A 121896-nucleotide genomic window follows, 5' to 3' on the forward strand; every position below is an offset into this window, starting at 1 on the left:
ATAAAGAGCAAATTTTCATTACGTCGAAAGTAGCAAAGGTAAACAAAGTCGAGCTATCAGTGTCAATCGATGTTTCTGCTATTACACTATATACTGTCCGAATATAAGATGACATCCCATTTTTAAATTTATTTACCAGTCAAATTGCTTTTTGGCGTAATCACCTTCCGATCAAAATATGTTTCGGTGTTACTTAAGTCACCCGATTTCTATGGAGATGCTGTTTGTCTTAAGTAACAGCGCATAGAAACCCGTGAAAAGAGTACGTTCGTCGTTTCGCTTTCTCATTATTAAGATGAATAAATCGAACTGTTTGTTGCTAAGATGATTTCGGTGGTCCTAAAAAAATGCGCGTAAGGAAACGTGATTGATAATTACCCAAATAATCTGGTAAATACACTTTGACTTAAGTAACATTAGGGGGCCACCAAACGACGATAATAACTTTTGACTCAAAAACCTGCATTTTTAGCATGAAAGCTAGCGATCTGCTTTGTATGGTTAAAACCCTGCTTAATATGTTAAACATTGCTATCACTATGAGATTATATGTGTGTAATTGGAAATAGGAATAACTTTTCGGTCATCAAAACAAAACTTTATTTTTCTCCGATCGGTGCGAATGTTACTTTCGACATAATGAAAATTTGCTCTTCATATGTACGGTGAAGTGTACCATACACTCAAAAAATTCAACACGTCATCATCATGTGTCTCACACTTAATTTTCACACATCCATTTCATAAGTGAATCTTATGCTATGAATCATGCCTGAACACTATGGATTTGAATTGTTACACACTTGGATTCCCCAAGCAACCTAAAGTTCGGATTTTACTTGAGAAACGAACTCAAAAGTTCACATCTGGTTCAAATTTAGTTCCGTGGAACTTTCTTGCTGATTAACAAGACACTACACGTACAAACAGAACTTAATGCTCTTTAAAGTACCGCCAATATTTATTTGTACCTTAAAAGTTCAACAAAAGTTTCTTGTTCCCGTTCATTTGAACTGTGAAGTTCACAAAAAGTGAATAAAGAACTTGTTTCGAACCTCTAACACAAAAATCAATCTTAGTTCTAACCGTACTTTTTAGCAGCGCGAAAGTTCATGTTGAACTTCTTTCAGACTTTAAAGTACGCGTAATGTTCTATATAAGTTCGAAGGAAGTTCGACCTTGACTTGAACTTGTAAGCAACTTTAGAAATCTCAATTTCTAGCAGCTTTTTTCATCACGGATCAATTTATATTGTTCTGTGACACTGTTTGCGTTTGGCCAGAACAAAATGTGTCGACTTTTTGATTTCCGCAGCCATTGATCTGGAACGACCGAAAGCTCCATACAGCCTGGAGCGTTCAATGTTTCTACTACGGTGAATGGTATTTTTGTAAGTAAAAAATATATTTTATTATAATAAATTTCATTGAGGTTTGGGTTGCACTACCATACCTTGATGATTTTCTGAATAAAACAAGTTTCAAAACAGGTAAATTTACTACAATTAAGTAAAATTGTTTCGTAATTTTCGAGGTTACTGAAAACTTCAGCGGAAAACAAAACAAGCTGTCAAATGTCAAACGGTGCAAGTTCACGAGAAGTTCCGTATGTACTTTTTAGCAACTTTCAAGTTCAGATAAGGTTCTACATGAACTTATCAAAGTCTCTGAAGTGCAAAAATAGTTCTTACGGAACTTGAAAGTAGATTTGGCTACTCTGAAAACCATTTTTATGAATGAAATCAACATATCGAGTAAAATCATATGATATTCCACTTCGTTCACATAGAGCAGTGGTATGTATCTCGGTTTCAAAGAGTAGGACTCGAGTTAGTTAGACTTGCGGTAAGTAATTTAAAAACATGTAATTTAAATTAAATATTTGACCATATTTCAAACATTTATCTTCCGACGACACAGTAGCTCATAATAAATTAGAAGAGAACGTGGTAAGCAGCAAAATAATAGATATATTTGTTTTCTATTTTGGATTGTTGTTTGTTTCGAGTTTTCTTTTTGGGCTGAATAGCATTCCTTCCAACGGTTATACGAACTTTTTATGAACTTTCAAGTTCTTTTTAAAAGTGAAGCTGCATTCTGTTAGAAGCTTAAACATCGAATGTGAAATTGGAAGTTCGGTTAATTACTTAAAAAGTAAGCTGAATAGAATTCTCTTCATAAACCTTCGAATAGCTGATTAAGCCAAAACAGGGCTTTTATCCGAACTTTTGGTTGCTTGGGTCTACGTGCCTCATTTGGTGATATCAATAGCTTTGCTCATCATAGATCAATATTCTACAATATTCTACTTTATCGACTTTGACTTTACCGACTCTAAAAATTAATCGACAAATATATAAACACAATTTGTCACAAGTCTTGTTTTCGATGTTTACCTTTCTGAGCAAGCAATTCATATCGCGTTGAAATGCAAAACACTTTAAATCCATCTGTTTTGAACAGTAGTGTGATTCAATGTGCAATACACTTGAATAGATAGTGAAAGATTTTCAACATATCAATGTTTGAAACGCTATATAGGGTGAGTGTAGGGTGTGTTGCTTCATTTTGAATTAATAGGCCCAAAATATGAATGAAAAAATGGTAAATACTGATGAAGGTTTAGAAGTCGCGCTAATGATTTGAAATGTGTATGGCAATTACTATGAATGCATTTTAAATTTCACTTATATCGCTCTAACTTTGGTTTTACACGGTGAATGTGAACGACTCAAATTTGAGTTTAGTTCACTCATAATCGCCAAAAGTGCAGGAACTCAGCGATGAGTTAATTTGCCTCATGTTTTCCCAGGTTTTTCCAGGATTTTCCTGGGAAAAATTCCCGAATTTGAGATAAGCAAAGATTGGATTCACTCAGTCTATTGGTACTACTCCGAGACTGAATAAAATTTTCGTCAATTTCCTCAAATTTTACTCATCGCTGAGTTCCTGCACTTTTGGCGATTATGAGTGAACTAAACTCAAATTTGAGTCGTTCTCATTCGCCGTGTAGATGTTCAAATGCTGAAAAAACAAATTTCGTTGCTATGAGTATGACAATGACCAATAAACATATTGTTTGACATCAAGAAAGATAGGAATGTAAAAATGACGAAATAGGGTAAATTGATAGTTGTATAAGTATCAGACAACACCATCAATTTCATCACAACAACAACAGGCATGTTGGTCATTGTCATGAAACCACCATTTTTTTCGAGTCTGCTTAAAAAAAACTTTTACCGGAAAAGGTAAAAATTTCAGCTTTCCGCCTAAACAATAAATCCTCGTAACTTTTATTCACTAGCTAAAGTAGGTATTCCATTTGGGTGACACCTGGTTCGACACAAATAGTAAAGACATAAGCAAGGTTAAATATTGAAATTTTATTTATGACTTCTCCAGATTTAACTCGAATTGTCCTGTTAGGGCATTTAACAAGATGTAATACTTGAATTTCCTTAATAATAATATTCCGATAACATTATTGACAAATACACGTTGATAGATGTCACTGAACTATTGATTACCGATTTAAACTTAATAATAACACATACATTAACCGTAATGTACTTATAGCGTAGTTCTCAACGCGGAATACAGGAAACAAATAATCCATGCGGAAAACCACAATCCAGTCTGCTTGCTGCAAGAATTATGAGCATCTTCTGGTGTTGTCGTTGTTGTTGTTGTCGATGATGTTGTTGATGATGTTGTAGACTGTTCAGCCTTCTCATCCGCACTTTTATCGAGTCCTTCCTGGTCGTCCGTAAAAGCCTGCGCTTGCAATTCCTGTAAGTCGTGCAGAATCTCTTCAAACACGCCTGCTCTTCTCCGGGCACGATTTACATCTCCGCCTACTTCTGGCTTGTCATCATCGTCATCCAGGGTGAGATCTCTTCCGTCTCCGATCTGAAGGTTCCGCACTGACGATCTTGGTGTGCCGCCTCCTCCTCCTCCTTCTCCCCCTCCCCCTCCCCCTCCCCCTCCCCCTCCTCCCAGTGCTCCTCCTAGTCCACCTCCTAGTCCCCCCAGTCCTCCCAGTATTCTTCCCAGTCCGTCTCCCAGTCCTCCTGATCCTCCTGCGCCTCGTGCTCCTCCGCCACCTCCGATGAGCGGAGTCAGCATTCTGGTCAGCGACAAAATTCCATTCTCCACAGTTTTCCTGGCCAGTTCTCGCCAGCGCGCTTCAGCTGTGAGCTGTTCCATTGATAGCTGGCTTTCACGATTTGGAACAATCAATGCTAACACTGAATTCGCGACGCCAGCGATCAGAAGCAAAGCTGCAATTTTCCTCAACTCCATGATGTACTGCGAACGATCCTATTGCTATGAACTTCTAATCGATACTGACAATATTCTGAAAACTATTTTGAACGTAAACAATCAACGAGGGATTAAGCTGAAACTTGAAACCGGAAAACGGCTGAGCAGATAGTACGAGTGATGCTATTACTGTTTTGCCCTCCAGCGATCAATATCGGATATCGACACTGGAACTTGCGAAGACAAGTGCATGGAGCACGCAGAAATTGGCAATGCGGATGATGAGCTCTCTTAAGATTATGGTTCCATTGAGACGGCTGGAAATTTCCGAAAAAAAAGATGATTTATCTCGAAACAGGTTGAGCACCTCCAAACGGTGGAGTACAATGTTCGTATCTAACACTGAAGAATCTTGTCATCCAGTTTAAGATAACATATAAATGCAGGAAGTTGATCTAAATTTGATAAAACCACGCAGCGAGCGGCTGTCTGCTGCTTGTACAAACATCCATTTATCTTTTAGCGTTTTTTGGTCAAATTTGTCTTAAAGAAAATTTTAATTTTAACATAAAAAAAACAATTGAATGTGATATTAAATTCATTTTAAAAGATAAGCGTAGCCAGAGGGGGTTGGGTTGGGGAGGGTGAGTGCCTTCCATTAACTAAGCAAAACATATTTATAAGTTCATGATTCTTGACAAATGTTCAAATTTTCATACTTTCATAATTATATATATTTTTTTTATTCATGGTCTCTAAATCTTGAAATTTGCTTGACTTGCAGAAATATGATATTTTTCTAAGGTCATTAGATCGAACGATAGGTAATTACTCCCAAATATTGGTTAGTACAGAGTGATATAAGATATTTTTAGAATCCTGGAATTTAAAAAAAATTAAACAAAAAGCATTTCGAAACCACGTACATAAAAAAAAAAACAAATTAATATAGCAAACAAAATCGACAAGATTCTGGGTCATATTAATAATATTTTTCTTTTATTAAAATAAAAATATCTCTGGCTGTAATAAAGCTTTATCAATTATTATAACGCCAAATGATCAGAAAATCGATCAACTGAACACAATTTTTCAGTGATATTAGTAGTAAAAAGTCTACCGTTTAAAATCCGTACACACTCAAATTGCTCAAACTTTTGATACGTGGGGTAAAATTAATTGAAATTTTGCGTAGACATAGTCTAATGTGTATTGTTTACACTCAGTGAGTTGATTTCATCAGGTGCGCAAAAGTTGTGAGTTGATTTCATCAGTGCGTGCGCGAAAAAGTTTTGCACGAGTACTTTGAGAATAAGGATCTGTCGCATCGTGCCATCGGAAAAAAAGTTGGGAATTGCGAATTCCACGGTCAGGTCAACGAGAACGATCACAAACGCGTGGTTGGGGTCTTTAAAGGGAAACCGAACGCCTCCGTTCGAGATGTGGCTAAAAAGTTGCATGTGAGCAAGATTTCGTGCAGAATACCAAAGCTCGAGCTGGACTACGTACGTTCAAGGTTCAGAAGTCCTCAAACCGTGACGAGAAACAGAATACGGTCGCAAAAAGCCGTGCCCGGAAGTTGTACGACCAGAAGTTAACGAAACCAAACTGCTGCGTAATGCATGCGGACTTCAACCAGATTCCAGGAAACCTGTATTTGATTGCCAAGGATAAGTGTAAGAACCTCCGGACACAGATGATGTCGAAGTTCGCCAAGAAGTTCTTAATTTGGCAAGCGATTTGTACTTGCGGAAAGCGGAGTACACCTTTCGTTACCGAAAGCACCATGAATGGACAGGTATATTTGGAAGGGTGTCTCCAAAAGCGGCTTCCCCCTCTCCTGAAGGCTCACGACGGTCCGACGATCTTCTGGCCGGATTTGGCATCATGGCACTACACGAAGAATGTGTTAGAGTAGTATAAGGCGAAAGATTTAGGCGATTTCGTGCCGAAAGATCTGAACCCCCCAAACACTCCGGAACTGAGTCCAATAGAAAAATACTGGGCCATTATGAAGTAGCACCTTCTAAAACGACCTAAAGTGGTGAATAATGTAAAAGAAATGAAAAAGGATGCAAAAAAACTGTCGATTCTGAGGTCGTCCAGATGGCTGGGGTTAGGGCCAAGGTTCGCGTATTCGAATATTAAGGCGAAATAAATTAATGAATGATGCCAAAACTATCTTTAATTGCTTTTTACTCCCTGAAAATTTGGTGATAATCGCGAGAGGGGTGACACATCTAAATCTCAAGTTTAGATGCTCAACAAATCTCACACTAGCGAATCAATCTTCAAACAATCTTCTTTAATTTGTTGCATCTACTTGCATCGCTCATCAAGTTTTTGCAGGAAATCTTCAGAATCGTCATCAATCTTCTTTCTATCTACTCAGCATGCACGCAGGTAGCTACAGCAAAACACAATCTTTTTTGCATCGTAGATAGAGTCGTCACCCTCGGATAATCGGATAAAAACTCGAATCTTGAGAATGAATTTTGTGAGTGCAGAATTTAAACGGTACACCCTTTACAGGTATACCTCGATAGTACGTACAACCATAGAGGTAACTCTAAGACTAGTAGGTCCCGAAGAAACGAGCTATACTTTTTGGCTCAGCTCTGGTACTATCTTCGGTCCCAAGCTAATCGATTCACCCCTCGAAACATAGGAAATTCCACTAACCCCTCATTGTATCTGTCAAACTTTCATGGCGAATCAAAACAAACATTGTGTAGTACTAGAATTTTGACTAGAATGGGGTACGCCATAGAAGTACTTGGGACCAATAGGCTACTCAAGCAGTGAATCAATTTAAAATCGTTAGTTTCGTATTGATTGTTGGTACAACCATAGAGGTAACTCTAAGACCACTGGGTCCCGAAGAAAATCATTATTATTTTTGGCTCACTCAGTACCAGAACAACGGTCCCAAGTAGTCCCAAGCTATTTCACTCACCCCTGCATGTTCTGCATGAATCCACACACCCCTGATGTTATCTGTCAAACTTTCATAGCGAATCAAAACAAACATAGTGTAGTAATAGAATTTCAACTAGAATGGGGTACGCCATAGAAGTACTTGGGACCAATAGGCTACTCAAGCAGTGAATCAATTTAAAATCGTTAGTTTCGTATTGATTGTTGGTACAACCAGGGGGTGGAAACTAACGATTTTAAATTGATTCACTGCTTGAGTAGCCTATATAGTATTTTCAAAATGTTATTTATTTTATCCTTAACAGTGAGTGAATCTTCAAAAAATATATATTGCTTGCTGCAGCTAGAATCTCGACGCAAGAATCAGCTGTATTGACATAAGAAAATTTTGAAGTCTCGCGCAACACGAGAAAAGAGCCTATCATTGTTGACCGATTCCCTTCATCGATTTTTTCTTTCGCGAATAACCCGACTGCAAATGAATTTTCCATTGAGTGTATTGTTTCAGGCGAAATTCGTTTATGTAGCCGTAGTAAACCAAAGATAAAGTAGATTAATACAATCGATCAACGATAATAGGCCCTTTTCAAATGTTACGCGAGCAGTATCCAAAATGAAGATATTTCTTGGCAGTCTCGTATTACAGTGTTTTAATATTGTAATCCGGGTTGCTTCCACTCACTTGCTATACATTTTTTTTCGGAATTATTAAATCATTAGATGATATAATCACAGACAAACAGACATAAAACTCATAAGTTGTTCATCGAACAAGCATTTAACGGTCTATTTAAAAGTATCGTAGTTGGTAGTACAACCACCTGTGGCGCGCATAGTCATTTCCCTTGCGTTTGACGTTTACACACTACCGCCAGCTGTTCAGTGTACTACCCACCACAGTGTATTCAACAGATGGCGGTAATGTTTAACCGACGATGTTTTACAGTGAGAAATATTCAATGTGTTATGTCTGTTTGTCTGAGGGGTTGTTCATAAACTACGTACACAAATTTTTATAGATTTTAGATCCATCCCCCCACACCCCGTAGACATTTGTCAAACCTCCCTCCAAAAGAGTCTACGTAGTCTATGAAAAGTCCCTAACAAGAAGAGGGTGTAAAGTATATGTTTGCCTTACCCTCAAAAAATTTATCACATATCTAATGGATGAAAACCATGCACTGATAAAATTTCAAATATTGTTTTTATGTGTCCCACACATGAATTTTTGCAATGTGATCAACAAATGATATCTATGTGTCGGACTCATACTTAATATGTGTATACATAAAAGCCATGTGTAACAACACATATTATTCATTTGACTCATAAATTTCATGTGTGCTTCTGGGTGGATTCTGTTTATGTGTGGTCACATGAAAATCATGTGGAATTTTACATGGAAATTCGTCAATAAAAATGTGTGCAATTCTATTAGTGTGTGAATTTCACATAGCTCAAAATCTCACCACAAAATCACATGAATATTATGAGGCATGAAAAATCATACAAAATTAACGAGATCGCATAAATGTTATGTGAAATTCAGATGAATTCCATTAATTTTGTTTATGGATGAAAATCATTTGCGATTCCAATGAAAGCTGCATGAAAACTATTATTTAAAACCCGTCAATTTTGCTTTCATAGCGTCACAATCAGCGATCTTATAATTCGTGAGCGTTCACTCAGCTCACGAATCGTAAATTCGTTGATTGTGGCGCACTGAAAACAATATTTAAACTTTTTAATCTGTATCTGGCTGACAAAAATCTGTAAAAAAAAACGGTGTAATGGCAATAAGCCCCAAAATTTAGTGTTGCCAAAATCGAACGGTTTTATTTTTAAATTTAATTTATGATTTCGATGATTATGGGCCACCGTGAGTCAACTGTATTACATAGACGTTAATAATAATTATTCTTGTATAAAAAATTGTAATAACATGGAACAAAAGTACATCATTTTCATTATCCGTTCGATTTTGGTATGGTGCTAAAGTCGAAATCCGTGCCAAAAACGAACGGTTTTGTGGTTTTGTTGCCAAATTCGAACGGGCATTGTAATTTATTTATTATGGTTTCAGTGTGGATTTACCTAAATCTTCCTTGAGTTCATTCATAGTTCAGAAGGAGTTTGTTCAATGTTTAGAAGCTTGAAAAATGACTAATGTTTGCTTTCTAAAGAATTTGCCTTTTTTTAAATGAAGAAATGCTGAAATCTGGATTTTTTAAGTGATTTGTAGCTTTTTTGTAGTTCCAGTAGTAGTGAGAGACAAATCTACTTCCAACGGAAATTGAAATTTTCCTGGGTTTAGTGAAATGATTTGTTTACCGATGTACCATCACCATGTGACATATGAAACAGACAAACAGACATAACACTCGCAAGTTGTTCATCGAACAAGCATTTAACGGTCAATTCAAAAGTATCGTAGTTGGTAGTATCGCCACCTGTGGCGCGCATAGTCAATTCCCTTGCGTTTGACGTTTACACACTACCGCCATCTGTTCAGCGTACTACCCACCACAGTGTACTCAACAGATGACGGTAATGTTTTAGCGACAATGTTTTACATTGAGAAATATTCAATGTGTTATGTCTGTTTGTCTGTGGGGAAACTATCTCTTCCAACAAGAAAACAGAACATCTGAACATCAGAAGTCCATTCAAAAGATTCCCAGCTCATTCGAAGATAATACAATTATATTTTATTTAGTGAAAATAAAAAACGCTTTGGGTTTGATGCTCATAGATTGAATTCAAGCTCAAAGTAAGAAACGATTATTTATCAGAATTAATTATTATAAAAAAATAATACGAAATATAGGTATTTTCTTTATTTAAAAAATCTGTATATTTTTCAAAAATCTGTAATCTGTATATACAGATATCTGTATCAAAATATTGCAAAAAAATCTGTATGGCTACAGATAAATCTGCACACTTAGAAATAACTAATTTTACACGAGACGTAATCTATGTTGGACGTAAATCATGGAACGTAAACAAACATTCCATGTAAAATTGAGTTTTCTCAAACCGAAACATAGGCAAGTTGACGAAGAGAACGTTTTATTGAATTGATTTCCTCGTTTCTTTCAACTGATTCTCATGTCAAAAGGGCCGCTTACATGTGTCGGTCTCATGACACCGAAATTTACATGACATTTTCGTAGTGTGTGTATATGCGGCATCACTGGCCAGAGTAAGAACAACTCCGAGAGTCGGACAATATTATATGTCTTTCCCAGTGTTGGAAAAGTTCGCGATATTTACGAAGTTCTCCAAGGGAAAAGTTCGCGAGTCATAGTGATTTTTTGCGAACATTTCCATCACTGGCTTTCCTTTATTTAACGTCGGTCTCTGTTCCGCAATCTAGTGCCAATCACCGACGGACATCGATTGCCATCCATTGACGGCAATCGAATGTGCAAGGAAGGCAGCTTCCACACCTGCGTAGGATATCGCACCCATTCAACACACATGACCAGAGATTTTTATGCCTCAGAAAAATCCCACCGACCTCGGCTGGGATTGAACCCAGACACATCGGGGTGTTAGAAAGCAGTCACGCTTACCACTACACCACCGGCGCCGGCCAATATTATGTGTATAACGAGAGAGAATGAGAGAAAAATGAGTAAGAGAGTTTCTGGATTATCAAAGCCTGGTCTTGATCGGCAGCCGGCAGCTCGTTGGACTGGTGCTATATGCGAGAGCGTGTTAGTGAAAATCAGAGGAAAATACATAACAAATCGTTGTCAAACTCATGTTGGCAGATCTAATTTCATACATTTTGAGGTGGCTATCAAATACGAACAATCGTCGCCTACCCAACGTTGCCAGATTGTTTTAAAGCGTATCGGTATCAAAGGTTTTAAAAAATCGGTATACATCGGTATTTACTATTCTAATTAATTTTATATTTTTGCCGTTTTTGAAAGCGAAAATTTTAACTTTTTGACTATGATTGGATTTTTTCGGAAGAATTTTTTTTAAATTAGCATCTGAAGGAAGCTGCAAAAAATAAAGAAAAAGAAGAAAAAACACTACTTGACGAAGTTTGAGGAAAGTTCTTAGATAAGTCAAGTCGGAAAACATCTGGGGAACTTCCAAGACAAAAAATGAGGCGAAAATTAAAAGAACCTATCGGAAAAAAACAATGGTTTGTCACATCCAAAGGAAGCCACCCAAGGTTCGGAAATCGGAAGTATATTCCTGAGGTAGCCATTTACAGGGGAAGCCAGAAGAAGCTAGGAAAACCCTTTCAATACGAGTCGAAAAAACCTATTGTTTATGGATACACTTCCAGAAGAAGACGAAAGAAACTTCCTGGAGACGCTGGCAAAAACTTCCTAAGGTAGATTGGAAGAAACTTCTGGAGAAAGTCGGAAGCCAGAGCGGTTACGGAACCGTCGAAAGAAACAAGGACACAATTCCGGAAGAAAGAGAATTCTTTTTTTTTAGCTAGTTCGCTTATTTGAAAGGCTCAATCGCGTTAGCTTTACGGAGGCGATAGTTCATTGTTCTTTGTTTGTAACAAAATTCACTTAATTCTATGTCTAGTAGGAGTTGAGCCGAATACTCGCGGCTTACTCGAGGTTAGAGAGGTACGCTGTCGAAGGATAGGAGGGGGAGCTTGGGGGTAAGGTTTCGTTGTCTCATCAGAGCGTTGTCGCCGGTAGTGTGGTTCTAGTTTCGTCTGGAGTTCGACCGGCTATGGTGACCAGTGGACGACGATGAGACTCATCGATACGGGGGACAATACAAACAAAAACTATTAAAGAGAGACAAAAGACAAAGGAATTATATTCTTATACTAAACATTTGAAGAAACACATAAACCGACTGCATATAGCAGATATCGCGAGTTCCCAACACGTCTCTGATAGGAACATAGGTTTGTGTTCCTTGGGCCTCAAGGGTATTCAAAGTCGCTCTCTGGCGGCGTCATTATCCGTACATTGCCAAACTGCGTGATCGATGTCATCGTAACCATTTCCACACCGAAAGATGTTGCTGTCAGCGAGGTTTATTCTATTGAGATGAGCATCTAGCGAGTAGAGGTTGGACATAAGTCTGCTCATCACGCGAATGAAGTCACGACCACGCTCTCGAAGAAACATTAGGAATAATTGAATGTAACCACCGTCCAAGATTTCCATTGTCTCAATCGGTTTGCCAACTCGAAAGGGTACTCTGACGCACTAAATGGTAAAATTCATCGTGTGAAATTCGCCTGTCATAAAATTCACCTTCCTGCGCGCCCACCTTTGCGAGAGAGTCCGCCTTCTCATTGCCTGGGATTGAGCAATGTGAGGGGACCCATACAAAGGTAATCATATATGATCTTTGAACCAGTACACTCATCTGCTCCCTTACCTTTGAAAGGAAATAAGATGAGTGCCTACTTGGTTTCATCGACCGAATAGCCTCAAGCGAACTGAGACTTTCCGAGAAGACGAAGTAATGGTCTGTGGGCATGTTGGAAATCATCCCCAATGCGAAGTTGATTGCTGCCAGCTCAGCAACAACAACGGAACAAGGTACCTGGAGTTTGTGGAAGGCGCTAGAGTTTTCATTGAAGACACCGAAGCCAGTGGATCCACTGAGACGAGACCCGCCTGTAAAATTATTATTATTTAGCTTTATTTAGGAGGCTTTCAGCCTTAGGCTGGTTCGCCTCCACCACCTGTAAAATATCTGTTCACGCAATTGACGTGTTGGTACTTTTCAGTAAAAATACGCGGGATAATAATAGGTCGAAGTTGATCGGGAATCCCATGAGTTGCTTGTTTCATGGTCAGATAAAAAAGAATTCTGGGGGATGTTCTAATTATCCAACAAACTTTCCTGAAGTTTTTGGAATATTCCTTAAATGCACTCAGGAATATTACCTAATTCCACGGCATTCTAAAAAATTCTTGTAATTTTCCTGAAGTAGATGGGGCTGTTTTGAAGTTCTCTAATCATCCAAGTACTCCAAGTACTCGGAACTTCCAGGATTATAATGAGGCTACCAGAATATCTCTAATCATCTTTGAATGTCTCTGGACTTTCTTGAAGTTTTCGAAATTTCTTAAGTGCTCTCACAATGTTTTTGGATTTATTGTAACATTAGCATTTAACTTCTATAATCTTCTCGATTTATTTTTAAATTTTAACTGCCAATAAAAGGCATGGAACTTCCTATAAAATGTTCTAGTGTTCATGTAACTTTCCTTACGTTTCCATAATTTGCATGAGCCCCTCGGAACATTGCTGAAGTTTTCGGAAATTGCCTGAGTTTCTCGGAACTCCTTTCTTATTTCAGCAATTTCCGAGGCAATTTCCTTGAAATTAATTGATCGATTGATTCTCGAGTCATGGGTAGCCAAAAACAGTGAGGAAATGGAAACATTATTGGAAAGAGTATTAAGCATAAGACATTTTTAAAGATGATTTTTCTTTAGAATTCTGAAGGCTCAAAACATTTGAGATATTCAAAAAGATACAAGTCTTTCACAATAATTTTCTCCTAAATTCGAGCGCGGGCAGGTCATAATAATTTTGATTATTTTAAAAATCGGTATAAATCGGTATAAAATTTCAAAAATCGGTATTCTGAGGAACCTTATCTGTATATCGGTATCTAGTTCGGAAATCGGTATAAATACCGAAAAATCGGTATATCTGGCAACGTTGCGCCTACCTCGCATAACTGGTTCCAAACATAAAAAAGCTATAAGAAACCTACAGGGTTTGTTTACGTTTGGAACCAATTTCATACAAGAATGATCAGTAGGCTGATTTGACAGCACGTCCCATCCCAGATTTTTTTAGGTTAGCCAGAGGAAAATAATAATCAACTTTACACGGCGATGCACCCGCTAGTGTGCGTGCGTTAAACGTCACTAATCTCTATACGATTTCTGGAGCAACAGCTATTTCGCGGTAATGTAGGCCTAAATACCCCTAATTTGGGCCCATACTTAAATTCAGCAATCGAATAAATTTTCAATAGTGAACAAAATATCCATTAGTACCATCCCACAGCAGTGGTTCCAAGGGTATCAAAACACGCGCTTTTTTATTTACGCTGAAATGGTTGATTAAAGGTACTAGGTGTCTTCTGAGAAGTTTCTCGGGTTACAACACTCCTTCTTATGGTAAAAGAAAATTAAAGATTAATCCACCTAAAAGTGAGATGCAAAATTTATTTTTTCAATATAATAAGATACAAAATAATTGTGTTCGACAAAGCTGTAGGGAACATTACTGTGAACAACTTTGCTCAAGACTGTAACTTTCTAGCTCTTATAATTGCTGAGATATATCCCAGGGTAATGGGGATGAAAAAATTAAATCGAAGGCTCCTACTGCTCCACTTCCTGGCTGCAGTAAGGATTTTCCGCCATTACCCAACAAAGATAAGAAAAACAAAAAAGCTGCTCCTCAAACTTCTCAAAAGAAATCCAAGTCCGAAAGAAGTTTGCTAGCTTTTTCGGACATTGTGGAATTCATATTAAATATGTTCAACATACAAGACCCTCTTAGAAGCTTAGTTTCTGCCTTTCTTCCAACACTAGAATCATATCTTAAGCAATTGACTGTTTCATGGCTCCTCCTTGCATCTTTCGATGAATAATTCGTCGAACGAGGTTGAAGATATGATCACTGTGCTGCAGTGGAACTGCCGTAGTCTAGTGCCTAAACTAGACTCGTTCAAATTTTTACTTCACAATTCTGATTGTGATATATTTGCTCTCTGTAAAACATGACTTTCTTCCGATAAAGAACTCTTCCACGATTTTAACATTATACGCCTGGATAGAAACGATTGCTATGGAGGAGTACTTTTAGGGATCAAAAAGTGCTACCCTTTCTACAAAATTTCCCATCCTGCTCTATCAGGCGTCGAAATCCTCGCTTGCCAAATAAATGTGAAGAACAAAAACCTTTGCATAGCTTCAGTTTATGTTCCACCAAGAACCTCCATTAGCCGTAGTCAACTCTGGAATCTTGTTTCGATTCTTCCATCTCCAGTATTAATTCTGGGTGATATGAACTCCCATGGTACTGGGTGGTGCGATCTATATGACGACAATAGAGCGGCTATTTTTTACGATTTATGCGACGATTTCAACTTGACTATTGTAAACACTGGTGAAGCGACACGTATAGCAAAACCTCCGGCTCGAGAAAGCCGACTCGACCTATCTTTGCGTTCAAGATCGCTACCATTGGATTGTCTGTGGAAGGTTATCAATGATCCCCATGGTAGTGATCATTTGCCAATCATCATTTCAATTAAGTGTGCCCCTCACTCTGTAGAACCATCTTGAGTTCCATTTGATCTTACAAGGAACATCGACTGGCAGAAATATGCAACGACGGTGACAATCGGTATCGAATCAATAGATACGCTCCCACCATTGGAAGAATATCGATTCCTCACCGATTTGATATACAAAAGCTCACTGGAAGCACAAAAAAGAAAAGTTCCAAGTGCGCCCTACAAAAGGAGACCAGCCACACCTGGATGGGACGAAGAATACACAAAATTGTATGTGGAAAAATCTGATGCTTTCAAAGCTTTTCGTAGACAAAAAACTTCCACATATTTTGAGGACTATTCAAAGCTTGAGACAAAGCTGAAACAATTAGTCAAAGAAAAAAAAAGCGGTTATTGGCGCAATTTCATCGAGGGACTCTCACGAGAAACCTCAATGAACACCTTGTGGAGGGTGGCTCGCAACATGCGTAACCGCTTATCTTCCAATGAGAGTGAAGAATACTCCAACCGATGGATATTCGATTTCGCTAAAAAGGTCTGTCCGGACTCAGCTCCAGCAAAATACATTCTTCGAGAAGCGTCTCCGAGCGGCAGCTCTCTGGATAGACCATTCACAATGCTGGAATTCTCTATGGCTCTTCTTTCATCGAACAACTCCTCACCGGGAAGCGATATGATTAAATTCAATCTTCTGAAAAATCTCCCAGATATCGCTAAAAGACGCTTGCTAGACTTATTCAATTCCTTACTAGAAAACAACATTATACCATCTGAATGAAGACAGGTCAAAGTAATAGCCATTCGAAAACCTGGCAAACCAGCGTCTGACCATAACTCATACCGTCCGATTGCGATGCTTCCGTGCATTAGGAAATTGTTGGAGAAAATGATCCTTCGGAGACTCGATCAGTGGGTCGAATCAAATAACTTGCTATCAAATACACAGTTTGGGTTCCGCAAGAGCAAAGGAACAAACGATTGTCTAGCGCTGCTTTCCACAGATATTCAACTGGCCTTTGCGCACAAGGAGCAATTGGCTTCAGTATTCTTGGACATTAGGGAGCTTTTGATTCAGTTTCCATTGAAATTATGTCAGACAATCTGCACAGATGTGGACTTTCTGGAATTTTAAATAATTTCTTTTACAATTTGTTGTCAGAAAAGCAAATGAACTTTTCTCTTGGACAACTGACAACTTCCAGAATTAGTTACATGGGCCTGCCCCAAGGCTCATGTCTCAGCCCTCTTCTTTATTACTTTTATGTAAAAGATATCGACAACTGTTTGGCAGAACAATGCACGCTAAGACAACTTGCAGATGACGGTGTGGTTTCCGTAAGAGGTCCACATGCCGTGGACTTGCAAGGACCATTGCAAAATTCCTTAGATAACTTGTCTTCTTGGGCTATGAATCTAGGGATCGAATTCTCGCCGCATAAAACTGAACTGGTAGTGTTTACTCGAAAGCGGTACCCAGCCCAAATGCAGCTTAATCTTTTGGGCAGAAACATTACTCAATCAATGTCTTTCAAGTACTTTGGGGTCTGGTTTGATTCAAAGTGCACTTGGAATACCCATATTACGTATTTGAAGCAAAAATGTCAGCAGAGGATCAACTTTCTCCGTTCAATTTGCGGCACATGGTGGGGTGCTCATCCGGGAGACCTCATAACGCTTTATAAAACAACTATTCTCTCTGTTCTAGAGTACGGCTCTTTCTGCTTTCTCTAGGCAAGAAAATGTCACCTAATAAAATTGGAACGAATTCAATATCGTTGTCTGCGTATTGCTCTCGGCTGTATGCACTCAACGCATAACATGAGTCTCGAGGTTCTGGCAGGAGTAAAACCCCTCCAGAACCGTTTCTGGGAGCTCTCTCTCAGAATACTAATTAAATGCGGAGTGACGAACACACTTATAATTGAAAATTTTGAAGAAATTCTTGGGCTGAACACACAATCTTGATTTATGAGAATCTACCACCACTACATATCGTCGTATATGTGTCTTCCTTGTTATACTCCAGACCGTGCTTACTTCACCAATCGCAGTTCCTCAATTGAATATGATCTGTACATGAAACAAGTGATTCATGGGATTCCAGATCAACTTCGAACTATTATTATCCCGCGTGTTTCTACTGAAAAGTACCAACACGTCAATTGCATGAAAAGATATTTTACAGACATGTCACGTCTCAATGGATCCACTGGCTTCGGTGTCTTCAATGAAAACTCTAGCGCCTTCCGCAAACTTCAGGAACCTTGTTCCGTTTTTGTTGCTGAGCTGGCAGCAATCAACTTCGCATTGGGGATGATTTCCAACATTCCCGCGTGATGAGTAGACTTATGTCCAACCACTACTCGCTAGATGCTCATCTCAATAGAATAAACCTCGTAAACAGCAACATCTGTCGGTGTGGAAACGGTTACGATGACATCGATCACGCAGTTTGGCAATATACGGATAATGACGAAGCCAGAGAGCGACTTTTGAATACCCTCGAGGCCCAAGGAAGACAACCCTATATCCCTTTCAGAGACGTGTTGGGTACCCGCGATCTCTGCTATATGCAGTCGATTTATGTGTTTCTTCAAATGTCTAGTATAAGAATTTAATTCCTTTGTCTTTTGTCTCTCTTTAATAGTCGATGAGTCTCATCCTCGCCCACTGGTCACCATAGCCGGTTGAACTCCAGACGAATCTAGAACCACACTACCATTCATACTGGCGACATCGCTCTGATGAGACAACGAAACCCTACCCCAAGCTCCTCCCCTTTTCCTATCCTTCGACAATGTAGCCCTCTAACCTCGAGTAAGCCGCGAGTATTCGGCCCAACTCCTACTAGACATATAATTAAGTGAATTTTGTTACAAACAAAGAACAATGAATTATCGGCTCCGTAAAGCTAACGCGATTGAGCCTTACAAGTAGACGAACTAGATAAAAACAAAAAAGTTAAGTAGCAGTTTTGGCTTTTTATTTTTGAAGAAAATAAAAACGGTAAATCAATATTAGTGATCTATCTGCTGGGAAACATTTTCCTGCCTGATGGTGGTGATAGTTGGGGGCGGGATAAGAGTTTCGACAAATGGACGTTTGAATCTTTGTGTACAAACGCAGATATGTCTTTTTTCAATTCTATCTTGGGATCATATTTGGTGTACGTACCTACAGGAAAACAAACGACGTTTTTGAGATGAGTCTTCTGGGTTTTTTTTTCGTGTGAAATGCGCAATAGCCTCAAGAGATATTTGCTGCTCCGCCAGCTATGAAGTCATCGTTCTACAGACAAGAAGACCCCCATTTCAACCAACATTCAAAAACTATATATTTTTTTTTTTTTTTCCATTTTGTATTTTCTTCGCAAACAATAGTCTTACATAGACACTAAAAAAATAGATACAATACAATACTTGTTTATTTTTATTTTGTTTTGTTCTGATTTAAACCCGAATTGCCTCTGCGCACGCACGACCAACCCACGTGTGAAACATTTGCTAATGTGTTTTAGTACTTTTTGCGGGTCTTTTTTGGTCCAAGCCAGACGTTTTCAAATATAACATCCTTCGACAATATCAACCTTATTATGCATTTTGTTTTGTTTTGTTTTGTTTTGTTGCATATGCGCAGGCTACTTATTATTAGCCAGTGTTCCACTAGAAAATAAAGCCATCGATAAATGCCACCACGTTTCAATCTTTGATATCCAGCGATAAATTAGTTTATTTTTTTTAGATTAAATTTTGTTTTCATTTTTTTTTGTAAAAAACTTGCTGTGTATACCGTAAATATCGACATTATTACATAATTCTTTCGTTTTATTTTGTAAAAAGCTATTCTTGCACTTGTACACACAAAATATTTGTTGTTCTTCTTGTTGCTGAGTTATCCGATTAATATCTGTGAATCTGATTGTGTGTGTACTATGTTATCAAAAGTTTGTCATTCAAGGCACTAAAATTCAATGTGTGGTATTCGACTTTTACGCACTTTGTTTGCTCGTATATTTGTGTACTTCAAGCTTTTGGTATGTGGATGGTTGATTTGTAATATGAAGCTTCCCAAACACGTCTAGTACTCTGCTAAATGTATCAAACAAACAGTAGTTGTGATTACACTAATCGGTGAGTTAAAACTAATTCTGGTGGTTTAAAAAAGGTGAACAAACAAACAATGTAACGAATAAAAACTTACACTCTACGGGTTTGAAACGGGGAATGTACTGATAAACTTGGTTTGTGATTGGTCGAACTAATACTAAGTAGATTATCTTAGGTTTATTCACTAAGAAATAAAAACACCACAACAGCGGAGAAATAAATATTCGTCCAGTTCTTTTCTTCTTCTCTTAATGGTAAAGTGAATTCTTCTATTGACTAGATGGAAAGTAATGCCCTGTGGTCTGCCCAACGAAACAATCAGAATTCTATGGACAGAATGTACATTTTTGTTGTGAAATCTTGCTGCAGAAAACTTTAACTCCTTGCTCCTTCAAAACATTCAACTGTATTTTTTTTTCAATAATTACCTATTTTTTAAATATTGATTTATTTATTTGACAATGATTTATGAAATCACGATAAAACGTAACAAAGTAACACTCTTTTTGTGAATACGAGGCCGCTGAAATCAACTTAGAAACTTAAAAATCAAACAATATGAATTTTATTCTCTCATAAATTATCTTTTTTTTCCAAGAATGGTTGAAATTCTTTCAGTATTGAGTTGTTTCCAACGACCGTAGGTGGGATGATTCGATGAAAACGCATAACGCCCGTTGGTTGTTGTCTCGGAAAAATAACGTTTATTCGGCTATCGGTGGTAACGCAAGTTAACGATGTGTGATGCGTGTGGTTGCTGTTCATGCTGCTCGAATAGGTTTCGCGAATCGCAGACGCGTGCTTGCGGTCGTTGAGATGGTGATTATCGCTCTCTCGTTCACACAACACGTGCTCGCGAGCGAGTGACCAAGAAGAGCTTTTATTGCATTGGAAAGGAGGCCAACAGCATGGTGTGAGTGGTAAAATGTGTGTGTTGTGTTTGTTGAACGGTCGTTTAGCTTCTTTCATTGATGGAATTTCCGTCTAAGGGGATTTTCACCTCCTACATACATACTTTCCACATCCACAAGACCAATGAGATCAACCCAAATTTAAGTTCTGTTTACTCATAAATCGCAAAAAGTGCAGGAACTCAACTTTTTCATATCCGGGATTTTTTTCCTGGAAAAACATGAGACAAATTTTCTCATCGCTGAGCTCCTGCACTCTTTGCGATTTATGAGTAAACTTAACTTAAGTTTGGGTTGATCTCATTGGCCGTGTTCGTGAAATTAAAATTCATCACATCAGTGCATCTTGACATTTTGGAACCGCTCAATTTTTAAAGATATCCTCTAACTGACACTTGTTTCCGTTAGCAGACTTTCAGTTCAAAGGCATGAAGTATAGGTTAAAGGTCTTTTAATTAGCGAACGTTGAGCGAATTCCTCTAACACTTAGGTTCAGTTAGTTTGAGCTCTCATATTGAATTTTGTTTCTGGTACGACTAGTACGAAGCCGTGTAGAAGCTCCCGTGAAATGATGATCGTCGATCGTCGATTTAGAGAAAAATTCATTAGTCGAAGCAACTGCAGCTTCTCGTAGAGGAAGATTGCTATATCTACTTACTACAATATGAGTGTGTTGTGATGCATGAGGAATCGACGTTTAGCTCAGTTTTGTCGTCAGCAAGACCATCACCCTAAGCGCTCAAATTTGGCCCATCGATGCTCTAAAACAAGATGCATGTAATGGTATTGCCGAAGCCGTCAGCTACCCTACATGGGCCCTTTTCTCATGTTTGTCTCCAATGAGTAGTGCAATTGACAATTCTAGCATGCTAAGTATTTCCATCGTATTTTAAAGATACAGGTCGGCCCTTGTTGAAATTATGCCAAGACGCTTGCAAGCCATCATTGAAGCTAAAGGTGGCCATTAGACTGATGCAAAATTTGACTTTTTCGCTCCACAGTGCTTAAATGGTTTCAAATCGGGTCCTGATTAGCCTCCCAAAGTTACAACTCATTTGGTTAGAAACAGACATCGCACAAGCCATTTGAAGTTTATATGTAAATTACTATAGGAAATCTCAACTTTTTGTTCATTGCCTTCTAGTATTTTTCCATATTGAGCTGCGAAACAGTTCGGTAGCCATTCTTATAGAAAATTTTCCCAGCTACAACTTTGCTCAAGATACATAGAAATAGTAAAACGAGACAGGAAAAAGTTATTAATTATGCAAGAGATTGGTAAACTTATGACAGGATCAAGCAGCTGCTCTTTAGGCAACACTGTATTTTGCAGAGTGACATAGTAGCCATGATTTTTGTGTCCTATTCAACGCCCCAGAAACACCAATGTTGCCTTCTGAGCAGTTGATTGAGCATGATCATAAGACATCAGCGCATTGAACCAATGATAACTTTTGATCCTTGCATTTAATCAAAAAGTGGTCTTTAGCAAAGTTGTAGCTGGAAAAATTTCCTACAAGTAAAGCTCAAAACTTTTGAAGCAGATCGATAAAATGAATTATTAGATGGACATGAACAAAAATCTTGGTTTTACCATAGTAATTCCCATACAAACTTCAAATGGTTTGTGCCATCTCAGTTTCTCACCAAATGGGTTCAAATTTTGAGAGGTTAGTCAGGATCCGATTTGGAATCGTTTAAGTATTGTGGAGAGAAAATTTCAAATTTTGCATCACTCTAGTGGCCATACTAAGTATTCGTTTTAAGAATAAGCATTGAAAATGCTGAATTTATTGTACTTTACTTTGTTCAAGAAAAGGACAGTTTTCCAATAAATGTTGCTATCAAATAGTTGGCCAATCTCATGGCCTGGAACAAAGTAAATTTATAATGCTAATTTCGATCGAACACGTCAAAAAGCTGTCTATAATAAATATTAAGAAAATCAAGAAAACTCGCCATTATCAGAGGTGCGTACTTTATTTTAACCAGTATTGTATACTGAGGCGCACTTGAAAATAATAATAACTTTTTGTCTAGCAGTCGAATCGATTTACGGTTTTCGACAAAGTTGTTCCGCTTAGTATATTGAATATACAGTGTATCTCAAAATTGAGCGTACAGATGTCCTTAAATTTTAGAAAAACAGCTTTAAAAGCACAATTTAAAGAGATACGTTTCTGAATTTCTGGCTGCTGAATCATCATTATTTTATCAGTTATTGGTACAGTGTTGGACTTATTTTGTTGCGTTTATTAAAAGTAAGAGCTATTTGAGAAAAACGCCTTTTCCTTGAAAAACCTTAATATCTTGAAATATAATGAACTAAGCTCTTTGAAATTTTGCTCATATTTAGTCATAATAAAGATCATTCATATTCCATTAATTTTACTAAAGTTCGTGCACTAGGTAAAAAGTTGAAAATCGTGCCTTTTACTAAAATAAACCTAACTTAATACAGATTATTCCAATAAAGTCCAAAGTCCTGTTCCACTAGGGTGTACGCTCAATTTTCCGATACACTTATATCCGAGGTTTAGTAAAAATTGAGCTATTTTTTGAATCTTTGATAGTTAGGGGAAATATAGGTAATGTCGGCTTACATGTCCCTAATTTGGGCCCATACATAAATTCAGCAATCGACTAAATTTTCAACGCGACCAAAAATATCCATTTACGCGTTCATCTAGATAAAATTGATAAAAAGCAGACTTTTAGCGATGGGCCCAAATTAGGGACATGTAGGCCTACATTACCTACATTTCCCCTATATGAACAGTATTGCTCTATTACCGATACATTTCCCATTCTAACTTTATAGGTCTCCTGTAAATCCAAATTTGATAAAATTTTGCTCATCGGCAGAGAGCAGGGGGTTGTTAAGTTAATCCAACTAGCGCTCATGGACCCATTTAACAAATGGCTTCAAAGGCCGCTGAAATGTCAGACTCAACCACGAGTATAAGCGGTTAAGTCGTCTCTGTTTTCAACGCTATCAAAGAAGGATTCAACGGCGGCTAAAATCACACCCGAAATCCTTCTGGAACTTCGTAAATGAGCAACGCAGGGTAGTCGGTTTACCCTCCTTCATGATTTTGAATGGTGAAACTGCTGACAATCAACAAGACATTTGCAACCTGTTCTCAGCCAAATTTGCTAGTGTGTTTGAAGACGAGCAACTTTCCGCTAATCTCATTACTTTCGCGGCCAGTAATGTTCCTTCGGTTAACCAAACGCTCAGCACTACAGATACGATTTCTAGAGTAGCATCTAAACTTAAGACTTCAACTAAGGCTGGACCCGATGGTGTTCCGTCGATTATTCTTGAAAAGAACATCACTTGTCTTTTAGATTTTTCACTGCGCCGCATATTCCAGCTCTCTCTTTCCAGCGGCATCTTTCAGTCTTGCTGGAAGACTTCGGATATGTTTCCTGTTCATAAAAAGGGAAGCAAACGTGACGTAAACAACTACCGGGGAATCACGTCGCTGAGTGCTGTATCAAAACTTTTTGAATTGGTTGTCATAGAGTCCCTAAATGCGCATTGCAAGCAATATATAGATCAACACGGATTCATAACTGGGCGTTCCACAACTACGAACCTGCTGTGCCCAACGTCTTACATAACGCGCATTGCAAGCAATATATAGATCAACACGGATTCATAACTGGGCGTTCCACAACTACGAACCTGCTGTGCCTAACGTCTTACATAACAGACAGTTTGATTGCTCGGACCCAAACGGACGTTATCTACACTAAGCTTGATAGGCTAGGGATCGGTAGAAATCTTTTGAGATGGTTTCGTTCATACCTCACGGAGCGCCAACTGACAGTAACTTTGGGTACTTGTCGCTTAGCAAGCTTCTGCGCAAAGTCCGGTATACCTCAGGGTAGCCAGGGTGACCATGTTATCACAGGGCCACGATTATCGTGTGCAGACGATCTGAAAGTTTTTCTGCGCATCCGCTCACTCGCCGACTGCCGTTCTCTTCAAAATCAGATTGACATCTTTGCTGACTGGTGCAGTCTAAATCGACTGGTGGTCAACCCAGCTAAGTGTACAGTCATTACTTTCTCACGCAAGAAACAACCGATTATTTTCAACTACAAACTACTAGGCACGACTATTGAACGGGTGCATTGCGTCAAAGACTCAGGCGTTTTTCTAGACTCAAAGCTGACATACTCACACCATATATCGTATGTCGTCGATAAAGCGTCCAGAACTCTTGGCTTTGTCTTCAAGATTACTAAGAACTTCACAGACATTTACTGCTTGAAATCGCTCTATTGCTCTCTCGTACGATCTACGTTGGAATACTGCCCAAGTAACATTGCAGGTTTTATCGCGGTTTTGTAGCATTCTACAAGCCTAAATCATGGTCTACAGAACCCCCATAAACCAAAATTGTTACTTGGGTGCTCTGCAGTCTGGAGCCCGAACAACAATAATGGGGCCGAGCGAATTGAATCTGTGCAACGACGTTTTCTTCGCTTCGCGCTCCGTAAGCTGCCTTGGAGATACCCATTTCCTCTTCCAAGCTACGAGAGTCCCTACCAATTGATCAATGTCGAGCCCTTACGTATCCGAAGAGATGTTTTCAGAGCCTTAACCGTCGCCGATACTCTGCAAGGAAGAATCAACTGCGAAGCAATTCTGAAACATGTGAACATTAATGTTCAACCTCGGTCACTACGCAACAGTCTTATGCTGAGACTTCCACTCCTTCGAACTAATCCTAGCTTAGGGAGCGCTATTTATGGCTTGCAGCGAGTGTTCAACCGAGTAGCGTCGATGTTCGATTTTCTAGTCTGTTGATGCAAACATAACAAATAAACAAATAAACAAAGCATCAGATGAGCGCAGAGAGTGTTCATAGATCCACTCATAATTGCGGGTGGTTTCAGCCATTGTTGAAGAAAGTGAGATGAAAATTGATCAAAAATCAGAACGAAAGTTGTTTGCCAGTTATTTCAGGAACAAGAAATAAAATAAATTTAAACCGTTGGGCACATGAACCCAGTGCAGTTAATTTTAATTTATCTACAGCAACGAAATAAAAAAAAGTTCGATTATCCGGAGTGACATTTTTTTCAAGCCTCAGAATAATTGAGTCCGACCTTTACCATAAACACTGAAGTCTTTAAGCATCATTGCTTCAATCATCATTATTTAAAAACGCAGCAGGCTCAGCTCGAGAGTGAATAATGTTTATTGACGCTGTCACGTGCACGTGTTTGTTCCGTATTAAATTTTCCTGCATGCACTTTGACTGCAATTGCACTGGTGAATATTTGTCAATCACTAAATTTTCCAATAATTTCGCATGTGTAGGAAGCTCCTGTGTTGGACGAAGAAAGGGTTTGTTTTCATTACCGCGAGTGAATAAACTAGTGACATTCCTGAGACACAGCTAAAAATCCACTACAAATGTATGCGCGCTTGATTTGGAAACAGCATGTTGTGAAATCTAGAAGTGAGTTTGTAGTGACATAATCTATCTGATAACGGTATTGTTTACATGGGGCGTTAGTTTACAAACATGCTGAAATGGTTTGCTGGATCCGAAATAGAGCTATCACCTTCTATCGGCCAAATTAAAGCTGCTTACAATTACCATTATATCAATTAAGGCATTTGCTGGCAAATTTCTTCCAGAATCTATAAATGCTTGATCGAATCAACAACCTCACCATGCCCGAGGCTTACCACCTTCATCATCATCATCATCATAAACATCATATTGACAATGTCGAGGCTTACCTACTGCCGGCTGTGATCTGCAAACTATCGAGAAGTCACATAGCAAGCTACCATGTAGCATGCGGTTTATACAGCGACACGGTCATTCAATTGCACACACACACACACACATCAGTACACGGTCAACCAGAAAAGTGAACCATTTTTCGCACCACCCATCTCACGCTATTTTTCCAGAGCATTTCGACATCGCGTATGTACATCTAGGAACCAACCGACAACCTAGTAGAGCGAAAGAAAACAACATCACAACCACAACAACAATGATATGACAAGAGCAACAACAATTTGCTCCGTACAACGATGCGCAAATCAAAAACAAATGGCCTTTGATAAGCCGCACACGCTGGCCGGACACGCAACGGGCGGCCTAATATAAGTGGGATTAAGGTTTCGCTGCCATCATGCTCGGTGGTGATCACGCTGCGGACCTACGAGAAGGTCGATTTCCGCCGTTGCCGTTGTTTCGCAAATTGCTGCTGCTGCCGTTGCTGTTGTTGCTGCTGTTGTTGTTTGCGATAGTTTTCCGCTAGTTTCTCGACGTAATCGATACGTTCTAGCCGGACGAAGGGAACACGTCGGTCAAAGCCGGACGGAAGGGCATGCGATAGCGTGGCGGTAGCAGTTCCGTTAGTGGTTGTGCTCGTTGCCTTGCTCGAAGGTGAAGGTTTATTTGGGTAATTTACCCGAATGAGCCCGCTGCTTCGTTGAGAGCAGTTGGCAAGCTTACTTCTAGCGTCGTTACTACTGCTGCCGCTACTACCACTGCTGTTTCGTCTACTGATCCGTCGGTGGCTCGGCCTTGACGATCCGTTGTCAGTGGACACAGGTATGGCAAGTGCTTGGTTGAATATTTTGTACGACGGAATGAATAGCTTCCTTGGTGCTTCACGGTTGTTGTTTACGTTGACAACAACGTTTGGACCACAGTTTGCGGCAGTCAAACAACGTGTCCTGACGGCAGCGGGTGACGAGGAATTTGAGGTGTTTGGGCTTCCCGTTGATGGCGTTGGGCTATTGGTCTTTTTGTACATCTGTTCTATGCTGAGCAAACTCTCCGCGAAGCTAAGTTTCTTTTTCTTCACCAGAGGCGAAATATTAGTGGATCGTCGGACAAATCCTCGTGACCTGCTGTCCGAGCTGTTACTGCTGTTGTCCTCTTCTTTGGCAAACTGCTGAGATTCTACCTTGGCCGGTTTGGTTAATGTACTTAAGTCTAGTTGATTGTTATTAGTTTCGATTATGCGATCACCAACAGAAGAGCTACTGGACTGATTGGACGATTCCTCCGAAAGGCTTCCACTGGATCGTTGTACGATCTCAGCCTCCGTCACTGCTTCCTCGCTTTCTGAACTGTTTCCACTGGCTGAACCAGATGAACTGCTTCCACTGCTACTGTCACTACTGCTTGAACTGCTCGCACTCGACGCAGAGCTACTGTTGCTGTCACTGTCTACGTCGCTGACAGCACTTCGGCGCATAGTTGCGATCTTGCGCCTTAAGCAGTTTAGCTTTCTGCTGAAAAACCTTCGCTTCGATTGCATTCCTCGATCCTTTATTCGGATGAACCGTAAATAATAGACGTACTTTCGCAACAACTTTAACCTGCAGGTCAAAGATCTACCCTTAGGTATCATATACTTTTCTCTCAGGTCCCTTATCAAACTTTCCCTGCGATGAGCTTCTTTGTTGATAGGAACTACCTCCTCATATTGTATGCATTCATCTTCGCCAACGAACGAGTAGAATTCATTGTCAAGCACCTGTTCGTCTAGCGTTTGACCGGGTCGTCTAGCTGCTTCATCCTCTTCGTCCGAGCTGGTAGTCATCATCCTTTCGATTTCACGTTCAACTTTCCTGTAGATTTCGTTTTCGCTATCGGACAATGAATGATTGCTCTCTAGTACATACCGAACATTTCCACTGCAGTCAGCTCCACCGAGAAATATCTCATGTTCATCACTCACTTCTTCCGGCGCCACGACGACATCGCCTTCCATGTCTTCGCTTTCTCTCAACAAATCCTCGATCGATCCATGGTCTTCTTCAACTATGAACACTCTGCCCGAATCTTCCTTCTCCTGCTCGACCAATTCCTCTTCGTTGATGATGCACAAATCGTTCACATCGATAATGATGTTCGTTTCGTTCACCACTTTCTGGCAAAGCTCCTGCAGCCGAGGCGGCTCACTTCGAACTTCCTCAATTATGAACAACTGGCGGTTGTTGCAGATAAACTGCTCGCACAGTTTCTGCAGTGGTTGAGGCTGTGGAAGCAAGTCGTTTGCCAGTAAGTACTCGTAGCAGATTGTTCGCAGCGGTGGAACTCGTTGGTAATCGTATAGCACACGGTAGCATTCAAAGGCTGCGTTTGTCAATTCTTGTAGTGATAAAGGATTGAAACAAGGCGGCGATTCATCCTGCTCCATTGACTCGCACGACTCAGTTTTTTCAATAAAGGGCACCCACTGCCCCTCAAGTGTTGACGAAGGAGTATCAACTACAATTTCTTTAGATGTATCGTTCACTTCTACTACAGTCTCCTCTACAGGCTTCGGTTCAACCTGTTTTGAATCGCCAACGATTACGGACACTCTTTCACATTCTGCAGTGGAAACCTGCTCCACAGGAGCCGGTTCAAATACGTCATCACCCTCGTCGGCGTCATCGCTGTCTTCTACTTCTATCACAGAGACGTTACCAGCTTCTTGTTTGGAATCATCCACGAATGCAGATTGCTCTTTTGGTTCAAAAACGGTTTCGGCCACAACAGGGACAGTTTCGCTTGCTTGTTTTGGTTGGTCCAGATTCTCTTCTTCAATGTCTGATACCTGCTCCTCTAAATACGTATCATTGCTATTGCCCACAGAAGCCTTTTCCTCAATGACGGATTCATCATTTATTTCATTCGCAATGTTTTTGCTAATAACCTCGTTTTCGGCTTCTTGTTCATTTTCCTCTACCACATCGATAATGCTTTTGCTTGGTAATACCTGCTCTTTGGGCGATTCTTCTTCTACATCCTCAATTGTATTCTCAGTAATTGGACCTTGGACTTCGCATTGTTCAACACGTACCTCTTCCTGAACTTGCTGTTTTTCAGTTGATTGCGCTTCGTCTTCCTGTTCCTCGCTAGTGACTTCCGCGCTTTGAGCTTTACTGTTAATCGACGCAAGCTCCTCTAAGTACTCCTCTTTATGCACGGAGGCTTCCTCAATTGTATTCTCAGTAATTGGACCTTCGACTTCGGGTTGTTCAACACGTACCTCTTCCTGAACTTGCTGTTTTTCAACTGATTGCGCTTCGTCTTCTTGTTCCTCGCTACTGACTTCCGCGTTTTGAGCTTTACTGTTGATCGTCACAGCCTCCTCTAAGTACTCATCTTTCTGCACGGAGGCTTCCTCAATTGTATTCTCAGTAATTGGACCTTCGACTTCGCATTGTTCAACACGTACCCCTTCCGGAACTTGCTGTTTTTCAGCTGATTGCGCTTCGTCTTCCTGTTGCTCGCTAGTGACTTTCGCGTTTTGAGCTTTACTGTTAATGGACGCAAGCTCCTCTAAGTACTCCTCTTTCTGCACGGAGGCTTCCTCAGTTGTGTTCTCAGTAATTGGACCTTGGACTTCGGGTTGTTTAACACGTACCTCTTCCTGAACTTGCTGTTTTGCAGCTGATTGCGCTTCGTCTTTCTGTTGCTCGCTAGTGACTTCCGCGTTTTGAGCTTTAATGTTGATCGATGCAAGCTCCTCTAAGTGCTCATCTTTCTGCACGGAGGCTTCCTCAATTGTATTCTCAGTAATTGAACCTTCGACTTCGGGTTGTTCAACACGTACCTCTTCCTGAACTTGCTGTTTTTCAGCTGAGTGCGCTTCGTCGCCCTGTTCCTCGCTACTGACTTCCGCTTTTTGCACGGAAGCTTCCTGCTCAGTTTTGGCATTTTCAGCTGCTTTTCTTTCCGCCAATTCCTTCCTTCTTGCTAGGTCCTCTTTCGCGTAGCGTCTGTACTCCCGCGAGTTCAGTGTCGCTACGCAAACACTGAACAACGTCTTGGGATTGAACTTGGGCTGAACCTTCGCTTTCGGTGCCCTCGTATTGCAGTGGAAGTCTTCGATATTCGATTGCCGCGCCCTCTTGGGAAAACGTGGATAATCGCAGTTATCAAAGTGGCGTTTCCGGAACTTTGGAATGTATTCTGGAATTTTGAAGCTATCTTCGACTTTTTGCTTCGATTCTATCTCCTTCACTGTGTTTATCTGTTCATCTTGTTTCGCCTTTTCCTCCAGCTGAACTACCATCGGATCATTTTCTTTTACCTTAGGTCCCTCTTCAGTCACCTTATCTTGCAAATCCTCCATCGGTTTTGCCGGTTGTTCATCATCATCATCATCATCATCCAAAACGATCGTCGGCATTGACTGTTCGTTCTTCTTCTCTTCTTCCTTCTTTCGCTCTTCGTAGACTACTTCCGATTCCAACTCAGTTTGATAGTACTTATCTCTGTTGGATTCGATCTCCTCCAAGAATTTTAATGAATCGGCACTATCGTGGATCGATACTACGTTCTTCGGCAGTTCGTTGATCACGCTAAGGTGTTTGTACTTGTTCAACTCCGAGTGTGGTACATCGTACGTCTCCAAGATGTACAACTTTTCGCCTACTTCGGTGGTTTCCTGACCAACCTTCGGTGGTTCTTCTTTGGTTTTTTCTAGATCGATCAAAATATCCGGCAGATTTCCCGTGCCGTTCTGAATGTTAGCAACGATCACTCCACTGTGCAGAGGCGGTAGTTCTTCTTCTAGCGCCTGTTGTAGGTACTTGCAGGATTCAAAGTTCTGATGAGCTGGTTGATTGTTGTTGGATTCCTTTCTGTCAACTCCGGTGGCACTGTTGGCGGTGTCCTCCTCTTCGGTTTCGTTCCAACTGCTTAGGTAATCGCGGAGGTTTTTGTCCTTCAGGTTCTCATCCATGGTGAAGCTGCGAGCTCCCATGACGAATTCATCCATAGTGGAGTAACCGTAGTTGGTTAGATTTGCCGGGTGGTTGGCGTGAGCACCATTCGGAACATACCCGTCGGAGGATGCAGATGCTGAGGATGAGGTTTTGGAATGTAGGTAACGATTCATGAGGTACTTTTGCTGACAGTCGTAGCTCAGGGCGTGGTTTGTGTCGTAGGTGGTTGTATCTCGGCTGCCCTTGAGGATTTTGACACTGTTGATCTGCTCCTCCAGATCGATCAAGGGATGGTTCATGTCGATGATGGGATTTGGGGTGTCGTAGTAGCAGCTATTGGCGGATTTTTGCGAGGGTTGCGAAGTTGGGATCGCGTGGGAAGTGGGTTTCGGTGGGTTCATAGGTGGCACGATCGTTTGGGATGTGTATTTGATACCGTAGTGGGGGGTGTGATGAACGGTTGACGTTGGGGGATTGGACAGTGGGTTGGGATAGTGGTGAGCAGGGTTTGTGGGGACATTTGGACTGTAGAAATCGTTGATTGATTTGCTGAACGATAGTTTCTGGTTGGGAGGATAGCTAAGGTTTGTAGCGTGACCGGGGTAGTTTCCGTAGGCCTGTTGACCATGGTGGCCGTCGTTGAAGTGATGCGAAAGGGTGTGATGTCGAGATCTGTGATGATAGGGATCATCATAGGTAGGATTGTGATTTATGGTGTAGTTTTGATGATGGTAACTTGACAGAGCGGGGTTTTGATGATGATGATGATATGCAGACCGGTTCGGTAGGTAGTGGTTGGCCTGGTGGGCATTCAATGGTGGAGCTTGTTTAATGTAGCTGCTGTTGAAGTAGTCCACGTTGGGGTTTAAAACACTTTTACTGCTCGGTTGAGCCGTTGTGTAGTAACCTGCCGCTGGTGGCATGTAGCCACTAGTGAAGTTATTAGGATATCGAGATCGTTCGTTGTACATGAGATCATGGTGACTTTGTGAATGGCTAGCAGAATGAACCTGATGGCTGCGTCCGTAGCGATTGACTTCGTCTATCACCGGATACTTGTTGCGTACGATATGTGGGTAAGGTTCGTATCCATGGTGACCATTCGGTTGCTGGATTGCAGTTGCCTGCGCCCCTTCTGGATGGTACAATCCGTAGTTATGTTGGTAGTGCGCAGTAGGCGATGGTTGTTGACTGGATTGAGCAAAGTCCTGCTGGTATCGATAGCTGCTCCGACTCGAATGATATTTGTTAGGATTTTTAGCCTCAAAATTAGTGATTACACTGCTGTCGTGAGCAAATTCACCGATCCCGCTATGGGAGGAACCATTACCCGCCCAACCATGGGTAGTCCCAAACTTAGTGTTTAGGTCATTCAATGCACCCACTCCGGAGATCTTTGCCTGATAGGAATACGGATAGGGTGGTGCCATAATATTATGATTGTTATTGCTAATGTTAATAATCGTTGGATTGGTATCACCGTCTTTGTTGAACGAGATCTGTGCGTTACCACCGGTGGTCGAAAATTGGGTATTTCCGAGCAGGTCCGTTTCCGGGCCACCCGTGATGGCGGCCTGTGTCGGGTTTAACCCTTGGACGCCGTTCGTGCCCAAACTCCCACCGCTAATATTATTCACAATGTTCGTGTTAATGTTATTGATATTGTACGTTATACTATCGCCTGTATTGGTTTCAAACTTCCGCGAAGTGAATTCAATACTCTTACTATTGTTAACGTTATTACCGTTGCTGACGTTGCTATAGTTACTACCGCTATTGTTTGCACAGAGGGCGCTGGTCGCATCGAATAGTCCGGCAGTGTCATGGTACAGACCACTACCTATGGGATTTGACTCGACATGCTGTCCCTGCACCTGCTGCTGCTGCTGTTGCTGTTGCTGTTGCTGTTGCTGTTGTTGTGAACCGTAGCCTATTGTTGGCTGTTGTTGATGCTGATGCTGCTGCTGTTGGGGTAAAAATAACTGAGGATTACCACCTTGCCCTGTGCTGGCTTGCGGCGGCGGTGGCTGGGGAGGGATCTGCGGCAGGTGATGATACTTCACATTGGTATTTGGCAGAACTCCATTCCCGGGGAAACTGTTAGATATGTCCGTAAACAGCCCATGATGTTCCATTGCGGTGAATGTAGCGATTTCCGAGTGCTCCCTATGGTGGTGTGTCAGATCATTGATTGAAGTTGTTCTGGAACGGGAATGAAAGAGAAAAAAAGATAGGATAAGGTCAGTTCCGGTGCAGCACAAAAGCGAAAGTCGAACGATTGCGGTGGCCTAATCCTGTCTGACGACGACGACGACGCCGCGCTGCCGACAATAATAACGCCCTGGCGGGGAAAAGCGACAGCAGCCGCAGCAGTTGGCCGTGGTGTAATTATTCAAAATATATGTCAAATCAATTATGATGAATTATTTAAGGTGGATTACTATCTATGATGGAAGGTCGGTAGAACATGTGTGTGCCGTGTTTTCGTTCAGTTTCGTTCGCACAGCTCAACATGGTACACGTCCGAACGAAGGTGAGGTACATGCATGAGGATGATGATGACATGGACAATATCGCGTGAGGATTTCCGGTTGGGACACTACCGACGGGTGCAATATAATGGAATGTCCAGAGGAATATAAATGGAAAAGCGAGCGAGTGACCGAGCTACGACGCGTGCCGAGGGTAGGAGGAAAATTGTGCCATTAAGGACTTCGGGGAAATGGCTATTGCTATCGCGGCTGGGGATTTCAATATTGATTAGCCGTTCGCTTTCGTTCTGGTGTGCTGTCCGTTGTTCGGCAATTGCGTTCCGACGATAGTTGCGGGTGTCAAATGTGAATCAATTTAACTACGGCAAGTGTTGGTGTAGTTTGGAAGTTGGAATTTATTGAAATTGAAAGTGAGGCTCATGACAAATTTATCGGCAGACAATTGGTGATGATATTGGGAATCTAAGCACATTGTGGAGCACAGTCCATTTAGGTCCGATTTATTTACTTGAACTTTAATCTTAAATTAGGTTTACACATATGTTGGGACCTATGTTCTCTCGTTTTTCTGAGGTCGCTTGACGATGTAAAATTTCTATTCATATTTATACCCTTCGAAGTGTTGAAACACCCTCCAAAGGCTCGCCCCTTTGTCGGTCAAAATTGGATTCCTTAGCAACAAAATTAAGGTATGACACCGATAATGCCCATGCATCAGAACCCTAGTCTTAACCATTTCAAACTAGGGAACAACGAATAGAAGATTTTTTCCTTGTTTCAAGATCATCCTCGTTAGACAAAGCCGAGTCTTGTCACTATCAACAAGGCATAAAAAGTAACAAGGACTAAGATGTGTTCTTTGGATTACTGAAAAATCCTGTTCCCCTAGTTTGAAGTAGTCAGGACTAGGAATCGGTGGTAGATCTTACATCCCGTAACGTACCACGAAAAGGTGATCTACCCACGTTACGGGGTAATACAGACGTTTAACAGAATATAATTGTTGCCACATGTTATAACATGTGTACTAGTATACTTTTGCATTTAGATGTTTGAATCGTAGATAATGGATGGTATGATATTTTATAAAATCTAACAAACACGCATTTGTTTAAATAATCTGTTCAATTGTGTTTTCAACAATATTGGCTCTTTACTGTAGCTCCATAGTTTTCATACATATGACGCTAAAATTGTGTCTATTTTGAATCATTTGTTGTTCTTCCGTTAGATTCAAATGTCATAAAGCAAATTATTAAATTTGCAAAATTTGAAAGTTTTGCTGAACAGCGCTCAAATGGCTTCAAATTGGGTCCTGACATGTCTCTTAAAATTTGAACTAATTTGGCAACAAACTCATTTGGCCAAAACGATTTTAAGTTTATATTTGTTTATTTGTATATTGAAAGATAGATCCGAGCAGGCTCTGCCCGCGAACGGTCGGTTTAGTTTTCGCTGGCGCTGATTTCATCTGTTTTCCGCATATTTTTTAATTGTACCAAATCAAAAAATATTACTTTTCACGTATGGACAAGTGTAAATTAAGATCTATCACGTTTTAAGAAGTTTGTTTAGTGATATTGGTGAAAAATCTGGGACAAGAATTTGTTTCGAGTAGCTGTGTTGCTGTTTTATCGCGTTGGTCGGTTTTTCTTTTCGATTGCTTTTTGGTGCTTTGCCTCCCTCCCAAGAAGAGTTTTACCGGGTTTTTTTCTTTTCTGGTGCTGGCGTTCTGCCTTCCGGAGGATGCACGCAAATGAGGTGTCAGGCAAATGAAAAACTTCGCGTGTGATTCAAAATGTCGTGTTCGATTGTAAAAACAACGCGGATGATTTTTTCGATTACCGCGAGTGAACAAACCGGTGCTTTTTCGGAGGCAGAATTTGGTGAGATCCTTCTGATTTATAATCAATCATAAATGCATATTTCTATATATTACTAAATACGAGCCAGATTTCAAAACATCACATTTCGAAATCTGGAAGTGTGTTTGCAGTACCGTTATTCATATGATAACGGTAGTGTTTACATGCGGGGCTTATTGTATGTGAAAGTAACCTCGGAATGGACGTGAATTACCAGGCATTCTGAAATGGGTTGCTGGATCTGCAGTAAAGCTATCGCTTTCTAACTCCCGGACTAAACTTGCTTTAAATTATTATATCAAGGATTGTTGTAAGCAAATTTCTTGCATAATACCACTGCTGGCCAGTGGGGGTTAGATTGAACACACACACACACACACACACACACACACACACACACACTCACACACACACACACACACACACACACACACATACCACACACACACACACACACACACACACACACACACACACACACACACACACACACACACACACACACACACACACACACACACACACACACACACACACACACACACACACACACACACACACACAAACACACACACACACACACACACACACACAAACACACACACACACATACATACATACACACACACACACACACACAAACACACACACACACACACACACAGACACAGACACACACAGACACACACATACACAGACACACACAGACACACACACACACACACACACACACACACACACACACACACACACACACACACACACACACACTCACACACACACACTCACACACACACACACGCACACACACACACACACCGAGAGATTTTTGATAATTTTGTAGGTCTGTTTGCACATTAATCCGGACACATTCAAATCACTGTTACTTTTGAAATATTGCACGTAGGAGTGAAAAATTTCGCTGAGCTGTAACTGGGAGTCATTTATGAAAAAGACTTTGTCTGATGCTTAGTGTTCAACCCTAGCAGCACACTTGTCACTGAAAAGCCGGTGTAACTTGATTGCAACTTATTCCAGTCACAATAAAATTGCAGCAACCTATTTTGATGGAAGTGTGTTGCTTGGGAAGATGGCGACGAATGAAAAACATGTTCTACTTTTCTTTTATTTAACGTCGGTCTCTGTTCCGCAATCTAGTGCCAATCACCGACGGACATCGATTGCCATCCATTGACGGCAATCGAATGTGCAGGAAGGCGAAGGCAGCTTCCACACCTGCGTAGGATATCGCACCCATTCAAACACACATGGGCCGGGACCAACGGGTTTACTTTCCTTCCGAAGGAAAACGTGACCAGAGATTTTTATGCCTCAGAAAAATCCCACCGACCTCGGCTGGGATTGAACCCAGACCTATTGGGGTGAGAAAGCAGTCACGCTTACCACTACACCACCGGCGCCGGCAAATGAAAAACATGTGCGAGAGCGGATTTTGTACGGACGTAATGCAAATCCTGACTTGTCAATACGGGAACTTGCAAAAACATTGGATTTTTCCAAATCCACTATTGACGGTTTGCTCAATTTTGGAACGTTTGACGGTCGAGAGGAAACCGAGAAGTCAAGACCAACAATTGAAATGGCCTTAACTCCATTTTGTAAACAAACCTTGTAAGGCCATTTTCTCGCGAACCGAACTCCGCAAAGGCAAACTAACATAATCGACAGGTAGGGGAAATTCTCCTCTACCCGATTGTGGTTTAGGTTTGCGAATGAAGGTTTCGGTTCGCGAGAAAAAGGGTCTTACAAGGTTTGTTTACAAAATGGAGTTAAGGCTATTTCAATTGCTGGTTTTGAAGTGATTAAAACATTGGACAAACTGATCCTGTCATGGACCGAAAGGTGCAGAGGATATTGAAGGATTACCCGAATCTCTCTGTTCGAACAGTGGCTCGTAAAATAGGAACACACTTAATCTAGCTCAGTAAAATTTCCAACAGCCGATTACTTCGGCATTTACTTTTGCTGATATCTCTACAAAATATCTGTTTGTTTGCTGATATCTCAGCAAAATGTTATTTGTTAGCTGAGTCTCGGCAATTGTTTCACTGAATCTCAGCAAAATAAATTTCAGAATTACTCGACTATTGGAATCTCGGTGAAAATTTTTAAGTGTGAATGTCACCTGATTTTGTCCAAAAATCAAAACAGCGTTTGGGGCTGAAGTCGTATAAAGCAGTTCCAAATCGCAACGGCAATCAGTATTTGACAGCAAAATCACGGGTTCGACGTTACTTGGACTTTAATCTTATTTTATTCGGCGAGAAATCGGTGATTGAAGTGTTTGTTTACAAAAGCAATTACGCCCAAATCTCAAATCTCTCCGGAAGTTTTCAATCGTGAAATTTGAAAACAAATATTTTTTCTTGATGATAACATTAAAAATTACTTGCAATTCACACTCAATGAAACTCAATATGCCGTAAGTCGATAGTCCCTTGAATATCAAGTAAGGGAGAGTTGACTGTATCCTGATGTTTTTCGGAGTTAGAGGATTTGAAAATTTCGATGTTTGATCCTATTTAGAATCTTTAAATCTTAATTCTATATCTAGGGTATCGATCAATTTTTAGCCAAAAGTAAAATTAAATAGTTTTTACTTAATTGGTGATCTTTATACTGGATCAAGCAATAAGATATGATTAACAAGTTTGGTTTTCCTATACAAACTTTATATGGTTTGTGCCAAATCATTTTTCAACCACACGAATACAAAATTTGTACCAGTCTATTATTGCTAATGTTATTTGCTCATGAATCTGTGTAACTTCAGCCTTCACATTCTGTTTGTATAAACCTACTGTAAGACCGTTGTAACAATTAATAGCAATGTTTTCATCGCAGAACAAACCCGCAACATCTCCGCATACACCTGTGTGTTCTGGTTTGTAATGTAACAGCTGTTTTGCGTGCCTCGTGCCATTCCAGTCAGCCATTTCATTCCATTAGCGATTGAGCGATTAGATGCCACGAAGCAACCCTTTCAATTTCATTGATGGATCTGGATTCGAACCGAACGAACGTGGACGTTTTTTTGCCCTCCAATTTCCCATTGACCTGGACGATAATTGAAAGCGACACTGCATGCCATGTTGGAGTCAGTTTGTCACTCTCTGAGCCAGTGGTCCCAATAAAGGCTAGAGCACTTTCGCTGAAAAATTAATTACCTTCGCGCAATGCCATCTTCTCACTCCAGCAGTGAGTTGAATAATGGGTAGGTACCAGGCGCTACTAGTGCGCGTCAAATTCCTCCGCTGGCCACACGAAGCCCAAATGAGAGTAATTCCATTTCGATCGACATCCATTGTCCAAGTGGCATGCATTACGGAAATTAAAGAGTGGAAATCGAATTTCAGAGTCCCGAAGCTGTTAGTTGTCTACGGAATTCTGTGAAACATATATCACAGTTAGAATGCCCCACAGTGGACGACATTTAGATTCCATGCTAATAGGAAAGTCACGCAGAAAACTGTATCATATCCAATAACAACAACGTACCGTTTCTGACCTCCTTTGACCGACAACATTGGGCGCACCGTTACTGCCGTATTGATCTCTAGTTTACTTAGCAACTCAGTGATAATTAATCGATCGCAGTAGCCCACTTCTCGACGAACGATGCTTAACTCATAATTTAAACAAACCGTAAATCGTTCACCCACCGACCGACCACCGAGTCGTTCTCATTCTGCAGTACTGCACCTAATTTCCATTAACTGCAACCAGGGATTGGCTATTGGTTGGAACTGGCCCGACACAGCACGACAAGCAAGCAAATGAAGAAGCTCCGGCAATTTATCAAAATCTGTCCACCTTCCGTATAAACCGACCGGTCGGTGGCTTATCAGGTCCTAAGGTCGAGTTCATTTGCTACAATTTCATAATCAAACTAATCAACTCACTCGCTGAACGATACGCGCTTCTTGATAGTGAGCGATGAGCGTTCACATCATCTTGTGTGGAATGGGACAAGTAGGCCATGGATGAATGGATGGATGAGAATAGAATTCAACCCAACTTCTAACTTGATTAGATGGGGCAACGGGTTCGGTTTGGATATCGCATCATCATTAGGTTAATGCGTTCGCTTGAGCAATCAACTGAACCCATTAAAACCGAGAACTGTTGTCATTATTGTTGTATTTGTTATTTTTCTGCTGCTGGAACATGACTCCAGCGAGGCAAATGCGTCACGTTGTCCTTGCTTGCGGCGTGTACATATGTTACGTTGTTGTCAGTTGTCAGATTGCACTAAGCAACGCAACGTGTGGTGCGATACGGTTGCTACGACCGGTGAGAGGGTAAGGGCTTTTCTCGGAATTTCAAAATGCAACAATAAAGCATTTTGGGACCTGTTTTAGGCAAGTTTGTATTTAGATTTTTTTCATTGTCTTATTTGAGTTAGAGACATAACGATATTTCTTCGAATGGCATACTTATGTCTCTAAACAGAATGTTTTATTATTTTTTCTATCGCTTATAATGATGTTGTTACATTTTGACTAAGGTTTCATTAGGTTGTGTCTGCCTTGAATGACAAAACGTCGATTAAGTCTCAAGGGGAAAAACGTCGAATGATTAGAAGGAACATCAGTGATCCACTCTTTACTGTGAGTGCGCAGATTTCCCAGGTTGTTATCACTTGCCTTCATTCTTGAGGGCCCTTCCGGCACAATTTTTCGACGACTGGTGTCTTCACCCGAGACACGCTACTCCACTCGCCCCTGGATCTGCGCAATGCGTTGAATTAGAAGCACAACTTTTAGTAGTTTAATTCAAACAATCAAACCATAAATCTTTATGATAATATTTTGATTAATTATAAACGTTGTACAGTAAGCTGTGACATTTTTCAACAATGTTCTTAAATTTTTGCTCCCCATCAATAATTCGCTTTCTACATGCCTCTGTAGTAATCTGTACAGAAAATCAGCTCATTTGCCCATTTGCTGTCTTGGGACTTTTGTGAAAAAAATGCATTTTGTCTAATTTTTCACTTTGATCGCTCATAATTCACCTAATGCACTATATAACTACCTCAAACATATTTTTCATAGAGTCTCTAAGGTCTATAGAATAACTTCTTTGAAGTGGCGCCAAAACCATACAAAACAATTTTATACGACAAACCTGCACTGAGACAATGAAATACAACTTTTGTCAGAACAAACTATGGCTGCACAAATTGTAGTTTTGACGATATTTTAGCGTTTAACAATTCACTTGCTGCGAAATTGTTCGGAGATCAGGCTTGCAAACAAGTTGCATCACTAATCATAGTGCACATGACGAAATTTAGCTTAGTCAACTTGTAGCGATCCTTAACTTTGTCCACAGCACAATAAATCGCCACCATCATTTGTATATTTGATATTAAACATTAACCTCGGAAACTATTTGCATATCAAGCGAAAACGTAGTCCTGTATTGTCGCGAAGCGTTATGGTTCTAAGATGCTCGATGACCCTGGAGGGATCGTTTTTGCTTACTTAGCAGAAAATCATGGGTTTAATCCCAAGCTCTCCGTCATGACTCTTAAAATTCATGATCACTAAACAAAATTAATATGTTCTTTCGATAGCCGGCTATCGAGAGCTTAAATAAACAACAAATAAACAATACATAATTTTGGTTGCATCGCCAACTTGAGGTGAATCCTAACCGAATACCCTACCCAACCCTCCAACTCCGTAGCACTTATGAGGGTGTCGCTAAGTCGGTGGCCTCTCGTTAAGTAAGTACTACATCAACATTTCCTTTCCTATCCCTAGTTATGGTAAAGATGGGCGTGGCCGGGAATAGCGACAGTCATGCTTCTGTTACTCTTGTTTAGATTGGAACCAATGTTTACTCCTCAGCATTATTCCTAAAAGTAGTCTAACTGAGAATTTCAGAAGAGACGTGAGTGTCGCTAGTATCCAATCTATGAAGTATATCGTAGAATTCCAAATTTTCCCGGTTCACTGGCCACCCATTTGACCTAATGAACCCTATAGTACAATCGTATTCGGTTTTATATTCAATTTGACATCTCAAATTTAAAGCTTTCAAAAAACATACAAGAATAAGTTTAAAAAATTGACTATCTTGAAAACAAACCACAAGGAATTTTCCTGGTGTTTGTGCAGCATGAATTTTCTTACTTCAAGTTCCATCAGTCAAGGTTGCAAATACTCATTTCAGCTAAAACAGTGTTTTTTTTTAAATTATGAAATAATTAGATGCTATGATCATATTTTGAATTGGTAAGATACAAGATGAGGTTGCAAAGAATGTGTTTGACATATTAAACCTGTTTATTTCACTTCATGAGAGTCACAATCAACGATTTTTCACACACTCACTCACTCACTCACTCACTCACTCACTCACTCACTCACTCACTCAGCGATCAGCAAATCGCTGATTGTGACTCATAGAAAGCAAAATTTACAGGTTTTATGTTTCAAACGCACCAATACCATCTTTTGGTTTTATTATTCCGAAAAACATTATTTTAGCTGAAATGAGTATTTGCAACCTTGCCATCAGTCTCTACTTTGACATTTGTGGCAAATTTTGAAAAAAAAAAATCACCAGTATAATAAACAAAATACTGTAAAAAGTTTCTGGCTCTGACTACTGGAGGTTGTACACTGAAACCTCCGTTTACGAAGTCTTTTTTTACGCAGTATTCAATTTACGTCCCTCTTTTTACGAAGTAAATCCCAAATAACGAGGTTTTTTTAACGAAGTAAATCCCAAATAACGAGTTTTCTTTTTACGAAGTAAATTCCAAATAACGAGTTTTTTTTTGTGATTTTGAGAAACTGGGATATACTGTGAAATACCTCACAATATGGGTATTTTTGAAATCGGAGTGACGCTTAGGGGCCGAAAATCGATGTCTGACGCCATTTTGAAATCCAAGATGGCGGCTTCCGGTAACAGAAAAGCTTGGAAATTCTGTCATACACCCCACAATATGGGTATTTTTGGAAATGGAGTGACGTCTGGGAACCGGAAATCAATGTCTGAAGTCATTTCGAAATCCAAGATGGCGGCTTCCGGTTACATAAAAACATGGAAATTCTGCCAAATACCCCACAATATGGGTATTTTTGAAATCGGAGTGACGTTTAGGGACCGGAAATCGATGTCTGACGCCATTTTGAAATCCAAGATGGCGGCTTCCGGTAACAGAAAAGCTTGGAAATTCTGTCATACACCCCACAATATGGGTATTTTTGGAAATGGAGTGACGTCTAAGAACCGGAAATCGATGTCTGAAGTCATTTCGAAATCCAAGATGCCGGCTTCCGGTCACAGAAAAATTGGCAAATACCACCACCTCACCCCGATTCTTAAATACCCATATTGTAGGTTATTTAATATTACTTTTATGTTCTTATGTTACGGGAAGTCGCGATATTGAATTTCAAAATGGCGTCAGACATTGGTTTTCAGTCCTAATATGTCACTCCGATTCCAAACAACCCATATTGTTGAGTATTTGACAGTATTTCCCAGAGTTTCTGTAACCGGATGTCACCATCTTGGATTTCGAAATGGCGCCAGACATGGATTCTCGGTCATAGGTCACCCCGATTCCAAATATATCCATATTGTTGTGTATTTAACGGTATTTTTCTGTTTTCCTGTAACCGGAAGCCACCATGTTGGATTTCAAAATGGCGTCAGACATCGATTTCTGATCCCTACACGTCACCCCGATTCCAAAAATACCCATATTGTGGGGTATTTGACAGAATTTGGAAGTTTTTCTGTTACCGGAAGCCACCATCTTGGATATAAAAATGGTGCCACACATCGATTTCCGGTCCTTACACGTCACTCCGATTCCAAAAATACGCATATTGTGGGGTATTTGACAGAATTTCCATGTTTTCCTGTAACCGGAAGCCGCCATCTTGGATTTTAAAATGGCGTCAGACATCGATTTCCGGTCCCTACACGTCACTCCGATTCCAAAAAGACCCATATTGTGAGGTATTTGACAATATTTTCAAAAACTTCTTTTTACGAAGTAAATCCCAAATAACGAGGTTTTTTTTTTACGCACTAATTCGATTTACGAACCCCCGTTTTGGTTCGTAAATGGAGGTTCCAGTGTACACTGATGTCTAAAATTTACTTTTAACCAGACCTTAGGCCACGGCGTCTGGACCTGTGCTATGCTCGTGGAGGACATTTGTTATTTTTTTTCGAATGAAATGTGTTGCGTATCATCTTCCCCACCGAAAAAATTGTGCGACTTCGTTGGGCTGAGTACGTCTTCCGAATGTCGGCTGACATTCCGGTGTAAATGGTTCTCGAAAATGACCCGACTGGAACAAAACAAAGAGGCGCGCAGCGATCAGAAAGCGTTGCTGGCGCCATGCAGGCATGAGTTGAGAGACGACTTCTCTGTACGTCAAAATACAGTTGAGTGCTAAAGGACATTGTCCCCCTGACGATAATTTGTAAAGTCATCATTTACCCTACAGATTTTATTCTTGTGAGTTATGAAATCTTACTACTGTACTATTCGTCAATAACTGCATTACTGTTATTCAGGTTATTCAGGATATTCAGGTTATTCAAGTTATTCAGGTTTTTCAGGCTATTCAGATCAATGCTATTTTTTCAACAACATTTCCCCTGCTAATCTAAATTCAATAATACCGTAATGCACCGAAATCCGGACACTTAGTCCATATACCAGACACTTTTAAAGTTGATTATCGATGCCTATTATGCTCAAAATAGCACGTAGGTTTTTACATGATCATATGTCACCGATGGGATGATGCTCCCACATGTTTATCATAATGCAAAGAAGACACATTAATTTATTAAGAATGAATTGTCTGCTTTAACAGGTCTGGTATTCGGAGCATTACGGTAGGCACCACATCGTACTTTCACTCCTTCAGTTTCCTTTTCAACCGCGGCCTGCTACCTGGTGCACGCATTCTGGAAAAGAACGACGGAAAAGCGATTTCACAATGCAAATTGACTTCCGTTCTACAAGCGATCGAATACCTTCTTCTCCCGCCTACTGTATGTAAGGCCATCAAATTGATTGCTCCGCTGCGATGCTTCCTTTCCCTACGCCTGCTGTAATTACTCGCATTGCTCCATACTAACAACGTGTCTATTTTTTATTCACCGAAGGCAAAATGCGTCAATCCCTATTGCCCCACATCAGCCCAGGTCAACGTTATGATGGGAAAGCCATCATATGGCACCCCGGTCGACACTAAGATTCCAACTTTTTTTTTGCTTTTACAAAAAATAGAGACACGTCACGCTGCTCAACAACATTTCTGGTTTTTCCCACGACATTTCCAATCGGTCGAGGCATGTCAATGCAGGGTCAAAACACTAGATCTGGCCATCCTTCGTGACATGGTGAAAATTATTGCAATAGCTCATCAATGATTCATAAAGTAAATGGCACCTATGCGAGTCAAATAGATACCTCAACCGGTATCACGAACCGGCGACAATAAGGAGACACGTGGTTCCTACTGATGCACTTCCCAGTGTGAAGAAGCTCAAAAACCGTTCGTTCGGCGTTCTTATGAATTGTAGATTTCGAAAATGAATGTGTAAATAAATAGCGTTTGCCCGACGCGGGTGTTGTTCACTTTCTGTAGCGTTTATGTACATATTGCGGTTGAGTTTCCCGTATGATAATGGCCGTGACAAAAGGGCATCAAACGGCCAACAACGTAACAAGGTGACACACACGGTGGAGAGGACGGGTGCGCAAAATAGAATCGAGTTATCGCATTGTGGAGGGCACCCGTTTCGATGAGTGTGGGGAATTGAAGTTTTTGAATGTACGGCTCTGGTTGAAGTAAGAAGCGATGCATCTCACATTACCAACAGTACGGTGGCATTTGGAACGAATGCGATAAACCATTATACAATGGAGGGTAGCTTGAGCTTTAGAAGTGAATTGATTGTATGCATCTCGCTGCAAGGGTTGCTAAATTAATCAACAACATAAACACAATGTGGCTATGTTGATCATGGAAGTGATCAAATATTACATAAGGCATATTGTATTAATTGTCAATTATACAAAATCGAACGAGTTAAACATAACATTTCTGGGAAGTTATGCCTTGATGGTTTCTGGCAACACTGCCAATGAAAAAAATATTGACATTGCTTGATTGGGTTGAATACTTCGATCTTTTGTTTGGCTTAATCGGTATAGTTCCTTGTTTAGACTAGAGCATTATAACATGTTATAGTAATGATCGAAATGGAAAAAGGTTATCAAGATGACCTTATAACGTATGTTATAATTGCTCAGTCTGGTCAGTATTTAAGCTATAATATCGTCAATATCCTCGTCAATTCTTAGTATAGTCCACATTGCAGACGTTATCGCAGGCGTTATCGACGGTTATCGTTTAACAGCCAGAACGAGATATTTTTCATCTTCTTCGCATTTCAAGCTTTTTGCTTATAGCATATTAGCTTATTGCGTGCTCTCAACTTAGTGTTCTTTAAGCACTTCCACAGTTTTAATTGAGAGCTTTCAATGCCTGTACCATTTTTTGCATTAGTATAATATTGTGTGGCAAGTATAATCTTACTTTATGACCAGAGAAGTCAAGAAATTTTCCAACCCGACCGGACCGGGAATTGAATCCAGCCACCTTCAGCATGGTCTTGCTATGTAGTTGCGCCCTTACCGATGGAGCTAAGGGAGGCCCGAAAAAGAGAGATGGATTAATAATTTCCATTCAATTCTACTTGCCCTTGAGAGTCTACAATTAGTCAAGACACTCATGTAGTCTGCACAAGAGATGAAATATTCATATCATACGAGAATTATATACATATATGGGAATTATAATCCTACTCTCTTTCTTTAAACCCTCAAATAGTGGTGTCAGAAATCGAAGATGCTCCATTAAATATTAATAATAAGCATAAGGGGCTGTTCATTAACTACTTAGACAGTTTTTTGGGTTTTTTACCTCCCCCTCCCAATGCGTAGACAATTGTCCATACATTTTTTTTAAATTTGTATGGACCGTGGATAATTACCAACCCACTTGTCTACGTATTTTACCTAAGACGAATTATTTGACAGACACTATCTAGTTAATTTGTATAAACAAATGTCGTAATTGTGTTGAGAGGCTATGAAGTTCATATCTGTCTCTGAATTTGATCATTTGATTTCAACCGATAAAATCGGCTGATTCTTCAAACAACGGATCGGCATAAGCTCTTTGTATTGTTTTCGTTAAAAAAGTGCAGTGAATATAAAGAAAAGCTGCTTACAACAATGTCACCATCGGTGTGTGAAAAGCGTTCACAAAAAATGTTATCTATTGAAACGATCTGCAGTCTCTTAAGAGCAGTTCTTGGCAAAATAGAGACCAAAAATGAATTTTTAATTCTACCTTCTCTGATTTGTATTATGGAGATCATGGTAGGCCGGGTTGCAAAGTTGACGTGTTTTGATTTTTGCAGCTGCATTTTTTTCGAGTTAATTTTTATCAATTTATAAACTTTTAAAACGCGTTTGATGATGTCAATGGTGTTTTTAGCATTTGTGGTAAAGGTAAACAGCTTTAAATATGTATCCTAGTCAAGGGAAGCCAATTCCAAAAAATGAAGCTTTAAAGTGCCCGGTTGAGTTTGTTTAGGAGAATACGTCATTTGCCGATTTCTCGCGTATTAAAGCTTAATCTAAAAAAAAAAACTAACAGCACACACAGGCAGACGAATGGTTCCTGTATCATTTGGTATAGTTTGTTCACAAGATTGACCCTTAATTCGCGAGAAATCGGCGATTGACACACAGCAAAAAAATAATTTTGATATCACATCAAAGTGGATGCACTACAATCATGTCGAAAATTTCATGTAATTTTTATGACCACATAAATAAACAAATGCAGTAAAAGCAGCGTAATGTCAGTTCATGCATTGTATTAATGATAATTTTGTCCTTTTTAGCAAGCTATATTACACCATATTTTCGACATGATTGTAGTGCATCCACTTTGACGTGATATCAAAATTATTTTTTTGCTGTGCATGTTTGTTTACAAAAGAAATTACGCCCAAATCTCAAAGTTCTCCGGAATTGTTACACGGATGTCAGAAGGGTCTAATCGAAGACTACAAATCAAGAAGACTGGCAACTCTGCCAAAAATCAGCAGACAGTAACGGCAACGCCGCTTCTGAGCAAAAGTGGAACCTGTGTATGATGGTATGTGTTAATTCACGAGTGCATTCACACATATAGGTAGACATAAATAGCTATCAATTAATGGTTTTGTTATGATTGTCGTAAAAAGTGAAACGTTTCTTTCTTAGCTTTATGCTGACAACGAGTAAAATTCCAGCTAAAATTGAACAGATGCGTAAATTAATTTGTTTTGAAAATTAAAACTATGGCAATGGTGCTATTCACAATGATGGTGGGACCTTCCTCGATCATTAATTTGCTATCTCAGCCTTCAGTGATGCATTTATGGGCATTCGTAAAATACATGCACGTTCCGCACGGCTTTGGAACTTGGCCACAGGAAGGGGGGTTAAGTTGTGACGCTCGGCAACTTGGCACAGTACTTGCTGACTTGCTGGAAGGAGTCGGTCGATTCCAAAAATTGTTAAAGCATACAGAGGATCACTATCCGGTGGTTTCATGTTCTGACAACATATTAAATGGAAATATATTCTTTAACAATACGTTTGGGATTGTAGTCCTTCAACCTTTCATTTTTATTGTCTCCAAAATTATATCCTGCTACGCCTTCCGAATGATCGTGATGTAGGTACCGGATCTTTCTTCTTTTAGAATCCTTGAATATTTAGCAGCTTCCGAATGACGGTAGTTCACTCAATGGTGGTGGAAGCTGCCAATTCCTTATAATTGATTGCTTCCAACAGGCAAAATAAACAACATTTCGGTTCCTCGTTCACAAGTTAAAGTTACTTTCACTAGGTATCGATCCGAGTTTCAATCCTCTACTTGATCCACCATGACAAGTTTTTCGGTTTGGATTTGGAAAACCACCGGCTTGCTGGGATTAGGATGCAAATTGCCGTGAAATTTTGTAGAGCAAAACAAAAACAACAACGAGTACCGGCGCTGTTATCAGTGACGTTTGATATTTGTATGGGAGAAGAGAACAGTTCCTAGACAACCAGAAGTCGTATAACAATGTACAGACACTATCGTAAATTGCTACAGTTTAAGTTAAAATCGCATATAAGAATGGCATACCTCGCATTATGTTTAAGTTAAATCGTATAGAATGCAAACTTCCGACCTATATGCGATGACTCATTTTTCCGTCGTACTGTTTCACAAATTAAATCGGATTACATCGTAAGACTTTTAAAAATGAATTTGTTATTTCAGATTAAATCGTATTTGATGTTAAATCAACTCGTTTAAAATTAAATTAAAATATGCACGTATATGGCCTCCACTTTTATACGTATAAGCCATTTATTTGCATTCTATACGAATTGTTTGTTTGTATATATGTTTGTATATCATGAAAACTAGAGTCGGTGTATAATGAGTCACGCCAAGAGTGAAGCCAAGTCTACCTATTGAACTGTCAAACCGGCTACCTATCGTGCAAAGAAAACAAACATTACGATGCTATGAAAGGTCCACGAAAGGTAATGCAATAAAATATAAAATATAATTGGAAAAATTATCATAATCACGCACTGAGCATTAAATTGTAATGGGATACGTTTGGCAATGATCAGTAATGAGAATTTCTACTATTTTTTGGTAAGATAATTTGATAAAATTACTGATATAAGGATTTACTACAGCCGCTATTTTTTTTTTCTCGCTAGAAGTCATTTGAAGTTGATGTAAAAGTCCTCTGTTGCCAAGTGAAAAGAAAGGGAATCTTTCGAAAACCGTGATGCGAGTTCAACTGTTTTTCTCTTGGCGTGACTCATTATACACCGACTCTAATGAAAACAACTTTGAATATACGTGCATTCTGGTTGTCTGGGTTGCCAGTCTTCTTGATTTGTAGTCTTCGGTCTAACTCGAAACGTAAACAATGACTTGGATCGTCGGTTTCTTACGAATGACAACACACCCACTCAAACTAACTAAATAATCTGACAGAACAATGCTTGTTTTATGAGCTGGTGTAGTCAGATTCAGTGTGTGGTCATTCAAGAGAAATCGACGTTCAAAGTCATTGTTTACGTTTCGAGTTATACCCTTCTGACAAGTTCCCCCTGAACACTTCACTAGTGAAAACGAGCCACCTCCCCTCACACGCCGAATAGAGCTAAGAGGGAATATTTCCCAAAATCCAGAACTTAGTAGAAGATATTCTGAATTTGACAGATGTATTCATTACTCAAAAGTGAGTACCTATGAGTTTTATCACTTTAGAGTAGTTCCACTTTTAACGAAAGTGAGTAGCTTTATACTCATTTTTGAGTAAAATTGAACGAGTGTGTACGATATTGCTATAAGTCATACGATAAATACTAGGGAAAATCCAATTTTTTTAAGAATACAACGTAAATTGAAGGCTTTCGAGCTTCAGAAGAGAAAACTTTTCCTAAAATGAAATTTCCCTACTGTTATGACTTCAGTATTTGCAACCTCTGTTTGAAGACGGTGTCAATTACCTTTTCTAAATTAACGAGATTCAAAAGGATGGTGGCCGCATTACGTTTGCTAAACTTATTTATAAAACTTCGGTAAAGTACATGGAACTGCGGAGAAATCACGGGACTTGGAAGGACTTCATGAAACTTGAAAGTTTGTAAAAGTTCACAGAACTTGGGATAAGGTTACGGAACTTGGAAGAAGTTCGGAAAAGTTCACAGAAATTGGGAGAAGCTTATATAAATTGTAAGAAGTTACCAAAACTTGGTAAGTTCATGGATCTTGAAAGTTCGGAAAAGTTCACAGAAATTGGGAGGAGTTAACAACAACACTTGGGATAAGGCTACGGAACTTGGGAGAAGTTCGGAAAAGTTCACAGAAATTGCGAGAAGCTGAAATAAATTAGATGAAGTTACAATAGCTTGGTAGAAGTTTGGGTAACCTAGAAGAATTTGGGAGAAGTTCACAGAATTGAGATTAAGTTCATGAAACATAAAAAATGTTCACGAAGCGAAGTTCTTGAAATTTAAGGTCACGGATATTGGGAAAAGTTCACGGAAATTTCCAGAAATTCACGGAACTTCTTTACCTTGAAATTTTACCAAAAGTTTCCTTGGTACTTCCGAAATAATGGAATTTGAGAGAATTTACGAGAGCTGGAAGAAATTCATGAAACTTAGGAAAAGTTCATGGAACGTAAAAGAAGTTCACGGAATTGCAATAAAGTTCATGCACCATGGAAAAATACGCTTGAAGTTCATTGAACTTCCCAAAAGTTTACTTAGAACTTCCAACAAATTAATTAACAATCCTGCTAAGAACTTCTCACAAGTTGTCTTGGATATTGCCACAAGCTCGTTTGGAACATCTTACAAGTGCCGTTGGTATTTCTGACAAGTTACCTAGGAACTGTCCAAAAGTTTCATTGGAACCTCTCACGTGTTACTTGTAACTTCTCACAAGTTTTTCATACTAACAAAACGTAAACTGACTGAGTGGCTCACACTCGAGCTCACACTCAAGCAAAATAGCAATCCGGCACAGAGTGTTAGCGGGCTATCAATTTTGAAAACTAATAAGCTGGTACATGGGGCTCGGAAATAGGGAAAGAGATCCATTTAGAGTCTCCCATGGCAGTGCTCTTACCAAACTAAAAAAAAAAGTGTAACGACTCTTTTGGATTTTCTTTTCAAAAAGTAGACGATCAAGACCCTAGGAATTCTAGTGTTATCACAAATTAAATTCATCAAGAAATGAGTTAGTTATGTCATTGTGAACTTGCCGTTACACGTTTTTTGGATGCACCGTGTTCGGTGTGTTAAAGAAAATGTACGCTCACAGATCATGGTTTCACGAATTGATAATGGGAAAGCTATGAAAAACCACGTGTTTCCATTTTAGCCCATGGCACACTGGGGGCACAATGGTTCTTTTGTTGGGAAAAAATCGAACAGGATTGTATTCTTCAGCAAATTTTATACGTCTTCGAAAAAGTTGTAACAAACAAGCGCTACGATTTTTGACCAACAAAGTACCCTGGAAAATTGCGTATTTCGAGCTATTTCCAATTACCGTCAGGATTAGGGTGACCGTATTTTCATAGATCCTGTATCAGCAACGCAATACAGAGTGCATCTGAATTTTTCCACCTGCTATTCCCACTTTGCTACCTTCAAATATCGATCAATCTATTGACCGGACTTCTCTATTCCCTGATTCTTACCCCGTTTAGGACTCGCCGCGCTAGTAATTTGATTCGAATGTTCCCGTCGTCGTTATTGTTGCTGCTGTTGCTGGTCCCACTGCCGCTTCCGGCTTCGCAGGTCGCATGATGTTGTGTTGGTTGATTGAACTTTTGCGGTCGTCTTCCAAACGATTTATGGCTGTTGGCGGTGCCCTTCCTGGAAAGGATAGAAAGCATAGAGCAGGGTACCGGATATTAGTGAATTGTTCGAACTTTTCATGGGATGGCGGTGGAGGGATACTTCTATTAATTTTCATTAAGTTTAATTTACTATAACGGCTGTGTGCTTCGAGGCTCACACTCGAAAGGTAACTCTTGAACAGGAGTAAAGACGATGAGCTAGTTCCTAGGAAAGGAAAGAAACATGAAAATAAAACAGAATGTTGAAAGTTGAACAGGCTATGTAGTCGCAGGAGGCGGCGGGATGGCGTGGAATGGAATTAGGGCGCATCGCGTGGCTTCCACAGAGGAGAGTGTGACAAGGGAAATGGAACGGGACGAAGGATTGTCTGTTGTTCCATAAATATCAAATTACAAATTTTGTACCAGGGTGGATCGCGTGCTCGCGGGGATTGAATTCGGTATCATTGGGATTGGGGAGGAACGGTGGGCATGGAAGGAAATGCTCAACTTTGAAATATGTGGTGCAGGCGAATGACACTGTGTGATGGAATTTCGGGGGAGAAGTGTGGGGCAAGCTCGATTTAATGAATACATTTTGATGAGTTAAAAGTGTTACAAAAAGTAACTTGATTGTGACGTGAAGAGCACTACCGAATCCATTCATAAAAAAGCCTAGATCAACAATTTGCTTAAACGCTTAACCTACCCATCAAAGCGTAAACAAAGTCAAAACCACATAAAAACGCCCCACTTGCCTTGTTCATATATGTATTTAGTAGTCACGTGCATCGGTTGTTCTCGCGACAGACGCTAACCAAGTCGTCACGACAGCTTTTTACCACACAACATCATCACAGCCTACTGAATGCATGTATGTATGTACGTCGTACGTAAAAGTACTCACACCCAACGTCTAAGGCGCGCTTAATTACAGTCCCCACCGTCGACCGCGAATAGTTGTCGTTCAGTCGGTAGTCATCAATTAGTGAAACGCACTGATTAAGGGAGTGCTGTCTAATTGATAGAACCGCTTGCTCTCCAAGCGGCAGTTCCTACAAGATACAGTTATGAACGACAACCGTGCAACCGTTTTGCATCTTGATTCTTTGATCGTGTTATTAACAGTATCGCGCTAACTTTGACTTGTCACATTTCAAATGCTCGTTCTGTTAACTGTACTGCGCTGGTGGTGAAAAGCACTTATAAAAATAACTTATCATGCCGAGACTGTTCATTATATTAAGCCAATGTCGAGGATGTGTTTGCCAACAAACAATAACCACTGTGTCATTCTCGGTTGATGTCGTTGCCGGGCGAGGCGTATGTGATTAATATCCGGCGTTATCTGAGCTCGATACTGGAGATGAAAGTACCTATTATTTTCGTTGTATGAGAATCTGATTTGCACGGTGGCCTTTTCGGGGGCTTATTTGGGAGTCAAAGTGATTAGTCAAAAGTATTGAACCTCGCCTGCTACAGTCGAATCATTTCCTGAGCAGCTAATAAATTTTGATAAGCTTTTATCGGGCGGTGCGCGATGCCTACTTGGACCACTCGAGCAAGCGTTCAGAACAAGTGTGCATATATTTACAGCGGTAGACGTTCATATGGATGCACTTTGATTTCCTTGAAACTCAGTCTACATTTTAATTTCAAAATTTCCTAAAACTACCCTCCCCATGGCTAGTTTTTGCACTTTGTTGTTGCTTGGTGGGCTCAATTTCATGCTTTATAGTGGAGTGTTGGAGACGGTAGGTTTATGGCTGGCGTTGTTGGCTCATGTTGCGATAGAATGGCGCCACGGGCAGGCGATGGGGATTACTAAGCTTCCCCTCTCTGATGAGAAAACCAAAGATCTAGTCTAGCAGTGATAGTATCACACTTGTTACTCCTTTATTGAGAGCCGCGTTGTAGTAAGCTTACGTATAGGCACTACCGTTGGGTGCGATACTTGCGGGATTTTCCGCAAATCACGCTTATTTTATTTATGTTTACTCAGATAGATTTATTTGGGTTTGCAAGGGAATTATACTATTGAAATATTTCTGAAAGTGCCCAACAGTGCTCCTTCTATTTGCGTCAAAAGCTTTCATTGTTGTTTTCATTGAAGTATTACTCAGGGAACAATGTTAAACGCCATTTTTGTACATGATATTGTAACTAACCTTATATATGCTTCATTTTGATTTGGGATAAGTGTTTGAACTATGGCTCGGGATTTTCACTGTGGCGTGCTTCTATTGTGACACACCCATACATATTTTTGTGGTGCGACATAGTGGAAACGTGTGAGCATAGTTGGAGCATATACCCTGTATAATTAAAAAAAATCAGCTAGGAAATTAACTTCAAAGTGAAGCATTTTAGTCACTTGAAGGTGTCACCTGGGTCGAACTAAGATATAATAAATATAGGTCAAAGTCAAAAGTACTTGAAAACCGTTTAATTTTAGATTACAAGCACAAGTGTAAGTACTTAAAAAAGCATGGGTTATGATTGATTAGGTGAATTAGAGATTTCAATTATGTATTAAATTAGACTAATGAGATATCATAACCATCAAATGAACTTAAATAAAAAAAACTTCTTCTTCTTCTTCTTCTTCGCATTTCAAGCTTATTGCATATCGCATATTAGTGCTCTCAACTTAGTGTTCTAGATACACTTCCACAGTTATTAATTGAGAGCTTTCGATGCCTGTACCATTTTTGCATTGGTATGATTGTGTGGCAAGTCCAATCATACTTCTATGCCCAGGGAAGTCGAGAAATTTTCCAACCCGAAAAATTCTTAGACCGGACCGGGAATTGAACCCAGCCACCTCCAGCATGGTCTTGCTTTGTAGCTGCGCCTTTACCGACTGAGCTAAGGGAGGTCCCATAAAAAACTTCAGAAAGTCTAATAAATTAAGTAGATTAACAAAAGAATTAGGATGCTTACGCTTAGGGAGGCAACAAACCTTTAAAGTTGTAGAATAAATCTTCCTATTTAGTATATAAGAAAACACAAGCAGATCAATAGCATTAAGCAGATTAACAAGGAGATGAATAGTTTAGGAAATAAGTAAAATTAGAGGTATGTGGCAATTAATAACTTTTAATCTGCTGTAGGTACTTTTTTCCCATGAGTTTATTGTACTCGATTACTATATTATTCTCTAAATACGCGAAATCTCTGATATATGCGGTTAAAGCATTAGAGTTAATCTATGAACTAAACCCTACGTGACTTATGTAGGATTTGATGCATATTTAACTTTTCGCGGCTGTCGGAATCAACGCGCCCATGTCTACGGAGCTTACTCAGAAGTGATTCGCAATTCGGTAGATGCTTGCCAAAAGTTTTTTTTAGCTTATGTAGCTTAAAATTTGTTCGGTACGCTCGCGAAATTTTGAAATGATTGATACGTGTGGTAAAATAACTAAATTGAAACAAAGCTCAATAGTTAAAAAAGTAGAATATCTAGGGAGGAAACCAAATCAATAATCAACTTGCCAACATAGGCTATCACATTTACTTTAGTGGCACTCTTTAAGTGATAACTAGTTATTTTTTTCTCTACGGTTGTCTCGCGTGGCGTTCGCAGTTTGCGCGATTTTCGTATCTTCCGTAATTTAGATGTTTAGCTCTAAACGGTTTTACTGACTCGAGGTCTTTCGTTAAGCGGTTTTGGTGCATGTTAAACCTTTGGCGGCTGTCGTATTCAACGCGCCTACATCTACGGAGCTTACGCAGAAGTGATACGCAATTCGGTAGAGCTTGTCAAACGCTTTTGAGCTTATGTAGTATAGAATTTGTTCGGTACGGTTGCGAAATCTTGAAATGATTGATACGTCTGTTAAATTAACTAATTTGATACAAAGCTCAGTAGTAAATAAGTAGAATATAGGCTATCACATTTATTTTGGTGGCACTCTTTAAATGCTTTTTTTCTTCCATAACTATCTTGAAACAATACACACGGAATCCAGTGTTCAAGCTGTCAACATAGGCTAGTCCTTCTGCTGAATTGTTAATGATAGAAACAAAATTTATTGAGAAGGGTCAAGTCTTGAAAACTAAGCTGTCACGCAGCTCCAGCTTGATGCAAAAAAAACCAAACCCAAAACTACACTCAATATAATCTTCACGTTAATGCTACGTGAAAACTTACATAGATTTTTTCCATCCCCCGTTTCACGTAAGCCTTATGTCATTCTCATATGGATGCACTCATTTGAAGCTCACTGTATTACTCTATTATCACGTAGAAGTTACGTGATTCTTCTTATATTTTTTTGCAGGATGATCGAAGTATGCTTTGGCCGCGAATGAACGTGTTTATTTTCACTGTCAATTTTTTCGCTCGTTTCGTCTAAATTTTGAAAATGTTGCAGTGTAGTGTTGAACAACTTAACTTGAACAATGTGAAAATATGAAAGGATAGCTACCGAGTGCCGCGGAACTCCTTATCATGACCGAATCGTGCGCTGCGCCCATGTGTTATGCATATGCAACGGTTTATCACGGAGTTTAATGTGTGCCGAAGCCCGAACCGAAGCCTTTATATTCTTGGACCGTAGGATTTGTAATGATAGATACTTTACCTGTTAGCCAGTCTGCAGCCAACCGAAAATCAACTGAACTAGGAATTTCACGGACTGTAATATGAAGATTTCAAGTTTTCTGGTGTCAAATTCAAAATGGTCGGTGAATCACGAAATGATATGCAAATCGTAGAGAAAAACAAAACTACGAAACTCATGGATTGGAGGAACAAAAATACTTGCCAGGATTCGAACATTTTGAAGCTGGAAGTGTGAGTGTATTTAATACTAATATTCAATTGATAAAGGTAATACATACATGTGGGGCTTACTGTAAGTGAAAGTAACCCCGGAATGGGTGTGACCCTACAGACATTCTGAAATGGGTTTCTGGATCTGCAATAGAGCTCTCACCTTCTAACCCAGGCAGGTGGATTCAAAAGATCATAATAAGACTCAATGGAAAATATGGGACCCAACAAAAGTATCTAAGTTCAGCGCAGAACAACAAAAATATAAAACTGTAACCGTGAAAAGAAAAAGAAAAATAAAAGGAATCTCGACCTGATTTGAAGTCCACACATGGTGTTCTATGTTGTCTTACTAAAAAAGGAACATACTCAAATGTAAAAATTTAATTCATTATAATTTTTGTTTTTAGCTAACAAACAAAAATAATCTTCAAAAGCGAGTAAAATTTTTCTGGAAAAGCCCAGATAATTCAACTCACTTTTGAGTAAATCCAGTTTTGACGTCGGTATCATAAAAGTATTTTCCACAAGGGCTAGGTCACTCCGCACACCAATCTTGGGTCATATTTTTTTGTCAGTGTGCCGCAGGTGTGCCGATTGTGCTGGTCATAGAGCAAGCTGCGATTGTTTGTAAAGTACCCATACTGGCAACCCGGTATTTCTGACACCTTGAATGTTTTGGTTTGAAATCTCAAGGATAAATCGGATTGAGGATGACGCGGGAAGTGGCGGGTGTGCAAAATGTTGGTGTTTTGTGATCCATAGGGTAATAAAAGTCCTGTATTTTAGTGTTTTATAATGCTCTCAAAGGCAGATTAGAAATCTAGACTTTCAGCCGGACAGAGTTGGAACCGGTGGGGAGCATTGTTGGAGACCGATTATAGAGGGTGATGAATAGACTTCTTTAGTTTGTTTTGTGTGAGTTGCAGCATTATTTGCATTATGGGTACTAATTTGATCTGATTAACTATCTCTTTCTCGTGAGCCCACTCTAGAACCTGCGTCTCATATTTAGATCTATAAGTGAACTACTGGTCTGAGTTCCTCCGGTTTAATTCAATTAGAGGATGTTCCTGAATATACAGTCAAACAGCACGTAATGTTCTGAACAACTTCAATGACAGTTGTCCAGCAGTGTTCCCATTTTATTAACAACAATTCAATGCCTAATTCAAAACAAAATTGAACTCAAAAAACCACAAAAATCGACCTTTACATGTAAATTTTCTTTTCTGATTTACTTTAAATTTTAAGAAAAATAAAAACGCGCCGGAATTTTTTTTTTCGGGGCGATAAAATTACTCTTAATGGTCTGCTTATCACCTTTTTAACAATGCTTACAAACAAAATTATATCAGGCTTCCTGGTAATCGATAAATGTGAATTATGATCAATTTCCTGGGTATGTCTCGGGTAGGAAACACTAAGGATAAGGCATCGTACTCATGACTACTCACCAGCTCCAGGAAAAATTTTCACATTGAGGCGAGAACCTGCAGAAAATTCAATAAAGAACCCCAAAAACATAGCATCTAATACCATACCATAAAAAGCAGCAGTCTTTCGGAAACAGCTAGCTAGTAAATTTCGATGCTTAGGGGGAGCAATATGGCATGAAAATCTACGGTTTACCAGCATCAAAACAGGCCATGAACAGAGAATCTTGAATTTACACGAATCTCTTCCGGTCGGATAGTGTCCCCCTTTGTCTGGAGCCGGCTATGAAACTCCATTGTGAAACGTCAAAAAAAAAGTAATAATTTTGGCCGGGTCTCGATTTTGGCAACATCTATGAAGCAGTTTTGTTGCCAAAACTAGATATCTCGCTATACTAATATTATACAACGTTGAGACTAAAGCTGATATTACATAATATAGGCTATCTTGATATCAAATGCCATGTATGCGATTTGTGAAATTTTTTTTGACGTAGGACTACGTCTTTGATTTCTATATGGGGGTACACTTTGTGAAAACCGAAAATGGAACATGTAACAAATTAAGAAAGATTTTGAACGTTTATAACTCAGCTGCCCCTGGTCCAATTTCAATAATTTTATCACCAATCGATCAGAAATATGGCTACGCATCGAATGATGATTTTTAACAAGAAACTATTGAAAAACTGGTAAATGTCCAGCATTGTCCAAAAGCGTCGAATTAACTAACAAATCCTCTAATTACCTACATGCATATGCTGCTTCCCCAGCACAGTCGTCAGAGAGTAGTAAGTAGACGAAACAAGTCGAAGTGGCATTCACCTCCGATCTTCGGGCGTGTGCGAATAGGGAGGATGGAATTGCGTAATATTTTGCACACTCATCGCCATATTCAGAACCACACGCTCCCAACGACCACACCACTGTGTCGAAAATAGTAGCAGCAGTAGCAACAGTAGCAGTGCTTTTGGCGTGTGGTGTTGAAAATTGTTCTCCAGTAACAACGAAAGGCTGCCTGCCAGCAGCGAGCTGCAGAGCCCACATAAGCAACCATCAAAGGAGGAAGAAGCTGCACCGCTATGCTATGGATCGGAATCAGTAGCTCTTCGTGAGTCGCTGTGGGTCGGTCATCTATGCCAAGCGTGTCACCCTCGCTACAAACTACATACAGCTCGACAGCCTCATCCGTGTTGTACACCCAGCTCAGAATTACTCAACCATCACTGCAAAACGGTCCTAGTCCGGGCCACCAAAAATTTGTTAAAGAGTATTATTTGGACATTGGTCAAGGTCATCAGTTCCCGCAAGAAGATAGCTATCAAGGCGCAACCAGTCTATAGAAGGTGTGGAATTGTAGGCCTGAATATATTGGTACAATTAGGTTTTCCTCGGCTTTCATTCCGCACGATTCGTTTCTTTCGTTTAATCAATCACCCTTGTAGTGACGTCGAAAAGATTGTTTCAATCGGTGCTTACATATGAAATTTAATGTGGATTATAGAATTTTTTATGTTATCAAAATTTATGAATGGTTTGTTACTAAATGTTGAGATAATTTATTGATTATTGAATTATCACACTGTATACCATGAAAAAGCAGCCTCTTTGTGAGTTTTTGCCTGTTTCCATGTAAGGAGTTATCATAAAAAAACAAATCGTCAGCTGGTATTTCCCGGCGACTTTACAAATAAATAAAATCAAACAAAATCATCATGCAGAACTAGCTAGGATTTGTTTTACATCATATTTCACTAAATTGCTTTCGAGTGTTAAGACATCGTCTCCCGCAAAGTTTACATTTTTCCCTCTACCAACACATACATCAGGGCTAGATAGATCTCCACAGGATCTATAGAATCCACGCAATTTCAAAAAACCAAAATGCACAGCATTACGAAAAGAGGTCAGGTTTCAACCAATAATATAGATAGATTTTAATTCTAAACAAGCCAAACGATTGGAAATTTATCTACCAATCTGCTAAAATGAACACTTAGTTAATTTTCAATAGGTCACTACTGAAAAATACCAACTGTACAACTGTTGCAATGGTGATTAAAATTATCACCGAATGTCTGAAAACAGCGCATTCCCTAACACAGACTTAAAAATCGAATTCGATGCGGTCCCACCGTAAGTGGTGGTGTCCAGTACAGCAGCAGCAGCAGCAGCAGGAGTGATTTCAACAACAACAACGAAAGGCTGCCTGCAAGCAGCGAGCTGCAGAGCTCATATGAGCAACCATAGACAAGGAGGAAGAAGTCCCACCGCAAGGCTAGGATCGGAATCAGTAGCTCGTCGTGCTCAGCTCAGCATTACTCAACCATCACTACAATTCGGTCCTTTTCAGGACCACCATAAATTTGTTAAGAGTATTATTTGGACATTTGTCAAGGTCATCAGTTCCCGCAAGCAGCAAGCTATCAAGGCTCAACCTGGTCTCTATAGAAGGTGTGGAATTGAAGGCCCGAATGTATTGGTAAGATTAATCATCGTCCGACCATTTTCCAGAACACGCTGGTAGGAAGTGTTAAAAATCCATATAGAATTTGAGAGAAGTGGGAATAATTCGCTTTGGGTGTATATTCATTCCCCAGAAAGCCAATAAAATCAAATTTGTGAGAAAATTAGCTCTCACGAGTTCAATCTCTCGAAGTCCCTCCTTTTTTACATATTCTGCACAAACGATACTTTCCGAAGATGAATCGAAAATACTCAAGTTGACAGTCCCTTGGATTCTCTTCATCAACTTTCTCTTTGAAATAAATATTACAAATAAAAAACGGAAAGAGTTAAGATAATTGATGATCAATTAAAAGAACTAAATGTTCACATTTATTCCGTGCACTAGCGGTCCTACGTCAAGCTTCCGTTCGTGCCCCTAGGCACAGACCCTTCTACTTTTTCATATGAGTACCATCGTATGACACTATTTATTTAGCTCATTTTTTGTCCATGCTGTTTTGTCTAATATGTTTTAGGAATGTAGTGCATGTTGCCTATAGTACAATAACTTAGAATAATATCACACTTGAAGTAGAAAACTGTGGCTCGTTCAAACACGAATGGATAGGACTGTACCGGCTCATGGCTTAAATTGAATAATTTTAAAATTAATAACTCAATTGGTTTGTTCCCCTTATGACACAAAAAGAGAGGTACGGGGTAAAATAAGTAAAGAACAAAAGATTGCGTCATAAAGTCCGAAAGCAAAAAGTAATCGCATTATGTTTTCTTTTCATTATTTGGTTGAAGCTCTTGCCCCATGGCATAGTTGGCTGACGAAATTTTACTCAAATACATGTCCGACGAACGATTTTCGGTCAATAAACCGGCCAGACAACAGGTAACAAGAGGAAACCTGATGGGGTACTACGTACACGTGAGGGAATAGCAACGAACATTGTTTACAATTGGTCGCGTTGAACAGGTCTGTGTGTGCGTACTTTTTCCTTGTCGAGTGTTAGCTATATTGTGCAAAAGCAGGTTCAAGAGGTTCTCTCATCTGTCCTCAAGAGGATCTTTGAAGCGATGAGATTTTTCCCTGCAGTAAAATAAACACAGTAGGCCAGATTGATTGCTGATTGCGGATAGACAGGGTTGTGCAACGTGACAAATAGAGAGTTTGACAGATTGGCATAATTGATATGAATCGGAAGTTGTTTCTATTTTACTTTCGAATATCGTTGGGTGTGAATGGCACCGAAGACTTGTGCTCGTTCTACATTCACAGTTTCAGCATTAGGTAAGTAGGCCTATGCACACACTGGCGTCGTGTTTCAATCGTTCGAAATTTATGGCTTCTTCGCGGTATGTACAGCGCTTTACTCACACACAGCGTGCTTGCGGTGCTGTGCTCTGTGCTATCAGAGTCGCACATCAAAACAAAAAAAAAAACCGCACAAGAGTATATTGCTATCGTTAGCGTTGTTGTCGCCGCCATCGTCGCGAAGCGAGCGAAACGTCATCAAAGCGATTCCAGCGGTTTCTGCCTACTTTGTGTATCAATCAAAATTGCTTCAAGACCGTGTCAATCGTGTTGTGATGGTTTCGTTCAAAAGTAAAACTTGTGCTTTACGTTTTGTGTATAGGTAATGGACTTATGGAATGTCAGAAGTATATAGAGCGTGCCGGAATAGTTGTTATGCCTGCGTTTGTCGACTGCCTCGACGAAGAGACGAGGCTTGTAATGTGATAGCGGAGATGATCGGTTCAGCTTCGTTGTCTGCCTTGCCATTCAAATCCGCCTACTAAGTTCGAAGTGAGTAAGTAGCAGTATTCGATCTTGTGTAGTGAAACTAGCTGCATACGACGGTGAACGGAGACAATCGGTTTCTTTATAATTTATTCGGGCTGTGAGACACTTATTTCTCCCAAAATAATGCCTCATTGTCAAATGCATAAGTTATTTGATTTTGTTTTTAGTCAGGAGTATGAAAGGGCAAACTGTTTCGTTGGTTGGTGACTGAACAGCGAAAAAAAAAGCATTGTGGTGGTGCCCTGCGTACATATACTTTGTGGTTTTGTTTACATCTGACAGAAAATGCTTGCTTGGATCGTTTTAGGTTTAAATATTTTCTTTACTCTTTCCTTCGGTTCGCTTCGTTGGTGCTCCTTGACCTGTGCGAACATTTTTGTTGACTGTTGCGGTTTGAGTGTTGAGGTTTGCTGAGTGGTTGGTTTGTTTTCTACTTTGTAAGTCATCAGCATCAATGTGACCGAAATAAATCGTATTGGCTCTTAGAAGACTTTATTTTCTGAGAAGCAGAAAGATCGCAACGCAATCAGTAAGGTTAGCATTATTTACAAAATTCAGTTTAATAAAAAATAACGCGTGGAATCCCCAAGAAACGCAAAACGCTACAGCGAATCAGTGGTGGGTTAGCTTGGTTTGAGTATTGAGGATTGAATGTTTGTTTTGCTTCATGGTAGCGTCATTGTGTCATGCAGACCGGCCGGCGAAAAGCAGGCTTTGCGAGTTGTTTATTTAAATTTACGATCGACATTCATGGGAAGTCAGAGTAATCGTTGAGGCTGAAATCGTACGCCACAATGAAGTCAATGTCAGTCGATTGATAATTAATTCTTCGCTTCGTCGACATGTTATGGTTGAATCACTGATTGGAAAATGCCTTATCATAAAATTCGAACTCATTTCCAGAATGGAGACTTCATCCCATTTAACAAGTTGAATCAGTTCTTTAACCTCAATTGTTTTGGCCGTTTGGTGTCGGTAGCGTCTGCAGTTGGGAAAATTTAAATTGATATCATTTTAATTGACGGGAAGTGTTCACGTTGCGACATTTATCTTGAACTCCCGATCATTTGACTTCGGTATATAGGTAAGAGCCACCCAACGGTGATATTTTAGTGCTCTCCCGATAAGATTGCGACGGGGAAGTACTCGAAAAGAAAGAGCCAAGTGCAAATACGAGCTACTCGGGAGTGAAACAATGCCAACTCGCTCGCGTACGTACCTACTCTTTTACAAATTGTCAATCAAGTTGGCGTTGTATTTTGAAACCACCGCCTGAAACCATCAGTCTAATTGAAATCCTATCGTTTTCGTCGTCTCTGTCGTAACGCAGAAGCAATAATGTAGTTGTTCGATGGCATGTTGCTCTCTTTCTGTCTCGCCTGCAGGCAGACAGACTGGCATAGGCGCTGAGGCGGGCGGTATCAATAAATATGTGCACAAGTGTAAAATTTCACTGTCACCACCGTCGGCCACCGAGGGTATCTGTTTTCTAGTTACAGTTATCTTCTTCTTTGGTGTATTGTTTGCTTTGAGTGTTATCTGCCGTTTTAGCTGGTGTTTTGTTTTATCACTTCCCTGTCCCTCAACACAATATTCCTTTGGGATGGAGTTATTTGGAATATTTCACGTAAGCATTATCGCCTGGTCTGTTTTGTTTTGTGTTGAGTGTTTCTTGGTTTGAAATTGTTGTCACAAACTAGAACTGTCTGAATGATAGTTTCCAATAACATATGTCCTGATAACAGTGTAGGTACATGGTTGGCGAGTTTATTATTGTCCATTATTGGAAAAGGCGATAGAACAAGACAGAAGCGCAGTTTCAGATTTCAAGGTTGTAGAACAACTGTTGGCTGTTAAAAACAACGTTGGGAATATCAGATGCAGTGGTATACAATTGTTCTTGAGCATTGAATCTGGAAAAGCATTGCTGCTACTAGGTTATTTGAATAAGTTTTTATGTTCATCCAAATAACAGACACGAAATAATTCGTTTTTTAAGAATTTGAAAATCATTATTCGTGATGGCCACAATGCACAGTGGTCCAGCACACAGTGGTCAGAAAACTTGATTTTAAGTATGTGGTGTATTGGGGGAAGGTTCTTGAAATTGAAAGATCTAACCTTGACGTTATTCGTTTTTTCATTAATCCCCCTAGAAGTGAGATGAAAAATCGTTTTTTTTTTTTTTTATATCGACATTAGTGTCTTCAGCAAAAATGTTTGCATATATAAATTAATAAATGCTGCATAAAAAATGATAAACGCTCCTTAAAAAACACCCAAATGATTCATAAAACTCCGGTGAAAATTCCTCAAAAGTGTGAATGATCTATATTTTATATAAAATTTAGCAACCTTATTGTAAAAATGCTCCGCTCAACTTCCAAAGAATAGGCATTGAAATTGTATGAATTACCCATAAACATATTGCAAATGATTGATAGAATGTTCAACAATGAACCATAAACTAATGAAATTGATCCATAAAAAATCAAGCTTGTGCATTTAAAAAATACATGAATGATTCAAAAATTGTATTGAAGTCACAATATTATGCTCAGTAAGCAAAATCGGTCGCTGATTAGCCACCGAGCTCCTTTCATCACAACAAACCATTACGACTAATGATCGCCAAAGCCTGGCGACATGAAGCCACATGGAATCGATTTTTCCCGGGTGCCCATCATATTCTTTTCGGGTTTTATGTAAACAGCAAAATTTGATAAACCATAGTTGGTTTCAGCAATAGATGTCGCTGGGAAAAAAGTTACGTAATTTTTTTAAAGGAAGCAAACTGGAAAACCCCGGATTTAAAAAAAAAATAGAGTGTATAAAATTGTAATTTATACTCCAAGATCGCATTAGATTGTCAAATAATATTTCATAATTTAGATAAAATTTTGAAGTCCTGAAAGTCCGGAGTGTTTTCATTGTCGCAGAATTTCGAATTTTGAACACTACAGGGCGAGTGAGTAATTGGACCAAATATTATACAGTGATAGAATCCCTCCCCATGGACATGGAGGTTGACGGTACTGAAGCAAAGGGTTATGTTTAATTTCTTTATATTTGCAACGATGATGATTTCCTATAGTGACACATATCACCTTCTTAATGCTTCAGTATGCCTCAAACGATTAATTCTTGGTTGTTAATAGAACTTCCTTGATGAAATCGGCTGCTTCATGCAGACTGAGCAATTCTGATTATAGTATCAGATTTGTTCTGTATACAGAGGAACTGGGAGGGCTTATTAAAAACTTCTCACCAATAAAGTAATGATCTTCTTGTAAATTTTGCATATAATTTTATTAATATTTTATTTTATTTAAGCATATTATTTTTGTTACAGTCAATTTGCATTAGCATATGATACAAGAGATTTAATATTACTTGCTCGTTTTTGCGTAAAATAATCAATATTTACTTTACTTGTAATTACCTTTGAAAGTTTTCTTCAAGTTTTTTTTTTGTGATCTGAAAATTTACCCAGTTTGGTTAGAAGTTTCGAAGCTAACGCATGTCCACAGGCCTAAATAATAGAAAGATAGGCAGAAAAAGTGTATCATGAAGAATAGTTGCATGCAGGGTTGCTTCCACTCACTTGCTATAGATGAGTGATTTTCGGAGTTTTGAATTCGTTAGATGTTGAAATGGAGATTTGTTTTGTTGGATGCGGGAGAAGATTGGAGGGCGGGTGTTTGACGCATAGAGCCTGTCAATTTCGCTTTCAGAGTGTCGCAGTCAGCGGTTTTATGATTCGTAAGCGCTCGCGATTCGTAGAATCGTTGATTGTGACTGCAAGTGGATTTGACGGGTTTTGTGTGTCGGACGCTTGATTTTTGGCCTCTTCTTGTGTCTAACATGTGCAGAGTATCATTATAACGTCTAATGGTTTTGAGATTCCTGGTGGCGTGAAATATATTTGTGAGAATATCTTTTTGAGATTTTAGCAGTCACGTTTTGTTTGTAGTTTATATTTTATGTATTTCATTTAATTATCGTAAATATTAGTTATTCAATAATAGATAGTTCATGCATATATTCGTACTTTGACGCGAAGCGCTGTGGATTATAAGATGCTCGATGACCCTCGAGGGATCGATTTTGCTTACTGAGCAGAAAATCATGGATTTAACCCCAAGCTCTTCCACAGCACAATAAATCGTCCACCATTTGTATATTTGATATTGAACATTAACCTCGGAAACTATTTGCATATCAAGCGAAAACGTAGTCCTGTATTGTCGCGAAGCGTTATGGTTCTGAGATGCTCGATGACCCTGGAGGGATCGTTTTTGCTTACTGAGCAGAAAATCATGGGTTTAATCCCAAGCTCTCCGTCATGACTCTTAAAATTCATTATCACTAAGCAAAATTAATATGTTCTTTCGATAGCCGGCTATCGAGAGATTAAATAAACAACAAATAAACAATACATACTTTTGGTTGCATCACCAACTTGAGGTGAATCCTAACCGAATACCCTACCCAACCCTCCAACTCCGTAGCACTTATAAGGGTGTCGCTAAGTCGGTGGCCTCTCGTTAAGTAAGTACTACATCAACATTTCCTTCCCTATCCCTAGTTATGGTAAAGATGGGCGTGGCCGGGAATAGCGACAGTCATGCTTCTGTTACTCTTGTTTAGATTGGAACCAATGTTTACTCCTCAGCATTATTCCTGAAAGTAGTCTAACTGAGAATTTCAGAAGAGACGTGAGTGTCGCTAGTATCCAATCTACGAAGTATATCATAACAACGCTAACGCTAACGCTAACGCTAACGCTAACGCTAACGCTAACGCTAACGCTAATATTATACAGTGATAGAATAAACTCAAAAATTCTTATCATTAGACACAAATATAGAGCTCTTCTAGAATCCTATTTTTTATAGGACATTTAAAATCCCCAACAAAGATTTTTTTTGAAAATATCAAGAGAAAATTTTCAATATGTTGAGGCTAGACCAGTCACATTACTAAACTTCTCGAAATTTCAGTCTTTAAAAATAAAGTTGGGGTGACCTCAGTGTAATGGTTAGCATCCATACCATACCATTCGAATCTCACTCCTGACAAGTCACGAATGAACCAAGAGCGTTAAAGCGACTATAATAAAAAAAAAAAACAAAAATAAGGCCTTAGATAACAAAAAACCATGACTCTTGGACTTAAATTAAACTTAAGGATTTTAACACTTAACGCTTAACTTTTGAAGAAATGTCTAGAAAATTTTGATCGGAATGCCAAATGTGTTTTGGGGAGAACTTTAGTCCTCTAAAATTCTCTTGCTCTCTCTACGAGAGAGTTTCTAGGAATAATTCGAACGGAATTTAGATGAAAATCCCAAAGAAATGTGAAAATAAGATGCTGGTAGTTTTGACAAGCATTTTAGGAAAACTGCAGGGAAAACCATGGGTGAATCCCAAGGTAGTTTAGAGCAGACTGCATCTTATTATATATAAAATATTTATTATTTTCATTGCAGAATTTCTTCTATTTTATCCACATAAATGTATTTTCATTAATTTATTTTGTTCGGATATATTCCATTTCTCCATTACATATATTTACTTTATATAAGTAAATACTGGGTTGGGAGAGAGCATCAGGGTATCATTTGACCTGAAACTGGACAATAGAGTGGTATGACAACCGGAGTCTAGGAAGGAATAAACACTATCATTTTCTTTGTCCTACCGATTCGATTGTGGTGGTGTGAATTCTACTCCAACAGTTTCAGTTAGATTGACGCACCCTTCTTAACACAAACCATCCTGTAGGAAGCTTAATAAGTATTGCGAATTAAGTTATTCGATTTGTTGGATCGTATCGTTGGAAGGAGATTCTTAAATTTCCGTGGATTTCGTGTAAGTGTCTCTGCTTACGGGTCCACCCCTCCGTTTTTGGCCCTTCATACAGCGATATAGTGAATTCAGATCGGTAGCTCAAATTGATCTTGCTATTAAGTGGAGCTGCATACAAGACAAGATCTTTGAAGGGATGGTGGCTACTTTTACATACATAATAAGTCCAGAGAATTCTGAAGCAACTCGCGTAGCATTCTTAAGGAATTTGGGAGGAGAATTAAAAGTAGAATAACTCATCTACAAACTTAATTATGATATGGAAAAAAAATCTGACACTACTCCTAATGATCGCTTAGGGCCTAGAAAATCTCTTAAATTTTAATCAATCATTCAATTAATAAAAAAAAACTAAAGAGAATTCCCAGGGGACATCGATAATAATTCCAAGAGAATTAAATGCTGTATTAAACTAAAAAAAAAAACGTTGGTGAATTTCAAACTGAAGTTGTGAGGAAATTTCTACGAGAATTCCTAAGGATTTTGATGAATTAAAAGAGATTTTTAAAAGGGTTTCAAAGAGGAGATTTCACAGTGAATTAAAAATATTATATTATAAAAATTATGAGTAGCTTTCCAGACGAACAGCGATTTGCAGATTGCAAAAGTTGACAAATACAGGGTGTTTGGTTCCGGGTTTTACATATTTTCAGGGTAGATAGGGCTCCTAAAGTTATGAAAAAATCCCCATGAAACATAGGGTCGGAAATGACTGCTAAGTGAGTTATTCAACATTTTATGTTTTTCTATATTGCCAACTTTGGTTAGCTATATTTTTTTAATCTTAATGTGGTTTTCTGATTTTAACATACCAAATGAAAGATAAAAGTCTTAGCTATCAATGCTCTTTGAAAAAGAACTCGATTGAAGTTAATTATCATACATTAACATTGAAAAGTATGTTGAAAGCACCAAAAAAACTGGTGAAATTTCATACATTTTAGTGTTTTTAAGTTGAAAATTTTCATTTCTGTTTATTTAGTTCTTCTACAAAACATTTTCCATGCAGTTCCCTAGATTTGTGCCTTTGGTAGTAACCTTGTAGCACAGACAAACAGACGTAACTCTTTGAAATTTTTTTTCTTGAAAACATAGCATCTCAAAACATAGGACCTCAGTAACGACATCTCTCGAGCTTCTCGCAGAAAACAATCTAACTCGCTAACTCGCAAACAATATTGCATGAAAGTTCAATAGAATGTATAGAAACGTCAAAGTAATCCGATGCCAGCGCTACGGCGAGTAGTTCGCGGAACTGATAATATTCAAATCAACCGTACAAGTTTTTATGGCTGTTTTAAATCAATAATTACGAAGAAACCATAAAGCCTACAAGGTTACTACCAAAGGCACAAATCTAGGGAACTGCATGGAAAATGTTTTGTAGAAGAACTAAATAAACAGAAATGAAAATTTTCAACTTAAAAACACTAAAATGTATGAAATTTCACCAGTTTTTTTGGTGCTTTCAACATACTTTTCAATGTTAATGTATGATAATTAACTTTAATCGAGTTCTTTTTCAAAGAGCATTGATAGCTAAGACTTTTATCTTTCATTTGGTATGTTAAAATCAGAAAACCACATTAAGATTAAAAAAATATAGCTAACCAAAGTTGGCAATACAGAAAAACATAAAATGTTGAATAACTCACTTAGCAGTCATTTCTGACCCTATGTTTCATGGGGATTTTTTTCATAACTTTAGAAGCCCTATCTACCCTGAAAATATGTAAAACCCGGAACCAAACACCCTGTATATACCTGTTCAAGGCTTAGAAATTACTTAAAATTTTCACTTTAATCATTTGAAAACATTATCACTACCTTGGGTTTGAAAACTTATCAAAAGTCAAGGGCATTGGTACTTTTTAGATTTAACTCTTAAGTTTTGGTATCCCGATCTAAAAAAAAAGTTAGGAATTTCGAGCTTGATGAATTATTCAAGATTCCAAATGAAATATTCGAGATAACGAACTTATTATTCTACGGAGAATATTCTTATCGAATTTAATTTTTAAATTTAATTTAATAATATACAGTGGTGGCCTTTAAATTAGCACAATAGGTCGTTTTTCATACAAACTAACCAACTTTCACATGTTGCATCTATGTTTTGTTATGATCAGTTGAGCTAAAATTTTATCACAGAACGACAAATATGCTGAATTTTTCATGTACGTAATATCAAATTATTGGAAGCGCTTGTCGGAAATCGACGGGCGCTGGTTGAAAATGGCTAACTAATCAGTACATATATAGTTCCAAATTTGCGAAGTGTTATAGTTTTAACATTTTCAACCATATTGTCAATAAACAACGGCGTGCTTAAAAAAGTTATTTACGATATAGCCAAAAATTTCCGAAATAATAGACTTCGGAAATTTCGAATTATAAATGTGCTAATTAGTTGCCCATTTGCAACTAGCGCGTCAATTTCCGGCAAGCACTTCCAATAATTTGATATGACGTACACGTAAAATTCAACATATTTGTAGTTCTGTGTCAAAATTTCAGCTCAATTGATCATAACAAAACATAGTTGCAACATGCCAAATTTGGGGAAAATCGACAAAATGTATGGGGGAACGAGCCAGTTTCCCATTTGCGGCTCTAGGTGGCGCTGTAGTTGATTGATTTTCTTCATGTAAAAAGATAGAATCTTTAGAAAGTTGGGAACAACTTGGCTGAAGAGCGGATGTGAATCCGAGCTACCCCAGAAAAGTTATTAGCACTTCAAACGGACTTAACTTTTGCTTTACTTTTGGGGAGGGCCTAACGCACTTTATGCGGTTTTTATTTTTACGAATAGGCATACGAATAAAAGTGCTTGAATGAGTATAACTTTTTTGTTTCACCAAGAAATAGGCTGAAATTTTCACAATGAGTAGAAAAATGTTCGAAATTATGGTCTACTGAAAATTGGAACAGATTGACCAATTGGTTCCGGTTTTATTCCGGGTTTCTGAGAGAGACATGGAGGGGGAGAAAAATTACCAGTCATGTAGAACAAGGTGATGCTGGAAATCCACAGCAATAGGCATCTATGGGTAGTAGACTGATGCAAAATTTGAAATTTTCGCTAGGCAGTTCTCAAACGGTTACAAATTGGATCCTGATTAGGCTTCCAAAATTTGAACTTATTTAGTAAGAAACTGACTCGGCATACGGTCAAAATTTGGTCAATATCAACTTGACGTATTTCTTTCAATTTTGCATTTAAAAAACCTGAACACCCCTCATTTTGAAGGTGTGTGTGTGTAGAATGTTGCTCCTATTTTGATTTTGGAATTCACTCTTCAGTTGTCAAAATGCCGTCCAAGCAAGAAGAGCAGCGTTTCAAAATTTTGCTCGCGCATCGCGAAAATCCGAGCTACTCGCACGCCAAGTTGGCAAAATCGCTAAAAGTTGCCAAATCAACCGTTACAAATGTAATTAAAGTGTTTGGCGAACGTTTGTCGACAGCCAGGAAGTCTGGATCGGGGGGAAATCGAAAACCGGAAGCCGCTGAGACGACAAAGAGAGTTGCCGGTAGTTTCAAGCGAAACCCTAACCTCTCTCTCCGAGATGCCGCAAATAAGCTGGGTGTATCGTCTACAACCGTGCATCGAGCCAAAAAACGAGCCGAACTATCGACTTACAAGAAGGTAGTGACTCCAAATCGCGATGATAAACAAAATACGACGGCCAAAGCGCGATCCCGGAGGCTGTACACGACGATGCTGACGAAGTTTGACTGCGTGGTAATGGACGACGAAACCTACGTCAAAGCCGACTACAAGCAGCTTCCGGGATAGGAGTTTTATACGGCAAAAGGAAGGGGAAAGGTAGCAGATGTTTTCAAGCACATGAAACTGTCAAAGTTCGCAAAGAAATATCTGGTTTGGCAAGCCATCTGTACCTGTGGCTTGAAAAACAGCATTTTCATAGCTTCCGGGACTGTCAACCAAGAAATTTACCTGAAAGAGTGTTTGAATAAACGTCTGCTGCCTTTCCTGAAGAAACACGGTTGTTCCGTACTGTTTTGGCCGGATTTGGCATCTTGCCATTACGGTAAAAAGGCCATGGAGTGGTACGCCGCCAACAACGTGCAGGTGGTTCCCAAGGACAAGAACCCTCCCAACACGCCAGAGCTCCGCCCAATTGAAAAATACTTGGCTATTGTCAAGCGGAACCTAAAGAAGACCAAAAAAACTGCTAAGGGCGAGCAGCAGTTCAAGGCAAACTGGCTTTCTGCGGCGAAGAAGGTGGACAAGGTGGCTGTACAAAATTTGATGGCAGGGGTCAAGCGTAAGGCCCGGCAATTCGGATTTGGAAAAGCGGAAGCCTAACTGAATATTTTTCCTGAATTTTATACTAATTGAACTTGAAAAAGAAATTTAATTTGATTTTTTAAATAAACGATTTCACCGATTTACACGCGTTTTCCCTTAACCAAATTTTGACCGTATCACCCTTTATATAGAAATTACTATGATAAAATCAAAATTTTGGATCATATTTATCTAAAAATCCACCAGTTCACTCTGCCTAAAATGATAGATGCGCTTGATGGAAATTTTCTCAGCTACAACTTTTTTTTTTTTTTTTTTTCTTTATTTAAGAGATTTTTAGCCTTAGGCTAGTTCATCTCTAGTCAGTTGTTGAGGTCTCAGAAGAAGAACCTCCTACGGAGTTGTTGGACATAGTAGGCTTAAAATTAGTTTCTCCTGACAATGCCTGGGGGGAACACCTTCATGAGGGCCAGAAGACTCATCCCATGTGATGCCCCTCCGGCTGCTGAGGCTGTAAGGTGACAGCTCTCCTGGCTCTTCACGAAGACGACAACAAGTTCAAAATGAATAACACAAAACTGAACGAGACGACACCGTGACGAGGTCCAAAGGCTCATCCCGTGCGGTGCCGTCCCGACAGTCAGAAGAAATTAAACATATAAACAAATGAACGAGTATACAAACGAATATAACAGCTATGGCTTTCCTAGATCTCATGGTATAGGTTAGCTTCCCTGAGGGTCAGCTACAACTTTGCTCAAGACCACTTTTCGATTAGATTAAATGTAAGGAACATAAGTTATTAATGATTCCAGTCACTGGTGTCTTATGATTATGCTCAATCAACTTTTCAGCAGGCAACATTGGTGTTTCTGGGGCGTAGTATAGGTCACAAAATTAATGGCTACTATACCACACTGCAGAATACAGTGTTGCCCACAATACTGCTGCTTAATCATGCCATAAGATTATCAATGTCTTAATCAATTAATAAATATTTAGTATGACGCTTGGCTTATAAATGATCTTCTGCAAAGTTGTGGCTGAGAAAATTTCCCATAAGAATAGTGATACAAATTGTTAACAGTGCAATGTGGAAAAAGGCTAGAAGACAGTGTACAAAAAGTTTGGGTTTCCTATAGTAATTTCCATATATACTTCAAATGGTTTGTGCCAAGTCAGTTTCTTACCAAATGAGTTTAAATTTTTCGTGACTAATCAGGACCCGAATTGGAATCAAACGGTGCACTGTGGAGCGAACATTTCAAACTTTACATCAGTCTAATGGGTAGTGCTGATTAATATTTTAACAAAACCAACCCACAACCTGGTTCTAAATACTGAGTGTCCACCGGAAGGCCATCCGGTGACCCAGGTCAACCTTAATCTTGATTATTATGTGTTTTTGATCAAAGTATGCTTTGATTACTCTCTGTAACTATCGTTAAATCGTTAACTTCAAGCATGAAATAATACAAGCATGATTAGTTAAAGGTCATTGATATTGGGACACTCGGACTAACAAGAGCTACTTGGCTTTATTTGAATTTTATAAAGGTTTCATTACAACAATTTCCAATGGTTTTATGATGGTCATACACATTGCTATAAAAAGTAAGTCATATAAAATACTATAAACTGTACTACTTCGAAAAGTTCATGTAAATTTAGGTGCTCTGAGAGTGGCATATACGAGCGTCAATTTTGACTTAAATTTGAGTCATAACAGACGCAAAATTCAACTCAATCAAACGTACTTTTTGTCGAACAACGCACTTTTCAGTCTCGGAGCACTTAATATTACATGAAATGTTTGTTTACGTCTCATCTTTTATATCAAAGACGGATTCCGTCAAGTGTAAAATTATTATTAATTTCTAAGTGTGTAGCTGTAGAAACTCTAATAAATCATATTATAAAAACCAACTGATGCTAATGCTATTTAGATTTATGAAAGGTTTTATGGTTGCTTTATAGAGTCTAATAAAGCCAACTTGAATTGCTCTTATTAAACTCAACCATCAATCCCAATGTTGATTTATAAGCAGCCGCAATGAAACTAGTTGGGTACGAAAAATCATTCAAAGTGTTTTTTATGTTACTTCATACGCGAATTTAACGATTTTCAGAGTTGGTTGGAAATGCTAACATGAAGCTTTAGTGTGATGATTTATTAGCTAGAGAATGATCTTTAGAAGAGGGTAGGTGGATAGTTCCGTTAGAGTACGGCAGTATGAAAATTGAATAGAAGTTGAAAATGAGCGAAGGGCCATTAAAGCGACAGTTTTTTTCAAGATAGACGCACATTTTTGCCTAGCCCGTACGATGTACGCGGAGACTTGAAGTATGTCTCCAAGTCCACAGGCAAAAATGTGCGTCTATCTTGAAAAAAACTGTCGCTTTAATGGCCCTTCGCTCATTTTCAACTTCTATTCAATTTTCATACTGCCGTACTCTAACGGAACTATCCACCTACCCTCTTCTAAAGATCATTCTCTAGCTAATAAATCATCACACTAAAGCTTCATGTTAGCATTTCCAACCAACTCTACCAAAAATCAATTTTAAAACAGTGATAAGAACTCAATTCCAACTTGTCAAAATTGTAAACAACCAGTGACACTGAAAACTTTTTCCACCATGGCTTCATGAATTTACTGAAGGATTTCTTCAACATTGTACACATGAGCCTGCTTCTGTAAAATAAAATGCTTCGGCCAGAGCCTTCCGCAGGTAGCTCCAACCAAGAACAAGGTCACCTGTGTTTTCTGCGGATGTCACCTTGGCATTTCTAGAGAGTCTACCAACCCACCGTTTCGAAGCATCATGCAGGAGCTGGAGCTGCCTTCGCAATGCTGGCCTGACGATGAGGAAGATCAAACATTCGCCAAACTGCGCCTCTAAACAGTCTGCATGCATTGAAGGGGCTATCGGATGACTTTTCTTATTCTTTTTCTCTTCTGATGCGAGCTCATTTACAACCCAGTGGATTTGAAACGGTAATGTGACCAAGTAGATTCATTGCTAACATGATGAAGAGAAATTAGATTTATTGTCGAATTGCTTTCCGTAATTACTACGAACAGCTCAATCGCCATGTTGGTGTTATGTAAACTTTAAGCCTTGAGCGAAAAATTCAAGGATTTTCGGTAAAATAATAGATAAATTGAAGGTCTGAAACTGATTTTGGTGTCCTTCCATATTATTCAATGTTGAAAGATCGATTTTCAGGGACATTATATGATAAACCAATCGAGTTAAATCATTGGTATAACATTTAATCCGCATATGTATTAGAACTAAAAAAGGTACTATGAGTCACCTATTATTTTAGATCTTTCATTAATGCCGCCATCAAATAAAATCAAATGCACAATGACACCAACACTAGAACTGTTAGTCACGGCTATAGATGATTTCCATATAAAACACAGACTGGCTCACTGCTGTTATAGTTTTTTAGAACAGAACATCAACAAGCTAATTTATGGCAGTTGCTGTCAAGCAATAACAAATCAAATTGGATTTATAGGTGATTTCCAGCAGAGCATAATAAAACTGCATGAATTTAGTATTGCTCTTAAAACAGCTTAATTGTTACTCTCAAGCATGATTTATAAACCTTATCAAGTGTAATCCACATAGCTGAAAGACAATCTTATAGCGGTTATCAGGAGGTTGTGGTGGAGCTCTTAGCTTTATTAACAGTTCTTCAATTGATCTTAAAAACCGTAAACGATTCAATTGATCTTAAAAACCTCTAATAGACCACAATAAATCTAAAAATGTTATTTGGGAAGCCACATTCACTTCTCATACTATCAATCAGCGCATGTCTTCAGATGTATGTAAAATATAGGAAAAACCAAGGTGAATCACCCCTGTATGTACAAACATGGGATTTCAATTATAACTACCTAACTTGAAAAAAAAGTTTTATTTTCACCGCAAATGATAAAGGCCCACTAAATGACTGCTTAACGATCTCTGTTTTTTTACCCCGAGAATCTTCCTTTTTGATCTCGCTACTAAATTCATCCCTCTGCAAGCCTAGAGAGGCGACGACTGTCATCACGAGACGACATAAGCTTTAAACGTCTCTCCCGCTTCACGTCGTCATCAGGCCTCTTAGGCAAACATCATCGAATGGCATGTTTGATTGTTTTTCAATTTTTTTTCAGCAGCTCATTCAGAAGATGGGATCTGTTGCCGGTAGGTACTTACTCACATGCTATGGCTTTGCAAATGATAATGATGATGATGGGGTTGGGGTTCTGTTGACTAACCCCTCGTTGTCGTCGTTGTCGCCACCCTCGCCGACCGACCGGTGTTGGGTAAATAGCTGCCCCTACACATAGGGAACTGATGCTGAGTTTATTTTGCTGAGATTGAAGTACACTCACACACGAAATCCGTTCCACCATGTCGGACGGTCGCTGGCAAATGCTTCGGAGGGCTCTTCACATTTGCACGGAAGGAAGACTGACAAATTTAAAACCACATCGACTACTTGGACCGTTTGCGGGCGAGTAATTATATCGAGAGACTCACTCTTGTCAAGTGGTGCGAATTCTGTTCTTTTTTTTGCTGATCGAACTGACCTTGCGTTGTTGTCAGTCATCCCATTATCGCTCAGTCCGTGTCGTTTTATTTATTAATCCGAGTTTTTTCCGTCGAGATTTCCAAGTATCGTGCTATAGGATTTTTTCTTCTTCTGGTAAAAGTCCTCAAATGGATGGGACATGCCACGTATGTTCCTATTGGGTCTGGAAATACCAGGTTCGGACGTTGCGTTCTCTGTCGAATAATTGCTTACTAAAGTTGTGAAACCCGATCGACCGAGCGACGACGATGACAGTGTGAGTGTAGCACACCCGTCCTCCAGGGAAACTCACTATCTTTCGGGCACCGCGCAGTGAAACTATCATTATCTATCATTTACTCTATTTAAAACTAATTACGGGCCGATAATAGTCGCCGCTCTGGTGTGTGCTGCTGGAATTGGCTGTGTTGTGTGTAGTAGCTGTCACTACACCACCGCGGACGCACTAAGTTTTGCTGTGCTGGAACGTTGACCATGCCGAAGGCCACTTGGGATTGACGCTATGTTTGTGACGTGTCCAATCGTTAGTGGCGCATGTGGACCCACGTGGAACGGTGTTCTATTCCCTTGGACGAGTGTAGTTTTATAATATATTTTTTTTCTACAATCTCCAATGCTTATGTATCGAATTGGCAGTTTTGCTACTCAGTAAGACAGATGATGACTTGCATTCATTCGTTTTTGTATACATATTGATAATTTAAATGTAATATACACGCACAAGTCATCAAAAATGGTGTAACCATGGAAACGAAGATATGGAAAGAAAACAAATGGTAGTGTAAATTGACCCTAGGACAGGACCCGCCAGCTGCTTGTGAAAAAATAAGACCATTTGTCTGTCAGAAAAGGCCACTGTTGATTGGTCGAATTGACAAACGCCTGCGGTCACACCGTTGAGTTGGATGACGAGGGGGCGCTTTGTTGTTGGTTTGGGCATTTATTTTTGTTGATAATGTTTATTTTGACAAAGTTTTGTTGTAACTTTAAGTTTTAATTTATATTTATAGTGTATTTCAAAATTGAGCGTACAGATGTCCTTAAATTTTAGAAAAAAAAACAGCTTAAAAAGCGCAATTTAAAGAGATACGTTTCTGAATTTCTGGCTGCTGAATCATCATAAAACCTAAAAATCACTTTTTCACAATTATCTTTTCATACATTGATTTCTTGTTCTAGACACTTTTAGAACTTTTGATGGCGCACATTTTTGCCGAAGCAATTAAGAAACTATCTCCTTTGTTTGAAGAGTTACGGCAGTTTTTTGCATACAAATATGATTTTTTTTTAAATTAAATTAAATGCTTTAAACCAAAATCGCTCTCGTAGTTTTCCCACCGTAAATGAACAAAATAATGATCTTTCAAATGGAATTAAAAACTTGAAAATCGGTTTACTCCTCTTAGAGATATTGACAATTGAAAAATGCCAGTTTTTTTTTTTAAGAAAATCACCTTTAACTTTCCAATAAAAAAAGATAGCAACATGGTTGCGTGAGAAAAAATATTTGTCATTGAAAGTTCTAAAAGTGTCTTGAACATTTGTTTTACAAGAAATGAACGTATGAAAAGATATTCATAGAAAACCAGTTTTTCAGGGGCCACCCTAACTTGCTTATTTAAAAAAAAAAATCATAACTCATGAACCATAAGAGATGGAAGTTTGGTGGCTGGAGCAAAGGTGCCGCAAATTGATTATTCTGCATTTTTCTAGAACATTACATTGATCTATCTCACATAATAAAAAAAATCACATTTTCAATTCACCAATTTTATGGACCACCCTAATTTCACTGACATGAAAAAATTGGCCAAAAAATATGAAGAAACTTTCCGGAAGACACCATATGCCTAAAATCAACGGTTTTAGCGCAAACATTTTTGTCTTCCTAAACACGGCTTTGGGACCATTGTTTTCATAACGCGATCTTGATGTGTAACTAATTTATACCACGATTTTTTATTTTTTTAAAGGTAAATCGGTGAAATGAACCACTTCCTGACGTCTGATCAGCGTTTTTTTTTTGTAACACTGGTATAGTGCATGTGGGTTCAATATAGTAGCATCATGCTAAATTACTGGATGATAATTCAAGCTACTTGTAGCCGGCATAAAGTCGGCTAGCCAAATCGGTCTACTAAGGTGTTCCGTAGATTGGTTTTTAAGCAAATGGCTTAAGCGCCACCGGCAAACTCAAAACCCCAGGGTGAGTTCAGTCTAATGCAAAGGATTGAAACGCGCTAGTAGACATTAAGTGCTTGGGATTCAAAAGAAAACACTAAATCCAACCGATTGAAAACTAATCTACCGGAGCGAATGCACTGGGCGACCTGTTCTCATCACAGGTTAAGCTTTTCCCCAAACACAAAATCTACACGCTTCAGGACAGAAATGGTGGACTGGGATTCCCAAGAAGTCCGACTTGGAGTAAAACCAAACAACGAAAAACTACAACAACGAACGAAACGTGAGAAACTTCTTCAGACCAGTGCACTCACTGAACGGGAAATTCTAACCTAACAATCAACACAATGATTTAGGTAGCAGAATTAAAAAAGGTTAATTTAGAAAATAACTAATGGAACGAGAAATTTACTAACTTAAACCCTCATTCTTCTCTTTACTCTCTCTAATTTACTACCTAACTGTGCGGATTTCTAAGTGATTATTTATAACTGGCGCTTCATCCAGATTTAATGCATGCATTGGGACATTGTACGGTTCTACTCACGCTTCTGCTTTACCGACTGCTCCTCACCATCGTCTGCGACGCCCCTGCGATGCTCGCTGCACGGAATACAATAGACTCACCAAATTGGGTGCGAGTATCGATTGTTTAATTCACCAACTGCGTTGCGTGGTGATATCCCGGTGGGTGGGAAAATTGCTCACCTGGAGCGTGATATAGATGGCGCAGCTCTCTTCTAACTCCGGCCGAAGTTAGGTCCTTTAATGCAGACGCGTGGGGTCAAGGTAGTGGTAAAAACGAGGGGGCGCGGTATGCCGAGCGGGAGGTGGGACGAAACTATAGACAAAAAGCCGTTAAACGGCTGTTCAACTGGATGAGCGCATTGTTGCAAAACTGTATAGCAAATAATTTACCTTTTTGTTGAAACTTAAATCGCGCACAGTACCGCACTAGCCTACTAAACTAATTCAATAGTAACTACTCCTAATCAAAAGAAATTAACGAACAATTAATTACACTGAAATTAAAGGCACTTCTCACATTTTAAATACCTCTACAAACACACCGCGAAACTATTCACAAAAACTTTACAGTCCTGCCTCTTCCACGGCACACTGGGCCAGAAATGCAATCTAGCGGAGAAAAATTAATAACTCCGAAACGAAGAATTTCCGCCACTTGGTGTCTTCGGCAAAGTTTCTCATCATAATAAGGACCATATATTGACATAAACAAATAGTTCACAACTCTTCCGCGCCACAATCTAATTTCTTTCTCTGACGATTTTGAGACTTGATGTCTTCGGTAAAGTTGTTTGCCTTGACAAAATAAACAACTCTTTTGAAAACGTAAAATTTCCACAGCCTACTGGTTCCGAGTTATATGGAGTTAAAGAAAAAAATGTCGAAAATATGCTTTTTTCTTTCAGTTTCGGTATTTTGCTTACAACCATATAATTTTATATTTTTCTCTTACGCAAATGCATTAAATAAATAACTTTTGTGAAGAAAAATACTGATTTAAGCTTCAAATTTTAAAGATATTGTTGAAAAACCAAAAAAACAACAGTTTTTGAACTTTAATATCTCCCAAAGCGCAAAAAATCGCAACCTGACATTTTCAGCAAAAATTAAGCAATACTCGATAAACAAAATATCAAAATTTGAGAGAGGTGTATTTTGGTGTTTTTGAGATTTCATCATTTTAGTGGAGCATGTATTTTTTTTCTATAACTTTTTTAAATGCATTAAAATGGCGTTTTGAAGACTTGATGACGTAGGAAAAGTTGTTTATCTTGATGAAATAAACAACTCGTCTTAAGAAGTCAAAACTCCACAGCCTACTGGTTTTTCGGTTTTTCAACAATATCTTTAAAATTTGAAGCTTAAACCAGTATTTTTCTTCACAAAAGTTATTTATTTATTGCATTTGCGTAAGAGAAAAATATATAACATTATATGGTTGTCAGCAAAAAAACCGGAACAGAAAGAAAAAAACATATTTTCGACATTTTATCTTTAACTCCATATAACTCGCTGTGGAAATTTTACGTCTTCAAAAGAGTTGTTTATTTTGTCAAGGCAAACAACTTTGCCCAAGACATCAAGTCTCCAAATCGTCGGAGAAAGAAGTTAGATTGTGGCGCCATCTTTGCGGAAGAGTTTTGAACTATTTGTTTATGTCAATAGATGGTTCTTATTATGATGAGAAACTTTGCCGAAGACACCAAGTGGCGGAAATTCTTCGTTTCGGAGTTATTAATTTTGCTCCACTAGATTGCATTTCTGGCCCAGTGTGCACGGGTTGGATTAAAGTGGACGAGAAAGAACTTGGGATTCCTCAGATAGGCCGCTAAAACAATTCTTGGCCTTCGTTCCGGAAACCGAAAAAACGATCTTATCAAAAGGCGATCTCCGATTACCTTCCGATTCGATCAAAGATACTATCTCTTTTCCTCCCAAGTATCCCACATCTGTCAAGCTCATTTCAATCTTTAACCTAAAGTGTTTTTCTTATTATTAAATTTCAGATGACAAGTAATCCTACTGGGAGATTATACTCAATCCCACGGATCAAATTTCATGCCACCTCAAATGAGAAAACTTACGCACCTAGTGAGCGGATGAACATGTAATGAGTGAAATCTCATGCAGGGATAATTTACTCTTGATATAAGTTCACCAGTTGCATACAAGTGAATTGGGATAGCGCGTGTCGTTTCGAATAGTAACAGTGAATATTTGTAGCATTTGAACTTCATGCTACATTAATTAACATATCTAATCAGAATACCGCTACAAACTTTCCCAAATAAGGGAAAAATCCCTTATCCTATCCTGCGACATTGTACCCGTCTAAGCTCAGGTAAGCCGCAAGTATTCGGCCCAACCCCAAAAATGAACACTTAATTATCGATTCCGTAAAACTAGTCTTCCAAATAAACGATCTAGATAAAATTGGCAAAATTGGGCACAATGCACTTGGGAGTTAAACAATGTGTTCAAAAGTTCTTGTCTATTGGTTTTTATTAAGTAGCAGTAGGGTTACTTCCACTCACTTGCTATAAAAAATTGTTTTTCAGAATTATGAAATCAATAGATGTTATAATGATAATTAGTACTTGTAAGCTACAAGAAAAGGTTGTTAAGTATGTGTTTGACACATAAAACCTGTCAATATTGCTTTCAGTGCGTCGCAATCAGCGATTTTACGATTCGTGAGCGCTCACTCTGAGTGAACGCTCACGGATCATACGATCGCTGATTGTGACGCTCTGCAAGCGAAATTGAAAGGTTTTATGAGTCAAACACATACATTAACACCCTCTTCTTGTTACTACAAGTACAACAAATTGTTACATCATTTAATAATTTCATAATCCAGAAAAACAATTTTTTATAGCAAATGAGTGGAAGCAACCCTGTGTAGCAGAAGCAAGTTAAAGTAGCATTTTGATAAATTTTTAAATGAAACATTTAAAAAAGGTATTTTTTATTATTCAAGATCTCATATTTTTTTTTCATACAATTAAAGCTCCGCCAATTTAGAATCGGTACGCTTGCAATCGGACGTATCTCAGAATCTGTTTGGCTTAGGATAAAACGTTAATAGAAGAAAATGCTATATATTTATTGTACACACTTAGTTTTTTCTACCGAGCTCGGCTGTGCAAATCTCGGCAAAAATAAGTTTCACTGAGATCTCAGAAAAAGTGACATTTGATTGCTGAGTCTCGGATAATGCATAGCTGAATCTCAGCAAACAAATGAAATGTTTGCTGAGTGCTCAGTAAAACTTTTTTTTGCCGAGATTTGCACAGCCGAGCTCGGTAGAAAAAACTAAGTGTGTAGTTTAAAGATACAACACGGGTTTTGCGATTTTTATTCATCTCGAATGAAAATTCGAACTTTGAGCTCGATACGTGCCATCAACTTCTGCACAAGCTGCTGGTCAACCTCACCGGCAGCTTTATTCCAGTATCTGGCCATTGAAATAGCATCATTAGCCTTCTTTAGTTTAGCTTTAATTGTCGCAGTTACAGATAAGTGGCATCGAGCATCCCCTCGAAGTACGGTTACCAATCGGTTACCAACAACAGCAGGATTCACCAGCGAATAATTAAATGATGAGACAATAGTTTTTGGCATTTTGCTACTTACAAAACTGCTAAAAGAGAAAGTTGGAGTCTTGCGATCCGGGCGCAGTCGCGTCGCAGTCTAAAGGCCGGCGCACAATAGATACGTTTTCAGGTTTTTTGACAGTTAGCCCATGCATTATCTGTCAAAAAACCCGAAAACGTATGCATTGTGCGCCGGCCTTAAGTATTACATAAGTGTTCAATCTATACACTGGTATTTTGTACTACGAAGAAACCGGTGAAAACGGTAACAAATTCCCCCACAATAAAGGTTGGCTGCTAACCATCCATCCCCAACCAACCCCACGGATTTTACTGCGTTTGGCTAATTTTGGAAGGTAATCTGAAGGGAAGCAGTACAGCTATCGAACAGATACCCCAGTACATTTCGATTGAGTGTAAATCCGGGCAATTTGGAGGTTTATCGCTTTGTCAATGACGTCTACTCCATTATCGCGATATCACTTTTGCGCATTCTTACTGTAGTGGTAACTCGCCAAATCTTACCGAAACTTGACGGGGCCCCGGTGGGACCTAATGAACGGCAATACACGTTTTACAGGCATTCGTTGATTGTAACTGTCCGTTCATATTGTTGCCCCAAGAATTTTTTTCATATGAATGATTAAAAGTGACTCACAACTGAGTAAAAGTTATTCACTCTCTGAGTGAGTTTCGTTTTCAGTGTGCAACGAAACGAACACCCCTGTTTATCACACGGCAACGAAACGAAACTCACTCAGAGAGTTTATAACTTTTACTCAGTTGTGAATCACTTTTACTCAGTTGTGAGTCACTTTTACTCATTCGTATGAAAAAAAATTCAAGGCGTAGGTTATTAATTCCAATGGAGTTTTTGGAAGTATTTTTTTTTTATAGAGTTTCGACTACAACACCAAGTCAATTATTTAAGTTCAAAGTAGAATGATTAGGAATTATTAACCATATATCTAATGAATATTCTAAATAAATTCCGAGAGGAATGTAAAAAGAGTTTTTATGAGAACTTCAATGAAATTCCGAGAAATTTTGAGAGAATTAGAAAGATAATTTCAAGTAAATTCTAATGACATCCGTGAAAAATATCAAGGGGTTCGAATTTTCATTTAAATTAAGTTTATTTTGTCATTTATATATTATTGAATGGAACAGCAAAAAAATCTCGTAGTTCTACGTCAACAATGCGGTCGTACTTTGGACACAACCCTCAAGTTTTTTTTGCACCGTGCATATTTTTTCCAGAAAACGGATATATTTACTCCAACTTTGTCTCAGGCATCATTTTGATTGGAAGTGATGTTTTCGAGTTATGATTTGTTGAAAAATCTCTAATTCCCCATTCTGAAGTTTTTTGTGAGATTTAGTTTTAGCAACGTTTCATGCAAACCGGAGAATGTCGAGTTATTTTTGTTGCTATTTGGCCTGAAATGCTCTCCTTCAACAAATATGGACATTCTGTTTCTTAGGTACTCTCATGCTGAATTTCCTATGCTAGGTTGAAGATGTTTTCTAGCCTTAATTTTCAAAATTATAAAAGTTCTTTGTCCGAAAATCGGAAATTTTCCCTTGAACCGCAATTCATGTTGAGACTTAATATTTCTAAAACTATTTTCAAACATTGAATATTTGTAGAAATTATGGAGTCTTCAACAATTGTATTCAAAATATGGAAAATGTATAATGTTACTACTTCAGGGTGTGCCAATCATCCCATTCGTCCCTCTTTGGCTACGCACATTGTGGATGAATAGCATTTCGTTTCCATCGAATTCAGTTATCTTTACCATTTATCAAAGCTCTCGGGCAGTTGATAAACAGGTAGGTTAATACAGTTCTTAGAAAAACAGTACTTTAACAACAAGTCAATGATAATAGAACCAACGTCGGTGGCAATGACGTGTACATTTCTTTAAATAATAATAATATTTCGAAGCCCATATTGTCGCATTTCCAAACGGAGTGCAATCACTTACCAAATCTGTCGTTGAGCGGCTCCAAACATCGCATAAACGGAGTAAAGGCAGTAATTGCTTGATATCGCAAGCACGTGTTAAGCTTTTTTACATGTGCACATTGAAGATTGATAGAGCGCGAATTTAGCCACTAGGTGAATGACAAGAGTGTGAAGTAAAGGAGCTACAAAAACACAACATAAAGATAATGTTCCCGTCACTCGCCAGCGTCTTCATGGTCCAACCGGTGCTCAATACATACATTCAAGACAAATGGCGCGAACTAAGCGAGTTTTTTTATGTGCATCGTCAATCCCACCAGCTGGCTTGTCAGCTCACGGAAGGAAACGGATTGAGTGATGAGGTATTCGTCTGTATGATATATGGGTCATGAATTGACACATTATTTCACCAAATCAATGCAACGAAAATTATCAACAACTAACAAGCGATACTTTCATTTTCCTATTGTTGAAAACGAAGCTCTGAGTGATTGGCAGCAGCGCATCGACAAGCATTTCCGGCATCGATCAATACCCCATGTTTTGTAGCTAGGGACCAAGGCTTGCACGATTTAAAGAAACAAGACTCAAAACAAAAGTACGAAAAACGCGGAATATAGCCTCCTAATCCTCCCACCCCGTTCCATTCCATTTGGCATTGTTTGCCAGTGGGCTCTACGTCTACATGCCATTTGCCACTACGGTATACTATACTTCAAAACTAGACATAGAAGAAGAGTAAACCGTTCACTCCTCATCCACCCACCCGCCTCTCGTGTCAAAAGTTCTTTCGGATGCAGCAGTGCTAAACTCAGCAACCCATGAAACGAAGGCAAGGCAGTGTTGCCCGTTGGAAATATTGCAACTTGTAACTATGAATGTATATCAAAACAAACAAAACCTACTTACCGTTTGGCTTCTGCCCGCTTTCGAGGCCTTATGTAAACTTCTGGTGTGCCGGCGCGGGACCGTACGACGGAGAAGATGGAGGGACGCAAAAAATGGAAGCACAGCGGCAAAAAACTGCGCTAGAAAACAAAACGCAAGCCTAGTCAAGGGTAACGAGAAAACCAGGCCTTTAGAGAAGCGTATGTACTTCGGCCGGGTGTACGTAAGTACGTATGTATGTGCTTAGTAGCTTGCTCGTAGTCTGACTTTGATAATGCATAAACGATGGAGTAGAGGAAGCTTGCCATATTCTGCAAACAAACATATGAATGCCTTTTGCCCCCATGGGGCGAACGCTTTTCCGACATCACGGGTGGGTGGGCTTTCATCATTAGTGCAGTGTACTGTATACGTATTGAAATTGATTTTCCATCGACTTTGCAACTGTTTTAAAGCATATGTTGGTGTTTATTACAGCAGACCGCCTTTTAGGAACTGTTTCGGTATTGTTGCTAGAAACGTGGCGGTTTTGAAAAAAAAGGTTAAAGATATCGAGTTTTGTTGTAATTTACACACCCGATTTATTTGAAGTAGACCGTTGATTGATTTACTTCCAAGTAATGTAAAATGATTTATTCTGAATTGTATGCTCTCCTCCTCACTCATTCATTGATTTACAAAAATTAGCATATGCTCCAAAGGTAATGACGCTGGAAAAATGTGTAATAACTACTCTCGATAAAGTTTAGCATCACTTCGTTAAACCCAGTTATTAACCATTATCTGAATATTACATCTAGAGTGTCATCAAAAGGTTTGGAATCTTTAGCCAATCAGAATTTTGAAATGAAAATTTCCCAAACCAATATTTTCCCATCAACCTATTTTTAAGGTTGGTCTTATAGGCCATTCACTTCACTATACAAAATGTTTTTCATAATTATAAAATCATTAAATGATAACTTTAAATTTTGCACTCGTATGTTTTACAAGAAGAGAATCACAATCAGCGATTTTATGATCCGTCGTTGTTCACTCAGAGTAAGCACGCACTTCACATAAAATTTCTGATTGTGACTCTCAGAAAACAAATCTGACAGGTGTTATTACAGATTTTTATTACTAACACAGCATGCCATAAATTGACGTTTGAGCTGTTTTTATGAGTGTTAAGCAGGAATGATTGTTTTCCGTTGTGAGTGTGAGTGCGTGAAAATGCATGAGAATCTCAAGCGTTAGATTTGTTTGCCTCATTCACACGCGAATATATTCATTCAGGGAGGCTCAATGAATGAGATTCGAGAATGATTTTCTGAACACTGGGTGGTTATTAAGGTGAAAGTGACCTGGATAGTAACTTAAAATTTCAAAATGATTTTCTCATTTCAGAATGGAAAAAGCTCTCGTCGTTTTGTGTAAAATAATAAAAGGAAAACATCGACTAGAGGTTTTTTGCAATCTGAAGTGATGCCTCAGAGAAAACCATGTTTGAACCATTTTTATTCAAATTGAGTGTAGGACGTCTCAAGTCGCAAAAGCTGGAAGGGTACAATGGGCACGATACGTTGTGAGGTTGCCAGACAACAATCCAGTAAACAGGGCTGGTAGCAGGTCATTTTTTAGTGACTTGGTCACTACAGTAAATGTGACAAAATATGCGTATCTGTTAAAAATTAACAATTTTAACCAGGGTGACCAATTAACCGCAAAATTTCTAGAAACTTTAAATCACCAGGAACAATACTAGGAAATGCCTTCAATTTCAATTACAAATCGAAGAAAATATACCTCCTTTCCCCGAAAAAAAATTGTAAACCTTGGAAACTTTTCAAAGGTATTTGTCTGTGCTAGATTTTCAGAAGCCTTTTAAGGACTTTAAAAAAATCCAAACGAAATTTTAAAGAATTTTAAAGGAATTCTAGGGATGACACCAAGATATTTCAGAGAAGAGTACCAAAGTACACACTACGAAAGTCTCATGTAAAATTAGGTGCTCTGAGGGCCGTTTTTTTACCTCCGCTTAAATCTTAAGCCAGGTTTACCCATATGGTTAAACTTAGCTTAACCCATTGGAGCATCGCTTTTGATTATCGTTTCAGTTATTAGAGACGCAAAATTCAGCTGTGAAACAATTTTGGAAATAATTGCAATATAATTGAGAGTGTACTTTATCGAGAATTCTGAAATGAATTCTATGGTGATTGGATCCTCAGGTCCATTTGTAAAAAGAATTCAAAGTTAGTCCTGAAATTTTGTTTAAGGGAGCTCTGGTCTCTGCAGATAGTTCCAAAAAGAATGCTGGGCTGATTTCTGAAGATACGATTAGAAATCCAATTAGTGGCGCCATAAAATCATGAGGCATAAAATCTCTGCTCACGCCTTCCTTCCGGAAAGTAAAGCCGTTGGTCCCCGGTCCATGAGTTGATGGGTCAATAGAGTAGTAGTTAAGTCCAGGTGTAGGAACTGCCTTCCTGGCGTTGGTAGCATTGGTACTCAGTACGGAAAACAAGATCTACGGAAAATAAATCAAGGAAAAAATAATAATTCCAATGGAATCAAATTTTGAGGGTTCAATCTCAAATGAATTCTGAGACGAGTTTCAAAGGTATTCTGTGATGGATTTTTGTTGTGAGGAAATACCATGGAAATTCTGAACAGAATACGAATATAATTTGTTATAAAATTTAGAGGAGAAGTCCATGATTATTATAAGCAGAAATGTATTACATTTCAGAGGTTAATTGCATGGAATTTCTACAGAGAATTCAAGTAAATTTAAAATGAATTTATGGAACGTTCAGGGAGCTTCTGAGAGAATAACAAAAAAATCGAAAATAATCTACTAATCATGTGTTATTACTTCACGCGTGAAGTTGATGATTTGCATAGTTGGAGATGCTTAACGTCAAATATCATACTTAAAGTGGAGATTTTATACGATAGATGAGGAGATTAAATTATGCAGTTTATAGTTGAGTTATAGTACGGCAGTGTGAAAATTGTGTATAGAAAGTAGAAAGCAATCGAAATATAATTTTGAGGAAGGTACGAAACGGGTAGAGCAATCGGGTGATCGATTGAACTGTTTCCACACATTGGAGGTACATGAGCAAATCAGCGATCATCCCTTTTGCCAGTGGTAGCGGAGGGAAACACCCCTCACCATCCCCCATTAATTAATGAGTTTGTTAAAGGGGATGCTCTACCCAATTCTACGATTCTACCACCTACGAAAATAATATATTTCCAAGAAGTGTGTTGATTGTTCTGCAAAGAATTTCAAGAGGTAAATGCAAAAGAAGGGGAATGGTTCTAAAAAAGTTCTTGAGGTTATTCTGAGGAAATTCTGTGGAAAGTTCTTAGCGAATTATCAATGTTATCTACATAGATATATCAAAATTTTGAAGATTTCAAACGCAGAATCAAATTCAAGATCTTAAAAAAAAAGCTATCGTTGTGTACCCTATTTAGCCCCGTAACGTGGATCGATCACCTTTTCGTGGTATGTTACTAGATGTAAGATCTACCACCGATTCCTAGTCCTGAATACTTCAAATTAGGGGAACAGGATTTTTCAGTAATCAAAGGAACACATCTTAGTTCTTGTTACATTTTATGCCTTGTTGATAGTGGCAAGACTCGGGTTTGTCCACCGAGGATGATCTTGAAACAAGGAAAACATGAGTTAGTTAGTATTCATCTATGTGATTCCTAATTTTCTATTCGTTGTTCCATAGTATGAAGTAGTTAAGACTTGTGTTCTGATGCATGGTCAATATCGGTGTCATTGCTTTATTTTGTTGCTAAGGAATCCAATTTTGAAAAACAAAGTGGCGTGCCTGTGGAGGGTGCTCTCACTCTTCGAAGAGTATAAAGAGCAGGACCTTTGAATTAGACTTGATTCCTTACGATTAAGACAAGAATGACAACTGTATCAAAACCAAATACTTCATCATTTCTCAATAGTTATGGAGTAATACGACATGTACTAAACTAAGGACACGGGATATAAATACTACAATACATCAAATTACTGGTCGCAGTGGTTTTATGTCCTGAACAGAGGAGAAAAAAACCTTTTTTAGGCTAATGGTTTTATTGGTTTATACATTGATTTAAATGTATATTGCACAACCAGTCAAATTAAAAAAAAAAAAAAAACGGTTAAAATCCGGGAATTGCTATTTGCTGGTTTGATGACGATGGTATAACGTAAGCAAAAGTAAAATTATCACTTCACATGCTCTTCATAGGAGATTCCGTTGTGAGATACTATGAAATTGGAGGAATTTATGAAATGTGTTAAGTTCCATGACCTAAAAAGTCTATTTCAATATCAAGCCGTATTTGAATTTCTAAATTATCATATAAATGGTTATTTATTTATTACTAGCTGAGTGTGCCCGGTCTTGCTCGGGATTCAATATTAGCTTGAGTTTATGCGCCGATTTAAAAATAAGCATGCTATATTGTACGTAGCCCTCCCCCTCTATTATCTAAGGGGCTACCCCCTATGATTATCTCCTTATACCCCCACACTCGCCCCCACATGCCTAATTTGGTTCCATTTGCTTGATTAGTTCTCGAGTTATGCAGAAATTTCTGTTTCATTTGTATGGGAGCCCCCCCTTACAGAAGGGGGAGGGGTCTCGAACCATCATAAGAACCTTCCACGGCCCCAAAAACCCCTGTATACAAATTTTCACGCCAATCGGTTCAGTAGTTTCCGAGTCTGTAAGGGTCAGACAGACAGACAGACAGACAGACAGAAATTCATTTTTATATATATAGATTTCAAAGTCACTATTTGATCACTATTTCCGTAATTTTAGTCCCTAAAGTCACTACTATTATATCGCATCACCTCTACCAGCCCTGAGTAAACATAGTGCTTGTCACGAATCTGGCCAGTAAAAGGAGCACAGCGAGCTACACGACCGATGAAATCGGCTCAACATTGAATGGTTTTTCACTCAAAATCACACAAACTTTTATTATGATAGGTTACTTATAGACTGAGTAAAATTTTCCTCGAGTTTCTAGGAATAACTTCTCGAATATGAGGAAAATCGAGAGAGGTTTCACTCAGTCTAATGGTATACTTGTAAACTGAGTAAAATTTTCGTCGATTTTTCTTATATTCGAGCAAATATTTTCAAGTAATTTTGTATAATAGTTAAAAAGATTTAGCTGTTTATGTGTGTGCCATTTTCATCGAATACACCCTTTATTCGGGTCTACGATGCACGAGTATTCAAGGGTCCTGCATGGTAGCCACAAATTACATGAATATGAGTTCAAGTGACGAGGACACGCCTGTCATAAGTGTGTCTGTGCGTTTGCTAGTCTAGCAACATTACAAGTTTTATCAAGGTTTTAGAGCATTCTACAAGTCAAAATAATGGTCTACAGAACCCTCATTAAAACAAAAATGTGTGCTAGGATCGTGTTACAACATGTTTGTTAGAGTTTATTGGATAGAAAATTTCTAACAAGTACAATGCACAGTGGTAGTTACCCTTAGGTTCATAATTTTTATAATAACGATAGAAACATTAATTGACTTAACAACACCTAATTAAAAAAAAATGGAAATTAAATTGAACCTTTGTTGTAAAAAACTACAAGGGACAGCGCTATGGGGTTGTACGGACTACGTGGTCTTATATAATAAATGTTACTTATTAACTGCAGCAGCGGGGTTCTCTCTGCTTATACTCTTTAGTATGACTTTGATTGCCCTGAAAAGAACCTTTTGATATGAATTTTAGTTGGGACATGTTCAGAAATTTAACTTTTTTGGAAAATCTTGGTGACCCTGAAAAGGGCCGATGGTAGTACAGGCTTAAAGCCTTTGGCAGATGATGATGTCGTGTAGGCAGCTGAATCAGCAAAGCGGACCGGACAATCCCATATTCTTCGGTTAAATGATTGAGCACTCGCACATCGCACATCGCAGAAGGGATGTAGATTATGCGCTTCTCGGAGATGAACTAGCCATAGGCTAAAAATTTCCTTAATAAAGAATTAAAAAAAAATATTAGGCGCTTATTGAAAATTTGATAAATATTTTACCAAATAGCTGGAAAAATCTGTACGATTAGTCGTTAATCGAATAATTGAACTTTTAGGCACCCCTAGAAAATAGTGTAATTTGATGTTTTTTTTTGTGGTCCTTCGAAAATTTCGAACAGCAGAATTGCAACCAGCAAGTGTAACTCAAGAACCAAAAGTGGTGCGATGCTAGTTTTCATTGCTATGACGACGACTGAATAAAGGGGCTTAGAAGCAGAGTTAATTCTCTTCATTGATTTCCTTTTTTGATGACCATGGCTTGACTAACCTATTTCGCACTATTTCTGCTATGCTCTTCTATCATCCAGAACAACAAACGTATCAATCAATGTGTTTGCCGTCGAGTTATTAACGAAACAGAAAGTCGACGAAGAGCATTGATCAAAATCACTTGCACCTCCTGCTTCCCTTTTTAGAAACAATTCTCTGATGACTGTGTTGGGGAAGCAGCATATGCATATAAGTTATTGGTGGATTTGTTAGTTATTTCGACGCGTAGAAATATTTCTGATCGATTGGTGATAAAATTATTGAAATTGGTCCAGGGGCAGCTGAGTTATTAACGTTCAAAATCTTTCATAATTTTGTTACATGTTCCATTTTTGGTTTTCGCAAAGTGTACCCCCATATAGAAATCACCGATGTAGTCCTACGTCGGAAAGGATGTATCGAAGAAAACGTAAAACCAAAACAGCACAGCATACTGTGGGCTATCATCGGTTCGTTCGTCCATCATCGATAGGGGGATGGGGGCAAGAAGTCCATACGGGGCGAGATGGGCCACCGTTCGTTTGGGCATAATACCTATTAACTCAATCTAATTTTTTTACAAACTTGTTGAAATGCTTCTAATATGGATCTCCATGAAAACCGTATCAAAATTCAATTACAATCTACAGCGAGCAATACACGTAACTGTTGCTAAAAGAACTAATGTTTCTATTTCACATGATTCCTGAATGTTATTTTCTAGTGAAAACCTGTCAAAACATTAACTTTTACTAGGGTGCTCATATTGCCCCGTATGGTTTTTGATCGGAGCAAAAACTGAAATTTTTCAAACATAATAATTTATTGAGTCTAGCATATTTTATCCATATGTCGTTAATAAATAAATAAATAAATAATAATAATAATAATAATATTTTGAACTTTGTATATTATCAAACATATTCCAAAGCATGAGCATGATCACAGCTGTCATACATTTATGAATGTTTTTCATGTGTTATGATGTGTTTTTCTTAGGGGGATCATATTGCCCCTATCTACCCTACACCGTTTCTAATCTCAATTCGCTTTCACTGACCGACCACCCGATCCAAGTAGACTCATTCTTATTATTGCTTTGCATATTTTTACTATCCAAACACGATCTGCAGAAAATTGTAGCCTACTACGCTTTAATCAGTGCTGCAACCGTTTTCGATTCGCCTCGAAATCACTCCACTGAAACCGTTACCTCACCCAATATTTCCGCTTCGTTGACCATTCACCGACGCCCATCCCAGGTAGGGTCTGTTTCCACTTTTACTTGCGGCAAACTTTCGATTTCATATTAAGTTACTTACTACTGTTTATGACTCTCTTTCTCTCTCTCTTTCTCTCTGCTACAGCTGAATGCTACAGAGAAAAATCGAACCCAAAACGTGCGCACCTGTTGTGGGCTGTAATCTAAACTCAAGCGTTATCCTGTTCGTAGTAGAAGTTATTATTATCGTCATCGGCCATCATCAACATCGACGGCGAGCAGTAGAAAGGCCATAAAGTTAATCAGTTTCCTTTCGCCTCGGAAACGCGTGCCAAGAAAGACAATACAGTTGATGGTTGACGTGAAGGTGATGGAGGTTGGGTCACCATTCGGTTAAGGGTTTCTCATAATAATAATCCACTCCAAAGTGACGTCTGTTGAATCATGGCTGTATCCAATAAGGCACTATCACTTTTGGGCCATTTAATTTGTACCTTGATAAGATTGGAAACTGTTGATTTCTACGCGGCAACAGATTGAATCTCTGGTGAATGATGTTATTTGCTGGAAATGACGGAAACTGAAACGTATATCAATCCATTCCGAACAAAAGTTGCGGAAAATCGGATTACTTGTGGCGAGAAGTGGAAAAAAATGTGGCCACGCGTAAAGGTGGGAAAGGGAAATAAGAAAACGGAGCGAAGTGGTTATAAGTTAATTGGAACTGATTTATTCTTCGAGATATGCTAATAACTACCGGTCGAGACAAAGCGTGCCTACTGTGTGGTTTAAGGTATAGGTTTCTATGCAGATGGCAGTTAAATAATGTTTCTTGGAAAAAATAAAAAAATCGAAATAAATTGTTTTTATAGGAACAACAATCCTGAATAGGAGGTTTTGCTCCAAGCTATGCGCAAAATGTTTTGCCAACATTTTTTCGATTCTTCATGCACCATTTAGGTATCTTGCCTGAAACAACCGTCCAATTAATGCGATCGTTGATATACGATTATAGTGATTATACGATAAAATATATACACAACAAGGTAATTTCATCACGTCCAACAATGTCGGTCGGAACCAACTGTTGCTATTCGGATTTCTCTCCGCTTCGCACGACTCAAATCAAAACAAACTACCATATTGAGAGACGCAGCATCCTTCCTCTCCAAATCTACGCTGCAAATCCCGCGTGTGCCATAGCAACCTGTTGACGCCCGTGAACTTGAATCGAAGACGGCGGGGTGTGTAAACGTACCAAGGGAGAGAGCGATCGGGCCAAATTTGCTCATTTCCGTAGCCGTCGCATTTAGTCGCGGCACCGCCGGATCAACAGGTTTTCCATGTCTTTCTGCAAGATCAACTCTCCTCTCCTCTTGTGCTGTAGACAGTGAGTGCAGAGTAGGAAAAACTAACATCTTATTACCATATCATTTCCATGATACACAACAAGGGAACAGTTGGTTTGAAAGAGGCGATAAAAACACTCGCAGTGGGTGATTAGAATATGTTCTCGGGTTATAAATTAGCTAGCAATGAGGTTCAGATCGGTGAGCTTGGTCATGGTGGCGTGCACCTTAGCCTAGATCCATACAGAGAGAGAGAGAGGCACGCGACTCGAAGCAAGTCAATGGCAATTAGTGTCGGGTTGTGGCACGGCCAACTGCGATGCGGGATGTTTGGTTCAGATGCATAGTGTGACATAACAACGAGTAGTTTGTTTGTTTGTATTGAATGTTTACATTGGTTCCCTCAATATAAACTGTTTTCTTTTTGATACCGAGGCTGTGTTCCATTTGGAGAATTTTCTATCATATGTTTGTTTGCGTTTCTGTCAAAAATGAGTAATTATAGAGGAATAAAAATAGGTTCTGAATTGTGAATTAATGAGTCCATTGCTCAAAATCATTCGATTTATCCGCGCAACAAGGTGCATCCATGCAAATGGGTCTTCTAGAATGTGAAGAAAATGCGCAACTGCTTGAACTAAGACCAGCGCTAGGGGCAAGACGGATGTACTCAGAGTTAATATTTTCCCAGCGAGCAAATTTGAGTAACTCAAATGTACTCAAAAGTGATCAAAGTAATCTCACATTCGTCAAAAACTAAATCAGTATAAACATACATTATCTGTCAGAGTGTCAGGGTGATCCTATCCGTATTTTATTTTTGTATTCTAGCATCTAATTAATCCGTGTGTAGGGTAGGATGGTGCAAAACGCACCGTTTAAGCAAAATCGTGAATTGCTGGCGTATGGAAGCTAAAATCAAGAAGAAAGTAATGGTGTTTGGTTCATTACCATGTTTTCTACGAAGATCAAGTGATTTCGAACTATAGAACGATGCATTTTCATGATTTTCAAGGTATTTTATAAATTGGTTCCAATATGATAGCGGGGCAAAACGCCTGATTCATGGTGATCTGACGCCTGATGATTATTCCTTTATGTTACATCAGAAATAAGGTCGCAATAGAGTGTTAAGCTGTGATTCATTAAGTAAAACATCTAAAAAATATACGAAAAGTGAATTAGTTCAATTTTTTGCGATATATGCTGTTAAAAGCTTAATTTGAAGTCGACGATTTTAACAACTGTATCATATTTTGCACAAAATGCTATTTTCTAAGGGAATCAGTAGGTCAAAATATAATTTTATGATCAAGAATCAATTGTGAAACCTCTAGTTGAAAACAAACACAATCCGTTACCCGGAAAATGCATCTGAGGAAAAGTTATCGCTGTTTTTCTATAAGTGGGCATTTTACCCCAGGGGTGCATTATGGGCTGTTCTCCCTTACTTCTTTTCAGTATGAACTACTCTTACATGCGTGGTCTCTACTATCGTGGGCAATAAATTTAACAAATCAGCAGAAGATATTTCCGATCGGGAGAAACGAACACGTTATTTGGCGTGCTTTATTACGGGTTGCAAGGGATGTGTTCTTTCGATGGTTAATTTAGCATTCTATTAGCAGTTATGGCATTGGCTCTTATAATGATCATACATTGGAAAAGTGCTGATTAGACCTATTCTTATCTTACCTATTCAGCATCTTATATAAATAAGATAAAATGAGTTGCGAATTCTAGTTTGAATTGATAGAGTTTTGATACTAATATAGCAGTGCATTTTTATATGTGGCTAGACAATGATCTTTCCAATAATCTCGGTTTAAACTTTGTGAAAACTGTAACTCCTCAATGATTTTTTCTCTCCAAAGTCGCAAGTGAAACCCGATGCAAAAGAAGAGAAAAACTACCATCAAGTTTTTATTCGTTAACAATACAGTCCTGGAATCACAAAGCGATAGTCTTCGACGCCTCGTGAAGTGAAACTTGTAAGGGGCACTGCGCATTTGGCATGTTGTTGGTGGGTATGCAATAATAAGCATATACCGATTTTGCAGACTGCAACACGAATTTTGTGGATGGCAATCCGGTATGTAATGTTGTTAAATGATTAACGTAGGTTTTCCTCGTCAAACGTCTCTGCTTGACAATCGTGGAATGCACTCAAAATTAACAGGTTGCTATGTCACCGTGCATTGAATATTGAGCAACACGAGTTACTCAGAGTTACTTAAAATTTACTCAAATATTACTCATTATCAACAGCGTTTTTAAAAGAAGATGAGCGGTACGATAATTCACATTATCGATTTTTATTCACACCGGGAAATCAATTATAAATCAGTTCCATGCATGTCACGGTGGTTACTTATGGTTACTCAATGAGTAACTTGCTCTGAAGCATAATTTTTGGGCGCATACAGTTAGATCTACATGCTCAACTTTAATCCAGGCTGCACCTAAATGCATAACATAATGTTTAGACGGCCATCTAAATTACTATGCACCCATACCTATGAGTAAAATATCGCTGCAAACATACAGGAACTAAAATATTCTGTCAAGAATTTCCAGAATCAATCTTTGCCCTTAAATAAGGAATGGGAGTATGTATAACAAACGTTTCATAAAAAAATACTTCAACTTAGCTATGAAAAATGTAAAATATGACCTGGTGTGCGCCCGTCAGGTACAAACAATTTGATTTTATTTTAGCCGCCTGAAGCATGTGCACTCCTGTGTTGACAGCTAAAATTATTAATCGGTGCTTTGGTAGATTCAAAAATATTGTGTTGATAAAAAAACGATTGGAAAAATTCCGCCTGCAAATTAAATTGTTGTTTTGCTCGCATCAGATAGGGTACATGATGGCTTCGGCACCCATTGACTGTTTACGGCAATCAAAATTTTAATGTTAATTTCGCTGTATTAACACTATATAGTTACACCAAAACACTTCGCTAAATGCATTTAAACGATCCCTTAGTCTTTCAGCTTCAGAACTGCAGAGCAGAATGTTCCATAAGTATCAGGAAAATTTAGAAAAGTTTAGGACCCGTCCACTAATTTTAGGTAAATAGTGGAATCCTTAAGAATGGTTTGAAAATTTTAGTGAGCCTAAAGCCATCCAGGTAAGTTTAGAGAACTTCAGACAAATTTCTGAAACATCGCAGAAGTTTCAAGAAAATTACAATAGCCCAGAGAATTTCAGGGATCTTTATTAGAATTCCATTAACTCGGGACAGTTTCAAGAACATCATCAGACGAATTGGGAAAACTTATGCGAGGTTCCAAAAAGTTTAGGGAAGCTTGTAGAACATCAGAGTAGTCCCATTAACTTTTCGAAAATTGTAGGAACCTTACAGAATTTCTTCTTCTTCTTTTTCGCATTTCAAGCTTATTGCTTATCACATATTAGCTTATTGCGTGCTCTCAAGTTAGTGTTCTATATGCACTTCCACAGTTATTAATTAAGAGCTTTCGATGCCTGCACCATTTTTGCATTAGTATAAGTGTGGCAAGAACATGATTGAACTCCATGACCAGGGAAGTCGAGAAATTTTCCAACCCAAAAAAATCTTAGACCGAACCGGAAATCGAACCCAGCCACCTCCAGCATGGTCTTGCTTCGTAGCTGCGCCTTTATCGACTGAGTTAAGGGAGGCCTCGTCTAACAAAAATTACGAGGGATGAAAGTAAATTCCGATAATTTCAGTGAAGTTTCATCACCAGACAGATTTTATTTTCCGAACATATCTCGTAGATAGCTTTTCCAACATGTGGAGGGAATTTGCGCGGTATTAAAAAGGACCCTTTAATGAAACAAATCAAGTTTAGATAAAGCTATCGAATAGAGTAATCTCTGTGGTACGTGCTCACTCTGGTCAAGAATGTACGTACACACATAACACTCATATAGTACAGCATCATCCGATAATACACTTCAATGGATCAGTACCCGTAAGTCTTCTCTTTACTTATGATCGAGTAACACGCGGTTACCACAATCTCTATTCAAAGATATAATTTCTAAAAATCTAAAAAATCCAACAAAATCATAAGAGGCATTTTCTAAGAATATCATAATACGCATTTTGACAAAGTTTGGATGAAATCGGTGATATAGACCACAGCTTTGTAGACACTTTAGCTGGAATGACCCAGGTGGTTTCATTAACCTTAGAGAAGTTCTGAGAACTTCAAGGATATCTAGCGAATTTAAAGGAAGCCCAGAAAACTTCACAGAAGTCCAGAAAACTTGGAACTTAAAATTCTTTAGGACAGTTCCAATAATTTCAGGGAAGTTTCGAGATCTTAAGAAAAGTTCAAAGTTTTGGGGTGGTTTAAAGATTTGTAAGGGTGGATTGAGATTTGTAAAAAAGCTTCAGAAATATATTAGGAATTTAATGGAAGACCAGGGAACGTTAATTTCTTGGCAGGAGAATTAATCAGGTTACCATCCTCCTGCTTAAATTTCCCTTTAGATGGCACTACTGTTTTTAATGCTATCTATCGGAATTACTCTTCAAACGATCAAAACATATATGGTACCTTTATATATGCAGTTAGATGAACATCTTCCCCATGGAGTCCCTTATTTTTTTTTTCAAAAATACTTGCCAAGCTTTGCCCCTAGATGGGAAATCTTATTGAACAAATAAGTGTTCCAACATTTATAGCGGTTAGTGGAAGTATCCTCGATTTTGCTAAGCATCATACCGTATTATCCTCAATTTTAATCTCGGATATAACTTTAATACGCCGAGTTCTGTGTATAAGAGAAAATCTCGGATTTTCAAAAGATCTCAGCCAAAACAAAATCTACTCTCACCGCTCTCACACACACATATGCACGAGCATCAAATGTAATTTATCTGTTTATGTTTGCGGAATCCGATTAGCTGATTTGTTTTCCTTGATTTGTTTCGTACTGATTATCAATGCTACCGACGCCAGGGAGGCATCTCCCATGCCTGGATTCTATCTAACGACCCATCATGATCCATGAGTACTGGGGACCAACGGCTTTACTTCCCTTCTGAAGGAAGACGTGATCAGAGATGTTATGCCTCAGAAAATCCCGGCGGCACCCACTGGGATTGATCCTAGGCCCTTTGGGGTGAGAAGCACTACACCACTGGCGCCGCTCCAATTAGCTGATCGCTGCAGATGTTCCGACCGCAGCTACCAGAAAGTTTGTTAGGTCTTGCTCCCAATCGGGACATTCTTCCGCGGGTTGCATTATTTTTCATCATCATCATCATCTTCCTGGATAATCCGATCGGCAGCCGCAAATAAATTCGGAAAAGTTATACGCATCTTATTCGGGAGAGAACAGCAAGTATCGGCAAGAATATGAAATCCTACAACAGGCTTTTCCGCAACATCATAGCATATTTCATGTATGTTTGCCGAAACAACTTGTTTCCTTTTCAAGGTGGATATTGCTTCTGATTATGCTGCTCTTCTGGATAAACCTCTCGTAGGAAGATCTCGGAATTTATCATCATTAGTTCACAGAATTTCTCTGGAAGTTCTCTGCATTTCTCCTTGGAAGTTCTCTGAACTTCTTGTTGGAAATTTCACATCGGAACTTCAGGGAATTTAAATGAAGTTCTGTGAATTTCTTAGAACTTCTCTTTAGAAGATCTCCGAACTTGTCGTCGTAAGTACTCTGAATCTCTCGTCGAAAGATCTCTAAACTTTTCGATTGAACTTCCAAGAAGTTCTGTGAGCTTCTTGTTGGAAGCACTCTGAACTTCTTGTCGGAAGTTCACTATACTTTCTAACTTCAGATGATGTTCTATGAATTTTAAGGAAATTTAATGAAGTTCTGTGAATTTTTCGCTGGAAGTTATGTGAACATTCGGCCGAAGTTTTGTGTACTTTTCATCGGAAGTTCAGTGAACATTTCGTCAGAAATTCACTGAACTTGTCGTCGGAAGATTTCTAGCTTCTCGACGGAAATACTCTTAGTTTCCCGTCGGAACTTCAGGGAACTTGAATGAAGTTCTGTGGAAATTAGGGAGATCCAGTGCAAATCAGGGATGTCCTGAAAAAAATTTTCTTCAAAAGTTCTGTGAACTTCTTATCGAAAGTTCTGTGAACTTTTTATCTAAAGCTTTCTGAACCTCTCGTCAGAAGTTCTCCAAACTTTTCGTAGGAAATTCAAGGCAGTTCTGTGAACTTCTTGGTGGAAGATCTCTGAGCTTCTCGTCGAAAATTCCCTGATCTTCTCGTTGGAAGATATCTGAACTTCTCCCCAGAAGTACTCTGAACCACTCGTCGGAAGAACTCTGAACTTCTTTTCGGAAGTTCTCTAAACCTTTAGTCGGAAGTTCTCTCAAATTTTCGTCGGAACTTCAAGGAAGTTCTGTGAACTTCTTGTCGGAAGTTCTCTGAATTTTTCGTCGGAATGTTAGTGATTGACTTAAGGATGAGGACTTGTTAGTGACTTAAAAGTGAGTGTTTTGGACTGGTTGACAAATCGCTGGGACTCGTTGAAGAGTACGAGTAACTCTTTTTGGATAATAAGACCATGATGTTCTATAAATGACGGGTAATGTCGATTACGGTAGTCGATACATTTTCTGTGATAATCGACTGCCTTTGCTTCCGACATTTGCAAAACAAGCTATCAAATTACAGTAGCAAACTAAAATGTCATATGACAGGCTCCTAGGGGAAGGACAGCTCCAAGTATCAGCATCAATACCGATGGTGGAAATATTAAATATTTTAATATGTGTGATATTTGCGAATCTTACACCTAGTCTGACAGTTGTTTTTTTTTTGTTTGGCTATTTTTGGTTTAAAGTGTACATTTGACATTCGTTTAATCAAAAATGGATTTCACACGAGAGTCAAGTCATTCCTTGATGATCTTGCTGGCCAGGGCCACCAAAATCCGCTCCTTGTTCTCATAAATTTGGCATTCTTTGGTAGCTGATCTCAGTGCACATGATCTGGGGCACTTCCGTTCCCAGGAAATAATCATTAATTTTTACGAATTCTTCATCGTCTGCAATCCAATGTTGTGTCCTCCGATGGAACGGGAATCGACTGACTACGGTGCCCCTGTAAACGGAGTCCCATAGTGATGGTTCCGTGGTCGTAATACATTCGCCATGAGCCTGCAATTTGGAGAGATTTGCTGCTGGGGGAACATGCCTAGTCGAGTGCCGTTTTTATCATCAAAAAAGCCAAAGGCGAAAACGATCAGAGCTATCGAAAACAAAAATCTAGGCAAAAATGATGAAACAGAAAGCTGCAGGTAACATAAACAACAACGGTGAAACGTCATTGAGTGTATTCGTTAAAGCTACTTTGTAGCTTTCCACTTGACAGTTAATATCATTAATATTTATACTAAAAACTATAATAACTACCAATATGAGCAATTTCTACACCAAATATTACTTCATATCAAGTTGTACTCCCCCTAGACAGGCACTGTCATACGACACTGTCGCCGAAGACCGTCACGAATGTAAGTATTTTAGTTTTTCTCATAAAAAGGGCTATTGATGTTGTGTTTGTGTGGATTCTGATAAAAGCAAGCAACGATATCCTAGCAATAAATTTTTTGATCATAAATGGTTTAATTTACACCAAATTGAGGAATTAGAACGAAATTTCACACGTCAAATGATAGTTATTTAATAATTTTCTTTTTGCTCTTATGTTGTTCTACCATTTTTGTTGTGTAAGAGAGATGACGGTAGAGCATGAGTGTATGAATACAAGCAGACTGTAGCGAGTTTAGTAGAAAACGTCAACAATTTCAACCCCTGGTCGGGACTCTGATGGTCCGGGAGAGCTTGAAGATCCGGGCATAAATGCTTCATCTAGGCCATTTATATAGCATCTCTCTCTTATTAATGGAACAGTCCTGTATTGTCTGGTGGCGCCTCTCCTGCGTACTCTTCAACGAGACCCAGCGATGTGCCGACTAGTCCAAACTATTCACCCTCTAGTCCACGAATATCACTAACAATCAGGCTTGCTTCCACTCACTTGCTATAAAAAAAATATTTTCTGAATTTTGAAATCATTAGATGTTATAATGGTATTTTGTCATTGTCAGACACAAGAAGAGGCTGAAAGGCAAGTATTTGACACATAAAACCTGTCAAATTCACTTTCAGATAGTCATAATCAGCGATTTTACAACTCGCGAGCGCTCACTCTGAGTGAACGCTCACGAATCATAAAATCGCCGATTGTAACACTCTGGAATCGAAATTGACAGGTAGTATGTGTCAAAAACTTGCCTTTCAACCTCTTCCTTTATCTAATAAGGACTAAATATCATTATAACATGTAATGACTTCAAAATTAAGAAAATCATCTTTTTATAGCAAGTGAGTGGAAGCAACCCTGCTAACAATGATCTTCAAGACCGTTCTTTTAACATCACGAAAATTGCGAGAACTTTTAACAAATTCTGTGGAGTTCAGGGATGTCCATGGCATGTCTGAAAGTCCAGAGAATTTTTGGGTGTCCAGAGAATTCCAGGGAAGTTGAAAGAATTTCAGGGAAATCCAGAGAACAAAAGCTTAAAAATATTTACAGAAGTTACGTTAAGTTTGGGGAAGTTCCGAGAATTTCAGGAAAATCACGGGATCTTTAAGTCCGATCAATGAACATCGGGAAGATTTTGGGAACTCTAGAGAAATGCCGACAACTTTAATAAAAATAATCACCAATTGGCATGTGATTTGATGTGTTGACTAAGAGTTTTGGTTCAAGAAGAATATGGCCACGTAAAACAACCATGTCGGCATAGAGCAGTGGTTGAGGGTTTGGCTAATTAAGGTTAGGATCTGGATTCAATGTTTTTACGTCTCAAAAATCTATAGCTAACAAAACGAATTGATTTGATAGTATGAATGACTCTCGTCCCTGTAAGTATTTTAAAGTTTTATGGCGAGTTGATTACAAACAAATTATACCCATACCTCAGTGTTTAGTAGAGGGCATTAAATTGAGTTTAATTGTATACATTACAATTATGGTCTCTTCGGAAAGGGGAATTTAAGGTGGTCGGAAGCGCACTCATGGAAATTTAGCGGGTTACCAGCTCTCAATTTACAATGACAGCACATTTCCTGATCTTCTAATATGGACCAAACAGGTCCGACTCCATTAAAGGGAGAGGTCCTGATCTTGAACTCAAAATGCGATTACTTTTGGCATAAACCAGCAATATTATTGGGCCGTAGATATTGCGCATTTTGCACAACTTTAGACTTCCGTGTAAACAATAATTGCACAATAATATTTTTGTACAGGCAAGAACATTGAAAAATCAACTTATTTTAAAGCTGTAGCATCATCTGAACAGTATTTAAAAGCTACACTAATGAATTGGAGCTATAGAAAACATTAATAAATTCAATATTTGAATTGTATGACCAGTGCGAAAATATAACTGTGGACTTATTTTCAGCGCAGTAGTCTAATGAGATGGGAAAACGGCAATATTTACAGGAGAGTTACTAGAGGAAAGTCAACAATATGCTGTAATTTTTTTTAATAGTATGTCAAAAGTGACTTGCATTCGTTAATTTCCTAAAATTATACTTACTAGGGTTAATGCTCTTAATGTCAGTCTAAGTGTCAGAGATCGAAGTGTGCTCTGCTTGAAAACAGTTTTGAAAAACGATAAGTTTTTGTTTTTGTGGCCGAAAGAAGGTTTTTTTCCGAGTGCATTTATGACCGGTACTCCAATGGAAGGTTTTTTTTTATTTCTCTGTAAGTAAGGTATTTCCTGGGAGCGGAATGCCCGAATAATATGTGTGTAGTGCTCGCACCGGAAAATGATGTTCTATGATATGTGTATGATATGGTGAAATCCATGTGATGATTCGTCAACTGTTCAAAAAAGTACTGAGATCGGTTTTGTATTATTTTTATACCAGTAGCTTACAATGAACTGGACAGGATTACTGGATACCTTGGATTCATATGGTGAGACCTTTCCATTATTATCATTTTATATGCCACTAGCTGAGTGTGCCCGGTCTTACTCGGGATTTTTTTTTTTTTTTTTTTTATTTAAGAGATTTTTAGCCTTAGGCTAGTTCATCTCTAAACTCGGGATTCAATATTAGCTTGAGTTTATGCGCCGATTTAAAAAAAAAGCATGCTATATTGTACGTAGCCCCCCCCTATTATCTAAGGGGCTACCCCCTATGACTATCTCCTTGTACCCCCACACTCGCCCCCACATGCCTAATTTGGTTCCATTTGCTTGATTAGTTCTCGAGTTATGCAGAAATTTCTGTTTCATTTGTATTGGAACCTCCCCTTACAGAAGGGGGAGGGGTCTCGAACCATCATAAGAACCTTCCACGGCCCCAAAAACTCCTGTATACAAATTTTCACGCCAATCGGTTCAGTAGTTTCCGAGTCTATAAGGGTCAGACAGACAGACAGAAATTCATTTTTATATATATAGAAGATTTATTACATGACATATTATATATTGACTTACATTTAAATATCTCGGAGCGTTTGGTACGGTATGTCCACGCATCTTTCCACCCCTGAGGATTAAAGAAATGCTTTGTAAACATTTAAACACGAATCGTTTCAAAAAATCATCTTTGCGGCAAATGCAACGCAGTAGGCTTGGCCGTTTAGATGTTTGTATCATATCTCAGATATGCTGCCAACATCAATATTGACAAGAAATATCAATATCAATATTATATATTATATATTATTGTATATTGTCAATATATATCAATATAAATATTGAAAAAAAAAAATATTAGGCGTCATCTAACCTAGTCATTTTCCAGGATCCTTTCTCGTACTGACTGGTATTAGATTAGATTAGATTAATATCGGCCTAAGTGCCCTAATATTGGGCATATACATAAATTTACAAGGAAAGAAGGTTTTGAATATTTTTCAGAAGTAGCCAAAAATATTAATTTGTATTTTCCAGATGACAGATTTCTCAAAGAAAGATTAAAAAACATAAGATTTTTATCGATGGGGCCAATCTTTAGATCCATGAAGAAAATCCATATTAAAAAAAATGTAAGTTACACCTATCTGAGGCTTCCCGATTACTTTTTATACTCATTGATCTTCTCTAAAGTACTCTGAAGATGCCTAATGTATTGATCGCAGTTTAGCGACTTGAGGAAAAAGCAGGGCAACTTGACTGATTCAAAGTTTGAATTTGTTGCTCCACAATTCTCAAATGGCTCCAAATTGGGTCCTGATTACCCTTCCAAAATTTAAACACATTTGGTAAGGATCTGATTTGGCACAATCCATTTGAAGTTTTCTATAGCTATTCTTATGAGAAATTAAAAAAAAAATATACTATGCTTGTAGGAAATTATCTCAGCTACAACTTTGCACCAGATCGTTTTTCAGCCAAACGTCAAATAAAATAGTTATTAATTTTTAAAGCGATTAATAAAGCAGCTTTTTTGTGGGCAACACTGTATTCTGCAGTGTGGCATAGTAGCCATGATTTTTGTGCTCTATTCTACACCGAAAATAGTTTTCATGTAGCTTCCATTGGAAACGCAAATGATTTTCATCCATAAACAAAATTAATGGAATTCATCTGAATTTCACATCACATTTATGCGTTCACGTTAATTTTATATGATTTTTCATATGAATTTCATCGGCCTCATAATATTCATGTGATTTTGTGGTGGGATTTTTAGCTATTTGATCACATGAAAGCTATGTGAAATTCACATGGTTTTCATCCATTAGATATGTGATAAATTTTTTGAGTGTAGTCGCAAGTGCTGAACAATTGATTGAGCACTATCATAAGACATCATTAACTTGAATCATTATAACTATTGGTTCTTACATTTGATGGAAAAGTAACTTACAACAAGGTTGAAGCTGAGAAAATGTTCTGCAAGTGCAGTATATTTTTAAAGCAGTGTAATATGGAGAATTTTGAGATAGACACGATAAAAAAATATGGTTTTCCTATAGTAATTTCCCTATAAACTTCTAATGGTTTGTGCCAAGTCAGCTTTTTTAGCGGCGCCGGAGGTGTAGTGGTAAGCGGGATTACCTCTCATCCCAGCAGGCCTGGGTTCAATCCCAGTCGGCGCCGCCGGGATGTTCTGAGGCATAACATCTCTGATCACTCCTTCCTTCGGAAGGGAAGTAAAGCCGTTGGTCTCCGGTTCATGCGTTGATGGATCGATATGTAGGGTCCAGATGTGGGAGCTGCCTCCCTGGTGTCAGTAGCATTGGAAAACAAGATCGATGGAAAACAAATCAAGGAAAAAAAGTTAGATTCTTACAAAATGAATTTAAATTTTTGGGAGGTTCATCAGAACTCAATATGGAACTGTAATATGGATGGCGGATCGAAAGTGTTCAAATTTTCTTGTTCTTCTTCTTCGTCGTCTTCTTCTTATTCTTCTTCTAATTCTTCTTCTTCTTCTTCTTCGCATTTCAAGCTTATTGCTTATCGCATATTAGCATATTGCGTGCTCTCAACTTAGTGTTCTAGATGCACTTCCACAGTTATTAATTGAGCGCTTCCGATGCCTTTACCATTTTTGCATTAGTATAATTGTGTGGCAAGTACAATCATACTCTATGCCCAGGGAAGTCCCAACCCAAAAAATTCCTAGACCGGACCGAGCATCGAACCCAGCCACCTCCAGCATGGTCTTGCTTTGTAGCTGCGGCTTTACCGACTGAGCTAAGGGAGGCCCCATGTTCAAATTTTGCGTCAGTCTAATCAGCACAATAACATGTTTTGGTTCCTGATTTGATAGATGAAAATATAATGTCAGTTGTTGCATATGTCAAGCTTAGACCATTACCGGTCGCAAGATGATATTCAATAAATACCGTTAACACTTGAATCCACTGATTGACATCTATGGACTTTTCTAACCGTAAAAGATACAACCAAAAAAAAAATCGTACCTTCATACACGCACCATTATCCACCGTTTTCTGAAACCTGTTCCAACCAACAAACATCGTCGGTATAGTTCAGTGCCTGTCGGGGAAGCTGGGTATTTCAAAACAATTCAGGACATTTATAAAACGATAACCATGTGCCATTTCCAGCTCCTGGCTGTTTTGGAGAAATTGCGGAAAAAGCTGTAAGAGAAAAAGCCACTCATCAATCCTTCACTCAACCTTGCCAAGTGGCAACAATGTAGCTCTAGGAAGGCGACTGTTAATCGACAGAAGATAGCTCGGTAAAACGTAAATGCCAAATTGTCAGTAATCATTAGGTGTTGATCGTTAAAAATCACTTAGCAATCGAATTAGCTGTGTGACTGTTACGACCGTATCAATTGACTATTTAGTGGCCAAAGTGGGAAAACGATGTATGTCAGAAACATTGCTTCATTTCCTCGCTGTAATTTGATACCTGATTTGTCAACTGTTCACGTTCGGAGTACTTATTATTCTTCTAGTAAGAAAGCTACATTAGCGGTGGTGGGTGGATAAGGCGTCCACAACCTGCTCGCGTTTTGATGAGGTAACTCTGTGTCGGAAAAGAAAAGAAAATGACAGACAGCTCGTAGCCAGCGGATGAATCAATAACGTGCCTCTAGCCTGCTGGGTTGTCTGCTATCGAAATACCTGCGATTCGAACCCAGCAAGTGCGAGCTAGCTGGCATGGTAATTCCAAAGGTGGCTCGACAGCGGACACATTTGACAGTGACGATGATGCGGTGTATTGTTCGCTCACTGCTACCATGGCAACGATCAAAACAACATTTCGAATCTATCGGATGATTGGTAGTGGATGTGTTGATGCGTGAATAAAAGGTGAGAAATTCCTATTATTAGCTTCTTCCATGGTTTATGGATGGGGAATTTTGGTTGAGTATGAAATTACCATGGTGAAATATAAGCTCAATCAATGGAAGTTTCAACAAGAATTTCTACTTTGGCGGAAGATTGAACATTTAGCCCTCACATTTTTGACAAGCAAATTGCGCTTTTACGTGTGTAAACCAGCACTTTCTCAAAACGGCTCGGCCAGAAGCAACAGCCTGTTTATAAAGGCAATAAACGACCATTAAGCAGTTTGTTTATGTCCAGCGCGAGGTAACGAATAATTAAGCTCCACAGTGATTATAACTACTCGACACTTAGCCCTGCTGCTCAGCGTTGTTGGCTGGTCTTGGCACTGCCATTACTTTCGACAGCTGGTCGTAACAACGGCACTTCAACGTCTCAACGCCCAACCAAGCATTTAAAAGGTCTTTATCAAATTTAGCTTCGTGGCCTGCCACCATAGAGCTGAAGATGATGCGAAGGTATGGAGAGAAAACATGTCCACCGCCGATTAATGCTTAGCCTACTATGTCAAGTCTCGAGAAGCGGTGATTTTCTCTTCATCAGCATTTCTTGATTGAGTTTAATTAAAACCCATGGCTAGCTGGGATTTCTCGCCAGCTCGGTGTGATAAACATTGACTCTTGATTTGCTTCCTTCCACGGTAGCAAATTAGCGTGTGATTTGAGGGACTCTTGCCCGTGGCTGCTGCTACTACTACTACTACTACTACTACTACTACTTCTACTACTACTACTACTACTACTACTACTACTACTACTACTACTACTACTACTACTACTACCACCACTAGTTGATTTTTAGTTCTAAGTGTGCTCAAAATCTGCGCTCTGGCATCGCGTCCCATTCCGACCGGCGTTGATTCAATTGTTCTACGTAAACACCATGAACGTTGTGGCAAACATGTGCCTGCAAACGTTTATTTTTTTACCTCTCTCATCGAACAATTACATTACGTCCAATGGGATGTAACTGAGTCAGTTCGATGAATGGGCAGAAATAGGATGGGTATAGACAATAATTACCTACAAGCACTTGCCCTTTTCCTCGCAGGCAGTACTAGACAGTCATCGCAGAATGCACGTTTGCGCCATTACACATTGCATAATCGATGCTTGTAAAAGTTGTCGGAAATGATTTCAAATTTCTAGGAACGTCAACCCGATGGCTCAGTCAGTCAACGTGGCGTCTGCTTTTTCCACATGTGTATTTATGAACAAAGCAACTGGGGCGGAGACGAAGAGTCTTTGCTTCGTAATATTGTCTGTGCGGCCTTGAATTTTGACTGGGTCGAGTTGAATGGAATTTAAAGCGTTTATCATCACGATAGTTGTTTACTTATGCTAATCATTGTACATATGATAGAGCATCACTGTAAACAATGTGCAGTGATTGCATGCACGAAATAGTGCTATTAGCCTCCTCACCCTCAGCAACTACAATATACTATGAGGAGGATACAAGGCTAGCCGCATGTAATTGAGCAACTCATCTCATCCCAACGCAGTAGCAGTCTGCAGCAGACGACGAGTAATTGATTAATCACTTAATTAAATAACAACCCGCGCGCGCACTACCATAGGCAATACTTATTTGTTATCGTATTTTATTTTATTACTTTTATGGTGTGTAGTTCCTCCTCCAGTGACGACGACGGAACTGAGGAGTTGTAGTGGATGCCATCGTCATCATCAACATCATCATCACCGTTGGTCGTCGTCGTCGTCGTTGTCGACGTGTTGTTGGGTCATAAAAAATATGAGGAAATCCGACTGTGGAGAGATGGTTGATAAGTTGCGATGGGGCGCATTGGGGGAAATGGAGGAAGATTTAAAGAGCTTCTCTGTCTGCTCGATGAATGGCACTGAAATAATGAAGTATTCGGTTGTAGTAGAAAAAGTTGGGTCCGAGAAGATAGCAGGTGTGATAAGGTATGATTTTATTTAGGTGCTAGGAACAAGATTTTATCGAAACAAAATGTCAAGATCCGAAGGATCTATTGGGAGGGATTGGAAAGTATTGCATGGACGAAAGTTGTAGAAGTATGTAGATGTGTGTGCGTGCATACAATCCAACTCCCACTATCTGGCAGTGGCATTATGGATAAAATATGCCTGCAGTCATTTTTTTTATGACTAAAAGAAGCTTAAAACCAGGAGTTGGAAGGTATTGTCGCTAACCACAAAACCGAAGTTCGCTAGTATGGACTAACGAAGCGTTACGGTTTTTATCTTAACAGGCAATTAATAATGTTTTGTTACTTTTGACATCATCCACATCCAGAGGGCCAATCACTTTCGAATGTATGGGAATGGTAGGAAACCATTTGGAAATGCATGAAAATGTTGAGTTTTTATTCATAATCGTCTTTATGAGCAGTTTTAGATGCACATTATTAGCACGAGTACATTACTATGGTGATAAGGTAAATACTCGTTAATTTGTTTCCTTCTGTGAAAGCATGTTGAGTCACAAATCGTAGATTTTCTGATATTCTCCATACTGCAAAAATGATTTTCCTACCAATGAAGGGGCGACATCTCTCGGATCTTCAGTATAGCTACTACTCAAATCATATAATTAATAGCTCTATCGCAGCTCCAATAGCCCATTTCAAGAACACAAGCTTTCCGAAGTTATTTTCACAAATGGTATTTCACTGATATTGTACTGAAACTTTTAACCAAGCAGTAGTGCAAGACTCAGGGGGTAAGTCAATCTGCCACATTCTGCTAACACCCACAGAAACACACTTCAAACACGCACAAACACCAATGATAAGCAAATGTTTTAATCAATTCTGGAACCACTGCAAATAATGTTTACATTCGATTGTTATTTTGTTGTTTTGAAAAAAAAAATCAAGAAAAAACTGTCGTACCCTCTTGCCGGTAAAGAGAAACATTCTGGATCTGGAAAACCTGCAATCCGAAGAAAAGGAAATACGAACCCGGTTAGGAACCACGAAAGCAGCAGCATTAGGAAGAACAGTTGCTAAAATGTAAAGATGTCCTGCAAAAAACCAAGACATATGGAACGGAACAGTTTCTAATGGTCAATTCTATTTAGGTTCTAACCAGCAGCAGCCCAAGCACGGCCCCACAAATTGATTGCAAATTTTGCCCTTAAAGTTGAAACAATTGCCACCGACTGGATTCTACTGTACACATTGTTTGATATTTCTTCCCGGGTAGCACATGTCCATTAGAGTGATGCAAAATTTGAAATTTTCGCTCCACAATACTTAAACGATTCCAAATCTGATCCTGACTAACTTATCAAAATTTGAACCCATTTGGTGAGAAACTGAGATGGCACAAACCATTTGAAGTTTGTATGGGAATTACTATGGTAAAACCATATTCACCATATCGGTCTGCTTCAAAAGCTTTCAACTGTACTTGTAGGAAGTTTTCCCAGCTACAACTTTGCTCAAAACCATTTTTTGATTAAATGCAAGGATCGAAAGTTATCAATGGTTCAATGTGCTGATGTCTTATGATCATGCTCAATCAACTGCTCAGCAGGCAACATTGGTGTTTCTGGGGCATTGAATAGGACACAAAAATCATGGCTACCATGTCACACTGCAAAATACAGTGTTGCCTACAGAGCAGCTGCTTGATCATGTCATAAGTTTACCAATCTCTTAAATAATTAATAACTTTTGCCTGTCTCGTTTTACAAAGAAATGATTTTCAGCAAAGTTGTAGCTGAGAAAATTTTCTATAAGAATAGTTATCGAACTGTTTCGCAGCTCAATATGGCAAAAGATTGGTTTGTGCGAAGTCTGTTTCTAACCAAATGAGTTGTAACTTTTGGAGGCTAATCAGGACCCGATTTGAAACCATTTAAGCACTGTGGAGCGAAAAAGTCAAATTTTGCATCAGTCTAATGTCCATTCGTCTTCTTCCTGCAGTGAGAGGGCCAATGCCCGTCCTTTTCAGATATCACTCCGAAAGCCCATTGGATGCGGTCCAAAAAATCCTCCCGCTGGCTGGTTGTGCTTTTTCATTAAACAAATATTAGAGGAGTCATAGGGGACCAACCCTAAAGTGAGTAATCCCATAGTTACTCACTTTTGAGTAATGAATGCATTTGTCAAATTTAGAGTATCTTCTACTCAGTTCTGGTTCTTGGGAAATAAGCAAATCTGAGTAAATGTTACTCAGCTCTTGTAAAACAACTGTTTTTCGAAATTAGTAATTGGATTCGACATTTAATATACAATGTTAGAAAATAAAAAACTTATCAAACGATTTTTATTCAAATATACTATCATCAGTATAATGACAATGCAAAGTTGTTTCATTAGTTTGTTCACTTCCTTGATTGAAGGACATCTTGGTACAGCCCTCTCGCTAACCCGGAATTGGTATTCCTGAAATGGAAGAGAATTTTAACAACTGGTCCACGGAAATCAGTTCAGAGACATACCAGTATGCTTGTTGATTAACGACGGGATAGAATTTCTCCGAGCACTCATAGAGCACATGAACCGGTGCAACAGTTTAAGGTGTATTTGTAGATCTGTTTGATGGAAAACCATTTGCCCAATTGGACCCGCATATTCATCCGTAAGACGCCAACCATCTCTCCAAAAGAGGCAAATCCCGAACCGGTGCAACGGTTTAAGGTGTATTTGTAGATCGGTTTGGTGGAAAAACATTTGCCAAATTGGACCCTAATATTCATCCGTAAGACGCCAACCATCTCTCCGAAAGAGGCAAATCCCGAATCACCTTCAACAAGTAATTCTAGGATATGTCACGGCTTGGGATTGGCACCATTGAACTGCCGGTTTCTGGAGATGTTGTAGTGGAGCTGCAGCTTATTTATCGTTTGGTTTAAAGTGCACTTAACTTAAAATTTCCGGGACGAAAGTGAAGAGTTTGCAAGTCTTTGCATTATTCAAGACAAACAGAATAGAAGTTACTCACTTTTCGCATTTAATGTTGCTCAGTTTTTGACATTTAGCATAAAAATACAAAACTGAGTAGAAGTAACTCTGTTTTTAGTAAGGTAAAACGTGCGTGTATAAATATTATTGTCCATTCTATATGCGCAAGTATTGATGGTTTGATAGTGAGGATAACAAAACAAACCAATATTTTAGGCTGGAGCGAAAGTGAGGATAACAAACTTCGCACTTGAAAAGGAGATTACTCAAGTGTGCGTGATATAAACGTCAGGAAGGTAAATAGTCTTCTCTGAAATTTGTGAATTGCACAAGTATTAGTGCAGAACTTTGGGTAAATTCAAAGATTTTCTTGCACTAAAACTTACAATTTACCCAAAGCATTGCACTAATACTTGTGCATTTCACAAACGTCAGAGAAGTCTATGGTCGAAGACATGGTTGCCAATAAATTTATTTTTTCGGTTGATGTTTTGACAGCTCGGTCGACTCGAAGAAACACCCAGAAACACCTTCCGGCACCCAACAACACACATGAAACACAATAAGCACATACACTAGGTGGTAGAGTGACTTAGCCCCTGCCTAACGCACTCTACATTGGTGGAGCACCGAAAAAACCTACCGAAGTAACAATTCAAGCTGAACAGTAAGATCAGATGCTGATTATTGGTTGATTTAAGGTGTACAAAGCTGATTAACAACAGGCTGAATATATAGTTGATTAGTAGTGCATGAAGCGAATTGTATCCCCATTATCCAACCTCAATAAGTTAGCTGATCTAAAGATTGAATAAGCTTATTTAAGCTTAACACAACTCCACAAATCAGCAATGCGTTACACATATGTTGATAGTTTGATTTGTTAAATGTTGTCAGTGTCTGCCTACCTTTCTAATTAAAAGCAGTGGCAACAGTAGAGACAAGGAAGATGAGATTTTTGGGAATAGCTCCAGGTAGATGTGGGCTGCGATGACGTCGGAAGTATTAACATTTGTATTCCTGTGTTTTGTCTGTTATATTGCACTGAAGTTTCAGAACGCATTCCAAAAATATTACTCAATTATGGCACTAAAATAGCATCCAAATGATCATCGAAATAAATCACGCACTTAAGTCCACATTTTTTTAACAGCACTTGAAAATGAGAGGAATGTTTAACTGTCACCAGTTGTTGTTTACAATTCTGCATTGCTTTGTAATACTTTTCCGGTTGCTGTTGTTCAATTTAAATTTGACGTGCTTCAAGTCAATGATCTACCTTTTGCCACACATATGCTTAAGTGGTCCAATATGTACGGTTGACGCCTGTGAATCAGCGACTGCCGGTTCGAATCCGGTGCAAAGGTATTTTTTAGACTTATATTAACAATCTAAATATGTAAATCCAATTAGTCAGCAACAAGTTAAAGCAGCTCCATATAAATGCATAAGATATGATGGGATCTTTCATTATTATTTTGAAATAAAACTAGAAGGCTGAACAAGACTGTTATTTAATGCCTTAAAAAGCTTAGAATGTATATTACTGTTAAGCTTTTGGCTGATTAAAATAACCAGATTTAGATGTTTAAAAGCTGAATAAAGGTTAACGTGGTCTATGTACAGCAATTATTCAATCTAAGGCTGAATTAAAATCCATCAAACAACCCTTATTAAGCTTAAAATTGTTACCTGGGTATTGATCCAAATAAATCCAATTTAACTTTGATTTGCATTCTATAGAAAGGAAAATTATAAAAAAAAATCTTCCAACGTTGGGTGAATTTTACCTATTCAATTCGAATGATCATTAAATAATTTTCCCTTTATGAATTCTTGAGCAAGACTACTCAAAATTGAGATTTTTTCTTCAACCTAATTTTACCTAGCCCCACTGATGATCACATGCACATGTTTCTTACCGTGTAGCTTGCTACATGGAGAAAAAATACTACCTAAAATTTTAATTCTTTTTACTTAATTTTGAGTTGAGCCTCTCACTTGCGCACTCGTTTTTTTTCCTTGATTTGTTTTCCATCGATCTTGTTTTCCGTGCTGAGCACCAATGCTACCAACGCCAGGGAGGCAGCTCTCACACCTGGACCCTACCTATCGACCCATCAATCCATGAACCGGGGACTAACGGCTTTACTTCCCGAAGGAAGGCGTGATCAGAGATGTTATGCCTCAGAAAATCCCGGCGGCGCCGACTGGGATTGAACCCAGGCCTGCTGGGGTGAGAAGTTATTACATTTACCACTACACCACCGGTACCGCTTACTTGTACTCGTTATTGTTGTCAAAAAAGGAACGATAGGTTTGATCCAGTTCAGCTCAATAAGTTACTTTTGAGTAAATTGTATATTCTAAAATTTACGAGAATTAAACTTAATTTTGGTTAGAATATACTTAAGAGTAAGTAAATTTTTTTGCTGCTTTTAAATGGAAACTACTATATGCAATTTACCAAAATTTGAGTTTTTAGCCTGAACCCGGGAATAGAGGGAAAAGTACTTAATTTTGGGTAGTTTTTCATCTCCGTGTAGAGGCAAATGTATGACAGCTCCAGGGATGGATCCAACTCAGAACAGAAAGAAAAAGAAAAGAAAAATTTCAACTTCACTCAATTTTCAAATCATGTGCTCTTCTCCGCTTAGTTTCGACTTTTTTTTTCGTAAAAACTGAGGACGGCTGTTGGGATGGCCTCTTCAATGCACAAAAAACTGAGCAAACCACATTTTGTTCCTCTTTGAGAAACAGTAGCCCGTTGATGCGATGAATCAAGGAATGCATATTTCTTATTTGGTTTTTATCGCAGTATTGCAGCAAACGTCACTGCACTAACTGGTTAGGTACGCGCTTTTGGATCGAAGAGTCGGTGGTTTTAAACCGGGTTGTATTCTGCTACTTTTTTACTTCATTCGCCACCGGGAGCAAATTCAAAAGCTTCTCATTTAAAGAACACATTGAGGAAAGCAACTTTTAAATAATAGCACCACTCTTTCTCCGTTTCGTTTTGTGATTGCCTCAATGTGAATGTGTTTTCATAAAGCCGTGTAATCCAAGGTGTAATCGTTCTCCTCAATGTGATAAGCTATAAAGTTTGCCCTTTGCTAAATAGGTTACGTGCCGCAAGGACTTGGACGGTATCCTTCTCACGAACGAGTGTGAGGTTATTGAGAGGTGGAAGCAGTACATTGACGAGCACCTCAATGGTGATGCACCAGGAAACGAAGGTGGCACGGCAACAAACCTTGGAGCACGTGCAGAAGACGACAGGCTACCGGCCCCTGATCTTCAAGAAGTTGAGGAGGAGATCAGTCGACTGAAGAACAACAAAGAAACTGGTGTAGATCAACTACCAAGTGAGCTATTAAAATACGGTGGTGAATCACTGGCTAGAGCTCTGCGCTGAATAATAGGAGGAGGAGGAGATATTACTGGAGCAGTGGATGGAAGGTGTCGTATATCCAATCTACAAAAAGGGCGACAAGTTGGATTGCTGCAACTACCGCGCGATCACTACAAGGTACTCACCCAAATTCTATGCCGCCGCCTGTCACTATTTGCAAGAGAGTTCGTGGGACAATACCAAACGGGATTCATGGGTGCCCGCGCTACCACGGACCAAATTTTCGCGATTCGGCAGGTTCTGCAGAAATTCCGCGAATATAACGTGCCCACTTCATCGATTTCAAATCCGCATACGACACAATCGATCGAGATCAGCTATGGAAAATTATGCACGAGTACGGATTTCCAGATAAACTGATGCGATTGGTCAAAGTGACGATGGATCGAGTGGTGTGCGTTGTTCGAGTATCGGGACACTCTCGAGTCGCTTTGAATCTCGAAGGGGGTTATGGCAAGGTGATGGACTTTATGTCTGCTATTCAACATCGCGTTAGAAGATGAGATCAGAAGAGCTGGGATACACACGAATGGCACGATCTACAGGAAGTTGATCCAGCTTCTTGGATTCTCCGATGACATCGACATCATGACACGGAACTTTGAGACGATGACGGAAACGTACATCAGACTGAAGGCTGAAGCTAGGTGGATTGAACCTGCCATCAACGCATCGAAGACAAAACACATGAGAGGAAGAGGTTCTAGGCAATACAATGTTGGTCTGCCCAAGCTCAGATTGACGGTGACAAAATCGAGGTGGTCGACGAGTTCGTGTATTTGGGCCGCCGAAAATGATAGGCAGCAGAGAAATTCAAAGACGCATTATGGCAGGGAATCGTGCCTATCTACAAGACACTGATTAGACCGGTGGTCCTCTACGGCCACGAGACCTCGACTGCCCTAGGTGTTTTCGAGCGGAAGGTGTTGCGTATCATCTACGGTGGAGTGCAGATGGATGACGGAACGTGGAGGAGGCGAATGAATCACGAATTGCACCAGCTGTTGGGACAACCATCTATCGCCCGCATTGCATAAATTGAGCGACTACGGTGGGCTGGGCACGTCGTAAAAATGTTGCATGACGACTTAGTGAAAGCGACCCAACGGGAACAAGAAGAAGAGTTGCTTAGCGGGCAAGGTGGATCTACCAAGTAGAAGGCGACCGGCGGACCCTTCACAGACTACGAGGCTGGCGAAGTGTGGCCATGATTTGAGTAGAGTGGAGACGACTTCTTCGAACAGCAGAGGACAACAAGGCCTTAGCCTGATTGGTAAGTAAGTAAGTATCAAAACCGAATATATTATCAATTCTCAATGGAGTAATACTAAACAAAGGACACGGGAGCGGCACTGGTGGTGCAGTGGTAAGCGTGATTACCTCTCACTTCAGCGGGCCTGGGTTCAATCCTAGTCGGCGCCGCCGGGATGTAAAGCCGTTGGTCCCCGGTTCATGAGTTGATGGTAGGGTCCAGGTGTGGGAGCTGCCTTCCTGGTGTCGGTAGCATTGGTGCTCAGCACGGAAAACAAAATCGACAGAAAACAAATCAAGGAAAAAAAGGACACGGGGTATACCGCAATAGATAAAATTACTGGTCACAGTGAATTTATGTCCCAACAGTGCAGTGGTTGTCGAGGAACACTTTGTGCTGTATTTGGTGTCACTCACATACTTCGATTTCATTGAGCTCAGTCTATTTTTATAAGACAACACACAGAGACTCACATTAGTAAATTCAGAAGAGCATCTAATTGTAATTCAAATGGTCCTTACGGAAGATATACTTAAAATTTGAAAACTTCTTGACGCTTGAACGTTTTTTTTTGTTATGAAATTTAAGTTGGAATGATTTTTTGTGCTATTAGCGTGAAAATGCATCAAGATCCCAAGCATGAGATTTGTTTGCAGATTTGCACGTAAGTTTATTATTTTATAAGGACTCAATGAATGAGAATGTGTTTTAAAGATTGAGTTTTTCATTGATTGTATTTTCTATATATACATAAATTCCTAATACAGATTTTAATGAAAAGAAAGCAGAATTTGCAATGTTTTGCTATATGAACCGATTCTGTGGCGTGGAATAATTGTGTAATTTTTATGTTAGCCTAATTTTCGAGCAAAGTTTGTTTCCCCAAATCAGTGATGGAAAAGTTCGCAAAAAATCACTATGACTCGCGAACTTTTCTCTTGGTGAACTATGTGAAATATCGCGAACTTTTCCAACACTTCCCTAAATGTATTGCGTCTAGAATATCACCTCGTGAAGTTTTTATACAAACATATGCATTCTGGAAAAAAAAAGCTTGCTTGTACGCTGCAGTCTATTGCAAAATCTACCATTACATTTGCTGTGGATGACAGAGAAATGTGTTATGTGTGCAGGAGAAAGATCACAAAGCCATAAATCAGATGATATTGAAGTGGAGGCTATTAACTAGCCTTAAAGATTCCAGATAAACAGACCCTTCTTAGCGTTTATCATTATCCTCAATTGGCTTCATCTTGGCTTAGTGCATCATTTACGATCCGCTTGATAGCTGCTATAAATTAAATCTATCCATCAACTACTATTTGAAGTGCCATCCAACTTACCTTCAGCTAACACTGCTCCAAAGTGCTCCCAATTTACCACACTGCTGCCATTGTTTTTGCTACACTGCACTGAACTCCAACAAACAGCCCTCTTCTCGCCGCACACACTGTTGTTCTTGCCACCAGTTACACTACCACCGTTTCAGCACAATCCGTCACCTGCTGACATTCGCCACGTTTTCCTGCCCCCCTTTCTTCCACTCACTCACTGTTACTTTGTTTGATGGCACGCCGTTGACAGTTGATGACTTCAGCCGCTGCCACTGTCGGTGGTTGTCCATTAGCACACGATACGGCACAGCACAGCACACCACATATCACACAAACAATCCTCGAACTTACTGCCGTTTTCCCGAGCCCGTCTGGTGGGCTGCCTGGTTATTTACAAAACACTTTGCCCGAAGCCCCACGTACTCAGGGTCGGCAAAAAAAAATGATAGTAAATAGCTCAACACTGTAGCTAACGACTGGCGGTTCACTCAGTTAAGGTAAAAAAGACACATTCAATATTTGAATTTATTTTCCTTCCATTTAGCACCTCACTATCGACCAGCCGGTACTTTTACCTAGTTGAACTGCTTCAATTCATTCACTTTATGTCAGTAGGTTTGTTTCGATTTTCCGAACAGTGTCTATTCGACAAATCACTCCTAGCAAGCTGTGGCCACGGTTGGATGCTACTCGAACCAAGTAGGCTACCATATGGTTACATGTTAATCGCACTCCGTGGTGACATTTCCGTCTGTTTGCTCCTCATCGACCAATCGGCGATATGTCACGTTCTTGGATGGTGAAATCCTTTCACTTTTGACAATTTGGCACGTTGCACTTTACACTTTGCCGTATCGGAACTTTCCTGCACCCAGTGAACAACGTTAGTACGTCTTTTCCACCACGATATCACCAGATACTGAACGAAGGAAAGCACAAGAAGTTTTGGTGACGTATCGCGATTGCTGTGTGTATGCGGAAAATGCGCTCTCCCGAGGTGCTCGGCTTAGGGAAAGTGGGTTGACCGCCCTTTGTAGCACAGGAAATGGGGTGGTGAAAAGGAACGATAAGAAAAAAAAAACCAAGGAAGAAGGAGAGAGCGAGCCACCGTGAGCTCGCTCGGTTTTGTTCTATGTACCACGTAGGACACTTTTCGAAGCACACAACTTGATGAAAGGAAATCACTTCGCCAACTTTGTTCGGTTTTATCAATTTGTTGCAGCAGAAACTTTTTAGATGTGTTTCTTGTTACGAAATGGCAAAAACAAAAAATACAACAGTGGAAACACAAACTGCTGCTGCTAACACGTAGGGCACTTTTCAAGATAACAACACAACACTGCCGGCCGTCGCGGCGCTCGCGGTGCGGTGCTCGTGCGCTCGGTGGTAGGTAATAAGGTATGAAATAATGGCTTTTGTAATTATACACAACACAACACAACGGACACGAGATGCGTCGCTCGCGCGTCGGAAAGAAAACGAAAAACACGTCCGCACGCTACAAAGCCATAGTTGGAACTTGCGGGTGTGCTTTCCAGTACGAACGGAAAAACCTCCAGCGAAGCCACCCACTGGCGCCGTGTGTTGGTCGTTCTCTCGTTCGCCCGCTGCAGTTGGCTCTCTCTCTCTCTTTTAGAAGTGTGCGAGAGTAGGTATCATCCAAGAGAGAGAGAGAAAGAGAGCGAAAGAGTTTCTGATGGTGTGAGCAAATATTGCTCTCGATCGACATGCTTGAATGTTCTTTTGGTATGTTGATTGGACGGGGGGCTACCTGATGGAACGAGGAGCACGACTG

At 39.1% G+C, this 121896-nt stretch overlaps 1 protein-coding gene across 2 annotated transcripts; it reads right to left on the reverse strand.

Moving 5' to 3' along the window:
* Window positions 1-18801: 18801 nt before the first annotated feature.
* Window positions 18802-121601, reverse strand: LOC135709728 (uncharacterized). 2 transcript variants are annotated; one of them, XR_010518361.1, is made up of 5 exons: window positions 120111-121601; window positions 51940-52117; window positions 24189-33416; window positions 23258-24099; window positions 18802-23061 (listed from the first exon to the last, which is right to left on the reverse strand). XR_010518361.1 is itself a non-coding variant. In XM_065232101.1 (3 exons), exon 3 carries the CDS (start codon window positions 33347-33349, stop codon window positions 26696-26698), a length of 6654 nt encoding a protein of 2217 aa, XP_065088173.1. In that variant the 5' UTR covers window positions 33350-33416; window positions 51940-52117; window positions 120111-121601; the 3' UTR covers window positions 24129-26695. The 2 variants fall into 2 exon arrangements, 1 of the variants encoding a protein (XP_065088173.1); XM_065232101.1 differs by lacking the exons at window positions 18802-23061; window positions 23258-24099 and having other exon boundaries at window positions 24129-33416.
* Between the last annotated feature and the right edge of the window lie 295 nt (window positions 121602-121896).

This window comes from Ochlerotatus camptorhynchus, unplaced genomic scaffold, assembly GCF_037179485.1.
Source record: "Ochlerotatus camptorhynchus isolate MF236.1 unplaced genomic scaffold, CSIRO-AGI_Acam_v1.1 ptg000363l, whole genome shotgun sequence".
Lineage (NCBI taxonomy): Eukaryota > Metazoa > Arthropoda > Insecta > Diptera > Culicidae > Ochlerotatus > Ochlerotatus camptorhynchus.

What these genes read in the sequence shown, in the direction of transcription:
- LOC135709728 (XM_065232101.1), bottom strand. Translation starts at nt 33,349, where the DNA reads ATGGAACATCATGGGCTGTTTACGGACATATCTAACAGTTTCCCCGGG.